At 45.1% G+C, this 141,123-nt stretch overlaps 1 protein-coding gene and 1 long non-coding RNA gene across 2 annotated transcripts; one reads left to right on the plus strand and one right to left on the minus strand.

The window, feature by feature from the left end:
- Positions 1 to 48,881: 48,881 nt before the first annotated feature.
- On the plus strand, positions 48,882 to 121,603 carry IL15 (interleukin 15). The gene is made up of 7 exons (XM_065405010.1): positions 48,882 to 49,413; positions 71,227 to 71,356; positions 110,687 to 110,790; positions 118,611 to 118,704; positions 119,269 to 119,310; positions 120,424 to 120,588; positions 121,195 to 121,603. The coding sequence occupies exons 2-7, from the start codon at positions 71,294 to 71,296 to the stop codon at positions 121,318 to 121,320; spliced, it is 594 nt and encodes a 197-aa protein (XP_065261082.1). The 5' UTR covers positions 48,882 to 49,413; positions 71,227 to 71,293; the 3' UTR covers positions 121,321 to 121,603.
- On the minus strand, positions 57,329 to 61,353 carry LOC135879147 (uncharacterized). The gene is made up of 4 exons (XR_010561443.1): positions 61,330 to 61,353; positions 60,421 to 60,517; positions 59,799 to 59,947; positions 57,329 to 58,144 (listed from the first exon to the last, which is right to left on the minus strand). It is a non-coding gene; the product is annotated as an uncharacterized LOC135879147 (long non-coding RNA).
- Positions 121,604 to 141,123: the final 19,520 nt, after the last annotated feature.

Genomic DNA, 141,123 nt, shown 5'->3' on the forward strand with positions numbered 1-141,123 from the left:
GAGGTGAGAGGCATGTATTGGGAAGGCAATGATATCAAATCAGTTGCATAGGGCCAATACTAACATAAGTGAGGTTCTGCTAAGACAGATCCTCAGAGCCAGGGTCTTAGCCTGCTGTCTAAAAGTTCTTGCTCTTTAGTGTAGTTAATAAGTGTCCTATAACATGGCCTTGGCATTATTCAATAAGATGGTAAATGAAGATATTATTAAAAGAAAATGGCAGTATGAGGGTGGGCAACAGGGAACTAGGGAACCTGGTGGCTGTACTGGAGTCCTGGCTGATCCAAAGATATGCCAATTTACCAGTGGCTGACTGGAGAAGTTAAAGTGAAAATCAATGTTTTTTAAAATAAGCCACCAGCCATTTGTCTTGCTCTTTAGTAGAACCACTTTTTGTCTCCTTCCTCTGACATTCACCCACCTCTTTCATTTTGACACCAGCTCCTTCAAAACAACATAGTGGGACTGCGCTACACATATGTGTACAAGCTGCATGGCTGGTGCACAACAATAGTGTCTGTTTAGACTTTTAAAAAAGGGGCCTGGCTGCTTAAAGCCTTTAACATTTGTCTCTTGCCTTTGTTGTGGGACATTTGAAACCAGAGTCATGTTAGGACAATGTCTAATGGTAGGGGAGCAAACCCTGTAGAAAGATCCCTTCTTCCAATTCTGCTGGTAAATGCAAGATTGACTGTAATGGCTGCATATTATGTAACTGTTGCCCCCTTTTGACTTGTGCAACTAGTCAAAGTTTGGGGCCCTGGGGATTTGCTGGGTTGAAAGTGGAAATTGGTGATGGCCAGGTATTTCTTTGGTGCAGTTTTTCCTATTTGGAAAGAATGTACAGAGTCCTGTGTCTTTGAATCAGAAGGAAGCAAATACCAGGACACAGCTTCTTTCGCTTACACCACCAAGAACACTTGTTTCAGACTGCACCCTGACCCAAAAGCCTCTCCCCAGCTTTCTTCCAGGGCGAGACATTGTGCTTTCAACTACGCCTTCTGGCTGGCTGTCGATCCATCTCTGTGTATTTTGCGTTCCCACACGCACACAAAACCCCTACCCAAAACAATATGCAGCAAAAACTTCCATCTGGGTTCACGTACTCCTTTTGCCCTAGGTGGGGGCTAATCCTTACAAATTAATTGAAAGATGCATTCACACCTATTAATCTCAATCAGGTTTCAACTCAACCCATAGCCATCCAGTTTAGAACATAATTTGGAAGCCACGGAGGTGGAGCACAAGCAGGCAATGCAGGTAAGAATAAAACAGCAACTTTAGCTTGCTTGAGACAGTCTTTTCCTGTTTTACAGTGACGCAAGTCTTGACTAGCAGCCATGACACTCCAGGCACAGTGCCAGCTCCTTGTTACTGTTTGTATTAGCAGATTACTGAATAAAGTTCAAGTTTCACAGCACACAAAGCACTTTTCACACTGCATACTCCTATAAGGATGTTGTTCAAAATAATGAGTTCTCCCTTAGGATGATGGTCCCAGTCTGGGGAAAGGGAAACACGGGGAGCAGACTGAAATTAGTAATGAGGATTCTGGGGCAGGTTCCCTTACCAGAAGTGGATCCCAGCCCATGATGTGTATCATTGTTTACTGTGCTGTAATTATGGCTGCCAAGCTCTAAATGCTCTAGGGTGGCATCTGTTACAGGAATTCTCTTATCTGTGTGTGTGTGTATAAATAAAATAGCTAATAAATAGACAAGGTACTGACTTGTATGTTCCTGGGTTTTGCAGGATGAATAAAACTTCTTGTGCCCTGTAAATGGCTTGCTTGGTGCATCTCTGTAAATGCTTAACAGCCTCGACCCATCCAAAGTAATGCTGAGCAGTGGAACACATGCAGGCAGGGAGGTGGCTAATCTGGTAATCAGCAGTGGCATTTTTAACAGATAAGCATAGAAGTGGCTACACCTTCTGGTTTCACTAACCTATATATTACTATTAGCATATGTAAACAGGGATTTTCCACCCAAACTGGAAGTTTTAAAAGATGTTCACCTGATGGGAGTAAGAGTAGCTGCCGGGTTGTCTGCAGCTGCTCCATGTGGTGGTTCTGGGTGTACTGGCTAAATTGGAAATGGACCAGAAGCTTCTCAAATGAAGTAGTCAAGGAATCTCTGCCAAGAACTATGTTGATATAAATAATAAGTAACCATGATGATGATGGAAATTGACCTCCTTTCTGAGCACAAGGTTGGCAATGGGCCACTCACAAGCAGATAGGGTGACCAGATGTCCCGATTTTATAGGGACAGTCCCGATTTTTGGGTTTTTTTTCTTATATAGGCTCCTATTACTCCCCACCCCATCCCAATTTTTCACACTTGCTGTCTGGTCACCCTACAAGCCGAGGCTGTGGACTGAGCTGCAGGATGGTGTTTACAGTGTTGCCAATTCTTGTGATTTTATTATGTTTTGCAATATTTGATGTTTATCTTAAAGCCCCAGCTCCTGGATCAGGATCTGGCATGAAAATCTCAGCTTTCATTAAAACATAGTAATTTTCGATCATATGTGGCTGCAGGGAAAAGCTTGATAAAGTGAAATGAGTTTACCCTAAAGGCCCAGAAACCAGAAGAAAAGAACCCCACCTGTATTATTTAAAGATATCTCATGAGTTCAAAGCTGTTCTCATGATTTTGTGGTGCCTGACTCTTTTTTGAATGCTGGGGTTGGCAATAGTGTGTGACGGCTGTGGGAGCCCTGGGGAAGGCTACAAGCGGGAGGAAACTCTGACCAAAGCAGTTGACTGGAGAGAGTAGCTTCGGGGACACTCAGCATTCCCTCAAGAGCAATTCACTCCACCCTCATGAGTGTATCTATGAGATAAGGGCACTGAACACCTTGTGCATGAGCCAGAGGATTGTTGGCGAGTATGTAGAAGTCTGTGCCTTATAGCATGTTCATATAAGAAAAGTGCAACCTCTTTCCTCTACTTTCCCTCATTCACCCAAGCACCTGTGTGTGTGTAAGTCTATCCAGAGCATTGCATGTCATCAACTGCCTTGCTACTGGGTGTGATCTCAAAAGACAAGTATATTTCTGTGTCTGTTGGCATAATCCTGCTCTCCCCTGCCTTTTCTTCAACAAGAGCCAGTATCCTAGCAGGATGAATGGGGACAAGCAGATGGTTAGCCCATTACTGGTGTCCGTGGAGCATATAACTGCTGTCCCTCTGCCTGCTTGGATGTGATTTATGATAGTATCATTTATCCCTTTTCCAACAAGGGGGGGTTGTTCCTGTCTGGATGGTCCATCTCCCCTTCCCACAATTTGGCCAGCACAAAGTAAGACCTAGAGAGGCAACAACCATATAGTCCTGAGGGGCAGACTGCACTGGATTTGGATGAGGGAGATAAAATGAGGGTGAGGAAAGATGCATCTGAGACAATCCACCTCTGTAGTCCTCCATTATATCAGCATTGGAGAGGGATTAACATGGAGCTTTGGCAAGTGATGAAGAAAGAATGAAGAGGAGAGCGTTGGGGAGAAAAATTAAAAGCTTGGTTTTGGTCACGGTTAGCTTGAGTTCAAAGTGAGAAATTCAGGATGATACACTGGAGAGACATTCAGATACGTAGTTCTGGATGGCAAGAGACAGATCACATGTGGAGAGGTAGATCTGTGATTGAGTCTATCAGTGTAGAGATATTAGTGGATGCTGTATGAGTGCATGACATCATCCCTGACTAAGATATACAAGGGAATAAGAAGAGAGCCCTGAGGGAATCTCACAGAGAGGGGGGAAAGGGAAGAGGAGGAACTACTAAAAGAGAAAAATCAAGAGAGAACAGGGCCATGAAAGCCAACTGAGAAGAGAACTTTAAAAAGGAGGGAGTGCAGCCTCAATGCTATCAAAGTCTGGTGTAAAAACAAGGAGAATAAGCACAGAACAGAGGCCCTGAAACTTGACCGAGGCAAGGTAGATGGAAACCTTAAGAGCAGTTTCAGCTCAGTGGCAGAGGGAGAAACCAGATTGGAGGGGGATCAGGAAAGAGGAGTGAGAGGACAGGAAATCACCTGTTCAGGGAGCTTAGAGGCAAAAGGGAAGGGAACTTGAGAGACAGGTAGGAAGGAGAGATTATTTTGGGAGGGGGGGACATAGAACATGATTATCTATTGAGGTTTCTTTGAAAGACTCTAGTCTATGTTCTCTTTTCATCCCAAAAATACATTATATTACCCTTACACTGTTCTTAGCCCAGCTCCTTCCCAATCCTCCGCTTCGTTGACTTTAGCAGATGGCGGGTGTCTGCAGCATTTACATCACTAATGCCTGTAGATATGTATCTTTCATCTAACATCTTTGTCACTAGGTAGCATTCACAGTAGTATCAGAGAGGGCTGTATTGAGGTCATACACGGGGATACATTTGAAACCTCACCACAGAATTGTTGAATTCCTTTTGCATCAAATATCAAAGCCCAACATCACAAACATTTAATATACGCAGTTGCTAATCTGTTGTAAATTACTAATTTCACATGCATATTTATTATCTGCTTCAGTGTTTTGTTATGTAAACAAAATATCTGAAAAATCTTGGAGTGGATGAATGGCCAAATGCCAAAAGCTTGGGTCTGATCTCAAAAGCAGCTGTTGTTGAGAACCTGAAGTCAACACACAAGTTACATTAACAAATTTGCTAGTGTGAAAAAAATAAGACCAAATCCTGCCATGTATCGCACAGGTCTGCTGTGGGGAAAGAAGGAGAAGAAGATACAAGGCAATCTGCAGCACACATTCTAGGACAGTAAGCACTGCTCGTTTTGGGAGAAGCAGGAAGGTGTGCCCCAAAGCATGTTCCCATAGCCAGCTTGAGCTATGTTACTCTTTATTGGTAAGATAATTCAAGAACCTTTCATTGAGCTAGAGCCTTTCATATGGCCAGGCCCCTCCCCTATTAGCAGCACAGATATTACAGTAGAACCTCAGAGTTACGAACTAACAAATCAACCACACCCCTCATTTGGATTCGGAAGTACACAATCAGGCAGCAGCAGAGACAAAAAACCAAAACCAAAACCAAACAGAAAAACAAAGATAGTACAGTATTGTGTTGAACATAAACTACTAAACAAAAAGGGAAAGCAGCATTTTTCTTTTGCATAGTAATGTTTCAAAGCTGTATTTCGTGAATGTTCAGTTGTAAACTTTTGAAAGAACAACCATAGCGTTTTGTTCAGAGTTATGAACAACCTCCATTCCCAAGATATTTGTAACTCTGAAGTTCTACTCCAATAGAATTTTGCCTGTACTGTTTTAAAGGAAGATGTGAAGACTCAGATGTGGTCTGGTCTCAGAGACCAGATATGTTTATCAATTGTTAATCAAAAAAATTGGACAGGTGTGTTGGTCACACAAAAGGAAATGAAGACTTAATCGCTCATCTGCTAGTAGCTGCTTGGTTATTGGTAGCCTCTTATTGAAAAAAGAAAAATAGCCCTGCCATTGAGGGAATGATTCAAAAATGAGAGGTTGTGGTTATGGAAAAATTAACACACTAATTACATACCCGCAAAATAGACAGAGGGCTGATGGATACTTAGATATTTGGTTACAATTTTATTTAGTACTCAAAGTCCATTTACCTGCAAGAAAACCATTTCCCCTATGAAGATTAGCAGGGGATCATTTGGTAATCAGTATCCCACAATTTGTGATATTTGGTTTTGGACTGCATCCCAATACTCTCTAGTGACTGAACATGTCCACCCATATGTCCATAAAATCTCCTCTTCTACCATAATTTCTCCAACATTTATCTCCATTCAGTCTATATTTTTTTTAAGATGACTGATAAAAGGTATCATTGAAACAGAATCTTCAAGAAATTTTCTTTTATTGTGCTACAGACTGAGGTTGCTGGTCCTCTTTTCCAGATCAAACCCCCTTCAGCTGGGATAATAGGTCTCTCCATATCCTTTTCCCAGCATACCATATATGGACACATTTTTGTTAGGAAAGCTGTCCGGAAAGATTGCTATAAATTAATTATAAGTTTTTTGACCAGTGCTTCTATTAAAGTTAGCTTTGTGAATAAAAACAGGTTTTCTAGAAAGTTGAGAAACAGTGCCTGATTTGAAAGTACTGGTACCAGGAGAGAGTGGGCCAGTTAAAGTTAGTTTTAATCTCTAAATAAGAGAGGAAAAAATCTTTACTGAATATCTGGCCATCTGTGTGTATTCCATGGCTCTCCAAATCTTTGAAGTTCTCTAGTTTGCAATTTGGGCTAAGACCTGGATTATTTGCAATGGATGTCATTAGTGAGAGAAAAGACCTGAACTTATTTCTAGTTCTATCCCAAACTCATAGAATAGACTTTGCTAAAGGATGGGTGTACATTTCTGGTGGGCCTGATTTTTTTATTAATCCATGGTAGCCTAGTGATGTTTACCCTGCTGCAGTTTTCTTGTTCAATAAAGACCCAGTGTTTAGTTGGGTTAAAGCGATCCCAATCCATTATTGCTTTAACATGGCTGGCTTGATAGCAGCATAGCATATTTGGAACAGCTAGTCCACCCTATTTAATGGGTCTGTACAAAGTATCTGCTCTCACTCTTAGTCTATTCTTATTCCTTATAAATTCTAACAATATCCTCTGTATTCCTGCTAGGGTTTTTATCTGGGGAAAAAAAATAACAGAATGATTTTGAAATAAGAAAGATCTCCTTGGCAAACTATTCATTTTGACCATAGCTATTCTTCCCAACCAAGAAATCGCATACTTCCCCCAGCACCAGGAGAGCTGCCAGCTTTTCCGCTGCCCTAGGGCGGCGGAAGGTCCCACCCCGAAATGCCGCCCCCCACAGAGGCGGCGGAAGGTCCTGCCACGGAAATACCGCTGCGGTCGCCGCCCCCCAAATCGCAGCGCCCTAGGTGACCGCCTAGGTCGCCTAATGGGTTGTGCCAGCCCTGCCCAGCACTCCATGTCCTTTTTTCATTTTGTTACTGGATTTATAGGATTACCTTGTGCTTTGATAATATTACACAGCTATGGGAGGAAAGATGGGTTTGTGGTTAAACTACAGGACTGGGAGTCAGGAGATCTGGGATTTATTCCTACTTTGTCAGGTGCTTCTTGTGTGACTTTGAGTAAGGGCTTGTCTATACTACCTGCCAGATCGGCAGCCAGCGATTGATCCAGCGGGGGTGTCATAACTATAAAGGGAAGGGTAACAGCCCTCCTGTGTACAATACTATAAAATCCCTCCTGGCCAGAGACTCCAAAATCCTTTTACCTGTAAAGGGTTAAGAAGCTCAGGTAACCTGGCTGACACCTGACCCAAAGGACCAATAAGGGGACAAGATACTTTCAAATCTTGGTGGGGGGAAGGCTTTTGTTTGTGCTCTTTGTTTTGGGGGTTGTTCGCTCTTGGGACTAAGAGGGACCAGACATCAATCCATGCTCTCCAAATCTTCTGAACAAGTCTCTCATATTTCAAACTTGTAAGTAACAGCCAGGCAAGGCATGTTAGGTTTATCTTTGTTTTCTCAATTTGTAAATGTTCCTTTTGCTAGAGGGTTTACCTCTGTTTGCTGTAACTTTGAACTTAAGGCAAGAGGGGGTTCCTCTGGGCTCTTTGAATCTGATTACCCTGTAAAGTTATTTTCCATCCTGATTTTACAGAGATGATTTTTACCTTTCTTTCTTTAATTAAAAGCCTTCTTTTTAAGAACCTGATTGATTTTTCCTTGTTTTAAGATCCAAGGGGATTGGATCTGGACTCACCAGGAATTGGTGGGGGAAGGGAGGGGGATGGTTAAATTCTCCTTGTGTTAAGATCCAAGGGTTTGGATCGGTGTTCACCAGGAAATTGGTGAAGAAGTCTCTCAAGGCTACCCAGGGAAGGGAATTAGTACTTGGGAGTGGTAGCAGCAAAACCAGATCTAATCTGGTAATTCAGTTTAAGTGTTCACATGCAGGTCCCCATATCTGTACTCTAAAGTTCAGAGTGGGGAAGGAACCTTGACAGGGGGTCAATTTATCGCATCTAGTATAGACGTGATAAATCGACCTCTGCGTGCTCTTCCATCGACTCCGGCACTCCACCAGAACGAGACGTGCAAGTGGAGTCAACGGGAGAACGTCAGCTGTCGACTTACTGCAGTGAAGACACCGCGGTAAGTAGATCTAAGTACGTCAACTTCAGCTACGCTACTCATGTAGCTGAAGTTGTGTATCTTAGATCGACCCCATGCGGTAGTGTAGACAAGCCTTAAGTCACAACTTCTCTGCGCCTCAACTTTTTTGGTATGTAAAAGGAGTAGTAATACTTACTCACGTAACAAAAGTGTTGTGTGGTGTAGCAACCTGCATGGACCTTGGAGGGAGGAGCAAGGTTGCATGAGAAAAGCGTTTGTAGGAGGCACCTGGGAGCCAGTCTGAGTGCACATGGTTTGAATGCTACTGCAGTTCCAGCATGTCTGTAAATAATTCTCTTAGTAAAGAGCTACTTCAGTTTTAGAAACATGGGGTCCTCTTATGTTATTACCCAGCACAAGGTACATGAAATGTGGCTTAATTCAAGTAACATTTGTAAAGCATTCTGAAATCCTCCAATGAAAAGCTCAAGTGAAGTGCAAAACATTCTTATATTCTCTTTGCTATATTACTTTATCTTTTGTTACATTTATCTTCGAGCCACAGAGTTTAAGGCCAGAAGGGACCACTGGATCTAGTCTGACCTCCTCTATATCAAGACCGCCAAGAGTGCCAAGCACCTGCACTAAACCCAACAATTGAAATTAGACCAAAGTATTATAGACCATTGGAGACTGGACTATTATGTGCCTAAGGCAGAGTATAGGAGGGACCAAGGTGCACCATTGCCTGAGGCTTCCCCCTCACCCCACAATGGCAGGAAAATTAAGTGAGATATACCCAAATAATCTTGGCAAGTAACCCACACCACACCCACATGTTGCAGAGAAAGGTAAAACCCCCACAAAGTCACTGCTTCCTTCCTGACTCCACATATGGTGGTTAGTTAAGACCCTGAGCAGGTGAGCCAGCCTAGTACTGGAGACAGAGGATGCTTAGTGCCACCTCAGAACTCTGGCCCACCCCACCCAATGTCCTGTCTTAGCCATGACTTTTGTTACTAGATATATAGGTATTTATTGAAGCCCCCCTTTTTGCTTCTTTTAATGACATATGGAAATCCAAAGCAGCCTAAACTGACAAACTAAACTGAACTGAAATTGGTTCATCTTAAATTAGAGACAAAATGAAGCAGTTGTGTGCGAGAGCATCTGGAAGTATTGGCAGAGGGCCAATACTAAATTTCATGCAAATGGGTGTGGAACATTCATTTCCTCGTTGGTTAAGGGCATGTGAGCTAGGCATGAGCCAGATTAACGGCGGATTTAAAAAAAAAATTCATTTTGAAAGAAGCTTGAAGGGAAGTGTTTTGACCTTCATTAGAGGAGCAAACAGTATATGAAAAACATGTTTGATTATAGATGCAACCAATAGGACATGCAATGACGTGCATTGGACACAAACTTGTGTTAGACTCACAAAATTGCTTTGATTTACATCAACCCACCCACAAGCACTGTAGGCACTTCAAAAACTAGGCCTATACTGGGGCTAGCATTGGTGGGTTCCAATAACCACTCAGACACTTGCCAAAATAAATGGTATTTTAATAGGGCCTGCAAAAGGATTGGTTGCAAATACCATAGGTACAGGGGCTTAAACAGTTATAGTTCAAAGTGAGCAATAGTGGTTCTTGTTTGGGACCCTGGGGGCACTCTAAGCTAGAGATAAATTTCTTTAGGCCTAGTGCCTGGGGTGCCCTCTCCAGTCCAGTCTCTATTCAAGCAACCAGGATCTTGCAGGTTTTCAGACTAGGCTCACTTGGTGGTGCCCCTCTGCACCAACTTCCTGTTCAGCCTCTGTTGTTCCCCATGAGTTCCACCTAGACCTGGTCCTGCCTGCATGTCCTATATCACACCCCACAGGTTGCTCAACAAAATCTGCTGCCCTAGGCAACACTTCAGTGCGCTGCTCCCGACCCCTCAAATGTGGCTCAGCTGCCCCTCTCTCATAGCAGAGGGGAGGCTGGGCCAAATCTGAGCACATGACATTGAGACCTGGCACATGGGGTCAGATAGGTTTGGTCTGGCTGCCCCTCTGTCATGATGGAGAGGTGGTCAGGCCAAATCTGCTGCCTTAGGCAGCTGCCTAGCTTGCCTGTTTCACCCTGCTCCACAGCAGTTCCTGAATTCTTACTCTGATACCTCTGCATTTCCTCTCTGCAGTTTCTGGCTAGTCATGCTGCTACAGCTTCCCAAAAGTGCCTGATAATTATTTTCATGGAGTTTTTGCCCCATTCTGCCTGCTGACCAGAAGGAAGGGAACGTGCAGTTGGGAGGTGGTTGATAGGAATTGTTGTCTCCTGCTTAGCAAGTCCATCATGCAACTTCCTTTTTTATCCCCCTTATGGCTAGTGTTAGCTTGAAGGTTCCCTTAAAAAAGGAGGCTGGGGGAGGGGGAGAATATTCAAATACACAAGAGCTTACACTAATTGAATGTAGGTGCATGATGGGATCCTGTTAAAAGAGAAGCATCATTTGATCTACAAAACACCAAGTCAGAAGAGCCCAATTCAGGAAACACTGGCACATGTGTGTGCCATTTTCACTTAAGACATGCTTAAAGGTAAATATATACTTAAATGCTCTCGTGAATGAAGATGCTTTTCTGAATCCGGGTTTCAAAGCGCAGGCTACTTTTATTTTGGGTGCCTACCCTGTAAAGCTGAGGTTGGTAAGAATGAGTTGTGAGAGTGCTCAACAGATAGTGTTGGCATGAACAGCAGAATTCATGGTATAATTGTGTTGATTTTTTTCTTGTTTGGTGATTATTTTTATTTTGTAAACTACCTGCTAATAGTCCAAGCAATCTCTCAAATGTGATGTGCAAGTGGTTTTTTCCTACCCATAACTTTACCCCCAAGGCATCTTATAACAAAGACACGTGAAATATAGTAGCACTCTTTATCTATGGGTTACACTACAATGTGCAGTACAGATATCTACTTCTGTGCACTATTCTTCCTGATTCAGCAGTACAGAATCAGTAGCTAATCTATAAAATGTCAGAGACTATAAGGACAATGATATGCTCTAATTAAACTCCATTCCCCATGAAGTGTATCAAGCGACACTACTCATAGGCAATAAACCAGGTTTGCCACATTAGAGAGAGAGCTGTAGAATTTGGCAAAGAAAGAAATACAAATGAATTATTCTTAGTGACTATGAAAGATTTTGCTAGATGGGGAAATATGGAAGAAATCCCAGTCAGATAACTCCAGCAGTTCCAGTTCCATGTTGCATCAGTGGGTGAAACCAGTCTATCAGCCTTTGTGAAATGTCAAAAATCATTACAAGTGTCTGATTTACTTGGGTAACTTTTCTTAGCAGTAGTTGCCTAGCATTTGCACTGGGCTGCAAAATGATTATGTTCTGACTGTTTATTTTTGTAAACTTCATTGAAAAACAATGAAGGACTTTTTTATGCCTAGCAGCATCTGTTTTGTGAGAATCAAAGAAGCTTCCTCCGGTACTGTGGGCATGAGCTGTTAAATGCTTTATTTTCCTGAACATCAGGGGGAAAAATTGCTAATGGTAAAACAGTTAAGACATTTTGGAGTACAGTCTTTGGAGACATTTCAAACTAGACAGACTAAAGCAATAGGAAATCTACTGGAGGGGACAATCTTGCCAAGTCAGGGGAAGACTAAGTGGGTGTTTTTCATCTCTTGCTTCTTTGATGCAAATATCAGTGGAAGAAGATATGAACTGTCTAAAATACATAGAGAAAAGTAAATTCTACCCCTTATTTTTTGCTTTTTAAAGGTTTCATGCTATCCACTTCTATGAGGAGTGGCTTCCAACAGAGGGGCTCACTTGGTGCATGATTAAAACAAATCTATTTTTGGGCAGTACAATGTTTTGAGAAACATGTCATCAGACTGCCTCATGTTGACGATGTATTTCTCTAATCTATCATCAGAGAGCTGTCACAATGTACAGTGTTATACATTCTTAGAGCACGGCAGGCACACAGATGATATGCACTCAGTGAAGAGATTTTGATGTTCAACAGAAGATTTCTAGAAGTAAATTTGGTGCAGTGAATAATGAAGGGCAGAGGATAGACAGTTTTGTGTCACCTGAAAGGGAAGCTGGTGCTATGTGTATTTCTCTAATGCTATTTCTAGTGTCACAATTCCAAATGCATGACCTGGTAACATGTTGACTCCCATAGCTTTTTCTGATAATGCTTTTGGATCAGGGCTCTATTTTATGCATGGATTTTTACTAACATGTGTCTTATTCCTTATTTAAGACTGAAAACATGTTTTACGATATATCATGCTAATTATTATGATAATTAAGCCCAAAGTGTGATTCTTATTATTCAGTTTTGCATGTACCATATAAAATACACATCCCAAAATGATTTGTCATGCTTTGGCACCAATTACACAATGAAAAAGGAAGACTAGCTACTAGTCAATTAAACAAACAAGCACAGCATGTGGTTTTTAATGGTATCTTTTTCTAACGGACTGATTACAAAATTACAGTGTAGCCCAGCACTGATCTAATCAGACTTCCTGAGTAAGATCAAAGCAGCATTGCAGCTGGACCTATATCTTGAGTTTAAATAGTCTTTAAGGGATTGGTCTGCCAACATATGCTTTTTAGTAGTACACTGCACAAATGGTTCACAAAGTGGAGAAACTAAAATATTCATCTTATATCCAAGATTACTGTTATTACTAAAGGTGGAAATACAGGACAAGGATGATCAGGTCAGTAAACATTCCCCTGTGAAGCAGCAAAGGTTAGGAATAGTGTAAGATCCTGGTCATCAGCGGGATCGAATTTGGGACCTCTGGAACTTTGTGCATGAGCCTCTGCTGCATGAGCTAAAAGCCAACTGGCTGTAACTAAGGCTGTAGAGCAAATTCATTTAACTCTAAGCGGTCTCGGTGCCACTAGATGGGACACAACACCACACCCAGAAGGTGTGTGGGTTACAATAGCATTCTGGGATATCATTTAAATCTGGGATTAACACCCCTCTGTTTATCAATACACCATCTAGTATACAGGATAAATCAGGATGCAAAATATGTAGAAACTAGACCGGAAAGAAATCTCTCTCTGGATTAAGGATTGTGGCTAGCCATTTTAAAACCAGAATTCAATAATGAAGTTAGCATGTGCTTGTCACAAAACAGAGAATATTTTTTTAGGGAAGACTATCCAGATAGAGTGCTGGGTACTGGGTCATCCCCTTAGCCATAAACTTCAGTACCCTACTCCAGTGCTTCATTGAAAGAAAGAAAAACAAACAAACAAACAAACAAAAAACCACGACACAGCTATCAAGGTCTATTGGCCCTCTTCCTATTTCCATAGTTTCTCTCTATTATGGTGATGGGCACAGTATATAGACTTTAATAGATAAAATAGAAGAGATCATGGCTTGTATTAATTGATCACAAATCATCACCTCCATGGGAATGGAGGACAGATTAATTTGGGCAAATTAGACTTCTACATGGTTGCCATGTGGCCTCTATCCAGAGATAGAGGAAGGAGAAAGTGAGACTGGGGTTCCGAGTTTATAACTTCAGTGTTGGAGATAACGTGACCTTGCCTGGTCTGGATGGAAGTGATAGTGTTAGGCGCCAATAGCTACCTAATAAGCCATTCAGATAATTTTCTCATCTTGCTAAAAAACGCAGGGGAGGGGGTGGGACCCTGCTCACCCAAACAAATTTAACTTTTCTCCTGTATAATCTGCTTCAACCATTTTTGCTAGCGCTCATTGTAAGTCATAGTGTAAGGCTGGGGACCCACTATGCTAGCTCCAGGTTCTTAACCAAAGCCTCTAACTCTGTGATTTGTTCCTACTGTGCTCTCGTGAGCCATCAAAAAAATCAGTCTGCTGCACAGATTTGCTTTTAGAGCCTCCCTTGCTGTAGTCCTAGATGTAACTAAGGGTTTATTGATTTCTAAGAGAGAGAAAAAAACATAAGCTTTGACAAAGGCCCGGCATTCCTCATCCTGTAGTAAAGACAATTTACTTTCTACTGAGAGGGAGCCTGCTGAGAAGCTATGCACTGAAAAACAATCAAAATTGCTGCACAATCAGATATTTCAATATTCCTCAAGGATACAGCAACGGAAGGTTGCATTAAGGATGGAGTAATAGTCTGCTACCATGAATCTTGTGAGCTACAGTTCCATGAGGTAGGGAGTCTGGTGACCGGTACTGTTTACAAGAAATCAGAAGGCTCTGCTATTTATATCCCACCTGTGTATTGTGATCTAATCCTCACAAAGTGAACGGTCTGTTCTTTCTTTTCAGTGATTTCTAATTATTTATGGAGGTTGATCATTAATACTCTTTTTGGCCAAAGCCTTTATAAGTATATTAGAAACCTTTTTAATGTCTATTCTGTCTTAAACAGCACTAAATATTATTTAACTAATTGGCTGAGCATGCAAAGGGCTTACATACACACACAAATGGCATCAAGTTGAGTGTGTCCGTTTATGTAACTAGAATTTTTGAACTCACATCCACTCAATTCCAAAACATCAGAGAATGTTCTAGGCATCATTGGCCAGACCCCTGTTGATTTGGGGGGAAATTAGAGAACAGGAAGGGGGAGAGGCGGAATGAAGGACACCTGGAGCCTCAGCCTTTTGTTTAGCACAGCCACAGCTTCAAGCACCTCTACAATTGCCTATACATCAAACTGGTTGATGGCATCCATTAATGCCTTCCAGCATAACACCGGAGGGATGAGTAGACAAGAGACAGAAGTCATCTCTCATCTGTCGTCATCCTCCCACTGGAGGAGAACACATTGTCGCCCTGACACCCTGAAGGGTTTAACTCCCAGTCCAATAATAATGGGGCAGGGAAAGGGCAAATGTACACAGACCCTTCTATGGGGAGCAGCCGGGAATCCTTGAAATAGAGGGGATGGAAGGATGACACAGAGGGACCTTGTGGAGTGGGGGCAGGGGCAATGGAGGAATGAAAGGAGCATTGCATGTGTGAAATAAGCGTGGCCTACACAAGCTATGAAGTCTGACTCCCAGTAATATTAGAGGAAAGAGAGAGAGAGAGAGAGAGTACTCTGTAGTCCAGTGGTTGGGGCACCCACCTAGGAGGTGAGAGATCTTGGGTCCAGTCCAGTCCAGTACTGCTCCAATCACTCTTTCATTATTTATCCACAGTGGAACTTCAACAAGAGAGATTGTGGAAGCCCCACTCCAGAATATCCCATAGCTCAGTGGTTAGAGTACTCTCCTGAGAGCGGGGGCAGCCAGTTATATGGGCCTGTGGTGTCCGTGCTCCAGATATATTCAGGGCCCAGGGCCCAGCTCCACCAATGTTTGGGGCCCGGTCTCTCCCCTGGTCCCGCCTGCCACCACCACATGCCTCCCCAGGGGCATCTCCTGGCCCCACCTGCCACCCCTGGGTGATTTAAAAGGGCCTGGGGGCCCCCAGCCACCACTGGCAGTGCAGTGGGGCTAAGGCGGCTTCCTTCCTGTCCTCGCTCTGCGCCACTCCTGGAAGTGGCGTTCCTGTGGCCCCAGGAGCGTGTGTGTGTGTGCATCTCCACATGCTGCCCCCGCCCTGAGTGCCGACTGCACAGCTCCCATTGGCCGGGAACTGTGGCCAATGGGAGCTGTGGGGGTGGTGCCTGCGGGCAGCAGCGTGTGGAGACGCCCTGAGCCCCCAGCTTAGGAGCCGCTGCCAGAGGGGTGTGTGGGTCACTTTCAGGAGCCACTCAAGATAAGTGCCTCACCCCATCCTGCACCCCAATTCCCTGCCCCAGCCCAGAGCCTGCACCCAAACTCTCTCCCAGAGCCTTAGGCAGGTGTGTGAGTGGAGTGGAGTGACCCTGCAGCACCCTACTATAGTTTGCTATGAGAAAGCCCTGCTGAACCAACCTAAGGTCTGAAGCTTTGGGTATTAAGTCTCAGTCAGGATTCTGAGGCAGCTTTGGGTGGCATTACTAAGTGGGAGCTAATTAAGTGTAGCTGAGCCTACTTTAACTCAGTTTAAAAAGGAAGGCTATTACATTCAGAGGGGAGAAAGGAAAGGTGATTGTGTTGATTAGGCCATTGAATTCTGAGAAAGCATGAAAGCCCTTTTCCTCATTTGTACTTTTCTGGGCTGGAATTTTTTTGTTTTGTTTACTGCTTGTAAAACTGCATGGAAGGAATGTAGCAGGAGGCTCTTGCTAAATTGATTTCAATTTAGATTTTTCTAACCGCTATGATAAAAAGCTATGCAACGAGGGGGATTTTAGGTTCAAAACTTCTGGTGAACTCTTCTGTTACTCTGCCCCTGTGATAGTTGGGATGTGTAACTTGTCATCTCTGTGTGCTGTGCAGTTTTCATAAGGCAGGATTCTGTGATCATTTTACACCTAGCTTTTCCTAATTAGATTGTACCCATTGGCTCTTTCTAGTAATGATGAGTTTGGTTTTGTTACAACAGGTGAAGAATTGGAAATAGACTTTGAAGTATTTCACATGCATTCCAGTTTTCTTAGCATCAGTCATAAGCAATTCTGTTCTGAGATTTGGATTTATTTCTGTGTGGACTTGCTCTAGACTTAAAAGGTAAAAGTGTTAGAGTGTTTTTGTTAAGAGCATGTATAGTTATGACATGGAGCAATGGAAAGCCGGCAAATATAGTTACAGTCTGACTTTAAAAATAACAGTGCAAAGGTTTCCGAAGTCCAGAACCAGTACAGCTAGAAATTAACCTCGAGGTTGAATTGCTTATGACAGTTGCTAACAGAAGTGGAATATGGGAGAGAACTCAGTTCTTAAGTCATATTTAAAACAACAATGGTTCTAAAATTCCATTTTATAGATACACAGAAGTTTTTAAAATTTGCAACCACCCAGCAAGAAGGCATTTGTGCCTAAGTATTATATATAAATAAATGTCACAAGAAGTTTTTCCTCCTGTATATGCAGATGACAGAGCTGAACATATTTGTTTACACTTTTTAAAGAAAGCAGAACTGATCAGTGGAAAGATCAGATGTCCGGGACATTGCTCACAATGCCAAGAATACAAGCTGCTAATGACTCATGCCTATGAAAACGCATCAGAGCCAAGACAACAACCTTGCCATGCGCGCCACGATATAAGAAACAGTTTATTTAGAAGAAACTGCTCATTAATCTATATTTAGCTGGTTGTTTTTCCATGCACTATTTCCTAATTAATTTGCCTTTGCAATCTGAAACATGTAAGACTCATTCACAGTTTAGAAAGACCTTCCACTCTCTAGTAATATAGTAACCTCAATCCTTAAAAGTAAAATACTGACAACAGGGCCTGACCCTAGCTTCTCCTGTTTATCTCTGCCCCTTTTGTCTATGTCTAAGATTTTCTGCTATTGCTACTACTGGTACAGCTCCACTGGTAGTAGCAATGGTGAGAGCTGTAGTGTAGGTAATGTGCTGGCGGCTACCACCATTTAGGGGAAGATTAGGGTTTGTGAGGCCCCAGGCCAAAGAAAATGGGGCCCCTTCCTACACTTTCACCTGCAGTCCCCCCCACCCCGCTCACCGGGCACTCCAGCTGGGGCCCAGGGTTGCCCATTTTTCCCCCCACATCCCCTCCCCCCTTGGCCAGGGCCCCTTTGCACAGGCCCCATTGGCCCAATGGCTAATCCCTTGCTGCCAACATTTCAACCCATGTCATCTAATGGTTCAGGGCAGGTCCAGATGACACAGGCATCTTGTTCAAGCTATTTCCATCACACACACAAAAGTTACCACCAGTGGTATCAATGATGAAAACTCTAGCGTAGACCAGGCCTTTGCCAGTCAACATGTAAAAGAATCTCTGGTTTCAAGTGTCTGTCATTTTCATCCCTGACCTGACATAGCACTCAGACTTTTCAAGCTCCTTTGAGGTGCTTGTTATACCTCTAACTGCCCATAAAATAGTGTCCCTCTCTAAGGGTATGTCTACACTACGAAATTAGGTCGAATTTATAGAAATCGATTTTTAGGAAGCGATTTTATACAGTCGATTGTGTGTGTCCTCACTAAGCACATTAAGTTGGTGGAGTGCGTCCACAGTACCGTGGCTAGCGTTGACTTTCAGAGTGTTGCACTGTGGGTAGCTATCCCACAGTCTCTGCTACCCATTGGAATTCTGGGTTGAGTTCCCAATGCCTGATGGGGCAAAAACATTGTCGCGGGTGGTTTTGGGTACATGTCGTCAGTCGCCCCTCCCTCCGTGAAAGCAACGGCAGACAATTGTTTCGGCCTTTTTTCCGTGCAGACACCATACTGCTTTCAGCAGACGGTGCAGTAGGACTGCTAACCGTCGTCATCTAACCACCGCTTCCGCTGCAACTCTGCTCTCCTGGTGCCATGAATCGACCTCGCAGGTCCTCTCATCATTCTTTATAAATATCTATTCTCGTGGCATCCTGTCGTCATCCACCGCTTCCGCTGCAACTCTGCTCTCCTGCTCATGTCTCGATAGCAAATTTCTCTATGTTGTCTGTCATGGGCTCCCGGGAACGTGTGTTCTTCCTTGGGAAATGTGCGTGGTGCTAACCATCATCATCCACCACTTCCGCTGCAACTCTGCTCTCCTGTAGATGTCATACCACGGCAAGCATAGAGCCCACTCAGCTCCCCGCTGCTGTTATGAGCATTGTAAACACCTTGCGCATTATCCTGCAGTATGTGCAGAACCAGAACCTGCAAAAGCAGGTGAGGAGGTGACGACAGCACGATCACGATAGTGATGAGGACATGGACACAGACTTCTCTCAAAGCACGGGCCCTGGCAATTTGGACATCATGGTGGTAATGGGGCAGGTTCATGCCGTGGAACGCCAATTCTGGGCCTGGGAAACAAGCACAGACTGATGGGACCGCATAGTGTTGCGGGTCTGGGATGATTCCCAGTGGCTGCGAAACTTTCGCATGCATAAGAGCACTTTCATGGAACTTTGACTTGCTTTCCCCTGCCCCGAAGTGCAAGAATACCAAGATGAGAGCAGCCCCCACAGTTGAGAAGCGAGTGGCGATAGCCCTCTGGAAGCTTGCAATGCCAGACAGCTACCGGTCAGTTGGAAATCAATTTGGAGCGGGTAAATCTACTGTGGGGGCTGCTGTGATCCAAGTAGCCAGTGCAATCACTGAGCTGCTGCTATCAAGGGTAGTGACACTGGGAAATGTCCAGGTCATAGTGGATGGCTTTGCTGCAATGGGATTCCCTAACTGTGGTGGGGAGATAGACTGAACGCATATCCCTATCTTGGGACCGGACCATCTTGGCAGCCAGTACATAAACCGCAAGGGGTACTTTTCCATGGTGCTGCAAGCAATGGTGGATCACAAGGGACATTTCACCAACATCAACGTGGGATGGCCGGGAAAGGTACATGACGGTCACATCTTCAGGAACTCTGGTCTGTTTGAACAGCTGCAGGAAGGGACCTACTTCTCAGACCAGAAAATAACCGTTGGGGATGTTGAAATGCCTATAGTTATCCTTGGGGACCCAGTCTACCCCTTAATGCCATGGCTCATGAAGCCATACACAGGCACACTGGACAGTAGTAAGGAGCTGTTCAACTATAGGCTGAGCAAGTGCAGAATGGTGGTAGAATGTGCATTTGGATGTTTAAACGCGTGCTGGTGCAGTTTACTGACTGTGTTAGACCTCAGCAAAACCAATATTCCAATTGTTATTGCCACTTGCTGTGCGCTCCACAATATCTGTGAGAGTAAGGGGGAGACGTTTATGGCGGGGTGGGAGGTTGAGGCAAATCGCCTGGCTGCTGATTACGTGCAGCCAGACACCAGGGCGATTAGAAGAGCACACCAGGGTGCGCTGCGCATCAGAGAAGCTTTGAAAACCAGTTTCATGACTGGCCAGGCTACGGTGTGACAGTTCTGTTTTTCTCCTTGATGAAAACCTGCCCCCTTGGTTCACTCTACTTCCCTGTAAGCCAACCGCCCTCCCCGTTTCGATCACCTCTTGCACAGGCAATAAAGTCATTATTGTTTCAAATTCATGCATTCTTTATTAATTCGTCACACAAATGGGGGGGAATAACTGCCAAGGTAGCCAGGGAGGGGTGGGGGAGGAGGGAAGGACAAGGCCACACTGCACTTCAAAACTTATTGAATGCCAGCCTTCTGTTGCTTGGGCAGTCCTCTGGGGTGGAGTGGTTGGGTGACCAGAGGGGCCCCCCCTGACATTCTTGGGCATCTGGGTGAGGAGGCTATGGAACTTGGGGAGGACAACAGGTGGTTACACAGGGGCAGCAGCGGCGGTCTGTGCTCCTGCTGCTTTTCCTACAGCTGCACCAGATGCTGGAGGAGCATATCAGTTTGATCCCCCAGTAGCCTCAGAATTCCATCCTACCTCCGGTATCATGCTGCCACCATCTCTCATCTTGCTCCCGCCACCTCTCTTCTCGTTCGTCCCTCCTGTCCTCACGTTCATTTTCTGCTTTCCTGGATTCTGATAGTGTTTGCCTCCATGCATTCTGCTGAGCTCTTTCAGTGCGGGAGGACTGCATAAGCTCAGAGAACATTTCATTGCAAGTGCATTTTTTTCACCTTCTTATCTGCACTAGCCTCTGGGACGGAGATGATAGGGGTAGCATTGAAACATTTGCAGCTGTGGGAGGAAAAAAAGGGAGAGTAGTATTTAAAAAACACATTTTAGAGAACAATGGGTAGACTCTTTCACGGTGAACCAAGCTGTTAACATTACATAGGACATGTGCTTTCGGTACAAGGTCACATTTTGCCTCTTATATTGAGGGCCTGCCGGTTTGATGTGAGAGATCACACACACAGGGCCGGGCAACAGAATTTGGCTTGCAGGCTGTGACTGTGGTAAGCCACAGTCTTTCAGCTTCTTCAACCTTCATAACATGTGGGAATGGTTTCAAACAGCAGCACCCACCTTTCCCATACCAAGCACCCGTTGGGTTGGCCATTTAAAAGGAGAGGCTGTACTGGCCGTGAATGCATCCCAAGTCTTCAGGGCAAATCAATCATTAAACACGTTTGCTTTTAAACCATGCATTATTTACAAAGGTACACTCACCAGAGGTGCCATCTCTGGCTTCATGGTCCGTGAGCCCACCTTGGAAGGGTATTGGCTCCAGGGTGATAAACAGTTCCTGGCTGTCGGGGAGAACGGTTTCTCCGCTTGCATGCTGTGCGCTATCCTCATCCTCTTCGTCCCCAAAATCCTCATCCCTGTTGCATGAGACTCCCCTCTTGCAGATGTCCATGGACAGAGGTGGGGTAATGGTAGGGCCCCCCCCCCCAGAATTGCATGCAGCTCATCATAGAAGCATCATGTCTGGGGCTCTGACCTGGAGTGGCTGTTTGCCTCTTTGGTAGGCTTGCCCGAGTGCCTTAATTTTCACACAGCACTGCTGTGGGTCCCTGTTGTAGCTTCTGTCCATCATGCCCTTGGAGATTTTTTCAAATATTTTGGCATTTCGTCTTTTGGAAATGAGTTCTGATAGTACGGATTCTTCTCCCCAAACAGCGATCAGATCCAGTACCTCCCATTCGGTCCATGCTGGAGCTCTTTTGTGATTCTGGGACTGCATGGTCACCTGTGCTGATGAGCTCACTACGCTGGTCAAACAGGAAATGAAATTCAAAAGTTCGCGGGGCTTTTCCTGTCTACCTGGCCAGTGCATCTGAGTTGAGAGTGCTGTCCAGAGCGGTCACAACGGAGCACACTGGGATAGCTCCCGGAGGCCAATACTGTCGAATTGTGTCCACACTACCCCAAATTCGACCCGGCGATGTCGATTTCAGCACTAATCCCCTCGTTGGGGAGGAGTACAGAAATCAATTTTAAAAGCCCTTTAAGTTGACATAAATGGCTTCATCGTGTGGACAGGTGCAGGGTTAAATCGATCTAACGCTGCTAAATTCGACCTAAACTTGTAGTGTAGACTAGGGCTAAAGGTCTGAGTCTGCTTCCATACAATTCAATGGCAAAGCTCCCAAAACTCAGTGGTGCAGGATCAAGTCCTAGATCAGGCTCTGACTTCCCTCAGTCATTCACTAATGTAATCCGTGTATTGGGTAAATGTTATAGGTTTCTATTCTTCTAAGGAAGATTTTTAATTAGGAAAGATAAGCAGGAGGTGGATCCACACAACGGTAGTGACTGTCCACATTCTCATATCTTCCAAATGAGCACCTTCCATTCCAAGGGCTACCTACCCTTTGTTCTAGCCTAATGTCCATGGTTTCCATGTTAGTTATCCTGTCTGGAGGAGTTATCCTGAACCCAACTCACTGCTGGCCTTGCATCTGCATTTAAAAAGACAGGGTTCACAATTCTTATACTTCTCTCACCAATAATTCCACTCTCATATGAATTATTGACAGATTAATGCTGATCTGTGACATAAGAATTTTCATATCAGAGCTTATTAAAATGATTGGCTTATGGACACTCCAAGATATCTTTATTTAGTTTTTAAATAAATGCTTACAAGTGGAAACAGGTATAATGGTCTCTTATGTTATACATTAAGAAGAGTTCCCAAATCAGAGTCTAATTCTTCAAGAAGGTGAATGCCCTCAATTCGTATCAGCTCGGGTTCAAGGTTCTGAGTACCCTAACGGATCAAGTACCTATCCTCCACAATGTCTGTACCCATAAGGAATACATCTGAGACACATCTAATCTATGTAATTTCTTAATTTCACTCTAAATGTCCTGTTAAGGAACTTTCTAGGAAGAATTCACATTAAAGAAAAGATAGGGGAGAAGGCTGTAAAATTTAAATAAAGCTGTATAGGCATGGAAAGGAAATATTTACAGTCAGTGTCTTTTTATCTACTTTCTCTCGCTCTTTCTAGAGATGTAATTGTTCTATGTATTAGTGTTCTTGGGATTAGAGTTTGACTGCAGCAATGCTACCTGCTATTTTGTGTACTCTAGTATGTGAATTTAGAGGGCCATTTTCAACTTCTTTAACCCAGTTTCAGGTCAAGCTATGTTTTGTGCACATTCTCCTTCTGTTTGGCACAAGTTTATCTGAACCATATCTCAAAGTTGAGTATGAAATGCCAGCATCTAACGGAAGAGTTCTGAGCGGGAGGCGACGGGGGAAACCAAAAACCGAACCCCACACACAAGGTGTTACGCTGACAAGAGTGGCTTGTGGAGTGGCTCACAACCATGAGTGCCAACCTGTCATAACTATAAAGGGAAGGGTAACAGCTCTCCTGTGTACAGTACTATAAAATCCCTCCTGGCCAGAGACTCCAAAATCCTTTTACCTGTAAAGGGTTAAGAAGCTCGGGTAACCTGGCTGACACCTGACCCAAAGGACCAATAAGGGGACAAGATACTTTCAAATCTTGGGGGGGGGGAAGGCTTTGGGGTGCTCTTTGTTTAAGGGGTTGTTCACTCTTGGGACTGAGAGGGACCAGACATCAATCCAGGTTCTCCCCATCTTTCTAAACAAGTCTCTCATATTTCAAACTTGTAAGTAAAAAGCCAGGCAAGGCGTCTTAGTTTTACTTTGTTTTCTCAACTTGTAAATGTACCTTTTACTAGAGTGTTTATCTTTGTTTGCTGTACTTTGAACCTAAGACAGAGGGGGGTCCTCTGAGCTCTTTAAGTTTGATTACCCTGTAAAGTTATTTTCCATACTGATTTTACAGAGATGATTTTTACCTTTTTCTTTAATTAAAAGCCTTCTTTTTAAGAACCTGATTGATTTTTCCTTGTTTTTAGATCCAAGGAGTTTGGATCTGTATTCACCAGGAGTTGGTGAAAGGAAGGAGGGGGGAAGGGTCAATTTCTCCTTGTTTTTAGATCCAAGGAGTTTGGATCTGTATTCACCAGGGAATTGGTGAAAAGTTTCTCAAAGCTTCCCAGGGAAGGGAATGGTGGCAGCGGACCAGAACTAAGCTGGTAATTAAGCTTAGAAGTCCTCATGCAGGCCCCCACACTTGTACCCTAAAGTTCAAAGTGGGGATACAGCCTTGACACAACCTCATGGCAGACTGTCAAGAAGCAGGACAGAGACTCCAAACTGGCTGTATGTTCTCTAATTCGATTTCACCAACCCAGAAACAAATGGGAACTCCTAAAGCACTATAAAAGCCTTATCCTGGAGTCACAAACTGCCCCCTTGGGCTCCCAGTCTATCTTGTCAGCCAGGTAAATTGCTATACACCAGAGATCACAACATATTCAGGTTGCTCCCAGTCCCAAGAGACTAGTCACTTACCACAGGTCAATTTGTATTTGTAGCCAATCCTATAGTAAACTAAGAAAATAAATGAGAGAGTTATTACAAGGTTACAGCAGGCAAGCAAATATACACAAATGAGTTATAGTCTATGGTTTTAAGAGGTGACAGTTGTAGTCATCTGTCAGCTCTGAATGTCTTTTAGGGCTAACCCAGGTTAACCCTAGGGAATCTCTGTTTTGGTTTTATAGCTCTGGCCCTGTGAGAGTCCAAACAACAAAAGAGATGAAAAATTTTCTTGTCAGCTATTTTTATTTTGTTCTTCCGGAATTCAAGCTGATGTAATTTCTAACTCGGAGGTCTTCCTATTGGTTTCGGTTCTCTTGACCTCATCCTCTCTTGCCTCCCATCCTCCTTCACTCCTACCTTGCTGCCCTCCCTTAACTTGACGTGCTTGGTTGCCACTGGCTCATTTTCATCTGCCTGCAAGCATATTCTTGTCTCCCATTCCTAAGAAAACCTTCCATGATTCCATCTGCCTCTGCAGTGTATAGCATCAGCAACAACTGACCTATACATATCATTGAGAACCTGCTTCAGACATGTGACTACAGTTGGTCATGCTTTGTATGGTGTATGGCTTGGCTTACTTGTTCCCACCTAAGGGCTGGTTTACACTGTCACAGGCCCAAGGACTCCCTCCCTCCCCATAGAGAGGCAAATTAGCATTGTCTGTTGCTAACGCGGTTGTAAGCATTGCAAGGCATTTTGGGGAGGGGGGGAAGGTCAAAGGTATAAGTGTGGAATGGAAGATTTTCTTGCAGGGAGCAAGAGGCCAAAAGGGAGAAAAAAGAAAGAAAGGAAAAAAAAAGGGGGGGGGTTAACTCGACACTTTAGCTAGCGCCATGTAAAAAGAAGACGCTGGACCCGGTTCAAGGTCATGGGCGTGACAGAAAAATTTGCAGCTGCCCAGCTGTAAACAAAAAAACACCCCCCCCCCAAGTTAAGCAGGGCTGCGGAGATAGCAGTAAGAACAGTGAGAGCAAATAAAATGGCAAAGGCCAACAGGGGGGAAAAACAAAGTCTCTGGAGCCGGGGTGTTTTGAAAAGCCAAGAAGGCCACAGCGAGCCGGTTTGGACTGGTACAAAAAGCACCAGAAACAAAGGGCCCTGAACAAAAACACCCCCAAAAGGAACCCAGAACTTAAAACCCTCCCGAAAGCCAAAGCAAGGCGGAGATCGCAGTGGACCCTGGATGACCCGTGCACAGGGCAAGAACTCCTGTCCACCCCCACCCTTCTTCTTACGTTACACCCAGGCTTGGCCAGCCTCGGGTTGTGCGTGTGTAAGTATAAAAGTGGGTTAGGGCTGGGGTACTAACGCTTTCTTGCTTCCTTTAAGTAACGTAAAAGCAGTCTTAACACTCACCGCTGTTATTTTATTAATAAAGCTTTAAAACTTAAACACTTGGTTTGTTTCGTCATCTCCTCCCCAAACAATCCTGTGGCCTCAGCCTAATCGCCTAATGCCTCAGGCAAATCGGTCACAAAAATCTGTCACAACACTTCAGAGTTAGGTTGATGTAAGGCAGACTAATTATGTCAATGTCTATACTACAGCCTTGCTTCCACTGATGTAAGTGCCCTACTACACTGACATAACTCCACCTCCATGAGAGGCACAGGGTTCATATCAGTCTAGACACAGCATTCATATAAACACTTACATTGGCTGTTGGTTGTCAATTTCACAGCTCCACTCTGCAGCAGGGGGCTCACAGCTGGAGCCGTGAAATTGAAGAGAAAGGCTGGTAGGCTCTGTGCTGTGAGTCTGCAGGTTCACGGTTGGGGCTGTCACCCCAGAGTGGTTGTGGGCTCCAGCTGTGAGATGGCTACTGCTTGACTCAGCTCCTTATAGAGTTAACCAGCTGAGAGCCCAAGCAGCAGCCCCCCATATTGTCCCTCTTAAGTCGGCACAGGCAATCCTGGTGAGGAGATGCACCACCAACAGAAGGAGGGTAGCATGCACATGAAAAACCGCAGTAATTATTGCAGAGGCTGTATGTTTTTTTGTTTTGTTTTGTTTTGTTTATTTAAGCCATTTTAGCATGAATAGTTCACTAACTCTTTTTAATTGCTTTGAATGCTGATAACTACCTGTGCTATCTGTAAGGCTGGTAATGTGTATGTGGTGGGCATAGGATTGACAACAGTATGTACACCAGCTCTAGAGTTGTTCTAGTACTGGTCACCTAGCTCCCTGCTCTTGAAGAAGAGGTGGTAGCTCTGTGATCTGAGCCACCCAGGTAACCAAGCCACCATCTAGTCTTCTGGTTCTGAGTGGTCCACCTGAAATCCTTTTAAGAATTAAATTTGCTTCTCACCTTTCTCTTTGACCTTTATGGCTAGGTTTACACTAAACTTTTGATGGTATAACAATATTAGTTAGTGGGGATTTTCCCCCTGTTTTTTTTAATTAATACTAGCAAAAGTGCTCATGTAGACACAGATATACCAGTATAAGTGTTTATAGTCTCCCTCCCCCCACCCCAGGAAACAATATAGCTATACCAGCAAGTTTTCTAGTATATACCTGGCCTGTATTCTCTTGAAGACTTGACACTCTTGGTCATATTTGCCTAAGTTAAAGGGTTGGCTTCAGATGGCAAGGGTTTCTATTTAGAAGCTCAACTTCACATCCCATGCTCTGAGGGCTTTATCCCACACCACTGAAGTCAATGGGAGTTTTCCAACTGACATCAACGGGAGCAGCAGCAGACCCTTAGTGCAATACCAGTGTATGCTAATCAATCTCATTATTGGATTATAAACTTTTTGGAACAAGGACTACGCCTTCCTCTGTATTTGTACAGTACCTAGCACAATAGGGGCCCAATTCTGATTGGGGCCTTTGGGCACAGCCACACACAGTTTAAAATGTGTATTTACTATTTATTAATATGTGAACACATACTATGCAATATTATAGTTAGGTAACCGGGATGATTACAATGCAGCAGCCCATAAAAGCAAATGGGGATTTGTAGGAAAAGTTCTCTAATGCTGTGTCTTGAGACACCTCAGTACCACAACTGGATCTCTCACACAGGGCAAAGGAAAAGCGTCTGAACAGGAAAACCATCCTTTAGGCTAAGTCTATTAATTGATACATTAATGGAACTATCTATCGCGATCACCTATTTGTCAGTGTTGTCTCTTGGCAACAGTGTTCCTTTGTGACCACATAATAGCTTAGGTCTAAAGTTGCTTGTGAACACCTAGCCAGACAGCTAGCTACAAAATCCCTGTTAGTAGCTGTTCTCTACTTGCTTTACCTGTAAAGGGTTAAAAAAGCCCATAGATAAAAGGCAGGGAGTGGGCACTTGACCAAAAGAGCCAATGGGAGGGCTAGAACTTTTTAAAATGGGGGGCGGGAACTTTCCCTTTGTCTGTCTGCTCTCTCCGGAGAGGAGACACAGAACAACAATGCTATAAGAAGCTTGCTCCAGGTATGAAAAATCATTAAATCATACCTAGAAACTACTTATTTGAAACCCCAGATATGTAAGTAGATCAGGAGATGTCTAGGAAGATGCGATTAGGTTTATCTCTTATTTCTGGAAGGCTTGTGGACTCATCTGTGCTAACCCCAGGTACTTTTGTTTGCTTGTAACCTTTAAGCTGGACCTCAAGAAAGTTATTTTAATGCTTAATCCTTACAAGTGGTTCTTTTTAAAATCTAGCAATAGTCTGAGTTTTCAGATGTATTTTCTTTCTTTTTTGTTTAATAAAATTTACCTTTTTTAAGAACAGGATTGGGGTTTTGTGTCCTAAGAGGTTTGTGCATATATCTAGCTGGTGGCAACAGCTGATTTCCTTTGTTTTCTTTCTCAGCTCTTCTCTGGAGATGGGGGTGAAAGGGCTTGAGGGTATCCCACAGGGAGGAATTCCCAAGTGCGCCTTCCTGGGTTCAAAAGGGCTTTTTGCATTTGGGTGGTGGCAGCATCTACCCATCCAAGGTCAGAGAGAAGCTGTAACCTTTGGAGTTAAATACAAGCCTGGAGTGACCAGTATTAATTTTTAGAATGCTTGTGGGCCCCCACCTTCTACACTCAAAGTGCCAGAGTGGGGAATCAGCCTTGACATTGCTGATGCATGATGTGAGGACCCTCTTGCCAATATCAGGAAAGATATCCCATCTCTGACTGTGCTGTTGCTTTGCCCTTCTTTTCTCTAGATCTACATTTAATTTCAATTTTAATAGGTTTTATTTAACAACCAACCAACCATTCATTAACAAACCAAACTGTACCCAACTACATTTCAGAATATAGGGGGTTTTGAAAGTTTTAAGAGAACAAAAAACTAGAGAAAGTGATGTTTGCCCAGAAAACTGGGACATTTTATTACAAAAATGTAGAAAGTGGTGCAAAAATTAACACTGATAAATTCCCAAGAAACTTTAAACAAAATAAAAATTGAAAATGAAGGGCCCCCCAACTCCTGTTTTAGTTCCTAAAACTACTAGATGTTTAAATGGAACAGAACTGTTAAACTACCCTGTAGAATGATGCAACATGCTCTCTCCTGTGTGTGTCTAGTCAACTTTGCTCAGCTGTCTTGTGGGAGGATACCATGTGTCATAACTATAAAGGGAAGGGTAACAGTTCTCCTGTGTTCAGTACTATAAAATCCCTCCTGGCCAGAGACTCCAAAATCCTTTTACCTGTAAAGGGTTAAGAAGCTCGGGTAACCTGGCTGACACCTGACCCAAAGGACCAATAAGGGGACAAGATACTTTCAAATCTTGGGGGGGAAAAGGCTTTTGTTTGTGCTCTTTGTTTAAGGGGTCGTTTGCTCTTGGGACTGAGAGGGACCAGACATCAATCCAGGTTCTCCCCATCTTTCTAAACAAGTCTCTCATATTTCAAACTTGTAAGTAAAAAGCCAGGCAAGGCGTCTTAGTATTACTTTGTTTTCTCAACTTGTAAATGTACCTTTTACTAGAGTGTTTATCTTTGTTTGCTGTACTTTGAACCTGAGACTAGAGGGGGGTCCTCTGAGCTCTTTAAGTTTGATTACCCTGTAAGGTTATTTTCCATCCTGATTTTACAGAGATGATTTTTACCTTTTTCTTTAATTAAAAGCCTTCTTTTTAAGAACCTGATTGATTTTTTCCTGGTTTTAGATCCAAGGAAGTTGGATCTGTATTCACCAGGAGTTGGTGAAAGGAAGGAGAGGGGAAGGGTCAATTTCTCCTTGTTTTAAGATCCAAGGGGTTTGGATCTGTATTCACCAGGAGTTGGTGAAAGGAAGGAGGGGGGAAGGGTCAATTTCTCCTTGTTTTAAGATCCAAGGGGTTTGGATCTGTATTCACCAGAAGTTGGTGAAAGGAAGGAGGGGGGAAGGGTCAATTTCTCCTTGTTTTAAGATCCAAGGGGTTTGGATCTGTATTCACCAGGGAATTGGTGAAAGGTTTCTCAAAGCTTCCCAGGGAAGGGAATTAGCTCGTGGGAATGGTGGCAGCGGACCAGATCTAAGCTGGTAGTTAAGCTTAGAAGTCCTCATGCAGGCCCCCACACTTGTACCCTAAAGTTCAAAGTGGGAATACAGCCTTGACACCATGATCTCTACTCCTCCCCACAAACTTTGAGTGACCTGTGCCCTCATCAGCACTAGAAGGGAACATTCCAGGGACTGAACTTTGTGCTTGGTTGGCTACAGTGCTGTCAGAGTGAGAAAGCCAAATCCTCTACCCCCATCCACAAAGCAGCTGGGAACAATCTGGTTCTAAACACTGCTAAATATTTCATTTGAGACAGCAAAGAGAAATCCTTTAATTTAGATTTTTATGGTACCTCTGTTACTAGTAGCCTCTGGAGGGAGCAGCCTTCTTCCTGTGGTAAGTTCACCTTTTAAGCTCCTCCTCCTGAACAAGCCTTGCAGGTGTATCTCATTAGCATGGAACAGGCCCAGAAGACCTTATTAGCCTCCCCCACACCAGTTTCAGGGTGTGTCCTTTCCCACCCCAATTTACATAGGAAGTAAATGGGAATATATAGGGATAAAATAAAATATTAGAACCATAGGCAAAAATTTCCTTTCATATCCACACAGTGGAAATTTTGGCTCTCTTAGGTTCCTCCTAATATCAATGAGAATTCTATCTATGGGTGGAATAGACTATTGGAATCTAAATCCACTATGCAGATATAAGAGGATAATTTCCTCATTGGTCTTTTGATCACTTGGTGTTATGAAACTTTCTGACAGACTTTCTGTTTAGATTATAGCAATATCCATTGCTCATCCACTTTGTACTACAAGATGTTTAAAGAGAAGACTTAAAAAAGATGTCTGGATGTATAAATATTGGGCTGGGGAACAGGAAATCCTAAATTCTTTTTAGGAAAGTAGTTTTAATGTACTTTAGATATCTTTTATCCCTGCTTTTATCCCCACTATGGATTAAAACTTAGTCCAGTTTTTTTTCAAACTTGGGTGCCTCAAATTAAGCACCTAATTAAGGATTTAACTTCAGGCATCCAAGTCTGAAAATGTTGGTTTTAATGTCTCTGCCTTAGATTCTCTATCTACAAAGCGAAGACAATAATACAGAAGTTGGTCCAATACAAGCTATTATCTCATCCACCTTGTCTCGGCCATAACACTGTTATTCTGAAAGGTGCTAATGGCTGCCACCAGGTGAGTCTTTACTCCAAAAACAATCATGGAAAGTCAATGGAAGTGCCAAACACTCTTTCTTACTCAATGGAAGGAGCAACTATGCTCCTTTATATATTAGAGACCGCTACAAACAACAGAGGGATTGCCCAAGGTACATAACAGGTTAAAGCTAAGTTGTGTGGGCTGAGAGGTTTCTCTGATTGCAAACACAGGGGCTAGGATACTGGTTTTGCAACCAGTTTGTGGTAGAGGCAAAAAATCTGGAGAAGAGTTGTGAACATGACCCTGGGAAGAAGCAGAGAGACAGGGCTTCTTGAGCACTGAGCTTGCTGGAGTAGCAGAATTGGGGATTTCTGAGCAAGGAAACTGCCTGCTGTTTGTGTCTACTGTGCTTAGAGAAACAGGACTTTATGTACGTCTTTGATTAATAAACAAGACTACAATAAAGGAATACCTGATTCCTATTACCAATTTCTCCTCCTAATGGAAACAACCCTGTGAGGCCCTCAATGTTGACTGACCACTCAGGTCAAAGGGGCAACAATACTTACTTTCTGCATTGGGCCTCTGAGGTTTTATTAACTAATCTTTGAAAAAGACTATAGTATATAATTATGCTTTCTTTATTTATTGTGGCACCCAGGGCCCATTATGGTAGGCACTACCTGAAAAGCTTACAATTTAATATGGACCTATAAGGGCTAAGTACTTAGTATTCCAATACTCTGTTTCTCCCCCTCTCTGTGTTACCTTTGGGAATGAGGAAGCAGAGGTGGAAATAACTTAAGACCTGATTGGATCTGATTGCTCTGTGGAGGCTGAAACAGGGCGATAGAAGAGCACAAAGAGTTTTCTCTCCGCACTTCTCCTTGTGCCCCTGCACAGTAGCTGGGACAGACTGTAGTCTTTATGCTTCTTTGCAAGTCCTGCCCCCAGCACACACACTGGCAAGCAAAGCTGGCCAGGTTCACAGAGGGAAACTATACTAAACCAGGCATGCTCCCCTTGTATGCTGGGAGTGCCTAAAACAAAAACCATCTCAGAGATCCAGAATCAAATTAAGACAATCCAGGGCCTAGACACAACCCTAGACACATCCCCAGGCCACCCTTCTATGCTATGGCAGTGGGTCTCAATTAAGATGAATGGGACAATACATATTGTGATGCTGGCAGACCAGGTACCAGCTCATGCCAAGGCCACTGGGCCTCACTGTACAATGCATAGCTGGAAACCAGACTAGCTCACCTGAGTGCTGGTATTGTTAAAATAGATACATTAGGGTTATAAGGATGTGTTTAATGCTTAGACTTTATGAAGTGCTTGTAGGATTCTGCATGTGTTAATCTTACATATAATGTCTGTATCCCATGTTATAAGGCAATATTTAAGTGTCTGCTCTTTAACTATAAAAATGCTAAGACTGTAAACCCACCGAGTCAGGGGAGAAGCATTACCAAGTGTGAAATACTAGTTTACCACAAGAGGTGTTATCTCCTCCCCAACAAAAAAAGGCCTATAAACACCAGACAGGCCACTGTGGAACATCAGTGGACAAACGACTCTGTTGATTGCTTCCCCTAACACCCCCGAAGAGGGTACCTGCACAAGCCCTTGTCCCATCACAGCTTGAACACTGGGGAGAAGGGAATAAAAATCTCTGGTAAGGAGAAATTGTTATCCCACCCTATGCTACTTGAACTTGGAGAGGTGAAGATTTCTAAGCTTGAGCAAGGGGTCCCCAGCTGTTTAGCTCGGCTTCGCCTTAAAGGGCATATAAAGCTTGCATATTATAGCAGCTACTATAATCTTTTGGAACCTCATTTGTGTGTATATGTTTACCTGCTTTAACCTCAGAAATAACTCTTATTTATTTTTCCTAGTTAATACATCTTTGGTTAGCATTATAGGATCGGCTACAAGGTTTGTCCTTGGTGAGAGATCTACGGTGTACTTGACCTGGGGTGAGTGATTGGTCTTTTTTTGGCATAACGGACCATCTATCACACAGGCAAGCTTGCTTGTGTGGCAATATAGGCCAGAATGCCCGATGTTTATGACTCCATGTCAAGGCTGTTATAACACTTGTTACTTGATTGGTGAATGTTGGGATGGTGCCAAATTGGTGTGGCCATACTGAATGAATGGTGTGAGCATAAATTGACATGACTTGAACATGGCTGAATGGCTGCAAAGGATTCTGGGAGCAGGTTCCCTTTAAGCAGAAGCAAATTTGATCAAAGTCTGGATGTATGATCAATATTGAACCTATTGGTCGGAAAATATGGGCCCATGCAAAAATAACTATCACATGTATAATGTTCCAACATGGAGCACAGGTCGACCTGGTTGTAGTGACCTTACAGCAAGGTCACCATGCAGAGACATAGGCACTATATGCTCTGATTTTTAAAGGCATTTAAGTGTTGCAAGGCCTAAGTGACTTAGCAGTCTAATTCTCATTCTCAAAAGTGACGTGGACACTTTGGCCCAGATCCTCACAAATATTTAGGCGTCTAACTCACCCTGATTTCAAACACTGAAACACTCAGTGGAGCAATGCCTAAATACGCTGTTGTTCCTATGTATTACTCAAGCCTCCTGGCACTCTCTCAGGCAAGAAAGTCTTGAACTGCCCCCTACCTGAGGCTCTGCCTTAAGGTATGATTGAGCCCTTAATGACACAAACTCATTTTCTTTCTTTCTCTCTGATCACCTGATATTTAATAAAGGAATGTCAGATTCCTTTTCCATATTGCTGATTTTTTCCATCTCTGCAGCATGTTTAGAAAACTTACATTTCTACATACTTGCCCAGATAATATAGTTTGACCTTTCACAGGGGTTTTGCCTTTATTAAAATCATGTGAATTAAGTGAAATCTGCTACCTTTCAAGGTAATTGGATTAATTTGAACATTTTCAGTGCCCGCTTCAAGCAGGTATAAATGGTATAACATCAAATGGGGTTAAAAAGTCCCATATAAACCACCACTGCTGTTATTACATGTAATTAAGATAGAACAGCAGGCAATTTAAATAGGAAAGCGTTGTGTAAAAATGGCAGCACAGACAAATGACTCTGATGTTGTCATTAAAGCTAATTGGAAGCAGGGGTTTCTAAAGGAAGATGTAAATTAACAGGCTAATGAATACCATATTAGGGTTGTTATTAACAATGAAATTTGCAAACATACATGAAAAACCAGTTGCGGATATAATATTAGAGCTATTACAAAGTAAAACTCTTCAAACAAATTATATAGCAATTTATCAGTTGATATAGTGCCCTAATAGAACAGCAGTAATAAAGCCTTCTTCCCTTTCACCTTCCGCTTCCACAAATTAAGTAATAATTACCACAAATTAGCTGTAATGTATATGTTTTCAGTAAATTGGCCATTCTAATGCTTCTATACAAGTTTATCCAAAGAAATATTTTTGAAAGGTAACTGTCAGCTTTTAAAGGAAATCACATGAATGCTCCATTTTGTTACAGTACTATGATGCACGGAACACATGTAGCTAAGTTAATCATTCTGTAGAAAGTAGCCCCGACTGGCATTCATCACTAAAAATATATTCCATATAATTGAACAAAAAGCTTCTGCTAAATTAAACTGAGCTAATTTATGCATACATGAAATTATTTTTTATCTGAAAAGGATGACATGCTCAGCTGTAGTAGGAGGTGTTGGACAGGCTACTTTTCTAAAGACCCCTGCTAGGTGACAGAGAGCAGAGCTAATTTAGATCTTAAAAGGAGATTAACCTCTGCATGGCAATCTGCGTAGTTTTAGTGCCTGAAAAGGAGAAACGGAGCTTTTAAGGGTGGGAAAAGCAGGCTAAGTGTTCTGAGTAGGAGTGAAACAAGGAAAAGTGGCAGCCACACACAGGTAAAAAAAAAAATAGAGGTAACTGTCTATTAGTTTAAAATTAGGTACTTATGAGCACAGCTCGGGTTTGGTGGTTCAGACCATTTGGTCTGAAAATCAGGCAGGACATCTAGTAAGACAAGTGTTATGTGTGAACTTTCCAATATTGCCTGGTTTTAGGTGAGATGGAAATAGCACAAGAATATAGTCTGAGGATAAAATTTTCAAAAGTACATAATTGATCTGAGCCTAAGTCTCATTTTCAAAAGTGACTTAGGTGCCTAGATGCTTTTGAAAATCCCACCAGACTCCTTCCTGCATCTTTAGGTACCTAGACCCAGATCCTCAAAAGGTGTCTAGACACCTAACTCCCTTTGAAATCAATGGGAGTTTGGAGTCTAAATACTTTTGAGGATCTTGGCCCTAAATACCTTTTAAAATCTGGCCTTAAGAGATTGTCACTCAAAGGCAATGGGACTTAGGCTCCTCTGTGCCTAAGACTATTACTGTGTGATTTAGTAGCCTAAATCTGATACAGCTTCAGTGGAAATTTTCCCTAAGTAAGGACGTTGGTCTCAGAAATACCACCAGCAATTAAAATTTTTGGCCAAAACTTTCAAACCTAGGTGCTTAAAGCTAGGCACCTAAATCCCTATTCAGGCAGCTATATAACTGGTCTATTTTTACTCAGAGATGGTAAGTATCTGCACTTCCCATTGACTTACTGAGAGTTATGAGTGCTCGCCAACTCTGAAAAGCAGGATACATGTGTAGCAGCGAGAAAATGGATTTAGGAAGCTAACTTTTGGTAATCACGTTGGAATATTTTTGGTTTATTTTCAAATATATTTCACAATTTGTTCATGGGAAGAAAGGCTCATTGTCTTTTGAACTTTGCAATGATAAGGGCTGAGTAAAAGAGGTAACATTCCAAAAATGTAGATTAAACAGAGGATGCAGATGGGGTTAGCATACCCAGCTCATATAATATCTTCCTCCTGCTGACTGGAAATTGAAAAAATTGTTATTCTAAAAAGGACTACAGAGTACTCCATGCAACCATAGACAAGTTGGGGCAAAATATTTTAAAATTACAGGATTTAATGAGAGACGGTCTAGAAAAATATAACTTGATTGAAGGCACAGAGGCTGGAATTTAGGAGAAATTTTACTGAACTAACATCTGGGAGCCAAGAGAGCTGACAAAACATTATGCAAAGATGCGGGGGCGGGAGACTGTAGGGAAGAAAGAAGGAAAAATTCACAAACATTTTTCCTCAGTTGTACTGGATGGATAGCAGTATCTTGCTCTAGGGAGCATATAAGTATTGAATGCTTCAGGAGAATACCAGACTTTAACAATATTTGTTATTATGAAGAAAAGTTAATAAGGTTAAACTTATTTTTACTAGGGGAAAAAAGAGTTCAATAGCCATTGACTGGAAGATTCAAAAATATAAAGGATATCAGAAAAGCAGAATTATAAACTGTCCATACAAGAGATAATACCAAAAATCATGGAAACAATCTATAAATTAAGAAATCTAAGATTGAAAAGTGACTCCATGTAGAATGATTCCATCTAAGCAGTATGCAACTTACAGAACAAATTACCAAGTATGCTCCTCAAAGCAAATAAAATAAAGATTTTGTAGGGAGAGAACTGAAAGATAAACTAAAAAGACAAGCAGGAGGTGTCAAGAGAAAGGTAATGAGACCTTATTCTTTTAGCTAAGCAGCTTTTTCTTGTCTAGTAATTCAGGAGTCAAAATTGATTCTTTGTATGAGATCCATTATGTCAAATTCTTTTCTTCAGTATAACAGCAGTATGGAATGGTCATACGTTTGTTATCCAACAGAATTTTACTGAGCTAATTCCATTGCCAAAAATGCTGAAATCCTTTAACAAGAAAAAAAAATACATTGTGGTTGAAACCTGGCCTTTCTGAGTTTGATGGGAATTTTGCCATTGACTTCATCAGGGCCAGGATTTCACCCAATATATTTCTCTCTTATGGACATAATGGAACTATGAAAATATCCATGAAATAAATGAAAACTGATCAATCTTAATTCCTACACGACGTTGCTAATTATTACTTTTTACAATGAGAGACAAGGTGGGTGAGGTAATATCTTTTATTGGACCAACGTCTGTTGGTGAGAGAGACAAGCTTTCAAGCTACACAGAACTCTTCTTTAGGTCTGGGAAAGGTACTCAGAGTGTCACAGCTAAACACAAGGTTGAATAGATAGTATAGCATAAGTAGGTAGCACAAAGAAGAACAGGAGTACTTGTGGCACCTTAGAGACTAACAAATTTATTTGAGCATAAGCTTTCGTGGGCTACAGCCCACTTCTTCGGATGCATAGAATGGAACATATATTGAGGAGATATATATACACATACAGAGAGCATGAAAAGGTGGGAGTTGTCTTACCAACTCTGAGAGGCCAATTAAGTAAGAGAAAAAAACTTTTGAAGTGATAATCAAGATAGCCCAGTACAGACAGTTTGATAAAAAGTGTGAGAATACTTACATGGGGAGATAGATTCAATGTTTGTAATGGCTCAGCCATTCCCAGTCTCTATTCAAGCCTAAATTGATTGTATCTAGTTTGCATAACAATTGAAGTTCAGCTGTTTCTCGTTGGAGTCTGTTTTTGAAGCTTTTCTGTTGCAAAATTGAAACAACCAATCCAGCACTGCGGAGCCTGTCATTCCAGGAGTTTAGAAGCATCATTTGCATCAAAACACTAAACCCGCCCCCCGCCACAGTCTGCGTCCCCGGTTTAAAACATTCCCACGAAAACAGTAAGAAAGAGAACCTTGTTCATTAACAAAACGGAACAGATTTTATTTGTTGGGAAGGTGGTGAAGGGGGTATGTAACTTGGAAGGATAGTCAACAGTAACTGGGTAAAGAAACGGGGGCAGGTTCAGCATCTGTGTCCACAAACTAAACAGTCACTGGAGACTCTGCTCAGTCAGGAACCTGGCTTTCAAAGCCTCCCTGATGCACAGCGCGTCCCGCTGGGATCTTCTAATCGCCCGGCTGTCTGGCTGGGCGTAATCAGAAGCCAGGCTATTTGCCTCAACCTCCCACCCCGCCATAAAGGTCTCCCCCTTGCTCTCACACAGATTGTGGAGCACACAGCAAGCAGCTATCACAATGGGGATATTGGTCTCGCTGAGATCACAGCGAGTGAGTAAGCTTCTCCATCTCCCCTTGAGACGGCCAAAAGCACACTCCACCACCATTCTGCACTTGCTGAGCCGGTAGTTGAAGAGTTCTTTCCCTGAGTCCAGTGCGCCAGTGTAGGGCTTCATGAGCCAGGGCATGAGCGGGTATGCAGGGTCCCCGAGGATCACTGTAGGCATCTCCACATCCCCAACAGTTACTTTGTGGTCCGGGAAGTAAAGACCTTCCTGCAGCCGTCTAAACAGACCAGAGTTCCTGAAAACCCGAGCGTCATGAACCTTGCCAGGCCATCCAACGTTGATATTAATAAAACGTCCCCGATGGTCCACCAGTGCTTGCAGCACCATGGAAAAGTATCCCTTTCTGTTTATGTACTGGCTGGCCTGGTGGTCCGGTCCCAGGATAGGGATGTGAGTCCCATCTATAGCCCCACCGCAGTTTGGGAATCCCATCTCGGCAAAGCCATCTATGATGAGCTCCACGTTTCCCAGGGTCACTACCTTTGATAGCAGTAGCTTGACGATTGCCTTGGCTACTTGCATGACAGCAACCCCCTCGGTAGACTTGCCCACACCAAAGTGGTTAGCGACTGACCGGTAGCTGTCTGGCGTTGCAAGCTTCCAGAGGGCTATGGCCACTCGCTTCTGGACAGTCAGGGCTGCCCGCATCCGGGTGTCCTTTCGCTTCAGGGCAGGGGACAGCAACTCACACAGTTCGAGGAAAGTCCCCTTCCGCATGCGAAAGTTGCGCAGCCACTGGGATTCATCCCAGACCTGCAGCACTATGCGGTCCCACCAGTCCGTGCTTGTTTCCAGGGCCCAGAATCGCCGTTCCACAGTATCCACAAGACCCAGTGACACCGAGATGTCCTGGGCGCTGGGTCTCATGTTTTCTGAGAGGTCGGAGCTAGTGTCCGACTTCATGCCGTCACGGTGGTGCCGTAGCCTCCTCTCCTGATTTATCTGCAGCTGCCTCTGGTAAAGGTGGATGAGAAGCTGCGAGGCGTTGAGAACTGCCACAACTGCAGCGATGGTCGCAGCGGGATCCATGCTCGCACTGCTGTGGCGTCCGCGCTGTCAGTAATCAGAAAAGTGCGCGAACTGATTTCCCGCCGGCGCTTTCAGGGAGGGAGGGAGGGCGGGAGTGACGGACGGATGACGACAGGCACCCAAAAACACCCTCGACACATTTTTTTACCGAGAAGGCATTTGGGGCTCGACCCAGAATTCCAATGGGCAGCGGGGACTGCGGGAACTGTGGGATAGCTGCCCACAGTGCACCGCTTCCAATGTCGACGCTTGCCCCGTTAGTGTGGACTCACAAAGTCTCACAAAGTCGAATTACTGTCCTTAGTGTGGACACACACGTTCGACTTTGTAATATCGATTCCACATAGTCGAATTAACTAAAATCGAAGTATTCTCGTAGTGTAGACATACCCTTATAATATGACCATATTTTGGCAGTTTTTAACAGGAACAGCAAAATGTACAGCACTGACATGAAAGCAGCCCTCAGCAAATTTTAGGCACTTGCTCCAAAAAGTTCAGGCACTAGCACTTCTCAACAAAACGTAAGATTTATTGTTATAAAAGCAGAAAAACATATTTCCACTGATCTCATTCTTGGAAATAGCTGAACCAAGTTTGCTGGAACTTTGCAAAATTATTTAGCCTGAGGAAGATGATGCCCAGTATGAAAAATTTCAGCCCAAACTGTTGAGGTGTGACTAAGTTATAAGTAGGTCTGTAGGTTTGTCATGATGCAGAAAAAGTCATGGATACTGTGATTTCTCGGTTTGTATGTGACTCCTCTGTCTGTCCATGACTGCCTGTAGGAAGGTGGGTGGGTCACTGGCCAGGTGTGGAGGGGAGGCCCTGGGATTGGGGTCACAACACTGCTCAAGTGTGGCCTGACTGCCCCTCTCTTGGTGCTGCAACCCCATGTGCAAGGTCATAATGTTTGGAGTGGGGAGCTGGGCCCAGCCCTGGGGACACAGGAGCTGCCACTTCTGGGCGAGTGTGGGATGGGCTCCCTTGCCATCCCCAGGCCCAGCAGTTTTGGCTCCCAAACTCCCCTGCCTGGTCCATGTACCCTCCATGCTGACCTGCTGCCAAGCATCCCCGCTCCCCACCATATGGGCCTGGCACCAGGGAGAGAGATCATGGCCAATTCTGGTCTCTCTGGTGGAAGCAGTGGGAGGGGAAAGGTCTCATCCAGGGAAGGAAATACTGGGACGTGTGAAGCCCAGGCCTCTGATGCCAGGGCAGGGCACAGCCCAGAAAGCACAAGGGAGATATTGTACAGCCCTGTGGGCCCCTAGCATCTCTGCTCCCCATGGAATGCCATGGCATTTGGGCTGCAGCCCTTTTCCCCACTTCTTTCCTGCCTGGGCAGGAGGCTTGGGGAAGTGCTGGAGCCTCTCCTCCAAGCCTGCAGCACTGGGACTCACACAGGGGCTCCACTGTTGGGTGGGGATGTAGGCACCCCAGCCCATTACCTCCTGTGCAGGTGGCAGGTCCCTAGACACAGGGTCACCGACACTTCTGTCTCTGGCCTGGCCATGAGGGAAGGAGTGGCAACTGCTGAGTCTCTGCTCAGAGCTGGCCAAGGTGGGGCGGTCCTGGGATTCTTGGCTCTCTCCCCTTTGTTGCACCCCTAGGGACAAGGAAGAGGGGGAGGAGGAGTCAGAGAAGAAGGGTGCTGGCCTTTGAGATGTGGTTGAATTTCATTTATCATGGCATTTTTTTATCAAAAATTAGGGAGCAGTCATGGAAAATTTAGTAACCTGTGACTTTTACTAAATTTACCATGATTGTCCCATGATTTTTTTTATACAAATACCTGTGACAAATCTGCAGCCCTAGTTATAAGAAACTAAAAATATGGTCTTATAATGGCAAGTGTTGGCCAAACTTAACTATAGCCAGTATTATCCGCTTTGCCTATTATATGCGTGATACATGGGCAGAAAGGGTTAAACATCTTGCAAAATAAATGACTCAAATTCAACCCTTAAAGACATGTCGGGAGATAATGTTTGTGGTTTTTGTGTATTTACATGTGTATGGGTAGTGGTCAACAGTGTAATCAACAGTCCCTGTCTATGCTGTATTCTGATAATTCAAAGATTAAAAAAAAAATCCTAGCATTTAAATGAAGTGTAAACACGGGATATCTCTGTAGTCATCTCTCTTTGAAATGTATAGCAAATTGTCGGTGAATGATGGAAGAACAGGTGATTGTCTTATGTTAATTCGTATAGCTAAGCATCAGTGATAAACTGCCTTATGTTAATCTGTGTGAATAATTAATGACGATACTAAGGAAATAAGGGCCTATTGCTCCCTGAGGGACTCCAACTTGTGAAAGAAGACCTGAAATTGTATAAAAGATCCTTGGGTCCTGATCCTTTTTATCTCAGATCAGCTTATGTTTCATCAGGGGAAGTTTGAGTCGCAAGATGAGATCCCAGGTAAGCTGGTACACCCTGGATATGATATTGGACATCGGACTATAACCTATTAACTAAATTCTAAAGGAACTCTTTGCAACTACAAAGCTCATCATCTCAGCTATGTATCTGAACCTCAAGAATTGAACTCGTGTCTGATGTATATTGATCTTTTAACCATACTCTCTCCATTTTCTTTTTTAATAAATGTTCGTTTAGTTAATAAGAATTGGCTGTAGCATGTATTTGGGTAAGATCTGGAATATTCATTAGCCTGGGAGGTAATGTGTCTAATCCTTTGGGATTGGTAGAACCTTATCTTGCGTATGATGAAATAAGATTTTTCAGAAGTCTTCATCATATTTGACTTGAGTACGTGGATGGAGGCCTGAGGCTGGGTTACTTCAAGGAAACTGTGTTGTTTGGACTTCTGAGTAACCAGTAAGGTAATAAAGAAGCTGGTTTACGCTGGCTTGGTAAATCTAAGTATTGAATTATCCACCAGCTTTGGGGTTTGTCTGTCCCATTCTTTGCAGTTCACCCTAATTGGGTAACCTCAGCTGGCCCCCACTGGGACCCCGGTCACAATATTTCAATGGGGAAAACTATTGCCCCAATCCTACAAACGTTTAGGGCTTGTCTTCACTGCAGTATTAACTAAAGTTATAATTTGAGTTTTGCCCCTAACTCGAATCCCATCCACATACAAAATCCTTTAGCTCTAGTGTGGTGGTGCTTCTAATTCAAGTTGGCTGGCCCATCAGGGGGCATTGGCCATAGCTCAAGGGAGTGCAATTCATCTGCTGCTAACATGACCAGTCTTCAGTGTGGAAAGAGGCTAGTGCTACCTGAGTGCACTAGTCTTCCACTGCCTTCCCCACAGTTCCCCTCCATGTGCCCAGAAAGGACAGACAAGTTCTCCCACAATTCACATGGAAAGAATTCATAGACTGTCTAAGCTTACCGCAGCACAAAGAACAGTGGGTCGTGCACTCAGAAGTCTTAGTGCCATACACAAGCGTGTGTAGTGCCCTGTGGACACAGCAGCTTGAACGTTCTTTGCAGTGTGTCCACTCTCACTAGGCTAACTTGAGAGAAATAACTTGAGTGAACCCTGGAGGGAAGACATAGAATTCAGCACATGCCTAAGGGTAAATTTTTGCAGAATCAGAGACTGAAGAGCTTTGATTTATCGTATTGTGACAAGTACCTTATTACAGTTGGAGGTAATATCTTCTTATTCCTGTAATGTGATTTAACAAGGAGCAGATCTTATGGTAAACTTTTAGGCTATGATACTGCAATTGGGTCTGCCTAGTAGGGACATTGCACCTAATTGCAAAGTCTTAATTGAAGTCAGTAGGGCCGTGTGCGTGTGCAAGTAGCCCCTATGTGAATCAATTGCAGGATTAGGGCCTTAGTTTGCACTTCTCTATAATACTTACTATGTTTCACAAACTTAAAAACATTCCTATTTTCTCGTATATATTGCTATTTACCTTAGAAATGATCCAGTAATCTTCCTCCACATTACCATAACTTCACCAATTTAGCAATTGTATGTCTTCAGCCTATGACAATGGATGATTTTCATTTGTTAAAACAATCTAGCTCAAGTAAAGCTTGCTCATGTTTAATGGTAATGTTAGATAAAAAAAAAAATGCAATGTGCCAGGACTACTATGCATACTTTAGAAAGGCAGAATATTAATAGCTCACCAGATGTGTCTAGACAATTAAATAGCATTTTTAAGATGCCAAAAGTTTTTAATGACCAATCTGAAGAGTCTGTAATGTAAGATTCATTAAAGTTTAATTCAGAGAGGCGATGGAGTCTATGAAATGCTATATAGATTATAAAGTGGGAGTTAGTCAGTTTTCTCATAGGGCAAACATTCACATCTAAAAATATATTTGCAATAAATGTAAATCCATATATTTAAATGTATTGCAAGTTATAATATAAATCCAAATCTGCCCTACAGCCTTTCAATGTTTATAGATTGTTTTTTGTACTATGATATAATTGGCCCTGGGCAATTACCAAATGCCATTGTTTATATGATATTTTGAATACTATAACTTGCACAGCAAGTCAAGTAAAGGCTAGACTTAGTTTACATAGTAAGGGATAGTGCATCTGCACCAGGCAGGAGCAGATCAGTGAAGGAACTGTGACTTAATCACAATTTCCTCCTTGACTCCCCCTTATTTCTGGGGGAAAGCAATCTGCTACTGGCTGTAATGAGTACCACCAAGGTTCTCAACTGTCTACACACTAGTATTCCCTTCCTACCTTGCCAAAATACATCTTCCTACCTCTCCATTTAAGATGGGAAAGGCTCAGCTCCACTGATTGCTGCATTGGGGAGAAGACAAAATTACAGCCATTCCTCATTCTATTCTTGTCTGGGCACTCCCTTCCTCTAGCTATTAGGGAAGGAGAACAGCCAGTTCTTCAGAGTCTACTCTTTCCTCCACATTCGTGTAGTCATATCATCACCATATCATCAGACAAATAGTTCACACCCGCAGAAATATTTTGGGATGCAGGGGTATGGCTCTAGTTAAAAATTCTCAGGAAGCGACTCCCTCCCAAACACGCTTCTACATATTTTCTTGTGCCATTGGCACTCAGATGACTTCTACATCCCTACACTTCCACAAATCATGATGAAACCCTGGAATTTCATTCAAAAATGTGTCATCAGCAACATTCTAATTTGTAGAGAGGCTAGCTGCTTGAGGGTGTGTAAGGAGGGAAGGCCTCAGTTTCGGTCTGGCTGAAGAAGAACTAATGTGAGCAAATGAGGGACCATGTTCATCTTTAATCATGCAGGAGTTTATAGAAGCAGTGTGGGCCTATGCAGAATTGTTTGAGGACATACCTGAGGTCAAATCTGCCCTTTCAAGCACATGGACTCTTGCTTTTATGCAAGGGTGGACTGTTCAACATCAGCTGACTTTCTTTTATATTCATGTGTGACCCTAAGAAAGCCTTAATGCCAACTGGCAAAGGGGTTACAAGAATATCCTGATTCTGGTATCTGCAGCCTGGTTCACCAAAGAATGTCATGTCCGGTATCAAAAGAAAGCTGGTGTCACACTGGTTATGAATATCATCATAAAATGTATGTGCTGCCATTATGCCAGGTGTTATCTTATAGTTTGTATCAAGGTGTTAATCCCCAGAAGAGGTGAAACACTGATTTCCTGCCAGACCAGAGATGTTTATCCATCTACCTATTGAAATATAAACTCAGTATTGTCTCATTCGCAATCATCAGTCTGCGTTAAGTGCATGTGAATGCTTGTGAAATTTTATAGGAAGAGAAGAACAGCAATGGGAAAAGAGCCTTATCTGGGGGCGCACTTCAAAGGTTTACTGGAATATAACTGGATGACAAGGAAAGCACCTAAGAAGTAAACAAACAGTATGCTTACATTCATGAAAATGGGATCACAACAGCCTTAGTTGGAAATGCTGCAGAAGGCTTTCAGTGGAATACAGCTGTTCAAGACAGGTAATTAGCCTATTAAGTTTAGTCTCTAGAAAGTGTGTATAGATTTTGTTTTATATGTAACCCTTCTATTTCCTTTATCCTTATTCACTATCTCTTAAATCTTGATCTTTGATAATAAATGTATGATTGTTTTCACTATAAATATATCTACATTTTTTATCTATCTATCTATCTATCTATCTATCTATCTATCTATCTATCTATCTATCTATCTATCTATCTATCTATCTATATCACTACAAATACATCCTAAGTTGAATCACTGTGTGTACAGTGTTCCTTGGGGACAGCAAACCTGGTATTACTGTGAGTTTTCAGTGGCTAAGGGCCTGGACACTACAGGGAAAATGTTTCAAAGGAGCTTGGGGACTGAGGTGCACCTATTGTTAACCTGAAAGGCAACATAAGGGCTGGTGTAGACCAGACCACATTGTCTGGGTGATTAACAGGCTGGTGGTCTCGGGGAGCTAACATCCATTTAAGCACATGCGTGTCTCTTTCTCATTGAGGGTGGGGGAACAAAGTGACTCCCAATCCTGGGCACCCTGAGAACAGTCACATCTTGTTAGTATTCTGTAGTTATTTATTATTTGTATTGTGGTAGTGCCTAGGAACCCCAATCATGGACCACTGTATTAAGTATTGTACATGGAGCCTTGTAAACATTGAACAGTATTCCTATTCTCCCTGCTGTCCCACATGATTTTATGATTCTTATATACAACACATGGCTATTATAGATGCTGATAGTGCTTTTTTTTTTCTATTAGCAATGTTTTAGGGCCCAATCCTGCACCCATTATTCCGTGACAAAACTGACCTTGACTTCATTGGAAATGAAGTGCAAATAAAAACTGATTTCTTCTAGTGGAGCCACAATTGCAGGGAAGGTGATATTTTTTAAATTGGGGTGCTTAATATTATTATATGTCAGTAATAATATTTTTATTTTAAAATTACATTCATACTTATACTTTAATATACACCTATTGTAAATTATTCACTTTTTTTGTCACTGCACTTAAATTACTAAATTTTAATTTAGTTGCTCATTAGTGAGAGTAATTGTCAATATCTTGCCAAATAGCCTGTGTCCACTAGAAATGAGACTTGCATAAATTAAAAAGGGATATTTTGCTGGTAGTCAATGTACCAGAATAATTTATGCTATAAATAAGCACCATCCTATGGCTAGTAGTGTTTAGGCAGCTGTAAAGTGCCTTTTGTGTAACTAGGAAGCACATTTTTATATAATTAAGAAAATTGACGAGAGTTAAATGTTGAGGGAATGCAGGTGGTATTGGAAGCACACTGTAGCATAATATTATCTGACACCTGGGTAATTTTTACATACTACTAATGTATTTTTACTTTAGGTATGGTTTTATAATGAATTGGCAACTATATTTTAACCTGTTAAATGCTAGAGAAACACACTTCTCAAAAGCTAACAAGCTTCCTGTGGTTGAGCTGGTCAAAAAATGGGAGGAAAAAAAAATCACATTCACACATACACAAATCACAATTTTAAAGTGTTTCCATTTTGCAGGGTTTGAAATAGATTTTTTTTTCACTTTTTGATTTTTAAAAACAAACAAACAAACGTTTGTGTATGCCTCCTTCCTTCCCCCACTTTGCCACTGAGTGCAATAAAATTCATGATGCTCAATATTGGGTTTTTTAATTCTGTAGCTTTTCCATAGTTGAGGAAGTTTTGAAAAGTTACAGTCTACAGAGTGGCAAAAGGGAAAATGGGAAATAAAGAAAAATGAAAAGTGAAAAAATCCCATCACTCTAAATATCATTCACTCTACTGCATTCAGTGACAAAAAGGAAAAAGAGGAAGGCATCTATATTTCAAATATCAAAATATTCAGGCTTGAAAAAAAAAATATCGAAACCCCAAAAGCTTCTTATGAAACCTGTTGATTCAGGGGGAAAAAAGCCATTTCTTTAATCGGAAGAGGAAGAATTAAAATTTTTGTATCAGCTGAAACTTGTGCTTAGGCAAGTGTTTGTTTCACACACACTGCTTTCCAGTGAGAGGGGCAGTAGGTCCCGGGTCAACACTGCTTTTGTGGAGGGAAGACTGGTGCTTAACACCAACCACCAATCAGTTCCTCATCACTGACCCTATTGCTTGCCCGCCTACTGCTTGCCTGCCACATCGTCAGTGGGCCCTTCTTAACTGACTCCGGACTGGGCAAGGCCTCTGTGCAGCCAACCAGCACCGTCGGGGTCTTCGAGACAATCCAAGCTGCAGCGCAGATCAAACAGTGATACACACTGTCAAGGAATGCCCGCTAACCAAATTCAGTGGTGGGCTTCGAGAGCTCCATTTGGCCACTAAGAACACTATTGCTTGGCTTGGCGAGTACGCAAACGCTAAATAAATACTGCTCTTTACAAAGTGACATTTGAGCCTCTTAACTGAAACAGACCCGAGCAGGAACCCATACAGCTTTCCTTCTGGAGAAGCCATGATACCGCTTACACAGTCTGCACAGCCGGGCACAAGTTTCCAGGAGAGGATGAGATTTGAGTTCTGCTCTTAGGTTTTTCTACTAACTGGTAATAATATTTTTGTGTAGTTCAGAACTATTATTAATAACCAAGATCTTGTATCCGTATGCTAGGAAAGAGACAACTATTATTTCCTAAATTGTATAAATGGAGTACCTGAGAGAGTGCCCAAGGTCATTCCAGGCAGAGGCAGGAGAAGAAACTAGGTCGCTAATGTGACAGAGCCACATCTGCTGTATCACACTGCCTTTTAAAATGAATGTGCCAAATCTATACACTGAAACCCATTGCTCTCACCACTAGACAACACTCTGCTGCTCCCTGAGCTAAGAATAAGAATCCAGGTATCCAGGTAAACTTTGGCAGTCATGGGATGTTGGCTGTGTCCCATTCTAATGATTCTCCCTCCACCAAGAGGATAACTGCCTACTTCTACTATATACTAGTTACGCCTTGAGCTTAAATGAAAGAGGTGAAGCTGAAGGTCCTTGGTACAAAACCATGCAGGGAAAATGGTAACAAGGACCGTTCTAGTTCATATACACAAACTGACAGAATTAAGATTCTACAGACAGGACATGCCATCATTAAGCTTAACTTCCCCGTGTTTGATTTTGCAATGTTTTTAGTGTAGATTTTAGTTAGCAAATAAATAAATAAAATAAAGCCTCCTTCCCCTCTCCCTTAAAATTGCAGTTATTGGGTGATACCTGCAAGACAGGTTTCAGAGTAGCAGCAGTGTTAGTCTGTATCCGCAAAAAGAACAGGAGTACTTGTGACACCTTAGAGACTAACAAATTTGAGCATAAGCGTTCGTGGGCATCTGATGAAGTGGGCTGTAGCCCAGGAACGCTTATGCTCAAATAAATTTGTTAGTCTCTAAGGTGCCACAAGTACTCCTGTTCTACCTGCAAGACACGCAGCTAATGAATTACAGAGCCTTTCCTCTAGAGGTCTCCAGTTGAAAGTTCAGTAGGGATTACTGCGACCCTGGAGATAAACAGAGGACCTCCCGCGCTGGAGCTGTGAAGGCTAGTGCCCTAGCGCTAGCTTTACACTCCTTTTAAAGCTGAAATGCATGGTTACACTGACTCACATTGTTTGCTTATTAAATGTGCATAGGTCATATAGCTGCACAAAACTCGCCAGCTGTGCCTTGTCTGCCCTGGCACCGCCTTAGTGGGGAAGGCAGCAGGGGGCACCGCCTCTCTGCCCCGCTCTCAGTTCTCAAGGGGTTCCCTCTTTGCTCTGCCACCCATTCTTTCCTAAGGGCCAACTCTTTCCTCTACTGGGGGCTGCTTTGCCGGAACGCCTCCTGTTTGGGGCGCAGGGACGGGGAAGAGAGTGAAGCAGCCCGTTATGGTGAGGCATTCCCAGGAGCCCCGTCTGCAGCGCTCTAACCGGGAAGGGCCACAATTTGGCTGTGCGGGGGGGACTCTGTATAGAAGGGTTGCACCTTTTCCTTCCCCTTTATGGACTGATAAACAGCTGGGTGTATAGCAGTGACAGCCCAGGACGCCGAGTGGGTTGTTAACCCCAAAGCCTTCAGGTCCCTGGCGTTCCCCCCTCGCCGTAGTTTTCTTTTCTTTGCAAACCTAACAGCGTGACAGTGCAAAGAAGGAAGAATTCCCTGCAGTAGTTCCTGGATTAACTTCAGTCTCAGGCAGTCACAGCTCGAGCAACTGAGTCCTGCTGAGGCTTAACTAGTCTTCATTCGTTTCGTAACAACCGAAAGTGAAACAGGACTGGGCGGGCTGTGGGGAGAACGTGATTTGCTGTCATTGGTGGCAGCTCTCCACTGATGCTTTCTCTGCAGACACGTTCCCAGACTTGTGAGTATTTTACAAACTTTAGCAACATTCATCGGGCTTGTGTTTCTTATTTGTTTTCATATGATTATATCTTAATGTTATTGAAAGAAGGACTGTGTTCTGCTTAACTTTTAGATGTATCTCAGTAGTTTCCAGTCCTACAGCTGCCTCTGATTGCTCCACCAGTGTTTTATAATCTTGCAGTCACCTTTTCCTATTAAAAAAAATTCTCTCCCTTGCTGCTGTGTGAAAGAGTTATGCAAACAGGGAAAATCAACTGTAGTCAGTGGATGTAATTATACAGAAAATAGTGCAAAATACACAAAGTAAACATTGTGAGAGGAAGAGAAGAAAGTTCCAGTTGTCTTAGGAGCTACTTTTAATAATGATAGGTTAAATAGAGACAGAAGTGTGGGGTTTTTTAATTGATGGCATCTCTTTAATTCAGGGTCTTGAAGTAGCTTAATGAGAAGGTGTAATTAAACATCAAGATGCATTAACATAGGACTCTACAACCTAGATGAAGTTCCACTGAAGTAATGCTGGGGTATGCTAGCAGATTCCAATGTTAGCACTGTGCTCTTAACCGGCCAATATGCTAGATAGGGCGAATGCATTAGTAGTTCTGCTGTTTAAAAAAATGACTGTTGTATTTTCCATTTAAAGATAGTCAAGTGACATGGGTCACCTTTTTTATGCCTGCAAAATTACTTGGATAAAATCCACAAAAGCAAGGAAATTCACCATATTGTGCCCAGGCAGTGTCTTTGAGGGGATCTCTTCTTCTGTGTCCAGCCTGTATACCTAAGCCTGGTTCTTTTAAGATATATTCTAATATGGATTACAATGTCAAATATAGTGGAACATGCTCGTAGTTCCTTGTTATAATAATCCGCTTGTGTTATGTGAATACCTGTCAAATGATCAGCAACGTGGCAGTCCCTTTGGCCATTATTTATGTGTTTCCCTGTATTTACACATGTCCATTTATTTGCCTCATGCAGGACAGGTGAAATAAATACAAAAGTGATCCCTTTTCATTTTGCCCTAAAATAAGGAGACACTCAATATTATAGTGCAATTAGAATTTAATATAAGGAAATATTCTTTACACAGCAGCAAAGTTGACCCGTGGAATTCACTCCGTTGAGCGGTTGTTGAGACAAATGTTTTGGCTAGATTTTAAAATAGTTGGGGCAATTTATAGGACTATTAATGACATTTTAACTATGCAAACTAAAATAATAAATGGAAGCAAATCTCATGCTTTGTGGTATAAACTGATAGAAAATCCCATCTGAATCCCAACAAGCTATGATCTACACTGTGAAACTGACGAGTTGAATTCTGAAGTTCACTAGCATTGCTCTGAAGTATTGGACATAAAATGGTCCGACTTGGTGTAGCGGTGTATTGTAAATACCTTCGCCTCTGAGATGTGTCCTCCCTCTTCAATTGACAGCTGGCTTTGTGAGAAGATATGCAAGTAAATCTTGAAGCTGTACAGCAATTAATTTTATGCCAAACTTTAGAACCCTGCCACCACAACATCTTAAACAGTTATAAGCCTTCAATTTGTTCTGTAAGTGTTGACTGCTCCCCTCTACTATATGGTATGGAAAACGAAACCATGGAAAAGGAAGTAGGAGCTGTGCTGAACAGAAGCCTGGCTATGCTGCAGCATTTTCTTTTTCTCAATTTCTGCTATCTCTAGTGCTTCTATGCTTATAATTATGGAGCTTAGCTTCATGCAGCCTGGGTATTGTGGCAGGGGAGAAGGGGAGCCAAGGAAAAGCTGCCTTCCTCCCCCTCCCCCCACTCTCCCACATAGGATATTGTCCTGTTGAACTTAGGGTTGCCAACTGTCTAATCATAAAAAACCAAACACCATTGCCCTGCCCTCCACCCCACCCCTTCCCCGAGGTCCCACCCCTGCCCCGCCCCTTCCAAGGCCCCACTGTGCTCACTCCGTCCCCCCCTCAGTTGCTCGCTCTCCCCTACCCTCCCTCACTTTCACTGGGCCAGGGCAGGGGGTTGGGGTGCGGGAAGGGGTGTGGGCTCTGGGCTGGGAGGTGGGGCCGAGGGGTTTGGAGCATGGGAGAGGGCTCCGGGCTGAGCCTGGGTCAAGGGTTTGGGATGTAGGAGGGGTTGCGGGGTGCAAGCTCTGGCAGGGAGTTTGGGTGCTGAAGGATACTCAGGACTGGGGCAGGGGGTTGGGGTGCAGGTGGGAGTGAGGCCTCTGCGAGGGAGTTTGGGTGCAGGAGGGGATGAGAGCTCTGGGAGGGAGTTTGAATGCAGGAGAGGGCTCCAGGCTGGGGTAGGGGGTTGGGGTGCAGGAGAGGGTGCGGAGTGCAGGCTCCAGTTGGGAGGTGCTTACCTTGGGTGGCTTGCGGTCAGTGGCGCAGCGGGGCTAAGGCAGATTCCCTGCCTGCCCTGGCCTCACACTGCTCCCAGAAGTGGCTGGCATGTCCCTGCGGCCCCTGGGGGCCGCAGTTCCCGGCCAATGGGAGTTGCGGAGTCGGAGCTGGGGGGGAGGCAGAGTGCAGAGCCACCTGTCTCCCTCTCCTCCTCCAGGGGCTGCAAGCCACTTTCGGGAGTGGCGCGAGGCCAGGGCAGGCAGGGAGCCTGCCTTAGCCCCGCTGTGCTGCCGGAGTGTCAGCACCTAAAGTCTCCCGGTTTGGCTTCAGTAACCTCTGGGAGATAGGATAAGAAATCAGGAGGGTTGGCAACGCTAGTTGAACTTGTGTTGCAAAATGCATCTAAATTACTGCTTCTCAGAGACACTATGTAGGGAATATGGGTGTTTAGATTTCAGGGGGGCAATAGTTGGCAAAGCAGAACCAGGGTTGCCAACTCTTGTGATTTTGGCTGGGGCCAGAGCCAATCGAATAGTGATGTGAGAAGCTCCAGCCATCCAATGAATTTCAACTCTGCCTCGGGGAAACCCCCTCTGATGGGCTGCTTTCCCCACTGCCCTGCCTCAGGGCGATGAGTGGTTCTGTAGGCATGCTGAAGGAAGCAAGCAGGACTCTCCCCCTCACCACCATTTTCACAGAAGGAGAGGGGAGAAAAACAGGGAGCATAAAAAGCCCAACAGCTCAGAATGGCACTGCTCCCCCTGCCCATCTTCTTTTGTGATCAATGGGGCAGTTCCTCTGCTTCTCAACTCTCCCTCTCTTGCAACACCAGACCGGGGAAGGGACAGAAGGGGGAGAAGAGGGACCCCACTGAAGCTCACCCCAGGCCTGGGAGAGTGGGAAGAAGCTTCCTAGGAGCTGCGGGAGGAGCAGGGATGAGGCAGCAAGGCAGAAGTGGGGGTGAGAACTCCTGCCACAGGGACCAAATGCTGAATACTTTTGGGAGCATTGGCAATGCTAATGGTCACATACACACAATGGGGATGGTCAGGAAGAGGTCAAAAATCAAGACAGACCAAAATACATTAAAAATAATCTCATTTGGGTAGGTGGGTGGGTGGGGGTCTTGCTCATGATTGTTTAATGTTTGAGGCTGGCAATACTGGGATTGTGCCTGTTTGTTTACTCTGTAAAATAATGAACGTATTATTTGTTTATTTAAAAAAAAAAGATTCTGCTCTTGTGAATTTCAGAAGACTGCATGCTTACAAAAATAGATCAGACATGCATCAGCTGAGAGCAAAAAGAGGCTTAATTTAACAACGAATAAAATTCTGACGCACGGTGTCTACAGAGACCAAGGACAATGTCATTGCAAATTATAATAATACAAAAGAAGGAAAATAATGTTACACTAACTCATACTAACAAGGATATGTTAGTGTGCAGAGCTAAATATATATATATATTTATATATGGTTGGGCAGTTCTGCTTCTTGCTTTTCTATCCAGTGATATATTTGGTTAGTCTCTGTTAACTGAGCCATAGTTTCTCCACTTGGTATGATGACTCCATCTATAAGAATCATCATTTTTCCTGCTAGGCATAATGAGTCTTATTTAAAACTCATCAGAGTTGGACCCAGGCCCTGTGGCTGCCTTCCTAATTTCTCGCACAAGCCAATTGACTTTAGGAGATTTCAGAGAATGGAAGCATATGCTCCGCCATAACAAATGAAACCATTCACTGATGTCAAAAACTGATGCAGTAAGCCTTAGCTAGAATTGATAAGAATACAGAAATGATGATTTCAAAAATTTCAGCAGCAGATTTGAGAATTACTGATTTGAAAAATACAATTGAGAAATATTAATGTGTTATAATGAATGGCTTGTATGACTAATAACATCTCTTAGGCCAATATCCTCCACTTTGTGTTTACAAACAAGCAGAAAGCCCCTCTTGGTGGCTGAACTCTGTGACTTTGTCCTCACCCACAACTATTTCACATTTGGGGACAATATATACCTTCAAGTCAGCGGCACTGCTATGGGTACCCGCATGGCCCCACAGTATGCCAACATTTTTATGGCTGACTTAGAACAACGCTTCCTTAGCTCTCGTCCCCTAACGCCCCTACTCTACTTGCGCTACATTGATGACATCTTCATCATCTGGACCCATGGAAAAGAAGCCCTTGAGGAATTCCACCATGATTTCAATAATTTCCATCCCACCATCAACCTCAGCCTAGATCAATCCACACAAGCGGTCCATTTCCTGGACACTACTGTGCTAATAAGCGATGGTCACATAAATACCACCCTGTACCGGAAACCTACTGACCGCTACACTTACCTACATGCCTCCAGCTTCCATCCAGGACACACCACACGATCCATTGTCTACAGCCAAGCTCTAAGATATAACCGCATTTGCTCCAATCCCTCAGATAGAGACAAGCACCTACAAGATCTCTATCAAGCATTCTTAAAACTACAATACCCACCTGCTGAAGTGAAAAAACAGATTGACAGAGCCAGACGAGTACCCAGAAGTCACCTCCTACAAGACAGGGCCAACAAAGAAAATAACAGAACACCACTAGCTGTCACCTTCAGCCCCCAACTAAAACCTCTCCAGCGCATCATCAGAGATCTACAACCTATCCTGAAAGATGATCCTTTACTCTCACAGATCTTGGGAGACAGACCTGTCCTCGCTTACAGACAACCCCCCAACCTAAAGCAAATACTCACCAGCAACCACACATCACTGAACAAAAACACTGACCCAGGAACCTATCCTTGTAACAAAGCCCGATGCCAACTCTGTCCACATATCTATTCAAGTGACACCATCATAGGGCCTAATCACATCAGCTATACCATCAGGGGCTCGTTCACCTGCACATCTACCAATGTGATATATGCCATCATGTGCCAGCAATGCCCCTCTGCCATGTACATTGGCCAAACCGGACAGTCTCTACGCAAAAGAATTAATGGACACAAATCTGACATCACGATCCATAATACTCAAAAACCAGTGGGAGAACACTTTAACCTGTCTGGCCATTCTTTGACAGACCTGCGGGTGGCTATCTTAAAACAGAAAAACTTCAAAAACAGACTCCAACGAGAGACTGCTGAGCTGGAATTGATATGCAAACTAGACACAATCAACTCAGGGCTAAATAGGGATTGGGAATGGCTGAGCCATTACAAACATTGAATCTATCTCCCCTTGTAAGTATTCTCACACTTGCTTCTTATCAAACTGTCTGTACTGGGCTATCTTGATTATCACTTCAAAAGTTTTTTTTTTTTTTTTTCTCCTCTCTTACTTAATTGGCCTCTCAGACTTGGTAAGACAACTCCCACCTGTTCATGCTCTCTGTATGTGTGTGTATATATATCTCCTCAATATATGTTTCACTCTATATGCATCCGAAGAAGTGGGTTGTAGCCCACGAAAGCTTATGCTCTAATAAATTTGTTAGTCTCTAAGGTGCCACAAGTACTCCTCTTGTTAAGACCTCTAACTCCAGGGCCATTGCCTCCTTACTATTTCAGCCCCGCTGGCAGCAGAATAGTAAAAATAAACAATAAAGCCACGAGTTCTTGTGGCTGAAAGAGTCAGAAGAAACAGGGATCTTGACCTGTAGGCACTCTCCTTCTACTGTCTCCATATCCTTGAGGCGTCAACAACAACAACCCGAGTCCAACAAATTCTACAAGCACTATTCATATGCAAGTGAAGAAATAATTATATACTACAAAGAAAGCACCCCTTTGGACAGCATGGAGGACAAGGTTGTAGAGTTGAAAAAAATTAATGTGAGATGAAAGACATTTCTACCAAAAATTTAAGGCATGTCTCATGTAGTAGGCCCTGATCCTGCAGACACTTAAGCACGTACGTCACTGTAAACATCTGCCTAGTCCATAAAGTCAGTGGGACTACTCACATGGTTAAAGTTAAGCATGTGTTTTCAGGACTGGCACTTTTAAATTTGGAAACAGTGCCCCAGATGAATTGGCTGCTCCTTTCTTTCCTGCCTGGGGCTGGGCTCCCTTGCTGGACCTGCAGTTCGTTTCTCTCCCTTTCTGCCTCCTAGGCTTTCTGGACTGGAATGACTGCTGTTTCTGTTCTCTGCACAACACATGGATTTCCTAGATGGATGGCTGCACCAACAGTGAGGTGGTCATCAGAAACAGGGCACTCAATTGCTACATTACAAAATGTGGAAATTAAGAGGTCAGCATATTTTCAGTAGCATTAAGGAAGGAATGACTGCTCAAATTAGGTGCAAAACTGATTGCAGAATGAAAATTTCTAAGCTTTTATATGACATCCAATTCTAAAAGGTCAGCCAGATGTGGCCTTAAATAAAAGGGGCTATTTATCACATTTTACTCCAGCTAAGTCACTGGTTGACATTAAGCATTGACTTGGACTTCTGGAAAATATTAATTATTTGGCTGCCAAACAGTTGTAAGTAACTTGGCACTGGAGAGTTCAAAAATCTAGGAAATTTTATGGAATAGAATTTTTATATATTTCAGTATACTGACATTTCACAAGAATAGATTAAGTGTGAGGGAAAGTTAAACTCACATGTGAGCCTTTCACCACGGAGAATATGTGCACTAACTTATTGTATAGTCTCAAACAATACATTTTATCAATAAAATTAGTTATGCAGCCTCCTTTGTAGTAACACCATTCCATCAGGTCTCTTAGAACAGATTTTACTTAGAACAGATTGACATCTAAGGTTGGTCAAATTTTGCACCTACTAACCTTGATGAGATTAATGTTCCACTAGCATAGATAATGCTATTTGTGAAGGGACATATTTGGACTGACTAATTTGTCCAACAGTTGGCTAATGCCAAGGCAGGAGACCTATCACAATTAGTGATGAGGGTGAAAACACTGGCTGTCAAGAACAGGAAAAATTGATTTGTTTGGCAGAAAGGAAAGCATGTGCCGTGCTATGAATATAAGCATGCTCATCTATTCTGACAGGAAGAGTATTTGGTGAAGGGGTACACTGAGGAGATACTGAGTGTAGTAGGAACACAAGACGTTTAAGTGGATCCCAAATCCTGAGCTATGTGCCTGAGAGAACCCTGCTTACCTCCCACTTACCCCTTCCACAACCTTTGAGGAGATAGGAATTAACTTGAGAAATAGATGCCACACTTAGATGTAAACCAACACTTATCTGGGCAGAGACAAAAACTCAGTTAGTACAAGGAACTATTCGGGGTCCCCATGAGGTGCCACACATCTCCCAACCACAGCAATATTACGATGTCATGAGTCACCAACATGTAATCACAGATTAATACACTCTAACTCTATTAACAGCACCCCTCCCCTGCTCTGGTCCTAGTCTCATAATTCCAAAACAGGGTATCTTCTGCCCTTTGGTACGTGCTTGGAGCCATAGGTCCCAGTCTCTGCTGTGTTTAGAGATGTAAAATTTCCAGAAAGTTTGAAGGCATGGGGGGGAGGGGGGAAAGTTTTGGGGTTATTTCCAGAAAAAAAGGAGAATATCTGCCATTGTTACTTGCTTCTCAAAACTAAACTTTATTTACTTCTTTAAGAATGAGATGTATTATTTATAAGTTAGTTAACACATAGAAAGCACTGCTAGGTATATTTATGAAATAAGTATAAATTCCTTACTTTGAATAATGACAAAGATATTTAGTATTAGAGATGGAGCCGCATCCTAAGGTACTTAAATGTATTTTTTCCCCCTGTTGATGCATCTCTAAAATAGGGGAAAATGTTGAAAGTAGAAAGTATCAATATTGTTGACTGATATACAAAAAGGAAGGCTATCTCTGTAGAACTCTGAAATAGTACGTACATAGAGACCTGATGTTCCAATGCAGATTCAGAAGAAACTCTTGCCTCTACAGAAAAAGCTCAGGAAAAGACCATCCTTATGCATATTCATTATAATGTAGTTAACACAGGACAATAGTAAGGACCAACAGTAAATTTGGGTATATATCCAAACTTTAAAGTAAACATCAGACTCTTTAATAGTGCATTATCATCATATATTGAATAAGTGTCATGATAGTAGGCAAAGCAAGCCATCCTATAAGTAACGAATTATACTAATACTTAAACAGCTTGGTTACTAATATCTTGTAAGTGCTAGCATAGCTCAAGTTTTTCCTTGTGACTTCTCTAATCAAAATCCATTTGTCTGAAAGATCCACAACTTCTGATTCTGGACTTTTCATTAAACTGAAGATTTGTCCAAATTGAAATAGACTTCTCAACTTTTTCACATTAGCCTTGATTGTGTGTGTATATTTCCATATGTTGACCTGTTTCTTTCACATGCTGTAGAAGATGGAAAAATCTAAAGCAAACGAGAAGCAAGAGGAATCAAAGATTGTTTGTACAAAGGCCTTGCCATCATGTTGTAGGAGTAATATGCTTGGCAGATTCCAGATTGCACTCCTGGACCAAATACCTGAAGAGATTCTGCAACATTTGAAAAGTACTTTTCCAACATCTGGTCTAAGTGTGTTGCTTGTTTAAGAATACAATCAAATACTGTAACAATGCTATCATCATTAACATTGCTACTTTTGATCCAAGAAGTTTGCAACAGCATGTATTGATTTGTAACAAAATTCTTCCCATCTGCGAAATAAAGTCCTTCACTTTTACTTCTTCCTGACTTGTGAGTGGAGGTGCACTTAAATTCTCAAAAACAGTTAACTTTATCTTTGCTATAAGTTGAGGAATGTCTGACAAAATTACCTTGTCTGATTCATATATAGTGATTGCAGAAGCAATCGGCTGTAGAATCTTCAGAGAGTTCTGCAGGTGAACCCAGAAGATTTGACACTGTGTCGTATCCTTTTAAATACTTTAAGATGTTCAGTTATCACTGTTTCTTGAAAGATTCTTTGTTTATAATAAATTGTCAAATGACATCACACTTCCCCATTTTGTTTTGCTAGAAAGTTTCAGTATTACCATTTTATTCTTATCATGCTTTTCATCCTACCACTTCTTAAAGATTGCAGCTACAATATGAGTAGTTTAAATTTATTTTATAACTTCTTTTGCTCTTGCAAAGATGTTTTCCAATATGCCAACCTTCATGAAGTCATGAAGAAGCAGGTTTAGGCCACAGGAAGCACAGCCTGTTGCAGTATTATGTGGATATTTATCCATTATAATGTCCCTTGCTGCTTTCATATTAGTGGCATTGTCAGTCATCAGAACAAATACTTTCCCACTTCCAATCTTCTTTAGTACTTCACATATTTCACTAATATACTCTGTAGTATGTCTGTTCTCAGTAGTATATGCCTCAATAGTATTCATCACCATGTATTTTTTTAAAAGGTTTCCATGCCCCACTTTGGGCTTATGTTCTGCCCTCCATTCCTGTTTCCATTGGTGTTGAGGTTTGGCACCATCGGCCATTAAAATTTTTTTTTAAAATTATTTTTCATGTTTGAATAGGGGGAATGTTGCATCTGTGACGGGTTGGATCACAGAAATCCCCTTGGGGCTGCCAACTGATGTGCCAAGACTACTTCTGTCCCTGCTTTCCCTGCCAGCTTGGGACTCCAGCACCCTGTCTTGTTGAGCCAGACATGCCAGTCTGCTCCAACACAGACCCAGGGTCTGAACCACATGCCCCAAAGCTGCAGACTTAACTGAAAGCAACTTAAGAAGTATTCCTGTCTTTAACACTCAGATGCCTAACTCCCAATGGGGTCCAAACCCCAAATAAATCCGTTTTAAATAAATTGTTTGCCCTCTATAACACTGATAGAGAGATATGCACAGCTGTTTGCCTCCCCCCCCCAGGTATTAATACATACTCTGGGTAATTAATAAGTAAAAAGTGATTTTATTAAATACAGAAAGTAGGATTTAAGTGGTTCCAAGTAGTAACAGACAGAACAAAGTGAATTACCAAGCAAAATAAAATAAAATATGCAAGTCTATGCCTAATACAGTAAGAAAACTGAATACAGATAAAACCTCACCCTCAGAGGTGTTCCGGTAAGCTTCCTTTTACAGACTAGTCTCCTTCTAGTCTGGGTCCAGCAATCACTCACACCTCCTGTAGTTACTGTCCTTTGTTCCAGTTTCTTTCAGGTATCCTTGGGGGTGGAGAGGCTATCTCTTGAGCCAGCTGAAGACAAAATGGAGGGGTCTCTCAGGGGTTTAAATAGACTAGGGGTAGGCAACCTATGGCACGCGTGCCGTAGGCGGCACGTGAGCTGATTTTCAGTGGCACTCACACTGCCCGGGTCCTGGCCACCGGTCCGGGGGGTTCTGCATTTTAATTTAATTTTAAATGAAGTTTCTTAAACATTTTAAAAACCTTATTTACTTTACATACAACAATAGTTTAGTTCTATATTATAGACTTATAGAAAGAGATCTTCTAAAAACATTAAAATTTATTACTGGCACGCGAAACCTTAAATTAGAGTGAATAAATGAAGACTTGGCACACCACTTCTGAAAGGTTGCCGACCCCTGAAATAGACTCTCTCTTGTGGGTGGACACCCCTCCCTCCCCCTGTGTAGAATCCCAGCTACAAGATGGAATTTTGGAGTCACATGGGCAAGTCACATGTCCATACATGACTCAGAACTTACAGGTAGTAGCCATGGTTCACATGCTACTTTGAACGTCCTCAAGTAGACTTCTTATGTGGATTGGAGTCTTCCAAGATCCATTGTTCGTTAAGTGTTTCTTGATTGGGCAGAGATATGTTTACAGAGATATGTTACATAGCATATGTAGCATAAAACATATTCCAGTTATGTCATATTTACATTCATAAGCATACTTCCATAAAGCTTTATGGGGTGCACGGTCACAGCGTGCTTGTGCTTTGATATGTTTGGTTGATTGTTTAGAGAAAAAGTTTGAAAGAACAGAAAGAGAGGCCTTAAAGATTTTTTAAAAAAGAGAAAGATTTGGTTAGGTTTAGAGGACAAAAGGAAAGAAAGGTTATTAAACAGAAGAAAAATTATTTGGTTAGGTTTAGTAAGGTGATATGATTTTAAAGGCCTAGTTTGGCATGTTATTAAAGAATAGAAAGAGAGACCTTAAAAACAAAAATCTTTATTTTTCTTTAAAGGGTTAGTTTGAAAGAATAGAGGCAAGTTATTAAAGAAAAGAAAGATTTTTGGTTAGGTTTATTAAGGAGAGATTTTAAAGGAGTAGTTTGGCAGGTTATTAAAGAATAAAAAAAACTGAAATAAATTTAAAATGTTTATTAAATAAAAAGTTGGGTTAAAAAAGAACACATGGCAGAAAAAAGGGAGACTGTTTAATAAGCACATGGTAAAAAGTATAACGGTAGGTTAATAGGAAATCATTTAAAATATTAAATATAAGGGTAGGTTAAGAAAAGAGCATTGAAAAATATTAAATAAAAGAGAAACATATAAAGATAGGTTAAAAGAGAACATGGCAGAAAAAGGGAAAAGAAAGCCCCTTTGCAAATGGAAAAGAGAGGCAGCACATGGTTGAATCAGAGAGAGAGAGAGAGATCTTACCCTTTTGACTGTTCCTGGGAAAGACTTACAAGGCTTACAATCGGTCAGGCTAGTTATCGCCGCCTTTGGGTCGGACCAATCAGATGCTGTTCTATAGCTGCGTCACAGAATACATTTTCCGGAACCAATCCTATAGTCCCAAGATTTTTAAACAGGAGCCATCTCCCTCCCCTCCCCTCACTACTCCCCCTTTAACTGCCTTATTCTTATCTAAAAAACCAGACCCCAAGCATCTTTTCTGCCATGTAGTACTTTTACATAGGTGCTTTAATAAAGGTTAAAACCATAAGCCCTTAGTAACAAACAGTTTTTAAAAGTTTTCCCTATGCTTTTGGTGAGGACAATTTGAAGCTGCAGCAAAAACAGCTTTGTTAGCCAGTGAATAAGAGAGAAAGAAGGCTGATAGATGCCCAGAACATAGAGATAAGAAGTTTGTTTCTTTTCAAACTCTTGAACAAAAGCAAGTAAAAGTTATATTAAGTTTTGTAAAGGAATAAAGCTCTATTTTATAATCACTTGAAAAGACAAGCCTATTTGAAGAAACAGCCCTTTATTTATAGGTGTTTTAATAAAAAATGAGCATGCAGAACTACCCCAGGGTTAAAACCACAGACAACCAGTTTATCAAAGTAATTTATAGTAATAAAAAAAGTTTTCCCCTATGCTTTTGCTAACGTTGGTTATTTTTTAGTGAGGACAGTTTGAAGCAGCTTTCTAAGTTAGTGGATTAGAAAAGAAGACCTCTTTGAAAGACAAGCCTATCTGAAGAAACATCCCTCCACTTAACACTTTTACATGTGTTTCAATAAAAAATGAGCATGCAGAAGCACCCCAGGGTTAAACCCACAAATCCTTACTAACAAAAAGGGTTTAAAGCTTTTCCCTATGCTTTTAGTGAGGACAATTTGAAGCTGCAGCAAAAACAGCATCTGTGAGCCAGTGGATTAGAGATAAGAAGATTGCTTCTTCCCCTACTTTTTAACCAACAGAGGTAAAACTTATATTAAGTCTTGTAAAGGAATAAAACACTTTAAAAGACAAGCCTATATGAAGACACATCCCTTCATTTAACATTTTTACAGGCGTGTTTCAATAAAAAAAAAGAGAATTCATAAACATCCCAGGGTTAAAACCACAGGACCTTAGCCACTTTATATTCCCCTTATTCTGTAAACCGGTGGCTCATAGAGAAGAAGTTTGTTTCTTCCCTCACGTTTTAACAAATACAAGTGAAAGTTATATTAAGTTTTGTAAAGGAATAAACACTCTAAAAGGCAAGCCTATCTGAAGATACAGCCCTTTACTTAACATTTTTACAGGTGTGTTTCAATAAAAAAGGAGCATGCAGAAACACCCCAGAGTTAAAACCACAGAACCTTAGTAACAGCTAGTTTATATTCTCCTTATTCTGTAATCCAGTGGATCAGAGAGAAGTTTATTTTCCTCCCCACTTTTTAACAAATCCATGTGAAAGTTATATTAAGCTTTCATTTTCTTAGGACTTTTAGATTTATTTGAATTTTTCTGTTGCATTATCAGAATGTCTTTGTTTTTAAATGTTTGCATCCCATGTGCTGAGACACAGGTACAAGCTCCTGTGTTTGTTTTGGGTCCATAGATTTTATTAAAATAATACATCACAGGCTGGAGCTGTGGCTTTCTCTACATTTTAAAAACAGATAAGACTAATTAGGTTAGCCAGTGATCCATGCACTATAGTCTGTCTTAGCAATGCTCTAGAGGTCAACCCTTCAGTTTGCTTGTTGTTTTACACAGACTTCTTTCCTAACTTTTTAAATACTGTTAAAGTTTTAACAAATGGTGAGATTACACTGAAAGACACTTTGTGAAAGTTATAAAAAGTATTTTATTCCATTTACTGATTGTAAAAGACAAAAAACATCGCTTTGTGGCTGCATGAAGCTCAGAGATAGCCTATCTGAAGAACACCCTCCCTTGATTTCCCCCCCCCCCCATACTTTTAACACTTCTAAACATGCAGTGTTTCATTATATTAAATAAAGGGTTTTTTAACATTTAACATGAAAATACAGCATTGACTGAGATGTAACATAACATGACCCTTTTAAAGGATATTCTGTATGCAGTGAGGCCTATTTGAAGCATTGTTTGTTTGTTTTTTTAAAAGTTCAACATGAAAAAGCAGTATTGACTGAGCTGTAAGAAAACAAGGCCACTCTTAGGGATATTTTGTAGAAGTTTAGTGAAGTAAAAAGGCTTAAGATACTTGCCTATCCCTTTAAAAATAGTGGTTTTAAAGTACCAAAGCTGCAACTGGCTAAGAATATGAAAACTGGCAATTGGGGGGAGTTTACATATGTGTTTTAATAAAAAAAACAAAATTAACAAAAAAATTACAAAAGATTGTTTTTTAAAGTTTGGATTTATACAAAAAACACAAGAAAAAATTAGCTTATGTAAAAAAGTTAGCTTTTTTTTTTTTTTTTTTACCAGAGGTAAGGAGTTAGCGCCCCCGCCCCCCTTCACTTTCCCCTCTCCCCGACCCACTTTCTTCTTTTTAAATGTTTTTTAAAATCTAAACCGAGGACAAACAAATCTAAACCGAGGACAAAAAAAAGCCACAGCCACAGTGATCAGGCCATGGGGTAAGAAAGCTGTTCTGAGTTTTAGGGGGAATGTTGATAACTCTTTTAGTGAAAGTTCGTAGGCAGCCATTCTGTGTTAGTTGTTATGCTTTAGCACAGGCAAGCATTTGTCATTCGGAAACACTTTCCCACTTTATGAGATATTATCTCCCCCATCCAACCGCCTATCAGAAATATTAACAAAAACAAACTTAAAGATACTCTGTAGCAGTGCCTACAAAGCAACAATTACACTGACTGGCTTACAAAAGCTGTTTTTGCTAACACTGGCTTTGCTGTAAAAGCATGCTACTCCAAATTGCCCTTACTAAAAATGACAAATATTAGTCTAAAACATAGGGGAAAACTTGATCACTATAAATTACTTCTATAAACAGGTGCCAAACCTCGACACCAACGGAAATGGGAACGGAGGGCGGGACATAAGCCCAAAATGGGGTGTGAAAACCTGTCAAAAAATACATGGTGATGAATACTATAAAGGTATATGTGACGTTCCTCTGGTGTTATCTGGACTGGTGGTCTGCTAAGTCACTCCAATCCTCGACTCTGGGAGCCAGCCTTACCCTGCTCTGCTGTGAGAACCCCCCCTCCTGGGCTGTTCACGCACAGCCTCTGGCATGTAAGCTGCTCCCAGCTATGTGAGTGAGCACTTTTGGCCAGCCGCTGCTTGGATTGTGCAACTGAATGACTCTAACCAATATCTCCGGTCCCAGACACAACCCTAGGAACCTCTGTCTTGCAGTGTCCAGTTGGGTTCAATATCTAGGGGTTCAGAACCATCTAGAACCAGCTTGAGACCCCACCCAGAAATCTGGGAAAGCTAGCCACCATCCCAGGTGCCTCTAAGAGGCAATACTTCCCTACTCACAAGCACTAAATCTTTGTATAACAAAAGTAAACTTATTAAAAGGCGAGGGTGCGGCACGCTAACTTGGGGAAACTCTAGCACAACATTCATAAGTAAGCAAAAAATAAGTAAACACCCACCCCACAGTATCTTGGGCAGTCATCCTTTGCCTCAGTTTCTGACCTTGCTAGGTGAAAGTCTGATGGATGAAAGTCCCTTTAACATACCGCTCCTCCATTTCCCCTCCACTGCAACTCACTTACGGTTGGTTGTCCGAGGTCAGCGAAGTCCCAGAATGCCTCCGTCACTGCCGCTGCTTGCTGCTATCGCCTCTGCTGCTGCTCACTGCCCCCTGGCATCACTGGTCCCTCTGCCACTGCCTGCTAGTGATGCTGCTGCTTCTGTTGCTGCTTGCTGCTACTGCCTCTACCACAGTTGCTGCCCGCTAGTCTCGCTGCTGTCTCTGCTTGCTGTTGTCTTTAGCTGCGATGCCATGTGCTGAAGCTCCACCACTTAGCCCCGTTCTTAGTGATTCCAGGACTTTGTGATTTGCCTGCTAGTGGGGAACCTCAGTGTTTCTTCCTCTACATTGCTTTTCACCATGACACCATCCCCAAACCAGCTCTAAGGCTCAGCCTCTTAGGCTAGCTCATCAGTGATCTCAGTTCTAGTGGTCATTGAGAAGAAATAAGGCCTCTCAATTGAGTCAGATCAGCTCTGTCTTTAAACACTGGAAGAGGAGAATCAAATAGCATCTAGAACTCCTTTAGCAGAGTCTACAGCACCAGGTAGGAACACCTATCCCCACCCACTCTCTTTCACTTGGATTTGGCATCACTTCCACCCCTGCCCCCAGTCACTTGTTGAGTGAGGTTAACATTAGTTGGACCCCACCCCATTAGGGCATATTAAATTCAGTTCAGTTGCCCTTTTATTCATACAATAAGGATAACATTTCAGTATCCCTTCATCCAACACTAAGGTGAATTTTAACCCCAAACCAGCCAAAATTGATCACTTCAGCAAAGTAGGACTGCCTGCTGATCATCTAGGCAAAGTACGTGTGTCTGTGCAAATATGGTCTGGTCTGGAGGTCTTTTCCCCCGGTTCACCAATAGATGGCGGAGCCCATTCAGACTGTAGCTTACACTACATTTAAGCCATCTGCTGAAGTCTCAGTCTTCCGGTCATTAAGTAAAGCGCCAATGTAAAATCGGGGATGAGAGGATAAAGCTTAAGTATTTTTTTTATTAAGAAGTTGGTGAAAAGCAGCAATATTTGGAAGTCAGTCATTTGGCAGCAGGAGAGGTACTGTATAATTAAACTGTCACCCTGGCTGATAGGTTATTATCAGCAGGTAATAAGATATGTGTGTCATTGCAAATCATTGTATGGTATGTCATGGTACAACAGATGAGGTATGTTTTCAATGGCAGTATAGGGTGATCACTTAGAGATTATTATTATGGGCTTTATAAATCACAATCAACAGTGTAATAGTTTAACAGCTATCTGTAGTGGCAGTGCTGGAAAATTGTTTAGCAATGAATGGCTGATTTTTTCCAATGAAGAATGATTTTAAAAGACTGCATTGTAAAAATACCTGTAAATGACAAAGTTGGCTTATACATTTAACAATTTTAATTCTTTATTTTCTGTAGAAAGATGCTTAAATAAAAAACAACAACCTTGGATTGGTGTTTACCATTTAAAATCATTTTTAGGCATTATAATATATTTGAAGTGAGTGGTGGTTGCAGTCCATTTTTGAGCATCATAAACAACAACAAATGGCACTAATTTCCCCCTTACTGCAGTCTCAGCAGAGAGACCAAGAACTGAGTAAGCATGGTAATTCTCTCCCATATGGGTTTCACTTGCACTAGGGTTGAGGAACATTCGTGGGGGCAGTGTGGGACATTCGTGGCGGCAGTGTGGGGAAGATTGTATAGCTGCTGCCCATTCTCTGACTGCTAGAGAAAGAACTTCAGTCTGTGGTGCTGTTAAGCCAACGTTTTCAACAAACTATGCATTTGCAAAATGATGATGATATAGGTGAAGAGTTTGTAGGTGTTTCTGAAAGCAACACACCAGTGGAAGAGTAGTTTTGGATGAGGGAATAATGACAATGTCTCAGGCCCTTGTTTTGTACATCTGCTTGTACATCTGTTTTGTATCTCAAATAATGTCACACTAATTGGCCTATTCTTTATTTAATGTAATGAGAAATTGAGCATGAGCTCAGTGATCTGGTAACTTCTTCAAGCTGCAGAACTTGGCCATGTCTCTCCCTTAGAAGCCACAATAATTATTAATCTCTTCCTGGAAGGAGCAATAGGAGTCAAGGATCTTCTCTTCCCGCCCCCCCTTCCCCTCCCCCCGCTCGGAAAGAGGTTGCAAGAGCTGGGAATTCTTGTTCCCTAGGAATCTGAAGGCTGCACCTGATGCTATTCACCAGACCTCAGCCTGCTTGGATAGGCGTTTAAAAAAAGAAATAAATCAAAGTTAAAGAATCTGTTGAGAAGAAAAAGATAACCATTAAAATGGCAGGCCAGTGGTTTGAGCAAAAAAGGAGGCCAAAAGAAGTGCTAAGCTAAAAATTTGGCCTGTGATGAGCTATATAACTGACTGGGAGGGAGAAAAGACCAGCTACAAACTTGCTAAGGCAAGAGCAAAAATGATGAAGGGTGTGAATGAGTTTTCTCATATTAGAAATGAACATAGAATATTGTAAATGACTAGTGACTCAACCAAGTCTGGAGTGATTATTTGAATGAGTGAAGAGAATCCAAAGGAGGAATTAAGAACATATAAAATGAATTGGGGCATGATAGATTGCATACAGGAAGAAGAGGCTGTAGAGGCACTTAGGAAAACAGAAAAGGAGAAATCACCTGAGCATGATGAAGTACCAATGGATTTGTTGAAGTCATTGGGAAAGGAAGGTGTCAAGTATTTTACAAGTCTCTTCAATGATATTCTTAAGAAAGAAGATGCCAGATGAATGGCATAAAAGCTTTGTGGCGACTATTTTTAAACATAAAGAAGATATTACACTGTGTGCACATTGTCACCCAATTAAGCTGACAACAAACACTATGAAAGCATAGGAGAAGATTACTGAAAAGTGTCTACATGGAACTATTGAAATTTGGAAGGGTCAGTACGGATTTAGGCTGGGAATAGTACATTTGATGCTATAATTGGTCTATGAATCCTCATGGAGAAGCTCAGAGAAAAGAGGCAGCAACTGAGTATGGTATTGTGGACTTGGAGAAGGTGTACAATCACACACCAAGAGAAGTAGTTTGGTGGAGTTTTGTGATGGAGGTGTGTGCCAGAAGCATATGTCCATCTTGTCCGGGATATGTATGATGGAGTGAAATTCCATGCAGTCAAATTTCAAATCCTTTCTCAGAAATATAGGCTGCTACAGCTTTTCAGTGAAATCACTGTAAGAATTTAAAATTAGCCAAACAATGCATTTTTCCCTAATTTTGTTCTTGGAAATGCTTGAACCATTTTTAATGGAACTGTTGGGATTTTGTGGTTCCCAATGAGTCAGATTCTGGGCCGAATCAAGGGTCTTCGATTCGATTTGATTTGATTCAATTCAACAAGGCTTTAGTCAGTGTGCACAAAGGGAGAGCCCTGGTACAAAAATCAGCCAGAGTCCCTCCAGCAAGGAGCCCCTCCCATCGTTATTTTATAGCACATGGCAGTTACGTAACAAGTTACATAACACAAACCTCTAACCAATCATATGTAACCTTTCCATATATAGATTTGTTCATCACATGCTTATACTTCTCCACTCCACATGTTGAGCTCACCCCACTTCCCTTGGGCTTTCCTAGAATGTTCCTAGGGTGGTGAGCCACAGCATGCTTCTTTATGCATAAGTACCTTGTAAATCATATTTTGTTTAAAATGAACACAAGCATACCCTTTAGAACTTAAAAAAAAATCAGTCAGCCTGAGGCAGTCACTTAGCATGGAATTTTTCAGTCCAAATGGTTAAAATTTGGTCAAGTTATAAGCAATGGACAACAGGAGTTTACAATAGAAAGGGTTAGGCAACTTTAACTATAGCCATCACTTTCTTTGGGCCTGCTTCCATTGAATTCAATGGCAAAAGCCCCATTGGGGACCCAATAGTATTCCCTTCAAACCAAAGAGTAGCACTGGTAAAGTGCTTTAATCAGTATTTTGGTAAGTGCTATTATGGAATTATATAGTAATTTGTTTGCTAGATTTGTTGTAGCTATTTATATTGAAAATAAAAGTATTATATAAATATTTATTTTACAGAAAGCTTTAGGTCTCAGAGTATTGGGTACTTTGCTTTTGTAGATATTATGGTTAAGAAAGATTTATTAAGACATTGGATTATTTGTTTTTGGTTGTAACATATCTAGCCAACAGAAAAAGTTCTTCTCAAAAAGTACATGGGAAAACTATGCTATCTGGCCTCAGGCCATAGAAAGAAAGTGATGAATTACTGGACTGGGTCGTTCTGCCCTTGTGGTAGATTGGGCAAACTTCCCCCACTCCTCTGTGTCCAGTTTCAATTTATTAAGCGCCCCTTCTCCAGGTGCAGCATGCTCTGCAGGTGTGCCTAATTGGCACTGCCTCAGTGCAGGGATGCTTGTTAGGCTTGCTGTCAGTGGGATGGGGGCCTTTCCCATCACACCCTGTTAGCAGCAGTTTTGTCTTTGTGATTAAGCCTAACCATAAGAAACAGCTGGTACAAGTTAAAGGGACTCTCTCAGGCAGAGCTGTAACTAAGCATTTTAGCGCTAGGGCAAGTAAGCCTATTTGTGCCCCCTACCAATTTTTTCATCGTTTTTCTGCCGCATTCAGAGATGACACATAACTGTTGCTAGTGTGTGTGGGGGGGGGGGCGCACAATTTAAAGGTTCGGGGGGGGGGCATGTGACTGCCCCATAGAGGTTTTCAAACTGTTGGGCATGCCCCCTTAGGGGGGAGCGGCCCTGCGCAGTGGGACATTGGGAGGGAGCGCCACTTCCATCCCCTGACTCACCTCAGTGACCCAATGTGCCCCCCCACACACATAAACACATCATCTCTGTCCCTGTTTTTCCACCCCTGTGACTTTGCGCCCTGGGTAGCTGCCTTGCTCGCTCCACTGTGGTTACAGTTCTGGTCTCAGGTGAAATGTTTTCCATATTTTACTTTTTGTAAAATGGACTTTTACAGAATTTAATTAGAAATATTTCATAAATGTTGTTAAAATTAAAATGGCAACAGATTTTTTAAAACAAATAAACATTCTCCCAAACACTTGTGCAAGTGCACCAGAACCCAAGAGTGCAAAAACCAAAAGCTGACTCTTAAAACAGAAACAAAATTTACTAGTTTACTTTCATTGTTTTAGCTGAGACAAATGTAATATAAAAGGGAATGGACTGTTAAGAGGACAGTAGGAGATACTGGCTGGGAAGCTGTCATATTGCCATCCCACTACCAGGGGCGGCTCCAGGCACCAGCGCACCAAGTGCGTGCCTGGGGCGACAAGCCGCGGGGGGTGGCCTGCCGGTCGCTATGAGGGCGGCAGTCAGGCGGCCTTCGGCGGCGTGCCTGCGGGAGGTCCGCCAGTCCCGCAGCTTCGGCGGCGGGGACGCCGATGGCGCGACACCGGTGGATCTCCTGCAGGCATGCCGCCGAATCCGCGTTACCAGCGGACCTCCCGCAGGCACGCCGCCGAAGGTCGCCTGACCGCTATGCTTGGGGCGGCAAAATACATAGAGCCGCCCCTGTCCACTACAGAAGCACTGCTTAAATAAAGCTGGTGGAAAAAATGATGGGTAGCTTCTTAAGAACTAACTGGCCTTCCTGCCATGTTATGATAATTACTTAATTTACTTTGTTTTTAGCTTCTTTCATAATATAGTGATTACAGTAAGAGTTTTCCTACATCTGCATTGTACATTTGTCTGTGCAGGGGGCAAGTGTGTGTGTGTGTACATGTGCATGCACAAAAAGCAAAGTTTCAGTATTGTTAGGGCAACACTCCTACCATTGCATCAAGCATGGAACTCTATTGACATTAATGGTACTAGTACTGCTCCTTTTCTAACTTAGCTTCAGTCTCTCTTGTGACTTGTCATTATGAATCACAAAAAGTGACTCCACCAAAACATCCCTTTCCCCCCAAAAATCCCAAAACATACTTTAGCATTCAACGACGACAGAAGCAAGATGGGTCTCCGGCACTGAGCAGATAAATGCAACCTTTTAAAAGTCCATGTCTTGTTTTTCCAACATTTGGAAGATTTAAAGATGACTTACAAAATTTCAGCAACTTTAACTATATGTGCTGAATGCCCCCAATAGTTGTAATGTTCTGAATGCCTTTCAGCCCAACATTAAACCTACTGGGTTTTTTTTCACCTCTAGGTCCTCAAAAGAACTTTTCTGATGTAGCTAATCTGCTTCTGATTTGAGTGATGTCCCAGCAGGTACCATGCTGGTGATGGCCTGGCCACCATGGAACTCTATTGGAGCACGGCACTGGCTAGGGACTCAGGTAAGTCACATTTGTTACAAAGGTTTAAGCATATTTTATGTTCCAAATGGTGTAAAATAATTAGGAGAAATAATTCAACAATTCCAACCCTACACTTCTGTGATACTGTAAGTTCAAAACTTTAAATTAACCCTGATTTTTTAGATGACAAAATTGGTTTTCTTGTGTTTTTTCACTCCCTATTACCCATTCTTACCAGAATTATTCAAAGAATGCTGAAGGTTCTTAGTTTATTTAATTGTTATTAATGTTCTTTATTTAGCACAGCAACGTCTAGTATCAGTTTTATTTCTTTCTCGTTCACAGGTTTGTTATTTAATAACCCTCATGATCATTACATTGCTTACCCTAGGCCAAAGGGTATTTGATGGAGGGAAAACAGCAGCTGAAGTTATTGCTGCCGTTTTGCTTGTGTCCTGTATGGACATATAGTGCTGTGCATTTATTTCAGAATGATGCAGTATGAGTTTGAACTTTCAGAAGTGACACAATTTCTATTGTGCATGTGCAAAAGTGGCGATTTTACATGGTTTATAACTTGGTAAAATCTGGATGGATTTTCATGGGGACAGTGAATGGCTGACCTCAGAACTATTCCTTTCTCAAACTTCAAGTTTCTATTTCAAACCACTGAGGTGCTAAAGCTGTTCAAAAGATGGTGGGAATTTTATTTTTTAACATAGCCAAAACTTGCTATTTTTCATTGACCTCTTTCTTGAAAACGGTGGCACTGTTTTTGATTAATCCTCCCTCTGCTTCCTGCCCTCCCCCAAAAAATCAACTTGAGGCAGTCTGCAACCATGGAAAACTTCATCCTGAAAGGTTAACATTTGTCAAAGTTATAAACAATTGAAAATAGGGTGATCATGGAAATGGTTAGGCAACCTTATAACAGACATCATGATTACTCTGTGTGCAACATCTCTCAGCAATGGTCTGAAGCAATTCCAAGCAAACTATGGAAAGTTGGACATTGTCAATATTTGGAGGAGAGACTTCCAAGGAAAATCAGAGTGATGCAAATACACCTCTACCCCGATATAACACAACCCAATATAACACGAATTCGAATATAACGCGGTAAAGCAGTGCTCCGGGGGGGGGGGGGGCGGGGCTGCGCACTCTGGCGGATCAAAGCAAGTTCGATATAATGCGGTTTCACCTATAACGCGGTAAGATTTTTTGGCTCCCGAGGACAGCGTTATATCGGGGTAGAGGTGTAGTTAGTGATTCAGCAGTTGATTTTTTTTCTCTTTGACTGTTCTGATCCAGAGACCAAGTATATTATTAAACTGCACAGTGCTATGAAAAATACTTGTTTTATGTTGCAATAGTAAAATCTGCTTGCCCCACTTTTGGGTTTTCATGATACTTTTTGCAGAAGTAGAACTATTAGCCTTAATGTCCTGGCCAAACTCCTGTTTACATAATTACATTCTGCCTCCCACATGGGCCAGTTAAGCCAGTTTTGCAGCAGCCAGAGAAGGGACCAAAGATTTGGCTGTTTCCTTCAATTCATATCCCTAAATTGCTGTGTGACAATGCTGTGTGTTATTACCAGTTGAATTTTTCCCTAGAGATAGCTACCTTTCAATGGTGAGATGATTTCAGTATCTCCTACCTCCCTCTAAGAGGTATTGTGGAATATAATTAATGGTTGTAAAATTCTTCCACAGACTTTTTGACTAAAGGTACTAAATAAATGTAAAATAATATATTTAATAGACTTTATCTTTGAACCTGCAAGTCTGATCATTTTGTTTCTCACAAAAAGAGACTTTCTTCCATTATCCTTTTTCACATAGTTAAAGATATTTTTCCCCTTCTGTCTCCTATCCTTGCTGCAACTCTGATTTAGTATACTGTCATAATTATGCTTGTTCTAGAATTTTCTGACAGACTATAGATGATTTTAAACCTTCCAAGATAGAACTTTCTGGTGTTACTGAATAGTTACAAATCTAAAGCGGTCTGAAATATACTGTGAACTCCAATTTGCATCGTGACATTAATGCAATCACGGGGGAGATGACCAAAATATATTTGGAAATTAATATGACTGAATCATATTAATCCTCAACAGTACTTTCCACCTCATTTACAATTGTTTTGCTGATAAGATTGTCAACTTAATTTGATTGCTATGGACTAGCATTTTGTATAATTCCTTACTCATTTCTTGATTTAGAGTAAGTAGTTCAGATTGACCTATATCAGGAAAATAAATTAGTAATATTTTTGGATTCTATTACCACGTTAACTAAAAGTCAACTGTACCCCGCCCTCGTTCCCTAACCATCACTCCTCTGTCCCTTCCTGTACGGAAGACTACAGGATCATAATGATGGTTAAGGAAGAAATGGTTGGTGTAAATTCAGAGCCTATTTTGGCCCTGTGACTATTAAAAGGGTTTGATAGTTTGACAAGTGAGGATTGCAGAAGACCGCTAATTGGTATATTGATGAGATATGTTTGATATAGAGCTTGATAGATTGGTGGTCTTTATCTAGCAAAAAAGAGGAGAGCTGCTGGGTTGCCGTGGGCTTTGCTCTATGGAGAGAGACTGGAATTGTTGCTGCCTTGGAACTGGGATTGCTGTTAAATGATCTCTGGGTTCTCAGGGAAGTTTATGGCCTCAGGTGATTTCTTAACACTTCTTTATGGGAGAGAAAGGTTAGTGAATTGTTTCACATGTTGCATGCCTTAGATGACACCCTACTGTAGGAGCCTTAAAAGCTTGAAAAAACGTATCATACATTTATCCAGAAGGGAGAATATAGTGCTAGAGATTAGCAAACAAGATTCAAATGGCAAATGTCCTACTTTTAAAAATAAATGGGGCTGGCTGATCCAGCAAATGAGTGATAGTGTTCTGCCCTGGGCTTTGTAAGTTAATGTGTATTCTTAAGATGATGTAAGGGAGAGAGGATTAATTATAAGAAAGTTCCTTTTTTCAAACAGTTCATTTAAAAAGTGAATTGCAACATTGGATGTGCAGTGATCTTGTAACAATGAGGACATGTTAATCCTTTATATAATTCTGTTCTGTATGCCATTTGAGCAATCTATTCTTCTTCTAGTATTTACATACAATACACTTCATTACTTGCTAGAAATTATTGCTCATTCACAAGATATATACCCACCTTTGCTGCAGCCTGGAATTTGTTTAAATGAAATGATATCTTGCGCCCTTTAGAGATTTGCACCTGTCTGAGAAATCTGGACATACAATTTTGCACACATTCATGCTATAATTGCATATCCCCACAGCTGTTATCACTATTTCAGGTGTTTTCCCTCTGTGTGCTTGTTTGGTGTGGTTTCTTTAAACAGTCTGGACCCTCGCACTGCTGAGAAGGTGCTTATCTATGTAATTAAGAGCATAGTTGCTAGTATTAGACCTGGCATTAAATGGAGAATGAGATAAAGGGCTGTGTCAGGCTGCTGTCAGATATCAGCATGTCTGGTTGTGAGTTACTGATTCTCTTCTTTTCTCTCTTATTTAAAATATTAAGTCCATTTAAAAATAGATATACAGTTCTAACATAGCTACTATTGGCATTATTCCCTGGACAGATATATTCATAGATCAGTTATTAGCTAATCCCACAAATCAGACAAACAAAACAGAAAAATATTTGAAGTAAATTGTCCCTTTTAAGATGAAGGATGGAATTTTCAAAAGCACTTAAGTGATTTAAGAACGCAAGTCCCATTAAAATCACCCAAAACCTTTAAAAACAGGCTAACAAATAGTATTGTCGTATTTTATATTAATCTTATATTATTTGTATTGTGGTAGGGCTTATGTGCTGCAGAGATAAGGGCTCACTTGTACTAACACACAACAGAAACATGCTCACTGCCCCCCAAAACTTATTACTTTCACATTTTAATTCCACTCCCTGAATATAATTTATAAATGGTATCAACTTTTTTTTTAAAACAATGTTTTGAAAAATATGCTATATTTAATTATGGAGGCCTTGGTTGTGACACTACACTTCAGGTTGAGTTCCATTTCACACTGAACGTTGCGATTCACATCTTTTACATATGGAAAATATTCTGTAACCTCCCCAGACTTACAGCACTTTCTCTTTGAGCTAAAGAATGAATGAATTTTCAAGATTTTATAAGTAATTAAGGTGAAAGCCCATGCTATTGTACAGGTGTAATTCATACAGTTTAAAAAAAAACCAAAATGTCTGAATACTTAAAAAGTGGACAGTAGCAGACCACAAATCTCGGTGATAAATAAACATGGTGATATTTTAAACAAAAAGAGCTCTGAACATGCTTGTAACTGTTTCCATTACTTCACCCTGACTCAGGGTATGTCTACACTACGAAATTAGGTCGAATTTATAGAAGCCGGTTTTATAGATATCGGTTTTATACAGTCGATTGTGTGTGTCCCCACATAAAATGCTCTAAGTGCATGAAGTCGGCGAACCACGTCCACAGTACCGAGGCTAGCGTCGACTTCTAGAGCGTTGCACTGTGGATAGCTATCCCACAGTTCCCGCAGTCTCCACCGCCCATTGGAATTCTGGGTTGAGATCCCAGTGCCTGATGATGCAAAACAGTGTCGCGGGGGGTTCTGGGTACATGTCGTCAGGCCCCTCCCTCTCCATCAGAGCAACAGCAGATAATCGATTTGCGCCTTTTTACCTGGGTTACCTGTGCAGACAACATACCACGGCAAGCATAGAGCCCGCTCAGCTCAGCTCACCGTCACCATATGTCATCTGGGTGCCGGCAGACGTGGTACTGCATTGCTACACAGCAGCAGCTAATTGCCTTTTGGCAGTAGACGGTGCAGTATGACTGGTAGCCTTCATCGGCTATCTGGGTGCTGGCAGACGTGGGGCTGCATTGCTACGCAGCAGCAGCCCCTTGCCTTTTGGCAGTAGATGGTGTATTACGACTGGTATCCATCGTCGTCGTACTCCAGTTCAATCAGAGGCACCTGGGCAGACATGCTTTGTCTCCTGGAGACTCAGTCCTGCCGGCAGTCCTATTGAACCGTCTTGACGATGATGGCTAGCAGTCGTAGTACAGTATCTTCTGCCAAGCACCCAGAAGATGCCGAGGGCTATCAGTCATGCTGCACCGTCTGCTGCCAGCTTAAGATGTAAAAAATAGATGTATTCATTTGCTTCCCCCTCCCTCCGTGAAATCAACGGCCTGCTAAACCCAGGGTTTTGAGTTCAATGTTTGGGGGGGCCATTCTGTGTGACAGTTGTTTGTGTTTCTCCCTGATGCACAGCCACCTTTGTTGATTTTAATTCCCTGTACCTGTACGCCATGTTGTCACTCGCCCCTTCCTCCCTCCGTCAGTTTCGCGCCTTTTTTCAGCCCAGACGCCATAGCACTGGGATCATGGAGCCCGCTCAGATCACCGCGGCAATTATGAGCACTATGAACACCACGCGCATTGTCCTGGAGTATATGCAGAGCCAGGACATGCCAAAGCAAAACCAGGACCAGCTGAGGAGGCGATTGCAGCGCGGCGACGAGAGTAATGAGGAAATTGACATGGACATAGACCTCTCACAAGGCACAGGCCCCAGCAATGTGCAAATCATGGTGTTACTGGGGCAGGTTCATGGCGTGGAACGCCGATTCTGGGCCCGGGAAACAAGCACAGACTGGTGGGACCGCATCGTGCTGCAGGTGTGGGACGAGTCCCAGTGGCTGCGAAACTTTTGCATGCGTAAGGGCACTTTCATGGAACTTTGTGATTTGCTTTCCCCTGCCCTGAAGCACCAGAATACCAGGATGAGAGCAGCCCTCACAGTTGAGAAGCGAGCGGCGATAGCCCTGTGGAAGCTTGCAACTCCAGACAGCTACCGGTCAGTCGGGAATCAATTTGGAGTGGGCAAAGCTACTGTGGGGGCTGCTGTGATCCAAGTTGCCAGGGCAATCAAAGACCTGGTGATATCAAGGGTAGTGACTCTGGGAAACGTGCAGGTCATAGTGGATGGCTTTGCTGCAATGGGATTCCCAAACTGTGGTGGGGTGATATATGGAACCCATAGCCCTATCTTGTCACCGGAGCACCAAGCCACCGAGTACATAAACCGCAAGGGGTACTTTTCAATGCTGCTGCAAGCCCTGGTGGATCACAAGGGACGTTTCACCAACATCAACGTGGGATGGCCGGGAAAGGTACATGATGCTCACGTATTCAGGCACTCTGGTCTGTTTTGAAAGCTGGAGGAAGAGACTTTCTTCCCGGACCAGAAAATAACCGTTGGGGATGTTGAAATGCCTATCGCTATCCTTGGGGACCCAGCCTACCCCTTAATGCCATGGCTCATGAAGCCATACACAGGCAGCCTGGACAGTAGTCAGGACCTGTTCAACTATAGGCTGAGCAAGTGCCGAATGGTGGTGGAATGTGCATTTGGACGTTTAAAAGCACGCTGGCGCAGCTTACTGACTCGGATAGACCTCAGCAAAACCAATATCCCCATTGTTATTGCTGCTTGCTGTGCGCTCCAGAATATCTGTGAGAGTAAGGGGGAGACATTTATGGCGGGGTGGGAGGTTGAGGCAAATCGCCTGGCCGCTGATTACACGCAGCCAGACACCAGGGCGGTTAGAAGAGCACAGCAGGGCGCGGTGCGCATCAGAGAAGCTTTGAAAACCAGTTTTGTGACTGGCCAGGCTACAGTGTGAATCTTCGGTTTGTTTCTCCTTGATGAACCCTCCGCCCCCCCGCCCGGTTCACTCTACTTCCCTGTAAACCAACCACGCTCCCCTCCCCCCTTCGAGCACCGCTTGCAAAGGCAATAAAGTCATTGTTACTTCTCCTTCATGCATTCTTTATTAATTCATCACACAACTAGGGGGATAATTGCCAAGGTAGCCTGGGAGGGGTGGGGGAGGAGGGAAGGACAAGGACACACTGCAGTTTAAAACTTTAACTCTTATTGAAGGCCAGCCTTCCGATGCTCGGGCAATCATCTGGAGTGGAGTGACTGGGTGGCCGGAGGCCCCCCCCCCACCGTGTTCTTGGGCGTCTGGGTGAGGAGGCAATGGGACTTGGGGAGGAGGGCTGTTGGTTACACAGAGGCTGTAGCGGCGGTCTCTGCTCCTGCTGCCTTTCCTGCAGCTCAACCATACGCTGGAGCATATCAGTTTGATGCTCCAGCAGCCGGAGCATCGACTCTTGCCTTCTGTCTGCAAGCGGACGCCACCTATCATCTTCAACCCGCCACTTGTTCTGTTCAGCCCGCGATTCATCCCGCCACCTCTCCTCTCATTCAAATTGTGCTTTTCTGCACTCTGACATTGACTGCCTCCACGCATTCTGCTGTGCTCTTTCAGCGTGGGAGGACATCTGGAGCTCCGAGAACATATCATCAAGGCTTTTTTAACCTTCATAACATGTGGGAATGGTTTCAAATAGCAGTGCCCTCATTTCCCATTGGGTTGGCCATTTAAAAATGGGTTTGCAATATAAAAGGAGGGGCTGGGGTTTCCGGGTTAACATGCAGCACAAACCCAACTACCCCCCCACCCCCCCACACACACCCAATTCTCTGGGATGATCACTTCACCCCTCCCCCTCACCGCGTGGCTAACAGCGGGGAACATTTCTGTTCAGCCGAGCAGGAACGGGCACCTCTGAATGTCCCCTTAATAAAATCACCCCATTTCAACCAGGTGACCGTGAATGTTATCACTCTTCTGAGGATAACAAAGAGCGATAAGGAATGGATGTTGTCTGCATGCCAGCAAACACCGGGACCATACGCTGCCATGCTTTGTTATGCAATGATTCCAGACTACGTGCTACTGGCCTGGCATGGTAAAGTGTCCTACCATGGCGGACGGGATAAGGCAGCCCTCCCCAGAAACCTTTTGCAAAGGCTTTGGGAGTACATGAAGGAGAGCTTTCTGGAGATGTCCCTGGAGGATTTCCGCTCCATCACCATACACGTTAACAGACTTTTCCAGTAGCTGTACTGGCCGCGATTGCCAGGGCAAATTAATCATTAAACAGCTTGCTTTTAAACCATGTGTAATATTTACAAAGGTACACTCACCAGAGGTCCCTTGTGTGCCCTCAGGGTCTGGGAGCACGCCTTGGGTGAGTTCGGGGGTTACTGGTTCCAGGTCCAGGGTGATAAACATATCCTGGCTGTTGGGGAAAACCGGTTTCTCCGCTTCCTTGCTGTGAGCTATCATCTTCCGCGTACCCCGAACCCGCTTCCCTGTTGCGTGTTTCTCCATTGACGGAGTCAAAGCACACGGTTGGGGTAGTGGTGGCTGAACCCCCTAGAATGGCATGCAGCTCCGCGTAGAAGCGGCATGTTTGCGGTTCTGCCCCAGACCTTCCGTTTGCCTCTCTGGCTTTGTGGTAGGCTTGCCTTAGCTCCTTAAATTTTCACGCGGCACTGCTGTGCGTCCCTGTTATGGCCTCTGTCCTTCATGGCCTTTGAGACCTTTTCTAATATTTTGCCATTTCGTTTACTGCTACGGAGTTCAGCTAGCACTGATTCGTCTCCCCATATGGCGAGCAGATCCCGTACCTCCCGTTCTGTCCATGCTGGAGCTCTTTTGCGATCCTGGGACTCCATCATGGTTACCTGTGCTGATGAGCTCTGCGTGGTCACCTGTGCTCTCCACGCTGGGCAAACAGGAAATGAAATTCAAAAGTTCGCGGGGCTTTTCCTGTCTACCTGTCAGTGCATCTGAGTTGAGAGTGCTGTCCAGAGCGGTCACAATGAAGCACTGTGGGATAGCTCCCGGAGGCCAATAACGTCTAATTCCGTCCACACTACCCCAAATCCGACCCGCAAAGGCCGATTTTAGCGCTAATCCCCTCGTCGGAGGTGGAGTAAAGAAACCGGTTTAAAGGGCCCTTTAAGTCAAAAGAAAGGGCTTCGTCGTGTGGACGTGTCCAGGCTTAATTCGATTTAACGCTGCTAAAGTCGACCTAAACTCGTAGTGTAGACCAGGCCTCAGACAATCTAGGCTTCAGAGTGACACACGGCGTGACATTCCTGGAATGTTGTTATATAAAAATCTGTCAGTTAGTTAGAGTTAAACTTAATTAAACACTGGGTTCTTAAAGAAACTTATCATCTGCATCAGGGTTTTCTTGGTTTCAAATGATAGCAATAATAGAATAAAACAGACTTTTCAAACATTCCTGATAGCTAAAATTGATTCAAGTTTCATGTGTAGGTTATATTTAAAGAGATTAAGGTATAATTAAAGTTTACATTATTAACAATTTTTGTATCTACTTGTTATAAGCTACAGGCAGGGTCAGTTCAACAGCTCAGGTAACACGTAAGATGGACTACTGTGATATCAGAAGTAACTAAACCAATTACCATCCTTTCTCTAGAGCTAATTTTCATGCAACAATTCTATTGGTTGTAATGGCTCAAAGATACAAGGGAGACTGTACAGTTTACTTGGCCCAGCTGTCAATGCTCTTTAACAGTTCTGTAGCTGCATACTAATTTGAGCATCAGTGCTTGAAAGACGACTCCTCATTACTCTTCTGCCTCAGCTCTGCCATGCACCAAGGCAGCACTGCTGGGGAAACTGAACTAGAAGCATTGAGGGAGACCTAGAATTGGCTCATCATTGCCCTTCCTTTCACACAGTTTCTGTCTCTGTAATATCACCCTCTAAACCAAAAAAATCAATTGCAAATTAAAGGCCAGATTAACCACTACACTCCAGTTGCTTTGCATTGCTTTGAAGATGCAAAGCAGCTGTATATCCAGCTTAACTGGCCAGCAAGCTCTGACTGTTTTACTCTGGTGCATTTTGCCCTTAAAAGTTAAAAATATTAAATAATATATTTAAGGTTGATACTACATATTTCAAACCATTAGAAATATAGCATGGTAGTTTCTCTTTGGGTTTCTTGTTTAGTATTACAGTGTGAAATTTTTAAGAAGCTGCAGCAAACCAAGGAACTCCCCAGACCAAAAACTGAGTTAAGATAAAGTTAAGGTTGAAAGCAAGCATCAATAATTTGAAAGGTAAAACTCATGACAAGAATGTTGTAATTAACTCAAGAGCAAGCATTATAAATGCAGAGTTAAGATTACATGCAACAGAAATCCAAATATGTCAGGAAATGTACAATAAAGTACTCACACAATCTTAACTCTGTCCTATAGTGATATCATGATGGGAACCAAATGGAAACAGCTAATGTGCTTTTAAAAGTCAGTTCAACCTAATCTGGGACCCCAGACACAAAATGCCGCAATCATAATCATATGGCTATTGCATGGTATCAATATAAGACAGAGTTAAATTGTGTAACACTTGGTTTTAGGCTAACTGCAATCTCTTTGTAATGTTTTTACTCTTAAATTACTAATACATATTCTCAGTCTTAACTCTATTTTAATGTAGGCTTTTTTGTATGGGACTAAATTACTCTCACCAGGGATGCAATCTGAGTAAGGCTATCCAACCATTCCACCTTATTTAGACAAGGCTTCTTTTCCAGTATTAAAGTTATAATTTTTGTCACCATTAATCATATATACATCCAGGTTACATTCTTAAAGCCCCAGTTTAGAATTCAAAATTATCTTGACAAACTGGAGAAATGGTCTGAAATACATAGGATGAAATTCAGTAAGGACAAATGTGAGTCCTACACTTACGAAGGAATAATCAATTGCATAAATACAATACAGCCTTTGGATTTTGGGAGCAGATCCTGGCCTAAGAATTTGGTCAGCAGTGTTTCTAGGAACATATGGTAAGGGACTTCACCTTGAACCAAGTCTAGTTTGTTAAGTTTTAATACGAAGATGTATTTTATCTTTATTTCTCTTGTAACCATTTCTGACTTTAATGCCTTATACTTGTACTCCCTTAAAACCTCTCTCCTTGGAGGTAAATAAACTTGTTTTATTCTTTAATCAAAACTAATCCAGTGTTGTGAACTGTGTGGGTAACTCCATGTAGGGTGGCAAACTGTTGTATATTGACCCCTCTAGAGGGGCAACAGACCTAATATATGTGGACTGCCCAGGAGAGGACTGGACAGTGCAGAACACACATTTTGGGGAAAATCCAGGACTAGGAGTGTGTTGGGGTCATTCTGCAAGTGGAAACCAAGGCTGGTGGAAGCCAGAGTGTGACTGATGTATGGCTTACAGGCTACAGCTATACACAAACATTCAAGGCAGTAGTAGAATGCTGTTTGGTGGTTTGTGAGGGACCCACGTGGGAGTTACAGCAGCAGAGCATTGTGAGGCACCCAAATGTGCAGGGCTGGGGTGACAGCCCCTCACTGGTCTGGGTTGTACCCCTGAATGTCAGAGGTATCTATGCCCTGTAACAAAGATTCGTACAAGAAAAATAGTTTACCCGAGGGATAGCATAGTGATACAGCTCTTAATCACTTTTCACAGGCTTATACAGAAAAAGACTGGGAGCAGTTAAGGTTTCAAATAACTGGTGCAGAACCAAATTGATTTTTCTCTGCACTTACAGCACATCTGCAGGGGAGATAAAGCAGAATCTAAGAGTGAGAAATTGCTTGATTTTGGTCCAGACATTTTGTAGTATAGCTGCTCAGTCACCGCCCCCAACACAGCTCACAATTTCCTTTCGATCCTGCAGCACTTCTGGTGGCACCATCCTGGTGGATAACTTCATAGCATACCTCACTGCCCTTTGCCTTTTTGAGAAAGGCCATTCTCTGCCACCTGGTCATGTGCTTCAACATCCTAGAGAGTCAGGGCAGTCCAAAGGGAATGGAGAGAGGTTTAGTATCCAGCTTGCCCGCAGAGACCTCCCACCCCCTGCTAAGCTCTCCAACTCCACACAAGCTCCTCCAAGGCACAGCCTAAATTGAAAAGCCAAGCCAGGAACATAATTCCCAATACTCCACTGCCTCCAAAGCACAACTGCACATTCAAACAGCTTATACTGCACGCCCTTGAAATCCCAGTCTAGACTAGGGTTGCCAACTTTGGTTAAATAAATTCCTGGAGATTTCATCACATGACAATCTTTAATTAAAGATCAATCTTTAATTTCTGGGGACTCCAGAAAAATCCTGGAGGGTTGGCAACCCTAATCTAGACCTCCACATGCACACACAACTTACCATCTCTGAGGTCTCCCCCAAGACTGGGAAGAATCTCAGGAAGGGGAAATCAGAAATACATGTTAAAAATGCTATCGGAGCCTCTTTGCAATAGAAGCAATAACTGTTTGGTTTTTTCCCCTACTTCTCCGGTCATGGCACCCATAGTGGCCAGACCATCAAGGACAGGGCCTTGTCAATAGCTGTGTGGTGGACTAACTTGAGGGGGAAGAAATAGAGAATTCAGGATGAAATGTTCTCAGACCTCATTGCAGACTCCTCAAACTATGGAAAACTACAGAGAGCTGGAGGTTGTTTTTGAAGTCGGAGATGGAAAAAGACAGGAAGCTACCCAGAGAAAACATTGAAGTGGCCAGGGACAGCGTCGCCATGGCAAAAAACACTAGAGACAGACCAGGAGATGATTCAGAGGCAACTCCTGCAGGCAATACAGAAGCAGAACGCTCTGCTGAAGTGCATATTGTTTGTGGGCACGCTGACAATCTAGTGCCCTCAGCCAGGACCTACCCATGTTCTGCAGCTCCTGGACAATACAGGGTACTGGGAACACCAGCATATGTTTCCCACTGTGCTCCCACAGCCATGTTCCCAGAGGCCAGGGCCCCAGCTCAGGGCAGCAAGAATAATTGCATATGGGACCCCGGCTCTTTTGAGTCATCTAATGCCCCTGATAATTTTGAGCCCTGACACTCAGCAGCAAAAGACAGATGAACAAGAAGAGACAGAGGGCAAGACATATAATCACCTGTGACCTGGAGTCCCCCCATTGTTGTGTGCTGCCCTCCACTGCACTGTTTCACTTTAAAACTGTTTCATTTTTGTTTTAATTAAAGGTTTATTGCTAGCTGTTGTATAAGAAATTGTTGTTTAATAATAACCCATTACAATTAATTCATAAAAAAAATCTGCAATGTGGTACACATTCTGGTACACAGAAACTACTATGAATTTTACATGTCACAGGTTTTTACAAAAGAGACTGCAGTGTTCACAATCTATCCCCTGCCTCCACCACCTGGGATAGCATCTGGATGTTCGGCTGAACATTTTCAGGCCTCAGACTCAAAATAAGAGCAATAGGCATTCCTGACAGTATTGGCCTGGCTGGTTCCATTTTCTAGTAGACACCTTACTGGCTGCTCAAACCGAGCAAGTCTCTGCATCTCAGCCTCCCACCCTTCATTAAAGCTTTCTCCTTTACTCTCACAAATGTTGTGCAAAATAGAACATGCAGCTATAATCTTAGGTGAGCTCTTTTTATGTAGCTTCCAACCTAGTCCATAAACAGCCCCACCTGCCTTTCAGGTGACCAAATGCACATTTTACTGCCATTCTGCAACTACGCAGGTGATCCTTAAACTGTTCCTTCCCTCTGTCCAAATGCCCTGTGAATGGCTTCATTAATCAGGGAATCAGAGGATAAACTGGGTCTCCTAGGATAACTGGCACAATCTCCACAACATTAATGTCCATAGTGATCCTGGAGACAGTCTCCTTTATTCATTAAGGTAAATACAGCTGAGTTCAGAAAGATCCTAGCATTGTGGACCTCACTGAATTTGTTTGTGAACCTCCCATGGTGGCCAACCAGGCCTTGGACCACCAGGGAGAAAAACCCCTTCCTGTTTATAAGCTCCAAGCCCTGGTGTGGGGGCAAACAATAGGCACTTGGATCTCATCAATTGTTCCAATACAGTTTGGGAACCCCATGAACACAAAGCCACCAATAACCTCCTGAGCATTACCCAGCTTTACAACCCAGTGCAATCCGGTGCAACACACATGCATGATAATGGCCCCAACTGTCAGTCTCTCTATGCCTGATTGGCTACAGACTAGTAATATTCGGGGTTGGCCAGCTTCCAGAGGGCAATCGTGACCTGCTTCTCAATGGGTACAGGCCACTGCATGTTGGTACTTTGTCACTGCAACTCTGAGACTTGCATAGCACAGATCTAAAAAAAATTGCCTTCGCCATCCTCAAATTTAGTCATCCCAGGTCTGCAGGCTGATCCTTTCCCACCAGTTGACACTTGTTTCTGAACCCAGCAATGGCGCTGCACTGTGTGAAGCTGCTTCAGGAAGAGTTCATGTAGTAATAGTTACCTGGTGTCATCCTCATCTTCCTCTGTCTGCTGCTGAAGAAGCCGCTGCTGCAGCCACTTCATCCACTCGGTGGTGCAGCAGGCAAAGTCCAAAACCAAAGTCACTTGGCTCTGAGAGCTCACATAAAGCACAAACAGCCTCTGTGTCTTCACAATTGCCAGCAATGTGGCGCAGAGCATTATTTACTCCTGGAGGAATTCTGTGCCAAAAAATTAAAAATTCTGTTCACAATATTTTCAAATTCTGCAAAGTTCTGCATATTTTATTTGTCAAAACAACAATATAATCACACCCGTTTCAATTATTTTGATCATTTATTTCAAAATAAATGTCAGCAAGTATGTCTGTAGCAATATAGACAACAAAAAAGATTCAGAAAATGTTTTTTGACAAATAGATTCCTTACTAGGCATATTAATACAGAGCTCTGAGTAATAATTAATTTAAACTACAATACAGACCCATATTTCCCACACTCCCCAGAAGCAGTGCAAAGGCTTGGGGGAGTCAGAAGTAACGGAGAAGCTGAGCGAGAGGGAAATAATTGCTGGGAAGGAGCCTGGGTGTGAACTTGGAGGGTTGTTGGGTATGGATGGGGAAAATATGGAACAGGTTTTTTGCAGGGGTGGGGAAGGACTGTTAGAGAGCTTCCCATATGCAGACCCTGGCTGACCCTCACCTCTCCTATTCAGTCAGGCACATGTGTCCCTCCACTTCCACTCAGACACCCACTCTCCCCAACCCCATGTGGCCCTGCACCCACTCTCCCTATGCCCATGTGTCTCTGTTCCCCCACCCAGCCACTCCCCTCTCCCTCTATGGCCCTGCACCCCTCCCCCGTAACCATGTGGCTCTGTGCCTCCCTCCCCCCCCCCGTGGCCCTCCACCTCCACTCCCATTCAGCCCTGCCCCAATCTGTCCTCCCCCACTAGCCCTAATGATCCCCTGTTTGATCCCCCAGCAGCCCAATGCTGTCAGTCTCCCCATAGTCCCTCTCTCCTGACCTGGCGTGACAGGCACTGCGAAGAAGGCTCTCGCTCTTCCCTAGCTGGCTGGGAGCAGCTGCTGTGTTCTATCACCAAAGCACCCTCTGGTTCTGCAGCAACTTTTCAGCAGAAGCTTTTTTCTGTGCAAAAAATTAAAAATATGCACGGCTCATTAATTATGCACATGCGCAGTGGCGCAGAATTCCCCTAGGAGTTGTAGAGGTGCGGACTCACCCCTGCGGCGCCTCCTGCTGGTGACTTCCGGGAATTAGCTCTTCCAGCATCCTGGAGCACCCTCTGCAGGCCGGTGGTCCACCTTTCCTCTGGCTCCCTTGTCCCACCCTGTACCCCAGTGCCCTTTTACCTGGGGTGCTGCCCCCTGGCAGTAACCCCTCAGTCTTAGGGTCTCCCCTCCCCAGGGAACCCCCACCCACTATTCCCACCTCGCCTCAGTATAAGGCTACTGCCAGTCATTGTCTAGCCCCATGCACTGGGGCAGACTGCAGTATCAGCCACTCATCATAGGCAAGGTTGGGTTTGGACTGGCTGCCTTTACTCACCCTCAGGCTACCCCTCTGCAAGCCCAATACCTAGGTGGGCCTAGAACTAGGCCCTGCAGCCTGGGGAGTTGCTAGCCTAGAGCTTCCCAGCTCCTAAGGCCTTTCCCTGGCCCTGCCTCACTCTAGGTCCCCTGGGTGAGTTCCCAAGCAACTAGGCCTGTCTCCCTCTCCAGTCAGAGAGAGGCTCCTGACTCCCAGCCTTTTATATAGGGCCAGCTAAGGCCTGATTGGGGCGTGGCCCAGCTGCAGCCACTTCCCCCAATCAGCCAGGGTTTTGCTCCCTTTCACATCCCCAGCCCTCTGCAGGGCTTTTCCAACCCCTTCAGGGCTGGAGTGGGTGTTCACCCCACTACAGAGTAATTATTGGGTACATGCTGGCTGTCAGCAGTTTGAAAATGGTGCTAGCCTGCCCTGAAAGAGAGGAATCATGGGACAGAGAGAGTGGAATCCTGGGAGTTTTTGAATTTGACCCCACTCCCAGAATTCCACTGGCTTCCACCTGCCTTCTGCTAGGCATCCCACATAGGGTGACCAGACAGCAAATGTGAAAAATCGGGATGGGGTGGGGGGTAATAGGAGCCTATATAAGAAAAAGTCCCAAAAATCGGGACTGTCCCTATAAAATCAGAACATCTGGTCACTCTAATTCCACAATATTCAGTGAGAAAAATCCCAGAATGCACATATCTCAGCAGCAAAGCAAAGGACCATGGGATATGCTCGCAGAACGCCAAGTACAGCTGATTTTTAAAAGAAAAAATTCCACTTAGGCCAGATACTCTATATCTGTATTTTAAAAAATGAGTTTAAAAAACCTCAAATATTTCATTTCAATTAAGTTTATTGGCTACATTTGACTTATCTGTAGTTTACCAGGGATATAAACCAAGTAATCAAATGAAATGAATGCCCAGAAATCAGTCCACCTTAAGAAAAGCTAATCTATATAATGTGGTGGTGTATTTGTAAAACTTTAACAATAACACAGAAATGACTCCTCCCTGTCACAGGCGTCTGTGATTAAGGAAATGATCATGTGAATATGACATGACCTTTGAAATGCAAACTAGGAGGTTATAGTGAGCATAGCTTTGGAAACATTGCTGAAGTCTGCCAGATTGATTAACATCTGTGATCCTATTGACACTAAGCCTGGTGTCTGCCTTTTTTGACTTCTGCTTAGCTCTTGCAGACCAAAGGATGACATACAAATGCAGGTAGGAGAGTTAGAAAAATATACCTTCTGCTGCAGCACATTAGTTTGTTTTGTCTTTTCAAATCTGCAAACCTATTAATCTATAACTGACTATGCCACTACAGATTTGACATGCAGTATACTGCTATGAACTTAGAACATACTTTTTGAAAATATCTGGTTATCTATATAGATTCCAGAGACCTAGGGGAGGGTTTTATTTAAGATGCATTAAACATTAAACTATTGTATTTTGATTGTTTTATGATTACTATGTCCACTGAACCATGTGGTTAACTTGTTTTTGTGTACTGTGTTGTCTTAATTTTATTCTCCCATTTCTAAAAATATCACTGTGAATATTATTTGCAATATAGAGGTAGTATACTCTTAAAAAGCACATGCATTTATGACTATTTAGTGGGAATAAATGTAGATAAGTAGCAAAGCAGAGAATAAAGCAAACAGGTTATAAATAATAGATTTCAGTTAGTCAGTTAATTTCTGTAGCCTGTATTCATTCTTTGCAGAAGGTAACATATTGAAACATAAAAGCATGTAAAAAAGTAGAGCCTTGTGAACCTTTTCTAACAGAACCTGACAAGTGCATTGAATGTTATCAAACTTAGCCCAGTTTAGAGCCACCCTTTTCCCGTCTAGTTTACGATAGGCTTCCTCCATCCTGCAACAGGCTCTGGGATATTGCCATTTAAGGTATTTCAGGCCATGCAAGATAAGCAGTCGTTGTAGCAAGACCCAAGGGAGTCTTTTGGATCCCAGTGCTGCTGAATGACAGCATGGACAGGCAGCCGAGACTCTTAAAAAACTTGGATTGTGAGTAGAGAGAGAGTTACTTTTCTGGCCACAGTCACACTCCCAAGTGTAGGGGAGTGGGCTACGTTGCTGCTGTAGGGAGCAGAGAGGGCCACAAGCCATTGCTCCCAAAGACAGAAAAGTAAGAGGGTATTTTGGAGTTATTTGTGGGATAAGAATCCTTGGGAGAGGGAGGGGTTTATGATTTTGAGTAGAAACTATGCACAAATTGATGAGTTTGTGTGGTTTTCACTCTAAACTAAGTGAAACTTGACATTTGTGTGTACTCTGTACAGGTTATTATTATATAATTCCATATTCCAAACTTGTCCAATACATATAGCTTTGGACTGAGTTGTGGTGTTTAGATGCTGCATGTGATTATTAGAACTGGGAGCCCTGGCTGTTGGGAGTCTGAAAGGACAGGAAACAGGAAGGAGGGGGGAGGAGTTGAGGAGGCTGGGAGAGTTACATAGTGTGTAGCTACAGCTTGATAAAGAGATTTCCACTGTAAATAAAGTTCTGTTGAAGTTTGTTAATACCTTGCCTGGTGGATACAACATTTTGGGGACGAGGATCGGATCTTCTGCCTCTGAACCCACCTGCACCCTTTCTGCAAAGCCCAGGTGAGCCTCCAATTGCTTTTACTGTCTGGATCCATATGTTTGAGACTTATCTGCTTGCAATCAGTGCTACAGAGATTTCTGAAGTAAGAAAGTGTGCTCTGCTAATCCACTGCCTTGGAGCAGAAGGGCGGCGTATATTTTACACTTTTCCCCTTGCAGATGATAAATATGAGACTGCACTCACTGCATTAAAGAACTTTTTTGTGCCAAAAGTGAATGTAGTAGCTAATCGCTACAGATTTCGCCAGCGTGAGCAGAAACCAGGGGAGACTATAATGCAGTATATTGCTTCCCTGAGGAGTCTGATTGTAACTTGTGACTTTGGGAATATGGCAGATGAGATGATTAGAGACCAGCTCATTGAGAAAACAACCGTGCTTCGTGTAAGAGAACGCTTACTTCTAGAACCACAACTTACACTAGAAAAAGCAATAACCACTGCTACTTAGATTGAGTCAGCTACAGCTGAAGCCAAAATAATGAGCAAGGGTACAGGAGGCCCAGTCCAGGCTGTGACTACTTTGCAGAAAAGTTCACTATCACTGCAGACAAACAATTGCAAAGCCACTGAACCAGCAAATGCAAAATACAGTAAAAGCATGCTTTCGCTGTGGATCCCCACAACATCTTGCAAGCTACACAGGATGTCCAGCAAAAGTAGCTCAGTGCAATCATTGCAAAAAGATTGGGCATTTTGCTAAAGTATGTCACAGTAGCCAGTTCAATCAACAGGTGCATGCAGTTACAATACCAGATATTACTGTGCTGAGTGTAGACAAAATCACTACTGCACATATTCCAGAACAGATAAAGTGCACTGTAAATGTTTCTGCCATACCCTCAGGCAAATCACACTCTATTCAGCCAATGTTGGACACTGGCTCAGCAGTATCTATACTACCTGATTCCATCTATTTGCGTTACTTTAAAGATGTGCCTCTTACTGAACCCAAACGTCACTTGGTATGCTATTTGAAAAACCATATTCCAGTACATGGCTGCCTGCCAGCAATAGTTACTTTTGGTGATTGCTGTGTAACTGCGGAGTTCTACATTGTCCACAAGGCACTCCTATCCTTGGCAGAGATTTATTAGCTGCTTTAAATCTCAGGGTAGTTAATGGACGAATTGATCTTCCTCAGCAAAGCACTCTTGTGGTACACACACCAGTTTCAGCTGGGACCCAACTCCAGGTTGAGGAGAAACTCGGCTGTGCTTATGGGTTTCTGCATAAAGTTAAAATGTGGAATAATGTGATGCCTGTACGACAGAAATTACGGCGCTTACCATTTTCAGTCAGGGAAGCTGTTTCAGAGGAACTTAGAAAACTTGTTCAAAAGGACATTATTGAAGAGATTAACTCCTCGGAATGGGTTTCACCTATAGTAGTGACGCAGAAGAAGGGTGGAGACATTCGCCTTTGTGTGGACTTAAGGGAGCCAAATAAAGCTATTGTGATTGACAGCCATCCTCTTCCTCACATAGAAGAGGTATTTGCAGAACTCCGTGGAGCAAAGATGTTTTCTACTCTTGATTTGCAGAGCGCATACCACCAGGTTATGTTGCATGAAGATAGCAGAGACCTCACAGCATTTATTACACATGAGGGACTACTTCGTTTTAAACGTGTTCCATACGGTCTCGCATCAGCCCCAAGTGCCTTCCAAAAAATGATGTCATTGATTCTGAAGAATCAACATGGAGTTCAGTGCTATTGGGATGATATTATTGTGTTTGGAAATACTACTGAGGAGCATGACAATAACCTGCAGTCTGTACTAAACTGCATCAGCAAAGCAGGCCTCAAGCTCAATAGGTCCAAATGCAAATTTAGACAAACTGAACTCTCCTTTCTGGGGCATACAATTTCACAGGCTGGACTAAAACCTGATCCAGATCATATCCTGGCAATTTCAAATGCTCCTCCTCCAACAGATTTGCAAACCTTACGTTCCTTCTTGGGTCTTACCTCCTAGTATGCAAAATTCATTCCCAATTATGCTTCTGTCATTGAACCGTTACGAGAATTACTACGGAGAAGTTCAACCTTAGTGTGGACAATGGATTTACAAGCTAGTTTCGAAAGGGTGAAAGACTTGATTGTACATAGTCCAGTACTTGCACTATTCAGTCCCGCATTGCCCTCAATTGTAACTACTGATGCTTCTGATTATGGACTTGGGGCTGTCCTCACACAACTTCATGAGGACAACACAGAGAGGACTGTTGCATTTGCTTCAAGGACACTAAGTAATGCTGAGAGAAAATATTCTACAGTTGAAAAAGAAGCACTTGCTTGTGTCTGGGCTACTGAAAAATGGAGAACTTACCTGTGGGGCCGCACGTTCAAGTTGCGCACAGACCACAGCCCTTTGACGACATTGCTCACCACGAAAGGACTGGGAAGAGCAGGATATCGTATTGCTAGATGGTCTGCAAGACTACTCTCTTTCAATTATGAACTGGAATATAAACCTGGAAACGAAAATGTGGTAGCTGATTACCTTTCTCACCTGCCTTTGCCTTCACCAGATGGTCCACCGGAGGATGAGGATGTAGTAGTTGCGCTTATTACAAGCACTCTTACTGCAGTTACAAGAGAACAATTTCAAGCTGCTTGTTCAGCGTGTCCAATTCAACAAAAATTATGGGAATTTCTGACAAAGAGATGGCCCAGTAACCCTAAAAACCTTGACCCAGTTTTGCTGCCTTATTTTAGAGTTCGGGATGAACTTTCTTTGCTTGATGGCTGTGTGCTATGAGGTACACACCGGTTACTTGTGCCAGAAGGATTACAGTCAAAACTCATACACCTGGCACACGATACTCATCAAGGAATTGTCAGAACCAAACAACGACTACGGGATCTGTATTGGTGGCCAGGGATGGACTCTCAAACTGAAGCACTCATAAAATCCTGTGTCACTTGCCAAATGCATGATAAGACAGCAGTGACACGTAACCCTCCATTACAGCCTGTTCCTCTTCCTGAATCTGCATGGGAAAAAGTGGCGATTGACATTGTAGGACCCTTTGATATTGCTCCAATTGGCTGTCGTTATGCCATCACTTTAATAGACTATTTCAGCAAATGGCCTGAGGTAGCGTTTACATCGCAAATTTCTTCTGCTACAGTAATTAAGTTCCTCTCTTCAGTTTTTAGCCAGGAAGGTAACCCCAAAGAACTGGTTTCAGATAATGGTAGTCAATTTACTTCCCTGGAGTTTGAAACTTTTCTAGCAGAGAGGAACATTTTACACAGGAGGTCATCCCTATATTACCCTCAAGCCAATGGGGAAATCGAACAGTTTAACAGAAGTTTGAAAGAGAGTTTGCAAACAGCTAAACTGGAAGGGTGATTGTGGATACCCTTCACTACTGATTTCTTGCAAGCATACCGGGCTACACGACATGCCACAACGCAAAGATCACCCGCAGAGTTACTGCATGGGAAACAGCTGAATACTAAACTGAACATTGCTGGATTGTTAAAGGCATGACCTCATGCCCCAAACAAGGATGATGTGAGAAAGACAGTTGAACAGAACCAAGCAAAGTCTAAGGCTTTCACAGACAAACGGCGGGGTGCTAAGGAACCAAAGTTTGAGTGTGGTTCCTTTGTTAGAATACGAAAACCTGGAATCTTACGCAAAGGGGACCATAAATTCACAGCTCCTCTTAAAATCATAGAGAAGAAGGGACCTTACACCTATCGACTTTCTGATGGGCGGGTATGGAATGCTTCTTATCTTGCACCTGCCTATGCACCAACAGGAGATTATGCCAACACCCAGTCTGCATTGGATGACTTCACCGTAGAGCCAACACAACAAGACATTGCACTGGAACCGGGGCTTGAGAGATGGCCTGTCAGATCCAGATGACCACCTGCCTGGACGAGAGACTATGTTATGTATCAGAGGGGTAGCCGTGTTAGTCTGAATCTGTAAAAAGCAACAGAGGGTCCTGTTCATCTGAAGAAGTGAGGTTCTTACCCACGAAAGCTTATGCTCCCAATACTTCTGTTAGTCTTAAAGGTGCCACAGGACCCTCTATGTTATGTAGTATCTACAGTGTTTTCAGTGTAATATTCCTGCCAACAGTATAGTGTCTTGTTTCATATTTGTTCCTGTGGTTAGAACAACAATGTTTATTTTAATTTGGAAAGTTTCTTAAGAGAGGAGGGAATGTGGTGTTTAGATGCTGCATGTGATTATTAGAACTGGGAGCACTGGCTGTTGGGAGTCTGAAAGGACAGGAAACAGGAAGGAAGGGGAGGAGTTGAGGAGGCTGGGAGCGTTACAGAGTGTGCAGCTACAGCTTGGTAAAGAGATTTCCACTGTAAATAAAGTTCTGTTGAAGTTTGTTAATACCTTGCCTGGTGGATACAACATGAGCGAATACTTTTAGAGGTTTCATTTGGTGTAATTACTTTAGCACAGCTCAGGAAATCTTTTTAAAGAACAGTAGGAGCTGAAAATTGACTAAACCCTTATACTCCCAATTCCAATAGATTTGTGAAAGTGTATTAGGTAATGTATAGTGTCTCTCATGTGGCTCAGAGGAGGCATACCTGACTAGTATAAAACATGTAGCACCCATAATATGAAACAGGGGAACTCCTCTGCCTGTATTTTTACACTGATTTTATAAATGGATATGGGCTGGTACCTTCATTTCTTCTGATACGATAAAAGCAGAGGTCCATCAGTATTGTTTAAATAAGTCTCTATCCTTCATTCTTTATCAATTGGAGATAAGAAGCTGGAAAAGAGGGGGGGAAGAAGACTCAGTGAAATCTCAGATTGCAAAGCTTTACATTTCTTATGAACATGAAACCAGTTTTAAACTCCTGTTCTATGAGCTTGCTGTTACAACTTACACTGTTGTTTAGGTTTGATCTTTGACTGATCATAGCATGAACTGTAAGTGGTAAGTGATTATCAATTTTATGGTAAGCTTTGAGAAAGATGACTGGATCTTTTGTGGTTAGCTATCTTGTGGATGTATACTCTAGGACAGGGGTTCTCAAACTGGGGGTCGGGACCCCTCAGGGGGTTGTGAGGTCATTACATGGGGGGGTCGCAAGTGGTCAACCTCCACCCAAACCCTGCTTGTCTCTAGCATTTATAATGGTGTTAAATATATTAAAAAGGGTGTTTAATTTATTAGGGGGTTCGCACTCAGAGGCTTGTGATGTGAAAGGGGTCTCCAGTAAAAAAGTTTGAGACCCACTGCTCTAGGCAGTTTCACTAACTTTTCCCTTCCTTCCATTTTACTATCCTGTGCAAGACTTTGCTGATTGACTTATCATAAGTAGTGACACTTAACCTGTGTACTTGTCCTATAAAAATAATACTGTTAATATTTGTTAGCAATTAAGGTGTTATGTAATTATACCTGAATGGAACATGGATTTCTGTTTATACAATGGGATGACTGGAGTATACTCAGTGTGCAAACTGTAGCTGCATACCTTCCTTTTTCAAGTTTGTGTGCTTGTTGCTAGAGAATGTGTGTGGAACTTCTATCAAGTTCTGTTTTTTACATATTTCTCTCTTTTTGAGGGGGGGGGGAGTTGGAAGGACATAAAACCCACTCATCTCCTGCCCTGACAAAATGACTCTCAGATACATGACATTTTATGTATGCCTGTAGCTGATTTTGCATAATTCAAGTAACACGTGAATATTGCAGCTCTCATTTTAAATTGTGTGAGAATTCAAGGCATACAGGTTTAAGTGAGGACAAAATATTCTTCTTAATATTCAAGCTGGGAGAACTACTTGTCGATAACGAAAATTTATTTGCCACATATATGTGATGCTTTTTAAAAATAAACTTGCCGTGCCCCCTCCCTCCCCTGGCTCATCCACAGTCTGCCCCTGACTTGCCTTCTGTGTTGGGTCTGGGAGAGGGACCCATGCAGAGCTCTTTTGCTGGCTGGAGCATCCCTCCTAACACAGGTGGATTTGACAGGGGTTGATTGTGTCCCATTATGCCACAGGTGTGATGTAAAGGGTAAAGCTGGTCAGGAATTTTCTGACTTCATTTATGCTCCCCTTCCCCCCCCCCCAAAAAAATGCAGATTTGTCTAACCTGAAATGTTTTGTGGAAATGTTTCGTTTTCAACAAACCTTTGCCAAAACAGAGGCAGGATTGTGACAAAACCTGCCTTGTTTCCTGCCAGCTCACTTGGTGGCCTGCTGGGCTTCCAGGTTCCATGGCTCAGGAGCAGCCCTGCCATGCACACTCTCCCAGAGCTGGCAATTGGTATTACTTGTAATGCTACTGTATCAATTCGAAGATAAGTTATTGGAAATGGTGAGCAATTTAAAAGAAAGACTGTTTGAAAGAATTGCCTTCCTTGAAAGGAAAACTAAAAGACTGGAGGCTCTCCTGAAGTGCAGGAAAACAAAAGCAAAATAGAATGCTAATATATGTAAGGGAAGAACTCAGTACATTGCTGTGTGAACACTGAGTGGCCAATAAAGCTAGTCAAAAGAGCTTTATTTGAAAAGGGCAATAAAGCTGACAAGATTTTGGCTTATCTGCTTAAAGGAGAGCTCATAAGAAATATATTTGTCAAATTAAAACCAAAGAGGGTATGAAGCAAAATCTAAGAATTATTAAATGAGCTTTTTGGGATTTCTAGGCTAATTTACATACCCCACAATATGTAAATATCTCAGAACAGATACAACATTATTTAGAAAAAACAAAACTACCTGTCTTCTCATCAGAAGATACAATTAGGTAAAGGGATATCCTGAGCTAAAACTGAAATTGAAAGTGTTGTAAACAGCCTAACTTTAGGAAAAATCTGGGGACAGATGGCTATATTGCTACATTTTAAAAAACTTTCCAGCAATAAAAGTCCCTTTATTGAGTAAGAGCTATTGAAAACTACAGGAGAAAAGGGAGTTTCCCAGGACTAATGCATCATGCTACCACTACACATATAGGAGAAACACATAGTTGGGTATGAATCCCTGTTTTGATCAATTGCCCTTTTAAATACAGACATTGACATTTATGCCAAAACACTTGCAACAAAATTAGAGACTGAAATTAAGCCATTGATACATAAAGTCCAAACAGATTTTATTTATGGAAAGCAGTCTTCAGACAATCTGTGACATCTATTCAGCCCTGTCAAAGATAAAGGAACCTGCCTTATTACCTCATGATTTAGAGAAAGTATTTAACTAGATCAACCAATAAACTGTCTTGAGCAAAACAGATTTAGTTCCAAATTTAGGAAACAGATACCTTATATTTAATCTCAAGAGCTATCTTATTAAATTGCTCCCTTCCTAAAGAAATACTCCTGAAAGAGGGAACAGGATAAGTACAACGTCTTACCACTTCTGATTGACCTAGTAATAGAAGTGTTTGACAAAAAGTTGGAGCTAATGGGTGTATTACTTGGCCAATAATTTAGAGCACAGAACATAAAACAATGCCTTTTTCAGAGGCTCTACCTAATCGTTTACACAATCCTTTATCTTCAACAGCTGCAGTTTTACAGGAATTAGTTTTAGCCAGATACCGGTCTACAGAATGAATATTCAAAAGACAGAATTACAAACTATATTGATGAGCAAAAGAAGTTAGAGAACCTTATGTCAGGCTTTTTTAAGTATCTACAAAACTAAAATCTTTAAGTGTACATGTAACCGATTCAGTAGACTTGCTCTGTTAGACTTTTCTTCCCATCTTACAGAAACTTCAGGAGGAATTTAGAAAGTAGAAAAAAGTATGAAAGTTTGATAGCTATAGGAATAATGAAATGAGATCATATTCTGGAATCCTGTTATTTGAGGAAAACTCTGCATTAAGTCGTAGAAAGATTCTATAGACTCATGAGACATGCTGGAGAAACTGAAATACAGAAGGGAATTTACAACATATTGTTTGGTTGTAGACCAAAATAATAGGTTGTAGTGACAAAACCAGTAACTGATACTGAAAGTGGTGTTGAAAACAAAAGTATTGAGTTCTTCCCCTCGAAATATTATTTGGCATAGATAATACAGAAAAATACTAAATGCTCAATCATGAAAGCACTTTAGAATGCTTTTCTTGGCAGGGAAACCTATTGTAGTGAAGACATGGAAGTCACTGAGCCAGATCCCTGGTTATGATGGCTCAGGAGGTGGTGCAAATATGTCATAGAGCCCTCCTTTATACTCTCCTGATCATAGCCTGGCTGTGTGCCATGCTAGCCCTTTAAGTGTTAGTTTAGTTAGAACAGGTTCTGCTGGCTGCAAGGGAACCCCCGGTGCCCCGCAATGCACCATCCATGCCTTCTGATGGAGCAGCGTGGAGACAGTGATGTAGGAGCCACTATGTTGACTCTACAGCATCAGAGGCTCCCTTATGTTTAGGTGATCTTGCAGTAGCGAGATATGCTGACTTTGGGCCGCTCTGCACTGGCAGTATGGCAGAAGAGTGCAGAATAGGGCCACTAAGCCTGCCTGCTATAGTGATGAATAGAACGGTGTATGACATGCAATAGAAATGGACAACTAGGTTTATTTCAAAACAAAAGAATATGAAAGTTGTGTGGTCACTGTTCAAAAATTACACATTAGCCTTCAAGCTTGCAGGAGCTCTAGAGAAAAACTGACAATTTGAGCTGAAACTGGACTCAGTTTAACAAGTAGTGGTAGAGTCTGTGTGTGTTAGTAGAGAAAGGTGTAATTCTTTTGTATGCTCAAATTACCCCCATATTCTGTGCTGCACAGAGCTTCTGGTTGGGGCAGCTAAGGTGGGGGAGCTTTAGGGAGCCTGTTATGGCTTCCTGATCCTCAGTGCCACTCTGTGCCAATATCAGCCCAGTTTAGGTTAGGGAATCCTGGGGGCTGCTGTAACTCATGCCAACTGGCAACAGTACCCAGGGACCACACACCGGCATGGGATAGTCAGAACACAGCAACTCTAGCCATGCCCCTCCTGCCCCCAGCATGCCCCTCCTGCTGCAGCCAACTGGGGAGCAGGGTATAGCACCTGGGCACACCAGCTGAAAGTTTCAAAATACCAGGAGAATTTTTAGCTGAACAAATCTGGCTGCTTTTAGGCCCCTTTGAGCTGCCACAGTGACATAAATGGGCTGGGATGCAACCAGGATTTATTAATAGTATGTTTCCAATATGATGCATTGATATGCGTTCAGTAAAAAGCCCTGCAAATATTTGCATAAGGAAATTCGTCTATTGCTGAGAAGGGTTGGCAGGTTGGTACTCTGAACAGGATATTGTCCCTATCTGTGCTGGTTTTTCCTCTGAATCTTCACTTCTGTTTTCATTTTAGCTACATTCAGCCAAGTGTCTTCAAGTCTTATACGCACCCCATTGGACTGGGCTTCAGAGCTGAAGGTGCCCGGCTGCATGCGGTTAAGCTGAGTACAGCAAAGCTCTTTGGTTAAAAAAAAATCAAGCAATAATAGCCTTATGACTATCCTAAATGGTATTATTATGTGTATTATCCATGATAGACATGAATTTGAAAATTTCCACCAAAACCAAATTTGGTAAATTATTATCATAACAGCAGCAAAGCGGATCTGCTTACAACATAATATGTCTGTTTGGGACCAATGGGGGCTTCATTTGACCTTGATGGATTTGTAGAGTACAAGGAAATAACAAAGGGCCAGATTCTCTTGCTGGTGTAAATGGGCAAAACTCCACTTATGTCAATGGAGTTGTACCGATTTACACTGGTCAAGAGTGCTATCCATGGACTAGTGTAACCAGACTTGGTCTGAGGCCACTGGTACAGCATTTAGAGACTCAGTTCACTTTCAAAGTGATGTGTTAGACTAATAGACTTGATTGATCTGTAAGAGTTACTCTTGTGCTTACACTGAACATAAAATAACGCTATTGTGGTTTCAGATTACTTTCTCCCATATTCTGATCTGTATGTATGCTCTGTATGTGTGTGTGTATATGTTTACAAATATTTTATTTCCCTTCTGACACCCCTTCCTATGGACTTACCAGTCTGACAGGCTCATGTTTGTGGGGAGTTGAATCCTCACAGGTTTCTGTTTACGAGTTCACTGGACAAAATTGCTGCTGGAGCTGCACCAAGTCTTACTTATTTGCTGTGGGAGGGAGAGGAGCAACATCTGCTCGCGGCTGTGGTGGTGAAAATCAATTGCTGAAGGAGCCAAGTGAAGAACGGGGTCCAAAGCATGGCATGAGACTATCAGGCCAAACAGGCCCATATATATCATCACGTTATCTCTTTCATTAAAGATTCCACTTTTTTTACCCTTTCAACAGAAGCAAACATTGTCCCCCAGCAAGAACATATCAGCTCTTTAGCTGGGACGACTTTTGAGGTGGATGAGAGAGAGAGAGAGAGAGAAAAACGCTCCTTTCCATGTTTACCAACTGGCCCAGGGAACTAAAGAATGATCTGATCCTGCTGGTCATGAGACCAACTGATGAATGAGAGGGAAGAATAATAGGCATACATTTATGTCTTTATAACCACATGTTATAGTAATACCCTGTGAAAACTGCAATTAGCATTATTATTACTTATTTGTATTATGGTAGTGCCTAGAGGCCAGGGTTCCATCATGCTAGGCAGAGTACAAACATATAACGAAGAGCCAGTTCTTGCCCCCAAAGAGGGTATAATCTATGCAACTTTGTTCCCTACACTTGTATTCTGTCAACTAATCCATCTGCATCATGACACATTCCAATTCTCTAAGTAGCTTCAAATCCCCATTTTTTAAAACAACCCAAGAAAGGAACTTTTACTTGTTCCTTCCCCATGTATAATCCCAATCACCAACATGCAGATGCAAAATTACATTGGTATGGGAGTAGGATGGGCAATATTCAGTCCTGTATGTGTATAGATATGAATGCATAAAGTGATTTGATGGCATCAGAACTAGAAATGGGGGCTTTACACCACTGGAAGAGGAAGATTCCCTTCTAGCCCTGTAAGGTTCTGAGATACTGAATTCTAAGTCCTTGATGCTATTATCTCTAAGGGCTAGTCTACACTTACCGGGTAGTTCGACGGCTGCGGATCGAAGTTCCGAGTTCGATTTATCGCGTCTGGTGTGGACACGATAAATCGAACCAGGAAGTGATCCCCGTCGACTGCGGTACTCCAGCTAGACGAGAGGAGTACCGCGAAGTCGACGGGGGAGCCTGCCTGCCGCGTGTGGACCGCGTCTGAACCGCGGTAAGTTCGAAGTAAGGTATGTCGAATTCAGCTACGTTATTCACGTAGCTGAATTTGCGTACCTTACTTCGACTTGGGGGGTAAGTGTAGACCAAGCCTTAGTAGAGGTTTCTGACTAGTTAGAAATGTTAAACATTCATGGGTCACACTAAGCCTGTCATTTCAAGCCCCTTGTAATTGGCAATAATAGCAACTAGGGCCCTGATCCAGCATAGAACTTAAGTACATGTTCAACTTTAGCACTACACACCTGCTTAAAGTTAACATGTGCTTAAGTGCTTCATGGCTTGGGGTTCAGGCGGCCTTGCTTCACAGGCAGACAGTTATGAAAATTACCAATTTAAAAAAATGTCTTTAAGTCTTTTCTTAGAAATATGGAGAGATATGGTGGTACAATGTAGTAAAAATATTTTGTCAGTCCTCTTTTGGGATAACATTTATAACTCACTCATAGCTTTGCTGTTAATCAGTAATAGGAAAATAAAATGTTTGAAATAAGATACTTCTGAAATCTTATTTTGGATTTCTTTTGACTAACAATTAATAATCATATACCATCTTTTCATACAATACTACAAAACTTATTTAACCTCTTTCACTCCTTCTTTATCATCTCTACATTACTCTTTGATTTTGTTCATTTATTGCATTCCTTCTTCCTAAAGTACCAGTTTATCTCATGCTCATCTCTTTGTTCCATTTCCTTCCTTTTCTTTATTCTTTGATGAGCCCAGTCATTGTGCTGGGTATTGAACGATGCATACTGTAGAAGAAGACATGTCCCATGACTCCAGGAGCCTTCACTCTATTTCAACAGACAATGCAGTTCAGACACATGATTCACAAGATAATCAGAGAGTGGAAAGTTCAGTCTCAAAGCAGTTTGAGGCTCATGAATTTTAAAATGATCTTTGGAGGGCTATCATTACATGGTTTCACAAAAGTAGTACAAATCCCTCGAGCAGGGATTTGAACAGAGAGAGACATGGCTTGGTGCACCAGGAGGGAGTCAATTCTAATCAAATAATGCAGAATGGAAGACAGCATAAAAGTGCTAGTTATGGAGAGAGGGTTAGGGAGTGGTGCAGAGGAGGCTTGCGCTAAGCAGAGGAAATAAGCATCTAATTAGGGATTCATAAGCTGGAAGGAGCCATTGTGATCATGTAGTCTAACCTCCTGTACATCATAGGCCATGGAACTTCCCCAAGGTAATTCCTAGAGCATATCTTTTAGGAAAACATCCAATCTTGATCTAAAAATTGTCAGTGGAGGAGAATCCACCATGACCCCTGGTAAATTGTTCCAATGGTTAATTACTCTCACTGTTAAAAATGTATGCCTTATTACCAGTCTAAATTTGCTAGCGTCTACTTGCAGCCATTAGTTTATGTTATACCTTTATTTACTAGATCAGTGGTTCTCAAATTTTTTTTTTCGTGGACCACTTGAAAATTGCTGAGGGTCTCGGCGGACCACTTAGTGATCTTTCCAAATGTTGTTTGTACCATTAGCTAACTATTGTAAAGCGCTTTGGATAAAAGCACTATATAAAAAAACCCTTAATAATTAACATTTTTTGTTCTACAAATAAAAGCACACAACTCATATTTTAATATCAGTAGTCTTACCTTTCTAATGTGATGGATGTGCCCTCTCTCCCTCGCCGAGGCAGCCCCCAAGCTGGGACAGGGAAGGAGGGGTGTCTCTCCTTCTCTCCCACACCACAGCAGCCACAGAGCTGAGGCTGGGAAGGAGGGCCGTCTCTCCCTGGCAGCCGCAGTCCTGGAGCTGAGGAAAGTCGCCACTTTCTCTGGCCGCCGCAGCCCAGCACATCCCAAGTTTCCCCCACTCCCTCTTCTCATCCCAGTGCCACCTCCCACCTACTCCCTATTCCCCCCAAGGCCACCACCTCACCTTACATGTGCGTCTTCTCCAGGGCACCTAATTAGAGTGGGTGGCCCTTCATTCTCTCATGTGCGGCTGCCCAGGCACATACCTTAGAGGGAACTATCTGTGGACCACCTGAATGGAGCTGGTCCGTGGACCACAGTTTGAGAACCTCTGTGCTAGATTGAAGAGCACATTATTAAATATTTGTTCCCCCAGGATCTTCTGGGAGTGTTCCCAGTATTTCCCTTTTAAGCTTCCCAGACCTAACAAGGGCCATGCATGATGGCAATATTCCCTCTGCCTGAGGCGCGCTGGGTGTGGATCCCTCTGAGCCCTTTGATTCTGCTCCTTCAATAACTGTAAGGTTAGTAGGGCACTGTAAGGCAGTTCACTCATTTTGGGACTGAATACTTTGAAGTATTTCCAGCCATAGTTAAAACAGATATAACGCAGCTCTTAAACTATACTGCATGCTACCATGATGTCACTGGGCTAGTCTCCTCTTGTACATTTAACATATTTATTTATTTAGTAGAACTGCTGGGAGAAATTTGGACAGAACCATATTCCATTTTAAAATGTGCCTCCGTCAGAATCAAAAGCTGCATGAAATCAGTTTCACCCAAATTTTGTTTCAGAAGAAAACTGGAACAAAATTCTGACAATGTCTAAACATCCCATTTTGACATTTTCAGAACAAGATGGTTTTCGTTTTGAACCAACTTTTGATTTTGATTTTGTATTATATTATATACTATAATGCAAAATAAAAAAGTCAAATGTGAAATGAAACATTTTGATCGATCTGAAACAAAAAAAATTTCTGAATTTTCCTTACAAAGAATTTCTAATTTTTCAATTTTCCGTTTGATTCAGAGCAAAGCCAAATTTCCCAATCTCAAAATCATTTGTGAAATGGAACTTCCGCTCTCTGTAAAGCTCTATTATTTAAACTTGCAGTATCCAGTTATGGGATCCATGGGAGTTAGGCTCCTATCCGCATCTTTGGAATTATTGGAATCCCCTGGGCAGAGCAGGGCAGAGCCAGAAGTTCTGAAAGCTCTTTCCTGAGCTAGGGTTCCCAGGGCTTCCTGGAAGCAACCTAAATGTGGTGTGATTTTTGGTGTAAGTGACCATTATCACTAAGTCCCATTTGTCTGGGTGGCAAGAGAAACTGGAGTGCCTAAGGGGACTGTCTGTGACTCCATGGTAAGCTTAGTGTAGTGCTTTGAGGGTTCACATTTGTTTCTGGGTTAGTGAAATCTAATTATAGAACATACCACTAGTTTGGGGTGTCTGCCCTGCTTTTGATAGTCTGCCTTGAGGTTAGCACTCACAGTCATGATCCACTCCAGACAGTGTGACAAATACTCTACTTGTTGGAGAACCCTGGAATTTCATTGAGGCATGTAGTATATGCAGGTTCATAAAAAATATGAGAAAATATGCAGTTATTTTCTCTCATTTCCAAGATCTCTATAAGATGATTTAGAAAGCTGGGAGAGTTGACGTTACAAGGAAAAATTAAAATAGGCAACTATGTATAGTTTGGCTTTTCACTTTCAGCTGGGGTTCCACATGAGCTCTGCTGGCACGGACTACCCAGACCAGGCACCAAATCAACACGTTATCTGCTTCCCCTCAATTGGCTAGCCCTGCTCACTTTTGGGCCTGGACCACCTGATTTGAGGACTATCAGCAGAACAAAGCTTGTATGCAGCTTGAACCAGTGCCCCCCTACTCCAGGAAGACTTACTGTTGGAACGAGTCCACACTCAGGGAATAAAAATCTGGCCCTGGGACTCCTCATCAAGAATTAGTGGGAAGAGATGGGCTAGAAGAAAAGTCCTTAACATACCAGTTTGCTACATGATTTTGCAATACATCGGTATTCCCATTAGGTCTGACTATAAATATTGCTTCCCTGGGTCACTATAAGGTTTTTTCAAAGGATTAAAAAACCAAATCTATTAGTGGATGCAAGCACAAACTTTCTCTCAGGCCTTCAGCTAAGTATAAAAGAGGACAGATAAAATGGTGGCACAAATCCCATGACTATTTTATGAAAAAATGTCAAGGGAAATATTAAACTTTACATTGCAAATTCTCATGTTTAGTTATTTGGTGTGATCCAGTTGCCGTTAGTAACCTTTCGGGCAAAATTTTCAAATAGGCTTCAAAAATTGCAGCTGCATACTTTTATGGACAAATGTCATTTTGCAAGAGTAAATTAGGTTGGGAAATGCTGACAATTCAGTTGCTGAATAGCCACCAAAAAACAACCACCCCACAACAACTGGCTGGACTATAAATCTCAAAGGGAGCTTTGCTACACCAATTACTGGAATTACTTCATTCTCTTTTAGAGGTCAATCTGTATTCATCATTCACAAATAAGCATATTTTTGTTGTACATCAGCAGAAAACCAATATGCTTTTTGTTTGAAAGCAGCCATCATAGTAAGCCTTTAGTAATAACTGCTAGGTAGCATTTATTGATCTTGAGAAAGCATATGACTTGGTTCTGTGGGAGCTGGTGTTTGGAGTATTGAGATGATGGAGATGATAGACGAGCTCTATCGAGGCTCAACAGCTAAGGTGACAACAATACATAGAATTTCAGGGAGTTTTGAGGTGATGGTAGGATTGAAACAAGGCAGTGTGCTGAGGCCTCATCATTTTATCCTAGTTATGGGCTTAACTAGCAGGAAACCAAGCCGGTGGAGACAGGGAAAACTAATATATGCTGCTGTCAGCCAAAAGGGCCAAATGATCAAAGAGGAATTGGTATCAAAGTGGGCATCTGTGTTTGAAGACCCATGATTTGGAGTTAAACACAAATAAAACTGAAGTTATGCAAGTAGGGAAGGTGGAAGAAGAGCTGTTAATTGAAGTTGCAGGAGAGACGCTGAATCGGAAGACAATTTGTGTACTTAGGAAGTAACTTTAGTGCCATTGTTGAGAGAACTGGAGAACTGAAGAGATGAACCCAATGTACATGGGTAGCAGTGAAAGAAGTAGCAGGAGTACTGCGGGACCAACAATTAAGTAACAAACTAAAAGGGATAGTGGATGGTGCATGTGTGTCCCCCCCTGCCTGCTCTGTCATTTGGAAATGGTGGGTCTTACGAAAATGGAAGAAAAGATGCAGGAAGTAGAAAGTACTCTGAGGTGAATGGCAGGCAAGCAGAGGGTAGACAGAGCATTCATGGAAGAAATTAGGGGGGAAATGAACGTGGGACTCTCAGTGATGGATGGGCTGGACATGTGATGAGAACGGAAGAAGAACGATCAGCAAAGAAATCATGGGTGGAAGAGGACAGCAAGAAATGATATGGAAGACCGAGGATACAATGAAAAGACTCTGTCAAGAGAGGTTTGAAGAGGAAAGGGCTGGCACACGAAGACCTACAAACCTGTGCCATGGACCAGAAGGAATGGCAAAGAATCATGGACACCTCTGATTCCATGCAAGTGGGAAAAGGAGTCAAAAAAGTCTGTGGACTGGCACTCAAGAAACCCTAACCTCCTTGTCCCAAGCAGTGACAGGCATAGTGGACTGTAAATAGAGGCTAGTGCCCAGTGTCTACTTACCCATCCACAGACCATATCTATTGTAGGTGATGACCAGTAGCCTAGGTAACAGGGTTCAGCAACCTGGAATTTGGCATCATGCTGATCAATGAAAGCTAGATCATCTACAAACTGATTTTAGATGAGGTGTTTTCCCTTGCTCCTAGCTAGGCACTGGAATAGCAATACATGAAAATGCTTTTCTCTATCTTCAGCATTTCTTTGGGGTATGGCCTAGCCACACATTCATCACCTCCAGGGTTCCCAGAAACTATTTCATTCAGCACAGAGAGGCTTGCCTTGTGGGTAAGAGAGAAAGACAACATATCACATGACTGCTTCATGTGCTACAGTCTGTCTCTAGTTCCAGTACCTTTTCAAGGCCTTACTCTTTCCAGCATTCTTTAGGCAAGGGCCTAGCTATCTCAGAAACCACTTCACTCTTCAGGCCATGATAACACTGCCATCAGTGGGGATGTTTCCACTTGACACAGTTCACATTGAAACTTGGGAGCCCAGAATTGACTCAGTGGAAGGCTGTCTGCTACAGGAGACAAGGATGAACCTAATCTTGCTACTTTTAGAGCAAAATGTAAGATTCCTCACCTTCTTGTAGACCTTCCCTCAATAAAAGTTATCACAGGATAGTATAGTGAAATTTCTCTTGAATATAACAATAGCATATGGATATAAAAATGCCATTGACTGTCCATGGGATCTTTGATCCTAAATCCCTGTAGAAAGTAAGATTTAGGCTCCTACATCAGTTATCTATCATTGAGCACCTCAGTGCCTAAATACCTTTAAAAATTTGGGCCACAGCATCTTAGAAATACCTAGACAGATTTGTGAGTAAATCTCAATGAAGTAGTTTGAATATATGGTTTGATAGACACAAACTTGTATCCTTAGGTTTCAGTAGCTTCCCTAGTATAAAACATAAATAATTTATGTAGCTATAATCTTTCTTGTGTCTAACTTAACTTCAAGTCTTTATGACAACAAAGTTAGCAAAATTATGGCTTGCAGCATTAAAGTCAAGGGGAATTTTGTCATTGGCTGACTTATGTGGGATTATGATCAGGTCCCCAGTGAAGAAAGGCTACTACTGTAGCTTAGATTTTATTCTGGTAGTAATTTTAAGTGTTTCATTTTAACTTCATGATTAGAAAGCAGTTTAATAAAGACATTTTTCAAATGAATAGTTTGCTCGTGTCATATTTAGAAGGTTTTTTTGGCAGCACCCACCTATATTTACTATAGAGTTCATTTTGTTTTAAACGTTTTGACAATGCCACTATATGTGGTTACCAGTAAGTGCAGCATAGTGAAAAACAAAATATTTAAATATAATTTATTCCTTCACTTTTACTTGTAGAGTCCCCAGTTCAGGGATCCCTATTTTTATTTCATCCAAAAATAAGACAAATGTAGTAGAAAGATAATAATATAGAACAAGAGAGCGATGAATTGGCTACTGGTTTAGGGGGAACCAGAAATGAAAACCTGAAAGTGGCAAAGGGGAAATTTTAAATTGCAACAGTGAGTTCAAGCCAAAGGAATATTTTATCAAAGTCTGTAGTTGAGCTACCATCAATAATGTTGCTCAAAAATAGTTAAGATAAAATATTTAATAAATTGGTATACAAAATGACCCTCCATTGGACTAGATGATCTAGGAGGCCCTTTCTAACTGGAGACTCTGTAAATTTATGAAAACTTGATGAGACCATAAAACACCTGTGAAAGTGTGCATGGAGCGACTCTCCCCTACCCCTCTCCCACCATTTTTAGAGGCATTAGAAAATCACTACCTATTCAAAACCCAAATTCTTTATTTCAAAAATCAGTTAAGGTTGTTAAGTGACAATAATGTAGTTACCTACTATATTTACAAAACCCAAGCACTTGAAAACAAAGAAATGAATTAGTCCAGATATGATGACCACATAATAAGCAACCACATTCATATCAAATATAAAGAAAGGGCTTTTTGGTGTGGAATGCAGGCAAAAGAGTAATTTTACCACATCCTGGAATTTCCTTTTGAAAAGTAGTCCTAGATGGGTGAGAAGTCAATGATGGAAATATTCTCGATCTCTATGAGTGGTTTTCCCGCTCTGGCAGTTTCACTATTGCCATTTTCAAATAATGGCAATTTTTAAAGGTTTTTTTTTTTTAAATTCTGGACCTTGAATAATACTGCCTCTTGTACCAGCCAATATCAAAACCTACCATGACATAGTGTGATTTTGTTGGAAAGAGCAAAGGGCACAAGGAAACATTGGACTGTGATTTTAAGGTACTTTAATCGCTCTACTTACTCAATTTAAACAAACTTTGTTGCCAATGAAACTTTAAATCATATCCTAAATTTGAAAGCATGGGGATTTTACGTTTTCTTCATTTTGGGGTATGTTGTTTTTTTGGTTTTTGGATTTTTTTTTAAGTTATATGGGAGATCAAAATCAGCCTTATTATGGGATTATGATTGCAACTTTTACTTAGCTTTTACTAGCTATCACCAGTAAAACAACTGACACTATCAGAGCTGCGGGCTTCTAGAATTTGGCTTAAGGAAGATCTCTTATAATGCCCAATACTGCACCCACTAAAATCAATATAAAAAACTCCCATTACCATTGACATCAGTGACAGCAGGATTGGGCCCCAAACTGTCCACAACAAACAGTAAAAAATTTTGCTTAATGACACCCTCTTGTTTTCAGTTATACTGAACATATTAGTTTTTAACTTTTTTATAGATAGTTTGAAGGAGGAGTAACAGGCTTTTTTTGAGATAGAAATTGACAGAAACTTTAGTCTAAAATTAAAATTTTAAAATGGCTAATATTTTTATGACCTGTAAATGAAAACTAGTTTGAAGAATTTTCTCCAAATCTGTACATAAATGTTTTCCTTTGCCTTAAGAGTATATGTGACCACCTTCAGGTCAAATCGATTTTCCAAGCCAAAGTTATAGCAGAAATTGATTGCAACCTTAACTATAGAGAGGCTGCTGCATCTCCATAATACTTAGCACCCGGACTTAAGTTGATGTGACCACAGTAGGTCTGTCCTGGTTGAAAGAACCATAAGCTTGTACTTCTCTCTCATTATAGGCTTACAAGTGGACAGATAATGTGTTACTTAATGTTTTAGCATACAGCCTTCATTGGAGGCTTACAAGCTATTATATACTCAGATTTTTCAGATTTCCATTCACTGTGGTTAAGCTCTTTTTTTAAGATGAGTTGAGTCACTACTGTGAGTGATTCTCCATACTGAACCAGTTAAGAAAATCAAAACATGTACGAGTATTATTTGTCATGTTCTTACTTTAGTACAAATTATCTATTTGTGGTTTGTTATGGATATTTTACATAACTAGCTTCCAGGTACCTGGAAATGTCTTCTACTAAAAACATGTAAACCTATGTGGTCAACAGACTGCCACTTTATTTTAACTAAGCCTTTGGATCTTGGAAACAATAAATACTACTTACTAATACCTATATAACATTGTTGTGTATTTAAAGAATTTTACAAATATAAGTAATCTTTACAATAACCCTGTGAGATAAATGACTATTATTAGCAATAAAACATAGGGCCCAATCCCCGACAGGTGCATCTCCATAATTGAACTGTGCCAGTCTACATAAGAGTGGTTTTGGTTCAGTCTAGAACAAAAGTTTCCAAATTCTGAATTATGGAGCACTTGCTGATGATCCATGGAGAGCTGGCTCCCCCTTCGTATTTCCAAGTGCTAAATTGCATTAAAAGAAGGTACCAACATTTTTTAAAAAACCTTTGCTAATATTTCTTTTTCACATATTTAATTGCTGTAGATGCTGCAGAGATATTATGGAATGCAAAGGGGTGGGCGAGAGGTGGTCTGCAAAATTAAGAGTGGGAAAGCAAGTAATCTCTAATACAATACCTGTATTAAAATGTGATCCATACTATGAAAGAAGCTAGGAACCCATGATCCAGAACACATTCCAGTTTCTTGTGCTGTGCCCCTGTCATCTGCTTTTCTACCAGCAAGTGACTACCTATTCCTAAAAAGCTAGAGTGGTTTGGTCTTTACAAAATATCCACTACGCGCAATATTGTCTTTACTAGATGACTTGCCTAATGGATTAATTAATTAAATCTATACTAAAAATATCCTATAAAGTCAAATTGTGCCATACAACTCATTTAGGTAACTTATTATTTCCTGGATCTTATTTTTCAGAAAACACACCTGAGAAGTATTTGTCTCCACTACCAGCAGTATCTGAAGAGACATTTTCTCAGATTTTTAAATAATGCGACTGGAATAACCATCTTCATTCTTTGGTAATTATAATTTAAAAAAATCAAAACTAGTAAATAAATAATTATTTGTATTTGTGCAGTATCATTCTCCCAAAGATCTCCAGTCACTTTACAAAGCTGGATTCCCCACAGGTTCCATGTCACACCCTCCTCACCGGCTCAGTATTCCCCAATCTCCTCCCACACCAGTGCTTTGTGCTTCACATCCCAAGTGCCCTTTGCCCCACTATGTGCCCTGCATGCTTACTCCCTACCCCCTTTTTGGGTCAAGTCTCCCTAATAGGGACTGTCTTGTCCCATCCCAACAGTGCCTTCCTCCGTCTCATTGGGAAGAGGGCTGGTGAGTGTCCTCTGTCCTCTCATTGTTCCAGGTCCGTTGGGAGGGAATTCTTCCTCTCCTTTCCTGTAAGTGTAGACAACAGGAAGGAAGCTGGATTCTTTCCTCTGGATCCACCTGCTGTTTGAATTGGGTGCCACCTCTGCCTTTCAGCTGGTTAGCCCCTAGGGAGAGTGAGAGAAGAATGCTAAGTCTGCCACTGCTGCACACAAAATCAGCAGAAGGGCTGGAACTGGCTTTCCCTTACCTGCCCTGTGCCACAGGCTCAAAGACATTATTGCTCCCTCCTGCTTGGGAGTTTGAGGGAAATGTCCCACTCTTTTCCCCCAAACGAAGCCCCAGTGGTTGCATCTATGATTGAGGCCCACATTTTCAAAAACGTCCACCAAGTTTGGGGTGCCAAACTTGAGACTCTAGAGCCACAAAGGGAACTAAGGGTTCGTCTACATGGCAAGTTAGCAAGGCAGCAAGAATCTATAGTGCACCTATTTGCCACACAGTCACGTCCAGTGCAGTGAAAGTGTTGGAGTGCAGCATAATTACTAGATTTTCAAGTAGTAGGAAACCAAGTGCACTCCGGGACTTTCACTGCGCTGTAAGTGTCCACATGGGATGGTACTGCACGGCAAGCTGGTGCACTGTAGAGTCACACCATGGCTTGCCGCACAGTAAATTGCTATGTAGACAAGCCCTTAGATTCAGCATTGCAATGCTTAAAGTTTCGGCACCCTGTCACATAGCAGAATCCACAGCTCCAAGTTAGGTGCCCAGGCTCCCTATACAATGCATGAAGAGAGTCAGGTGCCTAAGAATAGGATTCACAGAAGCCAGCAGCAGGTGAAGATGGTGGTGCTGTTGTCAGCCCCCCTTATATCTTATAGCCCCACTGTGTAGAGCAGTCATCGGGGATGTGGGAGACCTGGGGCCAAGTCCCTACTCTGCCTGATTTATAGCAGGGACCTGAACCCAGGTGTTCCACCTCCCAGGTGAATGTCATAACCACTGGACTATAGGATATTCCAGGGGAGAGCTCTCCATCTTTCCCGTTGATGCTGTTCCACTTTGTATAAACTGCTTACTATTTTTGGAGCAGGGAGTAGAACCTGGGTCTCCCAGGTGAGTGCCCAAACCACTAGACTATAGAGTCATTGTCTCTCTCTCGCTTTAGCCCAATGACTATTTAAGTACTTTATAAGGGACTTTACCAGCAGAAACTTAGGGTATGTCTACACTACGAAATTAGGTCGAATTTATAGAAGCCGGTTTTATAGAAATCGGTTGTATACAGGCCGATTGTGTGTGTCCCCACATAAAATGCTCTGTGTGCATTAAGTCGGCGGACCGCGTCCACAGTACCGAGGCTAGCGTAGACTTCCGGAGGGTTGCACTATGGGTAGCTATCCCACAGTTCCCGCAGTCTTCGCCGCCCATTGGAATTCTGGGTTGAGATCCCAATGCCTGAATGATGCAAAACAGTGTCGCGGGGGGTTCTGGGTACATGTCGTCAGGCCCCTCCCCCTCCGTCAGAGCAATGGCAGACAATCGATTCGCGCCTTTTTACCTGGGTTACCTGTGCAGACAGCATACCACGGCAAGCATGGAGCCCGCTCAGCTCAGCTCACCGTCACCATATGTCATCTGGGTGCCGGCAGACGTGGGACTGCATTGCTACACAGCAGCAGCTAACTAATTGCCTTTTGGCAGTAGATTATTATTAAGACTGATATCCATCATCGTCATATTGCAGTTCAATCATGGGCACCTGGGCAGACATGCTCAGTCCTATCGAACCGTCTTGACGATGATGGCTATCAGACTTAGTACACTATTTTCTGCCAAGCACCCTGAAGTTGCCGAGGGCTATCAGTCATGCTGCACCGTCGGCTGCCAGCTTAAGATATAAAAAATAGATGGACCAGATTTGTTCTGTATTCATTTGCTTCCCCCTCTCTCCGTGAAATCAACAGCCTGCTAAACCCAGGGTTTTGAGTTCAATCTTTGGGGGGGCCATTCTGTGTGACAGTTGTTTGTGTTTCTCCCTGATGCACACCCACCTTTGTTGATTTTAATTCCCTGTACCTGTACGCCATGTCGTCACTCGCCCCTCCCTCCCCCCAGATACTAGTTTCGCGCCTTTTTTCAGCCCAGACGCCATAGCACTGGGATCATGGAGCCCGCTCAGATCACCGCGGCAATTATGAGCACTATGAACACCACGCGCATTGTCCTGGAGTATATGCAGAGCCAGGACATGCCAAAGCAAAACCAGGACCAGCTGAGGAGGCGATTGCAGCGCGGCGACGAGATTGATGAGGAAATTGACATGGACATAAACCTCTCACAAAGTACAGGCCCCAGCAATGTGCAAATCATGGTGTTACTGGGGCAGGTTCATGCCGTGGAACGCCGATTCTGGACCCAGGAAACAAGCACAGACTGATGGGACCGCATCGTGCTGCAGGTGTGGGACGATTCCCAGTGGCTGCGAAACTTTCGCATGCGTAAGGGCACTTTCATGGAACTTTGTGACTTGCTTTCCCCTGCCCTGAAGCACAAGAATACCAGGATGAGAGCAGCCCTCACAGTTGAGAAGCGAGTGGCGATAGCCCTGTGGAAGCTTGCAACGCCAGACAGCTACCGGTCAGTCGGGAATCAATTTGGAGTGGGCAAATCTACTGTGGGGGCTGCTGTGATCCAAGTTGCCAGGGCAATCAAAGACCTGGTGATATCAAGGGTAGTGACTCTGGGAAACGTGCAGGCCATAGTGGATGGCTTTGCTGCAATGGGATTCCCAAACTGTGGTGGGGTGATAGATGAAACCCATAGCCCTATCTTGTCACCGGAGCACCAAGCCACCGAGTACATAAACCTCAAGGGGTACTTTTCAATGCTGCTGCAAGCCCTGGTGGATCACAAGGGACGTTTCACCAACATCAACGTGGGATGGCCGGGAAAGGTACATGATGCTCGCGTCTTCAGGCACTCTGGTCTGTTTTGAAAGCTGGAGGAAGGGACTTTGTTCCCGGACCAGAAAATAACCGTTGGGGATGTTGAAATGCCTATCGTGATCCTTGGGGATCCAGCCTACCCCTTAATGCCCATGGCTCATGAAGCCGCACACAGGCAGCCTGGACAGTAGTCAGGACCTGTTCAACTATAGGCTGAGCAAGTGCCGAATGGTGGTGGAATGTGCATTTGGACGTTTAAAAGCGCGCTGGCGCAGCTTACTGACTCACTCAGACCTCAGCAAAAAGAATATCCCCATTGTTATTGCTGCTTGCTGTGCGCTCCACAATATCAGAGAAGCTTTGAAAACGAGTTTTGTGACTGGCCAGGCTACAGTGTGAAACTTCTGTTTGTTTCTCCTTGATGAACCCTCTGCCCCCCCCCCCCACCCGGTTCACTCAACTTCCCTGTAAACCAACCACCCCACCCTCCCCTCCCCCCTTCGAGCACCGCTTGCAGAGGCAATAAAGTCATTGTTACTTCTCATTCATGCAATCTTTATTAATTCATCACACAACTAGGGGGATAATTGCCAAGGTAGCCCGGGAGGGGTGGGGGAGGAGGGAAGGAAAAGGACACACTGCAGTTTAAAACTTTAAAACTTTAGCACTTATTGAAGGCCAGCCTTCCCATGCTCGGGCAATCATCTGGGGTGGAGTGACTGGGTGGCCGGAGGCCCCCCCACCGTGTTCTTGGGCGTCTGGGTGAGGAGGCAATGGGACGTGGGGAGGAGGGCTGTTGGTTACACAGGGGCTGTAGTGGCGGTCTCTGCTCCTGCTGCCTTTCCTGCAGCTCAACCATACGCTGGAGCATATCAGTTTGATGCTCCAGCAGCCGGAGCATCGACTCTTGCCTTCTGTCTACAAGCTGATGCCACCTATCATTTTCAGCCCACGATTCAGCCTGCCACCTCTCCTCTCGTTCATATTTTGCTTTTCGGTAGTCAGTCATTGACTGCCTCCACGCATTCTGCTGTGCTCTTTCAGCGTGGGAGGACATCTGGAGCTCCGAGAACATATCATCCTGAGTCCGCCGTTTTCTCTTTCTAATCTTCGCTAGCCTCTGCGAAGGAGAAACATTTGCAGCTGGTGGAGGAGAAGGGAGAGGTGGTTAAGAAAATACACATTTTAGAGAACAATGGGTACACTCTTTCATGTTAAATTTTGCTGTTCACATTACACAGCACATGTGCTTTCGTTACAAGGTCGCATTTTTCCTCTTATATTGAGGGCCTGCCGGTTTGGTGTGAGAGATCACTCACGCAGTGCCAGGCAACAGATTTCGGCTTGCAGGCAGCATGGTAAGCCACAGTCTTTTGGCTTTTTTAACCTTCTTAACATGTGGGAATGGTTTCAAACAGTAGCGCCCTCATTTCCCATACCAAGCACCCGTTGGGTTGGCCATTTAAAATGGGTTTGCAATGTAAAAGGAGGGGCTGCGGTTTCCGGGTTAACATGCAGCACAAACCCAACTAACCCCCCTCCCCCCCACACCCAATTCTCGGGGATGATCACTTCACCCCTCCCCCCCACCGCGTGGTTAACAGCGGGGAACATTTCTGTTCAGCAGAGCAGGAACGGGCACCTCTGAATGTCCCCTTAATAAAATCGCCCCATTTCAACCAGGTGACCGTGAATGATATCACTCTCCTGAGGATAACAAAGAGAGATAAGGAATGGATGTTGTCTGCATGCCAGCAAACACCGGGACCATACGCTGCCATGCTTTGTTATGCAATGATTCCAGACTACGTGCTACTGGCCTGGCGTGGTAAAGTGTCCTACCATGGCGGACGGGATAAGGCAGCCCTCCCCAGAAACCTTTTGCAAAGGCTTTGGGAGTACATGAAGGAGAGCTTTCTGGAGATGTCCCTGGAGGATTTCTGCTCCATCCCCATACACGTTAACAGACTTTTCCAGTAGCTGTACTGGCCGCGATTGCCAGGGCAAATTAATCATTAAACAGCTTGCTTTTAAACCATGTGTAATATTTACAAAGCTACACTCACCAGAGGTCCCTTGTGTGCCCTCAGGGTCTGGGAGCACGCCTTGGGTGAGTTCGGGGGTTACTGGTTCCAGGTCCAGGGTGATAAACATATCCTGGCTGTTGGGGAAACCGGTTTCTCCGCTTCCTTGCTGCTGTGAGCTATCTACATTATCTCCATCCTCATCTTCCTCGTACCCCGAACCCGCTTCCCTGTGTGTTTCTCCAGTGAGGGAGTCAAAGCACACGGTTGGGGTAGTGGTGGCTGCACCCCCTAGAATGGCATGCAGCTCCGCGTAGAAGCGGCATGTTTGCGGCTCTGCCCCAGACCTTCCATTTGCCTCTCTGGCTTTGTGGTAGGCTTGCCTTAGCTCATTAATTTTCACGCGGCACTGCTGTGCGTCCCTGTTATGGCCTCTGTCCTTCATGGCCCTGGAGACCTTTTCTAATATTTTGCCATTTCGTTTACTGCTACGGAGTTCAGCTAGCACTGATTCGTCTCCCCATATGGCGAGCAGATCCCGTACCTCCCGTTCTGTCCATGCTGGAGCTCTTTTGCGATCCTGGGACTCCATCATGGTTACCTGTGCTGATGAGCTCTGCGTGGTCACCTGTGCTCTCCACGCTGGGCAAACAGGAAATGAAATTCAAACGTTCACGGGGCTTTTCCTGTCTTCCTGGTCAGTGCATCTGAGTTGAGAGTGCTGTCCAGAGCGGTCACAATGAAGCACTGTGGGATAGCTCCCGGAGGCCAATAACGTCGAATTCCGTTCACATTACCCCAATTCTGACCCGCTAAGGCCGATTTTATCGCTAATCCCCTCATCGGAGGTGGAGTAAAGAAACCGGTTTAAAGGGCCCTTTAAGTCGAAAAAAGGGACTTAGCCGTGTGAACATGTCCAGGCTTAATTCGATTTAACGCTGCTAAATTCGACCTAAACTCGTAGTGTAGACCAGGCCTTAGGCACCTCAGGGTAAGATGGCAGCTGAGCAGGAGTTTTGAGAATCTAAATTTTGGATTATGGATCTAGCCCTAAGGGCCTGATTTTCAGAGACACCCACAGTTTTAGTTAAAAATCAGTGGGACATGTGCAGGCCTCTGAAAATCAGGTTAAGGTGTTTCAAGATTGGCACCCAAACTGAGGATACTTGACATGTCCATGACATTGTGACCAAACCAACCTTCAACCAACATCTCCTTGATTCTGTTGACATGTTCCCAGGTGGTTGCCCATCTTTTCCAACTTGCTCCTCAGACCAGTGAAAGTGTGTGTAGATGGTGTATGTGCACTCATCTGGAACATTTTTGTGAAGGGTCTTTTTTTAAAAGAAAATTCTGCCAGCTGTTTGACCTATTGAATGTCTGAAATATTGTCATTCTGGTGGAATCCAGGTGAGACAATCAAAGGTACATGACAAAGGCAAATTATCATACAGCTTTGCAGTCATGCACAATATTATCATCAAAACGTGTTTATGTTTATGACTGGGAGCCATGTGATAAATTAGAGGGATATATGATAATCTACACACGAAGGTAAAATTGAACAAGGAGGTTATACATATGTACTTATCACATGCCTGTGACTACATTACCTGCCCACTGATCAATCTCTGTGATTATATTTGATTATTTCAAACCATTGAGCGGCTTAAAACATCTGCCACTTATTTTAAAATCAGCCAGCCAAATAAATATTTCCTCCTTCTCTCCCAATATTACCTGTATTGCTGTAATAACTAGAGGCTGCCAATTAAAGAATGCGAGTGAGGCATATATAACAAACAGTCCCTGTTCCAAAGTTCTTACAGTCTAATGTGGAAGAATTCTTCCCTGAGGTTCAAGATGGGCAAAATTCAGTCCTGAGCCAGTGACAGCTTTTTATACATCAAGAGTTACAGTTTAAAAATCCACTAGCCCACACCTTCACAGGGCTAAAAACAGGCACTGTACTATTTGGAAGAGGAAATTCCTTCCTCAGTAGGACTCAGAGCTTGAATCTAGCCTTGGACGAGGCTAAGCTGTGAGACTTCAAATTTGTGACATTTTTATATCTAGAAAGAACAATTTTAGGTATTTTACTTTAAATAGTTTTAACCTCTCACTCTGGGCCCTGTGGAGCTGGACCCTCTTTAAAGTTGGTAACATTAATTTTTCAGTCATATATATGGGCATATGCAAGATGATGTGGGATAGACATTTTATCACCAGGAGATAAAATGATGCTTAGCATAATTTACTTGTGGTTTTTCCACTTCTGAGTAATGGGATCATCCCAGACTCCTGCTGATTAAACCCTCATACCAGTATGTACCATCAGTATTCCCTATATATTTCATGGTTCCATACTTTATCATAGGGCTTCACAGTCTGTCACATACGCCTGCATATGTGGCATATATGTAAAATGATACTGCTCTTCTGCCAACAAGTCTTAGTTACATTATTATCTTCAGAAAAGATGTGTGCATGTTACTAAATATCCTAATTGTTTTTGTGGTTGTTTTGTTTTAGCTGCATCAGTGCATATCTACCAGGAATAGAAGCTGAAAGAAGAAGGTGGGAGGCAGTTATAGATGATTTGCATGAGATTAAATACACATCTGATGTAAGTTCACAAAGCATTAACGTTTCATAGAATCATTTGGATAGGAAGAGACCTGGAGTTGGTTGTCTAGCCCAGTGCTTAAATAGTAAGTAAGTGGGGGAGAAGGGAGGGAAAGAAGAGAACTGATGTAATGCTATAGCACAGGAATAAGCAGGGGAGTAGATAACAATATGTGACACATGGGGTGGATCCTGCATTACAGCCCCTTAAATTAAGTGTTTTCTTCTTCAATTTTTATTTCCTTCAATGCTGTATTTTAATCTCTGCAGCATTTGTTCTTAGTCAGATAAAACAAGAAGAGAGTTCTTCTGAAGAGAAGAATTGGGAGTAGGCTTCTTCTGAGAAAGTACTGCTGGAACTCAGCTCCAGAAATGTGCTTCTTACTTTGAGCCTCATGCTGTGAGGTGCTGGGGACTCTCAACGTCCACTGACTTCAGTGACCTCCAGCACCTTGCAGGATTGACACTTTGAGCACTGAGCTAGGCCATTCCCCTGGTAGGATTGACTTTATTATCCCTAAACTCAAGAATTATTGTTTATATATACAAATCTGTTTTCTTTTAGAGCATTGATGCCTGTTTATACACTGCATATACAGACAAGCCAGTAAGTACATTTTGTGAATTTGACCTAGATTGGTCTAAGGGTGATATCCTTATTTCTTCTGAAGTAACCAGCTAAAGGCAATTAATGTTTAATTTGATCAAAGCTTCTGAAACCAAATCATTTGCATTAAAAATAAGTTTCCATTCTTTATTTGTATTAATCAGGGTGACTGTAAGCAGATATGGCTACTGAATCATTGGCTATAGAAGTTTGTCAATTAAAAAGGAAGGACAAAATGATTTTTATCAAAAGGAAGAACTTTCCTTTTTGTCAAAAGAAAACATGATTCTCCAACATTGTGCACTCAATTAGAGCATTCTAAAATAGTGTTAAGATCTAAATTGCATAGGTATCCACCTTCAGATAGTTTCTAATTGAAGGAATGGCAAAGCTAGGGATAACTATCTTACACATTTATTTCAGTTTAGGGGATATAATGTACATCACAATCATCAGAGAGGTCATGTAGCCAATCTAATTTTAAAATGATCTCCTCAATGCAGCTTCTACACTCTCCTAGGAAGAGGGTTCCACAACCTAATAGATGTTACTGTCAGGAAGGTTTTCTTGATAGCCAAAACTTTTAGTTTTTTAAGAGGGAGGCAATATAGTCCCATGGATAAGGCATGGCTTTGGGAATCAGAATACCTGGGTTCTGTTCCTGGCTCTCTCACTGATCTTGCTGTGTGACCTGAGGCAAAATCAATCCATCTCTGTTTCCTCCATCTGTAAAATAGGGATAGTGATACTCCCTTTTTAAAAATTGCTTTGAGATTTTTGGATGGAAATTGCTATCAGAGCTAAGTATCATTAATAATAACTTGATCCCATTCTTCTTAATTATACCCCAAAGTATATCCTAATTAATTCCCATCCTATCTTGGTATTTACGTTCTTCACCAAGCCTGTTATGTCCTTACCCACCTTTAAACGTAATTTAACCAAGCTACACATTAACTTTCATGACAGATATAGATATTTACAAACATTTGCATGGCAAAACAAATACACAGTAGATCAAAATCAGCTGCAGGTTTGCAAAATTATATACCACATATGCACCTATTCCTTTAATTTTTCTATTGTAAAGCCATTAACATTTTTCATTTTTAGGATGAGTGCGAAGTACAAGTGATGGAATGCTTTTTGTTAGAGCTGAAAGTGATTTCCCATGAATGTGAAATCAGAAAAGGATGTAAAATCAAACACTACGTGCGCAATGTGCTGGCAAATGTAAAGGCAAATTTACCAAAGAATACAAGTTTACTGAACAGTCCGGTAAGTGCCATTGGAAAGAGGACAATCCAAAAAAAGTGCATTTAATGGCTTGAGATAAATTCTGCTGTCAGATACGCATGACAGGGGTGTGAATGGCAGTCATCCACTCACACATTGATTTACACGGACAGAATTTAGCTCTTCTCAGAATAAAGTTTTCTAGAATGTTAGCAAAACAAATACTTAAGAGGGTCCATCTAGTGTGTGTGCAAGTGTAAACTGGTACCCCATGGCCAACATTTTCAAACTGAAGTTCATAGAGAGTGGACCATATTTAGATTCCTAAAGATATATCACCTGGTTTTCAAAGGGATTGAAAACCTGCATCTCCCACTGAAGTCACTGGCAGCTCCACAAGCTCATGTTTAAAAATCAGGCCACTTACATTTCAGTACTTAAGTTCCTTGGCAGCCTCCAGCAGGGCTCCTGTGGCAATTGTCTGCAGTGGGATTCCTTGTAAGAGGAAAGTGAGCAAGATTTGGCTCTCTGTCAAAACCAATTCAACTATCCCCAGTTTTAATATCAAACCAATTTTTATTCAAATAATGGTCATTTTTCCATTCTTCTGTCCCCCCCCCCCCATTTTTTTTTTTTTTTTTTTTGCAGAACAGGAATAAAATAACATGCAAACAATGTGAAGAGTACGAAGAAAGAAATTTTATTAAATTTATAGAGACTTTCGAAGAGTTTGCAAAACACAAGCTGAAATTTTTACTGCATGTTCCTAAATAGGCTCTCTTTTTGAAAGTGCTTAAGGGAAACTCCATAAACTTTGCTGGCACTTCAAGCAATATAATCATTGGATGGATGGAGAGACAGACGGTTTGGCTATTTTAAGAACTTTTGTAAGACAGAAAGGCAGAAAAAACAAAATACATCAAAGAATAATCTGAACTATGAACTGCGCCACAGACTATTTTGCCTTTTTATTTTTAATTTACTACTTTCTCTGGGAAGCTATTAAAATGTAAAATGATGTGTATTTTATAAGCATTTTAGATAAATATTTGCTCTTTGCATGTGTCAATAATTGACTACTACTTAGAAAACATAGTAACTTGTACTGCAAATATTTTATTTTCCAGGAAAGCTTAACTGGTGTAAATGAGAAAATTATATATATATATATATATATAAGATCACTGACTAGTATGTGTTCGGAGTCCTCCTCTATGCCCAATCCCCACAAGATCAGAGTCTGTCTCCGTCCCCAACTACACAACCTGGCTTTTTAGCTCAGGCTATGCAGTCTCATGCTTTAATGTCTGGAGAGCCTTATTTCAGTTCCCTGCTGAGAGCCCAGATAGCAATCACCACATGTGTAGTCATGGGAAACAGTAGCTCACATAGCTCTGACTGTAACAAACAGGGTGCTGATCCTGCAAGTTGCCCCATGTCAACAGACCCCTGTGGCCAAGTAATACCCCACTGATTTCAGTGAGGCTCTACATAGTTACAGCACTCTGCTTTCATAGAACAGCTTACAAAATCAGGGCCTACGTGTGTGGAAACCAGAGTCTGGATTATCAGAAAAATGCAGGACTGAAAGAGGCAGTTGTGCAGCTGTAAATTCAAACTGCCTGAATCTGTCTGCTTTTTTAGAACTTTCATTGATGAAGTGAATAAAATGGATACACACAATAATGCAGTACAGTGAAAATGCAGTGATGGTAAAACGTTTTAGTAATTGTTCTAACAGGAAACAGTCATCCCCATCAAAGAATAGAATGAAAAGATGAAGGGGAATTAAGTTACCAAAAGCTGATACTTAATTTCACAAGCATCTACCCTAGTCAAATTTTAAGGCACTATTACAGACGTGGGCAAACTACAGCCCGCGGGCCACATCCGGCCTGCGGGACCGTCCTGCCCAGCCCCTGAGCTCCCAGCTGGGGAGCCTAATCCCCAGCCCCTCCCCCGCAGCCATGCGGGCCGCGCTCTGGCCCACCGCTCCCGCTGGGCAGTGTGGGGAGTGCAGCTGGCTCTGGCCGGGTGTCGTGGCTGCGAGCTCCTGCTGCTGGGAAGGGAGCGGGGGGGGGGGGGGAGGGGTTGGGTAAGGGAGCAGGGAGTCCTGGGGGGCAGTCAGGGAGGAGGGGATGGTTGGATGGGGTGGAGGTTCTAGGGGGGCGGTCAGGGGATGGGGAACAGGGACGGTTGGGAGTGGGAGTCCCAGGGGGCCTGTCAGGGGGTGGGGGTGTGGATAGGAGTTGGAGCAGTCAGGGGACAGGGAGCGGGGGGGGATTGGATAGGGGGCAGGGGTCCCAGGAGGGGACAGTCAGGGGACAAGGAGCAGGGCGGGTTGGGAGTTCTGAGGGGGGCAGTCAGGGGGCGGGAAGTGGGAGGGGGCAGGGGCCAGGCTGTTTGGGGAGGCACAGCCTTCCCTATCCAGCCCTCCATACAGTTGTGCAACCCCGATGTGACCCTCGGGCCAAAAAGTTTGCCCACCCTTGCACTATTACGAGACTGGCAATAGACTGTTTGCCAAGCTAGTTGTGATTTCCTGCTCTCTCTTTTCTGGCTTTATTGTGTTTGAAGTGCTATGACATTCTGGACCAAATTCTGTTTGCCTTACCCAACTAATCCCATTGATTTAAATGAGATGAATGTGTGAATAAAGCCAGGAGGATTCAGTTCTATATGTGCACAGGCCAATGATAACATTTTTTCCATTGTGCTATTTATATGTAGTGTGGGAAAATATAACTAAAAATTAACTGTATCGCTCAGGGGTTCTCAGACTTTTGTGCTGGTGACCCCTTTCACACAGGAAGCTTCTGAGTGTGACCCCCCTTAAACATTAAAAACACTTTTTTATATATTTAACACCATTATAAATGCTGGAGGCAAAGCAGGGTTTGGGGTGGAGGCTGACAGCTCGCGACCCCCCATGTAATAACCTTGCGACCCCCTGAGGGGTCCTGACCCCCAGTTTGAGAACCCCTGGTATAGCTCAATGAATTGGTCATGGCATATAGAGTTTTCCACCTGTAGCAGCCTGATTCTCTTTTGCATGCCCACCAAAATATCCAATTCATCAGTCCCTGGGTTAGCAATTGGAATCTGGAATCTGGCCCAGAAGTTGAAAGCTGATGACTGTGCAGTGGTCTATATGAAATGAATTGGTGATTTTTCTCAGTCTAGTTCCTACTGGACAGATGTCTATTATTAAAATCCCTATAAAAATTGGCACTGTTTTGTCAGTCTCAACAGAAAGATTGATCACAGAATCTGTGCATTTCTAACAGGAGGGATGCCTACAGCAGGTTAGGAAGTCATTCTGGAAGTTACCTCATGGGAGTGGAAAGCCTGGGTGGTAGCAGAAAGGACATAGGAGTGGATCAGTATTAGTCAAATTCTATGATACTGCCAATTCTCTAAGAAACCCATCCAATTTCTGATGCACCCAATGCAAGTCTCCCCATTGATTTTAATAGGAGTTTGATCAGGCCCTTAGAGTTTAAAAATCAGCTAGACAAATTCAGACTAGAAATAAGATGTGACTTTTTAACAGTGAGGGTAGTTAACCATTGAACAACTTACCAAAGGTTGTGACGGAGTCTCAGTCAGTAGAAATCTTGACATTAAGATATGTTCTAGTTCAGGGGTAGGCAACCTTTCAGAAGTGATGTGCTGAGTCTTCATTTATTCACTTTAATTTAAGGTTTCACGTGCCGGTAATACATTTTAACGTTTTTTAGAAGGTCTCTCTCTCTATAAGTCTATATTCTATAACTAAACTATTGTTGTATGTAAAGTAAACAAGGTTTTCAAAATGTTTAAGAAGCTTCATTTAAAATTAAATTAAAATGCTGATCTTACACCACCAGCCTGCTGCCAGCCTGGGATTCTGTTCACCTAGGCCGGCAGTGGGCTGAGCGGGGCCTGCGGCCGGCACGCTGGCTGGCAAGGGGCCGGCAGCCGGGAACCCAGACCTGGGGGGGGGGTCAGAGGTCAAGGCAGAGGGCTGGAGGTGTGTGGGGGGGTGCAGGGCAGAAGGCTGGGTGTGGGGGGGGTTCAGGGGTGAGGGCAGAGGGAAGTGAGGGTGTGGGGGGATTCAGGGGTCAGGGCAAAGGTCTGGGGGTGCAGGGCAGAGGGCTGGGTGTGTGTGGGGGGTTCAGGGGTCAGGGCAGAGGGCTGGGGGTGTGTGGGGGTACAGGGCAGAAGGCTGAGTGTGTGTGGGGGAGTTCAGGGATCAGGGCAGAGGGCTGGGGGTGTGTGGAGGTGCAGGGCAGAAGGCTGGGTGTGTGGGGGGGGATCAGGGCAGAGGGCTGGGGTGCTCGGCTCGTGGGGGTGCTCCCAGTCCCCTGCCCTGAGCGGCTCATGGCAGGGGGCTGGAAGGGATATGCCCTGTTCCACCCCCTTCCCCAAGGTCCTGTCCCTACCTCTTCTCTGCCTCCTCTACAGAGCAGCGAGCACGCTGCCGCTCGGCTCTGCTCCGCTCCCGCTCCCCCTCCCAAGGGCTATCAGCTGATTGGCGCAGGGAGAGGGAGGGGGAAGAGAAGGGGCAGGAAAGCACGAGGCTGGGGGAAGAAGCGGGGGAGGGGGGAAGCTTGGCTGCCGCAGGAGCAAGCTTCTGCCTCCTGCCCCCACAAGGGAGAGCGGTGGGCGGGTGGGCTGAGTGGGGCTGGGGGCCGGGACCAAGGTAGGCAGCAGCGTGCCAGTCAAAATCGGCTTGCGTGCCGTGTTTGGCACGCGTGCCGTAGGTTGCCGACCCCTGTTCTAGTTCAAGCACAGCTTGAATTCTCATGGTAGTCCTATGGCCTCTGCTCTTCAGGAGGTCAGACTACATGATCACAGTGGTCTCTTCTGGCCTTAAAGTATATGAAAGTCACATGAGAACTTGATTATATATTATATGAGTCAAATATATTTTTAGTGTAAGATTGTTAATTCACCAAGTCCTGTTTCCCTGAACAAGAAACAAACTACAGCAGGCAGTTTCCTTACTCAGAAATCCCCAACTCTGCCACTCCAGTGAGCTCAGTACCCAAGAAGCCCTGTCCCTAGCCTCTGTGGGGTCATACTCACCACTCCTTCTCCAGGCTCTTCCCCCTACCCCCAACACACAGGCTACAACTGAATCTGCACCCTCTGCATTTGCAACCAGGGAAACCCCCCAGTCCACATGGCTTAGCTCTGACCTACCATGTGGCCTAGTTCCTTTAGTAGTAGCACCCCAGCTCCCGCAGCTGTTTTATTACATAAAGGGGCTTGACTGTGTCTTCTTTTGAGCTTGAAAAAGAGTACTTGGCACAGCCATTGGCTTAACAAGGTTTGAGATTAGCTTTGGATCCAAGACCATCCTCCACTCCCGATGATGGCAGCCATTAACATCTTTCAGCGGAACAAGAGATTAGGTGGCTCTGAGTTTCCTCTTTTTGCCAGGTCAATACAAATGTTACTAAGTTTGTTTAAAACTGCTGAGACTGAGTGGAGAATCAGGCCCACTATTTCCTCCAGTGCCAACATTTAGGTGCTATATTTTTCTGTACCTAATGGAACCTACTACAATCAATTTTTTTCCAGGGTTGTGGGCAGTTCTGGAAAATGCATAATATGTTGTGTGACAGACCCAGACCAGTGGGGTACAGGAGTCTGGTAGAGGGCAAATATACTGGTCACTGGATGAGAAGTTTTCTGTTCCCTGAGTGACCAGACCTATTGGGATCCAGGAAGTGGGCGGGCGAAGCCCACTGCTAAAGGATCCCCCCAGCCTAAGGGGGGGTCCACAGGACTTGGAGACCAAAAAATTACAGGGGACAACTAATAAAAGAACAGGGACAGGAGTGAGGTCAAAGGGTCAAACGAAGCGAACCAGACGGGGACACCGAGCAGAGAACCCCGGACAGCGCCCACTGCTCCTCAAAGGCGTCAAGGGAGCCAGTGGACGCCGCCCAGAGGAACTCTGCCCGGATACGTGAAAGAACGGAGGACCTGAAATACTCCCCACAGTCACAGGAAACTCCATCGGCCAACCTCCTCACTCTGGTTTTATAGATGGCCAGTTTCGCTAGGGCCAGAAGGAGGTTGACCAGGAGGTCCCGCGACTTTGTGGGGCGACGGATAGGGAGTGCATAAATAAAAAGGTGAGGAGAAAAGTGCAACCAAAATCTTAACAAAATATCCGTGAGGAGCCGGAATAGGGGCTGCAGCCTGGAGCACTCCAGGTAAACATGCGCCAGGGTCTCCCTCACGCCGCAAAAGGGGCAGGTGTCTGGGATAGGGGTAAACCGCGCCAAGTACACGCCCGTGCTCACGGTTCCGTGAAGGAGCCGCCAACTGATGTCCCCGGTGGGCTTCGGGATCAGAGCAGAATAAAGGCTGGCCCACCGGGGCTCCTCACCCTCCAGAGGTGGCAGAAGGTCCCACCACTTCGTATCGGGGCGGGGCGCGAGGGTGAGGACATGAAGAACATGGAGCACGAGCGTGTATAGATGTTTCCTTGGCGCGGTCCGGAACAGAACCGGCTGCAGATGGTGCAGCCGGCTCATGGCAAATGGACGGGGAGGGGGCTGGTTGGGTCCACGGGGCAGGGGCCCGATGAAAAAGTCTGGAGGGCTCGGAGTGGAGGGTGGGCGGGGCGTGCCCTCTCGCAGGACCCGGTCGAGATAGTCCCGAGCAGCGGGCGGCAAAGCGGCCCTCACCTCCTGAAGTACGCGCCGGGGAGTACGAGGTCTGGAGAGCCCCATGCGCTGAGCGAGCGTCAGGGGATCCAGCCAGTCTCCCCGGTTGTAGTCCAGGAGGTCTCCGACTTTGGTGACTTCTGCTAGGACCAACCTCTGGCGCACCATGGGGGACTCCGCCACCTGCACACGAAGCTGGGGGTTGTGTAGCAGGGGCTCCGCTAGGAGATCTGCCCCCACAGTGGCCGCCACGGACCTGGTCACTGAAAACAGTTTCCAGGTCCGGAGGAGGTCCTGGTAGAAGACCGGCAGCTCGGAGAGGCCTCGCGGAAGACCTCTCGGATGGAGACAAAGGAGCTGCCGGTCATATCGGAGCCCTCGGAAGCGGCGCAGGAAGGCGTGCGCCAATACGCTCCATGCCGGACTACCTGCACCATAAAGGAGCCTCTGCAGGGCCTGGAGGCGGAAGACGTGGACCTGAGCGTGCAGACACTTCAGGCCCTGCCCTCCCTCCTCCAGGGGTAGATGGAGAACCCCCGCAGAGACCCAGTGCAGTCCTGACCCAAAGAACTCCAGAATCAACGTCCGGAAGGTGGTCAGAAAGCCCGGGGCTGGGACCAGGCTGTTGAGGAGGTACCAGAGCATGGACAGGACTAGTTGATTGAGCACCAGTGCTCTCCCTCGAAGGGAGAGACACCGGAGTAGTCCTGTCCATTTCCGGAGCCGCTCCGACACCCTGCCCTCTAAACCTAGCCAGTTCTCTGGCGGAGACGGTTGCGTGGCAGAAAGGTAAATGCCGAGATAGAGCAGCGGACCCGCGCTCCACCGGATGGCCTGAAGCGCGGGTGGGAGGGAGCTCGCCTGCCACCCGTCCCCTACCACCAGGCCAGAGCTCTTGACCCAGTTGACCCGGGCGGGGGAGGCCGCCGAATAGATGGTCTGGCAAGCCTCCACCCGCACCAAGTCACCCGGGTCCTGGACCACGAGGAGCACGTCGTCGGCGTATGCCGACAGGACCAGCCGCAGCTCCGGCTCCCGCAGCACCAACCCTGCCAACCTCCTACGGAGGAGACAGAGGAAGGGTTTCGATTGCCAGAGCATACAGCTGGCCCGAGAGGGGGCACCCTTGATGTACTCCTCGCCGGAAACTGACCGGTTCGGTCAGGGTCCAGTTGAGCCTGACCAAACACTCTGCGGAGGCGTACAGCACCTGGAGAAAGCCCACAAACTGGGACCCGAAGCCAAACACTCGCAGAGTGCCCAGGAGATACCTGTGGTCCACCCTGTCGAACGCCTTCTCCTGATCCAGGGACAGGAGGGCGAATGACAGACCATCCCTACATCCGAGTTCCAAGAGGTCCCGGACCAGATACAAGTTGTTGAAGATGGTGCAGCCCGGGACGGTGTAGGTCTGGTCTGGGTGGATCACGTCCGCCAGCACGGACCCTAGCCGCAGCGAGATGGCCTTCGCTACGATTTTATAGTCCGTGCTGAGGAGCGAGATGGGACGCCAATTCCGTAAATCGCGGAGGTCCCCCTTCTTCGGCAATAAGGCGAGCATAGCTCGCCTGCACGAAAGAGGGAGGACCCCGCCCTGCAAGGACTCGGCCCAGATGGTGACAAAGTCCGGGCCGAGGACGTCTCAAAACATGCGGTAGAACTCCACGGTCAGCCCGTCCATGCCCGGAGATTTATTGGTGGGCATGCGGCGGAGGGCTTCCGAGAACTCGGCCAGAGTGAGAGGCAGCTCCAGCCGGTCTCAGTCGCCTGCGCTGACCGTCGGGAGTTCATCCCAGAGCATTCTGCAAGCGTTAGGATCAGTCGGATCCGGGGAGAAAAGGCCTGCGTAGAAGGCCCTGGCCCTTCCGCACATTTCCGCCGGATCCGTGAGGGGGGTGCCGTCCTCTGCTAGAAGGCAGGTGACATGCTTCTTGGCCCCCCTCTTTTTCTCCAGGGCGTAGAAGAAGCGGGAGCCGCGATCCATCTCCCGAAGGAGGCGGATGCGGGATCGAACAAAGGCACCTCGGGCCCGATGGTCCTCGAGGGTCCGGAGCTCTTCCCGCTTCTCCCGGCACGCTCCGCAGAGGGATGGATCACCGGGGCTGGCGACCAGATGCCTCTCCAGCTCTAAGACCTCCCGTTCCAACTGCCCTATCGCCGCATCCCTCCGTCGGCTGGTGCCTCGGGTGTAGTCACGGCAGAAGAGCCGGGCGCGCACCTTCCCCAGGTCCCACCACCGCCACGCCGAGGGAAAGGCACGCCGCTGCCCTCGCCAGGCCAGCCAGAACTCCCGGAAGGACGCCACGAAGCCCACATCCTCCAACAAGCTATTATTAAAGTGCCAATAGGCCGGCCCCGGCCTCTCCGCGCAGAGAGAGGCTGTCACTGTGACTAGATGGTGATCTGAAAAAGGGGCCGGCCGGACGCTGGAGGAGTGGGCCCGGGAAAGATGGAAGCGTGACATATAGATGCGGTCCAACCGGGAGTGGTACGACCGATGGACCTCCACCCAGACAAAAGTGAATGTCGAAACGTCATCCGGGTGGTGGTCGCGCCAGACGTCCACCAGGGAGTGATGTTCGACGATCTCCCGGAGGACATCCACGGCGGCCGGGTGCTGCTCGGTCCCCGAGCGGTCCCGTTCCTCAAGGGTGGCGTTAAAGTCCCCGCCCAGGACCAGGCACTCGCGAGGATCCAAGGTGCCGAGGAAGGTGGACGCTTGCTGATAAAAACACAACCTCTCCGGGCCCAATGTCGGGGCGTAAACGTTGACGAGATTAACCACAAGCCCCTCCATGCGGACCCGGAGGTGCAGCAGGCGGCCTGGCACAGCCTCGGCGACCCCCAGCACCTCGGGCCGTAGGTCGGGGGAGAACAGGGTCGCCACTCCAGCCGTACGAACTGTGAGGTGGCTAAAATAGACCCTGTCCCCCCACTCCAGCCGCCAGCTAGCTTCAGCGGCCGGATCCGTATGGGTCTCCTGCAGGAAAATCACAGAGTACCCCCCCTCCCGAAGGAAGGAGAGCATCTGGCTCCTGCGGAGACCCATCCTACAGCCCCGGGTGTTTAATATTGCAAAGATGATCGGTGCCATAAGGAGGGCTGGGGGGGATCCTCGCCGGCAGAGACGCTCACGGCCTCCGTCGGGCCGCGCAACAATCCGTGACCTACCCCGTGGGCGATTAAGGAGTCACGGAAGAGGCGGACCCGTTGGTAGGCCGCAGCGGCCTGCCTCCCGGTCCTCTTACCCTCCCCCATGAGGGCCCTCGCGGCCCGGAGGATCTGATGAAAATCCCCCCATCGCTGGAGTGCAAGCTGTACCTTGTTGCGGGAGCCACGGACGTCCTCAAGGAACTCCCGTAGCTCCTCTCTCAGCGTATGGGGGGGTGGGGTCACTGATCTATGGCTTTCCCCCAGTGGGGCCCCTGTCACAGCCCCGTGGCCCACCGAGACGGGCAAGCAGGGGGCAGACCCTCGACGTGGCGTCCGATGGGCCGACGCCACGTGGCCCGCCTCAGATCCTGGCTCAATGGGGGGCGGCGGAGGGAAACTAGCAGCCCCTGGTGGGTCGGGACAGGAAAAACAAAGGCCGCTTCTTGGGGGTCATCCTCTGCGATATAGAAGGAGACAGCCCCAGGGGTGGCAAAAGCATCGAGGGAAGTGGAGGGGACAGGGACGGGGTCGGTGTCAGGGGTAGGGCTGGAATCAGGAATAGGGACAGGGGAAGGGGCGATATTGGGATCGGGGGTCCCAGCAGCCAGGCCACTGGGTGGGGGGGGTAACACCCCGCAAATGGGCTCAGGAATTTGCGGGGAGGGAGGTGGGCCCTCGGCGATGCCGGACTCGTGCTCCAAGGCAGATGGTAAGGCCACGGCATCCGTAGGTGGAGAATCAACGATGGGGCCCCCACCCGGAAAGGAGGTTGGCTGCCCCTCAGCCACGAGGGAGTCCCCTGGCGACTTGGGTCCCGGCTGCGTGGCACTGGCCATCGCCTCAAGAGGATCGGCGGCTGCTAGCGGGGTGCCATCTGCGGCCTGGTTGGTGGAAGAGTCCAGGGGCTCCTCGGAGGCGGGAACGGAGGCAGTGGATAAGGGGACGGAACACGGGGAAAGGGGGGCCGACGCGAGGTCGTTCAAATCGAGGCCCACTGGCAGAGGGTCGTCCTCCCCCTGGGTAACCGGGGTCAGACCCAGGGCCTCGATCTCCTCATAAATGGAGGGGAGATCACCTTCCACCACCCCAGGGTTCTCCCCACCAGCACCCAAAGCGACACTCGCCTTGGTGCTTGCAGGGGCTTCAGATTGTAAGGGGGCGAGAAGGGCTCCATCAGGGGCTTTCATAGGAAAGGACTCTGGAGGAGGGGCAGTGCTATCCTCTGATGTTGCCACGCCTTCCCCAGCCGGCAATGGTGGACAAAATCCACCCGGGGGCAAAGCGGAAGGCTCAGCATCGGTGCCCCCCTTCCTGGTTTTCCGGGGGGCTACCGCATGAGATGGGAGGAGCGGAGCTCGAGCCTTCCGCTTGCCCCGCTTCCCCTGTACTAAGGACCAGCCCTCCATGGCATCATCTGGGGGCTGGCTAACAGGTGTTGGGTCAGGGAGCAAGGGCGAAGGCTTAGGGACTCGGGGAGGTAATGGTGGGGTAGCATGTAGAAGGGAGGATTCTCCCTGGGGCATTCCCTCTTCTATGCCCGGCGGTATCCCTACCTCACCCTCCTCCACAGGTCCCGCCAGATCGCAGGAGGCAGAGGCGAGGCCCTCCCGCTCGTCTAGGCGCACTGGGGGAGATACCCCTTGGGCCCGAGCGGGAGCATTGGTGGGCCGGAAAGGAGGAGGGGCGGCTTCGGGCGCCGGGCAGCTAGGGGCCCCGGCGATGACGGGGCCGGCGCCCTGCCGGAGCTCGGGGGTCCCGGATGTCCCTCCATGCCGGGCCAAAGGGCAGTCCCTCCGGACGTGTCCCATCGCCCGGCAGAGGTAGCACCGGGCCTCCCCCGTTGAATAATGCACCCGGTAGCGGACCCCCTGGTAGGGGACCAAGAAGGACCCCTCGAGCGCCTCACCGTCACGTGCCGCCGGCGGCAGTTGTAACTGTACCTGCCGGCGGAACGAGAGGACATGACGGAGGGCGGGGTCTTTGCAGCCCAACGGGAGAGGGCTGACCACGGAGATCGGCCTCCCCAGGGTAGAGAGGGCTGGTAACAGGGCGGCATTAGGAAGGAAGGGAGGGACAGAAGTCAGGACCAGTCGGGCGCCCAGGTCTTCTAGCGGCTCCAGGAGGGGCGAACACGCCCCCCACCGCCAGGCCCTTCTCCACCGCCTCCTGGGCGGCGGCCTCCGATGCTAGGAAGAAGACGACCTTTCCGTACATCTTGGAGGCCGCCACAATTGCCGTGGGCCCCACCACCCTCGCCAATGCCCGCACGTAGGTCTCCATGTGGGGCGAGGCGGGTACCAGGAGGCAACGGACGCCGTGCTTCCTAGTCAAGGTGGGGAAGGTGCCCCGGCCACTATAGATGGTAGCAGAGGCGGTGGTTGATTGAGATGATGATGCAGCAGCAGGCGGGGGGGGCCGCCCCTACCTGGGCATATGCCCTGGGGGCCGAGGGAGGGACACCTACAGAGCTGGTGGAGGGAACAGCGGGGAGGGATGCTGCGGCCGATGGCGGGGCCGTGGCAGTGGGGGCAGCCCCCGCCATGGAGGGCCTGGCCTTCCTGGCGGGGCCTTTACCTTTCTTTGTGCCCTGGCCCTTCCTGCCGGCTGGGGGGGCTCCCGCAGAGTCGGAGGGAGCGAGGGACGTGGCAGCAGCGGAGGTCACCTCGGTATCTGCCGCTGCCAGCGCTCCAGCAGGGGCATTAGCAGGTGGCACGGCAGCGGCGGTTGAGGTTGAGACTAGGGGGGACGATGGTGGGGCGGGTGGAGGAGGGGCAGCAGGGTCTGCCCGAGAGGTCCCACTCGCCTCGTCCCCTGCCATAATGAGGACGGGGGCAGAACAAACACCGGAGGGGGCAGGGAGAGGGGAAGCAGGTCGACCACTTCTCCCCGCTAGGCTGCAGGCAGGGGAGGAGGGCGCCAAAAAGGGGTGGGCTGGATGGGAGCGGGACTATCAAGGGCTAGGGGTCAGTCACTGACTCGGGGAGGGGTTCCGGCTCCTCTAGTCGCACCAAGGAAGGGGGAATATAACAGCATTGGGGGGTGCAGTGAGACAAGGTCAAACTAAAACGGGAAGGGGCACAAGCGCAAGGGAGGGGACATGGGCACACGAGGGGAGGGGCTAATCAATGCAAGGGGACCGCAGGGGAAGGGGAACAATCAGGCTGGGAGTGGGGCAGAGGAACCATGGGGCTAGCTTCAGAGGCTGGGGCGGGTCAAACAAACAAAGGCTGCAGCGGGAAAGGGCGGGGCAGGCAAACAAGCTGGAGCTAGCGAGGGGCTGGGGCAAAGGGGAGGGGTAAAAGGCAGCAAGGGGCAAATGGGTAGGCAGCAGGGGCAAAGCTGGGGGCTTGCTGCAGGGGGCAGGGGGTCAGTCCAAAAGGGGGGGGCACGTGCACCCACGTGCGCTTGCAATGAAAATAAAGTCTTTTAAGGTTGGCTGCTGTTTCAGGCCCAATGGTGGCAACAGGGCGTGGCAAGCCTAGGTGAGCAGCTGAGTCCCAGAGGTAGGAGTTCGAGGCAGATGGTGAGTAGCCGGTGGGGGTGGTGGAGGGGGCAACGATGATGGTGGTGGTGGGGGTCGGGGGGGACACAGATGGACCAGGGGGCAGGCTCCACGCCACACCCCCTGTGTCCTCACAAACACAGTCTAGACCCCCACCACAAGAGCACAGTTCAAAAGTTACTCAGTCCGTAAGGGCCCCCTCCACGGTGGTCTGTGGAATTCCTACACGCTCCCCCACTGGCAGATGGTCCTCTTCTTCTCCTCAGGGCTCCAGCAGCTCCCCAGCAGCAAACGCAGCAGCTCCAGGTGGCAGTCAGGTGGCCAGCAGGAAGGACCCTTCTCAGGTGGAGGTGGTGGTGGCATCCCCAGCAGCAGGAGCAATGGCTGGGGTCTCTCCCTCCCCTCCTCTGGGGAGTGGGCCAGCAGGCCCCCCCCCAAGGGGCTGTAGCTGGAGCAGCAGCAACCAAGGGTGTGGGTGGGTCTAGCAGCCAGCCAGCAAGCAGGTAGTAGAGAAGGAGGAGGAGCAGCCCCCTACCTCCCTCCCTCCAGGCCAGAGGGCTACAGGAGAGTGATCTATTAGTCCCAGGTCAGATAGGGTTTCTGTTCCCTGAGTGACCAGACCTATTGGGATCCAAGAAGTGGGCGGGCAAAGCCCGCCCACTGCTAAAGGATCCCCCCCCCAGCCTAAGGGGGGGTCCACAGGACCTGGAGACCAAAAAATTATGGGGGACAACTAATAAAAGAACAGGGACAGGAGTGAGGTCAAAGGGTCAAACGAAGCGAACCAGACGGGGACACCGAGCAGAGAACCCCGGACAGCGCCCACTGCTCCTCGAAGGCGTGAAGGGAGCCAGTGGACGTCGCCCAGAGGAACTCTGCCCGGATATGTGAAAGAACGGAGGACCTGAAATACGCCCCACAGTCACAGGAAACTCCATCGGCCAACCTCCTCACTCTGGTTTTATAGATGGCCAGTTTCGCTAGGGCCAGAAGGAGGTTGACCAGGAGGTCCCGTGACTTTGTGGGGCGATGGATAGGGAGTGCATAAATAAAAAGGTGAGGAGAAAAGTGCAACCAAAATCTTAACAAAATATCCGTGAGGAGCCGGAATAGGGGCTGCAGCCTGGCGCACTCCAGGTAAACATGCGCCAGGGTCTCCCTCACGCCGCAAAAGGGGCAGGTGTCTGGGATAGGGCTAAACCGCGCCAAGTACACGCCCGTGCTCACGGCTCCGTGAAGGAGCCGCCAACTGATGTCCCCGGTGGGCTTTGGGATCAGAGCAGAATAAAGGCTGGCCCACGGGGGCTCCTCACCCTCCAGAGGTGGCAGAAGGTCCCGCCACTTCATATCGGGGCGGGACGCGAGGGTGAGGACATGAAGAACATGGAGCACGAGCGTGTATAGATGTTTCCTTGGCGCGGTCCGGAACAGAACCGGCTGCAGATGGTGCAGCCGGCTCATGGCAAATGGACGGGGAGGGGGCTGGTTGGGTCCACGGGGCAGGGGCCCGATGAAAAAGTCTGGAGGGCTCGGAGTGGAGGGTGGGCGGGGCGTGCCCTCTCGCAGGACCCGGTCGAGATAGTCCCGAGCAGCGGGCGGCAAAGCGGCCCTCACCTCCTGAAGTACGCGCCGGGGAGTACGAGGTCTGGAGAGCCCCATGCGCTGAGCGAGCGTCAGGGGATCCAGCCAGTCTCCCCGGTCGTAGTCCAGGAGGTCTCCAACTTTGGTGACTTCTGCTAGGACCAACCTCTGGCGCACCATGGGGGACTCCGCCACCTGCACACGAAGCTGGGGGTTGTGTAGCAGGGGCTCCGCGAGGAGATCTGCCCCCACGGTGGCCGCCACGGACCTGGTCACTGAAAACAGTTTCCAGGTCCGGAGGAGGTCCTGGTAGAAGACCGGCAGCTCGGAGAGGCCTCGCGGAAGACCTCTCGGATAGAGACAAAGGAGCTGCCGGTCATATCGGAGCCCTCGGAAGGGCGCAGGAAGGCGTGCGCCAATACGCTCCATGCCGGACTACCTGCACCATAAAGGAGCCTCTGCAGGGCCTGGAGGCGGAAGACGTGGACCTGAGCGTGCAGACACTTCAGGCCCTGCCCTCCCTCCTCCAGGGGTAGATGGAGAACCCCCGCAGAGACCCAGTGCAGTCCTGACCAAAAGAACTCTAGAATCAACGTCCGGAGGGTGGTCAGGAAGCCCGGGGCCGGGACCAGGGTGTTGAGCCGGTACCAGAGCATGGACAGGACTAGTTGATTGAGCACCAGTGCTCTCCCTCGAAGGGAGAGACACCGGAGAGGTCCCGTCCATTTCCGGAGCTGCTCCGACACCCTGCCTTCTAAACCTAGCCAGTTCTCCGGCGGAGACGGATGCGTGGCAGAAAGGTAAACGCCGAGATAGAGCAGCGGACCCGCGCTCCACCGGATGGCCTGAAGCGCGGGTGGGAGGGAGCTCGCCTGCCACCCGTCCCCTACCACCAGGCCAGAGCTCTTGACCCAGTTGACCCGGGCGGAGGAGGCCGCCGAATAGATGGTCTGGCAAGCCTCCACCCGCACCAAGTCGCCCGGGTCCTGGACCACGAGGAGCACGTCGTCGGCGTACGCCGACAGGACCAGCCGCAGCTCCGGCTCTCGCAGCACCAACCCTGCCAACCTCCTACGGAGGAGACAGAGGAAGGGCTCGATCGCCAGAGCATACAGCTGGCCCCAGAGGGGGCACCCTTGACGTACTCCTCGCCCGAAGCTGACCGGTTCGGTCAGGGTCCAGTTGAGCCTGACCAAACACTCTGCGGAGGCGTACAGCACCTGGAGAAAACCCACAAACTGGGGCCCGAAGCCAAACGCTCGCAGAGTGCCCAGGAGATACCTGTGCTCCACCCTGTCGAACGCCTTCTCCTGATCCAGGGACAGGCGGGCGAACGACAGACCATCCCTACACCCGAGTTCCAAGAGGTCCCGGACCAGATACAAGTTGTCGAAGATGGTGCGGCCCGGGACGGTGTAGGTCTGGTCTGGGTGGATCACGTCCGCCAGCACGGACCCTAGCCGCAGCGAGATGGCCTTCGCTACGATTTTATAGTCCGTGCTGAGGAGCGAGATGGGACGCCAATTCCGTAAATCGCGGAGGTCCCCCTTCTTCGGCAATAAGGCGAGCACGACTCGCCTGCACGAAAGAGGGAGGACCCCGCCCTGCAAGGACTCGGCCCAGACGGTGACAAGGTCCGGGCCGAGGACGTCCCAAAACACACGGTAGAACTCCACGGTCAGCCCGTCCATGCCCGGAGATTTATTGGTGGGCATGCGGCGGAGGGCTTCCGAGAACTCGGCCAGAGTGAGAGGCAGCTCCAGCCGGTCTCGGTCGCCCGCGCTGACCGTCGGGAGTTCATCCCAGAGCATTCTGCAAGCATTAGGATCAGTCGGATCCGGGGAGAAAAGGCCTGCGTAGAAGGCCCTAGCCCTCCCGCACATTTCCGCCGGATCCGTGAGGGGGGTGCCGTCCTCTGCTAGAAGGCAGGTGACGTGCTTCTTGGCCCCCCTCTTTTTCTCCAGGGCGTAGAAGAAGCGGGAACCGCGATCCATCTCCCGAAGGAGGCGGATGCGGGATCGAACAAAGGCACCTCGGGCCCGATGATCCTCGAGGGTCCGGAGCTCTTCCCGCTTCTCCCGGCACGCTCCGCAGAGGGATGGATCACCGGGGCTGGCGGCCAGACGCCTCTCCAGCTCTAAGACCTCCCGTTCCAACTGCCCTATCGCCGCATCCCTCCGTCGGCTGGCGCCCCGGGTGTAGTCACGGCAGAAGAGCCGGGCACGCACCTTCCCCAGGTCCCACCACCGCCGCGCCGAGGGAAAGGCACGCCGCTGCCCTCGCCAGGCCAGCCAGAACTCCCGGAAGGACGCCACGAAGCCCACATCCTCCAACAAGCTGTTATTAAAGTGCCAATAGGCCAGCCCCAGCCTCTCCGCGCAGAGAGAGGCTGTCACGGTGGCTAGATGGTGATCTGAAAAAGGGGCTGGCCGGACGCTGGAGGAGTGGGCCCGGGAAAGATGGAAGCGTGACATATAGATGCGGTCCAACCGGGAGTGGTACGACCGATGGACCTCCACCCGGACAAAAGTGAATGTCGAAACGTCATCCGGGTGATGGTCGCGCCAGACGTCCACCAGGGAGTGATGTTCGACGATCTCCCGGAGGACATCCGCGGCGGCCGGGTGCTGCTCGGTCCCCGAGCGGTCCCGTTCCTCAAGGGTGGCGTTAAAGTCCCCGCCCAGGACCAGGCACTCGCGAGGATCCAAGGTGCCGAGGAAGGCGGACGCCTGCTGATAAAAACACAACCTCTCCGGGCCCAATGTCGGGGCGTAAACGTTGACGAGATTAACCACAAGCCCCTCCATGCGGACCCGGAGGTGCAGCAGGCGGCCTGGCACAGCCTCGGCGACCCCCAGCACCTCGGGCCGTAGGTCGGGGGAGAACAGGGTCGCCACTCCAGCCGTACGAACTGTGAGGTGGCTAAAATAGACCCTGTCCCCCCACTCCAGCCGCCAGCTAGCTTCAGCGGCCGGATCCGTATGGGTCTCCTGCAGGAAAATCACAGAGTACCCCCCGTCTCGAAGGAAGGAGAGCACCTGGCTCCTGCGGAGACCCATCCTACAGCCCCGGGTGTTTAATGTTGCGAAGATGATCGGTGCCATGAGGAGGGCTGGGGGGGATCCTCGCCGGCAGAGACACCCGCAGCCTCCGTCGGGCCGCGCAACAATCCGTGACCTACCCCGTGGGCGATTAAGGAGTCACGGAAGAGGCGGACCCGTTGGTAGGCCGCAGCGGCCTGCCTCCCGGTCCTCTGACCCTCCCCCATGAGGGCCCTCGCGGCCCGGAGGATCTGATGAAAATCCCCCCATCGCTGGAGTGCAAGCTGTACCTTGTTGCGGGAGCCACGGACGTCCTCAAGGAACTCCCGTAGCTCCTCTCTCAGCGTATGGGGGGGGTGGGATTACTGATCCAAGGCTTTCCCCCAGTGGGGCCCCTGTCACAGCCCCGTGGCCCACCGAGACGGGCAAACAGGGGGCAGACCCTCGATGTGGCGTCCGATGGGCCAACGCCACGTGGCCTGCCTCAGATCTCGGCTCACTGGGGGGCGGCGGAGGGAAACTAGCAGCCCCTGGTGGGTCGGGACAGGGAAAAACAAAGGCCGCTCCTTGGGGGTCATCCTCTGGGATAAGGAAGGAGACAGCCCCATGGGCGGCAAAAGCATCATGGGAAGTGGAGGGGACAGGGACAGGGTCGGTGTCAAGGGTAGGGCTGGAATCAGGAATAGGGACAGGGGAAGGGGTGATATTGGGATCGGTGGTCCCAGCAGCCAGGCCACTGGGTCGGGGGGGGAACACCCCGCAAATGGGCTCAGGAATTTGCGGGGAGGGAGGTGGGCCCTCCGGGATGCCAGGCTCGTGCTCCAAGGCAGATGGTAAGGCCTCGGCATCTGTAGGTGGAGAAACAACGGTGGGGCCCCCACCCGGGAAGGAGGTCGGCTGCCCCTCAGCCATGAGGGAGTCCCCTTGTGACTCAGGTCCCGGTTGCATGGCACTGGCCGTCGCCTCAAGAGGCTCGGCGACCGCTAGCGGGGTGCCATCTGCAGCCGGGTTGGTGGAAGAGTCCAGGGGCTCCTCGGAGGCGGGAGCGGAAGCAGTGGGTAAGGGGACGGAACATGGGGAAAGGGGGGCTGAGGCGAGGTCGCTCAGATCGAGGCCCGCTGGCAGAGGGTCGTCCTCCCCCTGGGTAACCGGGGTCAGACCCAGGGCCTCGATCTCCTCATAGATGGAGTGGAGATCACCTTCCACCACCCCAGGGCTCTCCCCATCTGCACCCGAAGTGACGCTCGCCTTGGTGCATACAGGGGCTTCAGATTGTAAGGGGGCGAGAGGGGCTCCATCAGGGGCTTCCATAGGAAGGGACACCGGAGGAGGGGTAGTGCTTTCCTCCGATACTGCCACGTCTTCCCTAGCCGGTAATGGTGGACAAAACCCACCCGGGGGCAAAGCGGAAGGCTCAGCATCGGTGCCCCCCTTCCTGGTCTTCCGGGGGGCTACCGCATCAGATGGGAGGAGCGGAGCTCGAGCCTTCCGCTTGCCCCGCTTCCCCTGTACTAAGGACCAGCCCTCCATGGCATCATCTGGGGGCTGGCTAACAGGTGTTGGGTCAGGGAGCAAGGACGAAAGCTTAGGGACTCGGGGAGGTAATGGTGGGGGTAACATGTAGGAGGGAGGATTCTCCCTGGGGCATTCCCTCTTCTATGCCCGGCGGTATCCCTACCTCACCCTCCTCTACAGGCCCTGCCAGAACGCAGGAGGCAGAGGCGGGGCCCTCCCGCTCGTCTAGGCGCACTGGGGCAGATACCCCTTGGGCCCGAGCGGGAGCTTTGGTGGGCCGGAAAGGAGGAGGGGCGGCTTCGGGCGCCGGGCAGCTAGGGGCGCCGGCGATGACGGGGCCGGCGCCCTGCCGGGGCTCGGGGGTCTCGGATGTCCCTCCGTGCCGGGCCAAGGGGCAGTCCCTCCGGACGTGTTCCATCGCCCGGCAGAGGTAGCACCGGGCCTCCCCCGTTGAATAATTCACCCGGTAGCGGGCCCCCTGGTAGGGGACCAAGAAGGACCCCTCAAGCGCCTCTCCGTCACGTGCCGCCGGCGGCAGTTGTAACTGTACCTGCCGGCGGAATGAGAGGACATGACGGAGGGCGGGGTCTTTGCAGCCCAACGGGAGAGGGCTGACCACGGAGATCGGCCTCCCCAGGGTAGAGAGGGCAGGTAACAGGGCGGCATTAGGAAGGAAGGGAGGGACAGAAGTCAGGACCAGTCGGGCGCCCAGGTCTTCTAGCGGCTCCAGGGGGACGAACACGCCCCCCACCGCCAGGCCCTTCTCCACCGCCTCCTGGGCGGCGGCCTCCGATGCTAGGAAGAAGACGACCTTTCCGTACATCTTGGAGGCCGCCACAATGGCCGTGGGCCCCACCACCCTCGCCAACGCCCGCACGTAGGTTTCCACGTGGGGCGAGCCGGGTACCAGGAGGCAACGGACGCCGTGCTTCCTAGTCAAGGTGGGGAAGGGGCCCCGGCCACTATAGATGGTAGCAGAGGCGGTGGTTGATTGAGATGATGATGCAGCGGCAGGCGGGGGGGCCGCCGCTACCTGGGCATATGCCCTGGGGGTTGGGGGAGGGACACCTACAGAGCTGGTGGAGGGAAAAGCGGGGAGGGATGCCGCGGCCGATGGCGG

Source organism: Emys orbicularis, chromosome 5, assembly GCF_028017835.1.
Source record: "Emys orbicularis isolate rEmyOrb1 chromosome 5, rEmyOrb1.hap1, whole genome shotgun sequence".
NCBI lineage: Eukaryota > Metazoa > Chordata > Testudines > Emydidae > Emys > Emys orbicularis.

Coding starts and splice junctions, on each gene's coding strand:
- IL15 (XM_065405010.1), top strand. CDS start 71,294: ATGCTGGTGATGGCCTGGCCACCATGGAACTCTATTGGAGCACGGCAC. Junction 110,791..118,610: donor ATAACCATCTTCATTCTTTG/GTAATTATAATT, acceptor GTTTTGTTTTAG/CTGCATCAGTGCATATCTAC. Junction 120,589..121,194: donor CAAGTTTACTGAACAGTCCG/GTAAGTGCCATT, acceptor TTTTTTTTGCAG/AACAGGAATAAAATAACATG.